This window comes from Rhinolophus sinicus, chromosome 8 (assembly GCF_057876585.1).
Source record: "Rhinolophus sinicus isolate RSI-liver-muscle chromosome 8, RSI-T2T, whole genome shotgun sequence".
NCBI classification, from domain to species: domain Eukaryota; kingdom Metazoa; phylum Chordata; class Mammalia; order Chiroptera; family Rhinolophidae; genus Rhinolophus; species Rhinolophus sinicus.
Window position 1 is genome coordinate 10,462,059 of NC_142508.1, and position 138,550 is coordinate 10,600,608.

The 138,550-nt window shown below is 36.9% G+C and overlaps 1 protein-coding gene and 1 pseudogene across 4 annotated transcripts; one reads left to right on the forward strand and one right to left on the reverse strand.

Annotated features, from left to right (window-relative positions):
* Window positions 1-7,057: 7,057 nt before the first annotated feature.
* TRIM24 (tripartite motif containing 24) lies at window positions 7,058-90,528 on the reverse strand. 4 transcript variants are annotated; one of them, XM_088799907.1, is made up of 20 exons: window positions 89,743-90,528; window positions 50,274-50,392; window positions 44,647-44,794; window positions 40,151-40,283; window positions 37,129-37,245; window positions 34,229-34,343; window positions 31,290-31,436; window positions 30,512-30,629; window positions 29,365-29,418; window positions 28,406-28,572; window positions 23,324-23,497; window positions 21,896-22,069; window positions 20,363-20,498; window positions 18,795-18,867; window positions 17,581-17,749; window positions 15,417-15,745; window positions 14,507-14,639; window positions 13,466-13,540; window positions 11,513-11,662; window positions 7,058-10,747 (listed from the first exon to the last, which is right to left on the reverse strand). In XM_088799907.1, the coding sequence occupies exons 1-20, from the start codon at window positions 90,104-90,106 to the stop codon at window positions 10,538-10,540; spliced, it is 3,105 nt and encodes a 1,034-aa protein (XP_088656033.1). In that variant the 5' UTR covers window positions 90,107-90,528; the 3' UTR covers window positions 7,058-10,537. The 4 variants fall into 4 exon arrangements, with proteins under 4 accessions (XP_088656033.1, XP_088656032.1, XP_019606109.3 ...); XM_088799906.1 differs by having other exon boundaries at window positions 28,304-28,572; window positions 89,743-90,527; XM_019750550.3 differs by lacking the exon at window positions 29,365-29,418 and having other exon boundaries at window positions 89,743-90,524.
* On the forward strand, window positions 54,351-62,540 carry LOC109457169 (cell division cycle-associated protein 3 pseudogene; annotated as a pseudogene).
* Window positions 90,529-138,550: the final 48,022 nt, after the last annotated feature.

The following is a 138,550-nucleotide window of genomic DNA, read 5'->3' on the forward strand; positions in this document are numbered from 1 at the left end:
TATAAACTAAATTGCTGGGAGACTTGGGGAAATAAACCTAGAGTTTATAAGCTGTTGGTTAGAACAATCTTATGTGGGCACGGGTCAAGCACTTATAGACGGTAGAGCGCTCACTACCTAAATCTAAGACTTCCACACTAGTACAATTTAGACTGATACTAGGTCACCTGCCAACCTCAAGAAAAAGTCCATGGAACAAGGTACACTGTAGAACACCACATAATTCCCAACCCAGCAGCATATTCCCTTAGGTATTTATTTGGCTCCAAGAAACGCAAGGCTTAGCTAAAGAAATGGGATCCTCAAGTTTCAAAGAATAGAGTGTTTCACTTTCTGGCATACCTGCTTATTTTATGTCTCAGAACTGTGGATCTGGAAGCTGTAGATATCTACAAAAATGGCAAAATCTTACTAAAACAACCTAAAATTAAAATGGCCATTATGAGGAATGTTCCAATTAGACAAGATTGTTCATTTAAGAAGTGCACTTGAAAGCAAAGATTCCCAAATCAACAACCAGAATGGAATACCTATTTTAACTGATATGCAGAAGCCCACCAAACGCGTCAAAATTCCAAAATAGCTTCATTGAAAACGCTACTGAAAAATTAACGACACAGGGAGTACCAAAAACAAGACCATAAGACTGACATGACTCCTGCTCCCCTCTCTCGTCCTTTACCTGCATACTCATAAGCCTACTAATGCTCGATCTGACTGTCCACTCTGAAGAGACCACAAGACCGTCTACAACAGTCCAGGAAGTTAGTGGCCTTACAGCTATAACAGCTCCAAGGCCAGAAACCGGGGTCTCATTTGGAATCATCTGGGACTCTGGACAATGTCTTGAAAGTTCCGTCACATCCTTCCACAACAACTTCAACACCCCCGATCTCAAAGGAGGGCCATTACTAGTGACTCCCGTAAACAGCCAAGGAGAAACCAAAAGGAAAACCTTGCCAAATTCTGGTAGAAATCAGAGCTATACCCTCTAAACGCCCTCTGGAGCCTGTAGATGGGCACCTGGGAAAACGAGCTGAAGCTGGTGAAGAGCGAGACTTCGTACCAAAGTCAGCCCCCCTTGATCTCTATAGTGCCTGGTCCAGAGAGGAAACAGCATTTAAACAGCTACATAACTTTCTATATTTGCTGCAAAGTCACTTTGGTTAAACAGATATTTGGACAAAATTCCCCCAAATCATTCTAAAGTAAGTCTTTTTGACCTTGAACTAATTTGAAGTGTTCCGGGGGTCCTCTGGACAAATCCTAAAATGTTATGTTGTCTCTCCTTATACAGTTGGCCCCTGAACAACGCAGGAGGGTTAGGGGTATTGATACCCCCATGCAGTCGAAAATCCATATATAACTTTTGACTCCTCAAAAACTTAACTGCTAATAGCCTACTGTTGACTGGAAGCCTTACCAGTAACAGTAGATTAACACATACTTTGTATTATGTAGAGGGTGCCAAAAAAAATGTATACACATTTTAAGAAAGGAAAAAAACTATTAAAATTGTAATAATATATACCGATAACAAGCATGTATATATATATATTTTTTTTGGCATCCCGGTATATTGTATTCTTATAAAGTAAGCTAAAGGAAATGTTTATTTATTGAAAAAATCCATTAGTGGACCTGTGCAGTTCAAACCCGTGTTGTCCGAGGGTCAAATGTAAAAAGAGAAATATTAAACCCATTAGGCTTATTTGATTTAAATTATATAGGAAGCATAGTCAAATAAGTGATATTTAACCTTCCTATTTTTGTAGGGGTATATCTTACAAAGGGTTCCAGAAGTTGTATAAAATTGCTAAAAATCTGGTATAGCATCAGTCATATAACATTTTCAGACACTTGGAATAGTCACAGAAATAACCACATATCCTTGTCGATTCCACTATAATGCCCTCTCATGAGACCTGTAATTATGGGCATTAAGTCTCTGATGCAGATGTCTTGCCTACACCTGTAGGGTTAGACAACCCTACACAAATCATAATTGAAAATCCCAAGCTTTCAAGGTGGAAGAGTAGGTAAATGCTGTACTTGCTTCCTTCCACATCAAAACTACAGCTAAATTATAGAACAACCACTGAGAATCACCTGAGGACTATCAGCTGATTTTTCAACAAACTTTGCAGGCCAGAAGAGAGTAGCACAAAATATTCAAAGTGATAAAAAGCAAAGACCTACAATCAAAATCATTCTACCCAGCAAGGCTATCATTTAAAACCGAAAGCAGATTAAGAGTTTCCCAGACAAGAAAAAGCTAAAAGAGTTCATCACCACTAAACCAGTATTATAAGAAATGTTAAAGGGACTTAAAGTAGAAAAGATTGCAAGAAAGAAAAAAATTCTCACTGACAAAGGCAATAAATTAAGGGATACATAAAACACACAAAAGAAATAAAAAATAATGACAAAAACATAAAAGTGGAGGGGATGAGTAAAAATTGTAGTGATTTTGGAATGTGTTCCAAGTTGAAACCATTAACTTAAAATAGACTGCTATAAATATACGTTGGTATATGTGAAGCACATGGTCACCACAAACCAACAATGGGAATCAGCAATTCTGCACAGGAAGCTTTGATAGATGTTGTTTACTGTAGTTTGCCTGAAATTGGGACAAAATTCAACAAACAAGATGATTTGGTGCTTTGGAAAGGGAAAGCTGCTAGTGAACTCTAGTCTCTATCAGAACTAAAATTAATGAAGCTCTTGCAGAAAATCCAAGACTTGTCAACAAATCTTGTTATGAAGATGAACTAATGAGTGAAGAAACATATGAGAAATACATAAAATCTATTAAGGACTGAAAATGGCCCCCCCCTCCCCAAACAAAGTTGTATGAAACAACTTAATCTAGCATAGTTGTCTTAAATTAGTGGTGCTTAGAAGATTTAAAATAGCAACTTTTAGCAATACCAATGGAAAAAACCTACTTACAACAATGCTACTGGAAGAAAATACCCCTTAACTGTCTAATGATTTCAGATAAACACAATATGCATCTTTTCTACAACATTCTCTAGTTTTTAGGCTAGGCTACAGTTATAATATTCCGAATTCCAGAAATTTTACCACAATCCTGTGGTAAAAACTAGTTATGAAAATTATGTAATTTAAGGATAGCATTGTTATCTTAAATCTTACATAATGTTGTGACTTGTTTGCATCTGTCTCTGGGTCAAAATATTTAATGATCTTTCCACTGGAAATAACTGGTAGTGGAGAAAAGTTTTTGTTACTTATACAGTGTCAGATGACGAATACATCTTAATTTTGCAACATGCTGTGTTTGCTGGTGTTATTTTGATAAAGTGAAACAACAGCCTTACAGGAAAATAAACAGTTTAATAATGAAACATTCAACTTCATGTTAAATAAAAAGGATACTACAGGCATGAAAAGAGACACACAGATCAATGGAACAGAATTGAGAGGACAGAAATAAACGCACTCCTATATAGTTTATTACCACAAAGGAGACAGTAATATACAATGGGATAAAGACACTTTCTTCAATAAATAGTGCTAGGAAAACTGGACCACTCTCTTACACTATATACAAGAATAAACTCAAAATGGATTCAAGACTTAAATATAAGACCTGAAAACATAAAACTCCTAGAAGAAAACATAGGCCATAAACTTTCTGACATCACTCTTCGTAATGCTTTTTGGATATATATCTCCTCAGGCAAGGGAAACGAAACGAAAAAATAAAAATATGGGACTACATCAAATTAAAAAATTTTTGCACCAACAAAACTAAAAGATGACTACTGAATGGGACAAGGAGTTGATACCCAACACATACATAGAACTTATACAACTTCACACCAAAAAAACAATCCAAATGAAAAAATGGGAGAGGGCCTGAATAGACAGTTCTCTAAAGAGGACATACAGATGGCCAACAGACATATGAAAAGATGCTCAATGTCACTAATCATCACACAAATGCAAACTGAAACCACAGTGAGATACCACCTCACACCTGTAAGTGTGGCTATCATCAATAAATCAACAAACAACAAGTGCTGGCGAGGATGTGGGGAAAAGGGCCTTCTGCACTGTTGGTGGGATTGCAAATTGGCGTAGCCACTATGGAAAACAGTATGGAGGTTCCTCAAAAATTTTAAAATAGAACCACCTAATGACCCAGCAATTCCATTTCTGGGTATTTCTCCAAAGAAATCCAAAACACTGATTTGAAAAGATATAAGTATCCCTATGTTCATTGTAGCATTATTTACAATAGCCAAGATATGGAAGCAACCTAAGTGTCCATTGATAGACAAATACAATGGAATATTACTCAGCCATAAAAAGAATGAAATCTTCCCATTTGCAACAACATGGATGGACCTAGAGGGTATTGTGCTCAGCGAAATGTCAGACTGAGAAAGATAAATAACATATGATCTCGCGTATATGTGGAATCTAAAAAACAAAATAAATGAACAAACAAAACAACTCATATAAAAAGAACAAACTGAGAGTTGCCAGATAGGAAGGGGGTTGGACGAAAAAGGTGAAGGGATTAAGAAATACAACTTCCCATTTATAGAAACAGTGACGGGGATATAAAGTACAGCACAGGGAATACAGTCAATAATATCGTTAACAACTGTGGCATCACGGGTACTAGACTTATTAGGGGATCACTTCATAAGGTAGACCAAGTCTAATCACGGTTGTACACCCCAAACTAGTATCATCTCGTGTGTCAACTGTAATTGAAAAGTAAAAAACAAAGAAAACCCCAATGTTGACATTAGCAGCAATGTATAATTAAAACCAGAGTCTAGCAATGATTGGAAACCACAGTGCACCAATGACAACCCTGATGATCAAATACCTTCCCAAATTTCAGGAGCTCTCAATGGCTGTGGGGATGTCCAGGCTTAAGCAACTTTATGATGCTGTTGAGCAGTGTCTGGCACCCTGGCTTCCTAGAAGATGTAAATTAGTCCACAGAGAACTCTATTAACGTAATTTTAATTGAATGCTAAATTTGAGAAATCCTTGATAAATGTGAGTGTATTGTTCACCTTACTAAGTATTAGTAGAAATCATAGTCAACAAATTTCAAGTCACTTACCTGTAAGAACTTTTCTGGATTGGTTTCACAGCCTATGGAAAGACTAAGACAACACTGGTTGAGGTACTGAAAACAGTAAAAATATAACTAGAATCTGTACAAGCATACTTTGTTTTATGTGATAGAGGTTGAATTTGTCTGAATCTAGTAATTTTACATACAGACAAAAGGGAATTTGATTTTTGTAACTCTCTTTAAAGCATAGTCTATAATGGCAAAAAAAATCCTTCTGTAATATGAACTCCAAAACCTTCATTTCAGACGTTTTGTTTGTTCAGCTTTCTTAACCTATACCCTCATTAGTAAAATCCAAATCCAATCAGGTTAGAGGACAGCGTCGAAGTGCGGCACCCGGCAGCCCACCGAGCTTGTGGTTCCTGCCTCTGCCATTCCTCTGCTTTCCTTTTGGGGAAATGCCACTTCTCAGGTCAGTACATTCTCATTCCAAGTGCCAAAAGTGCTTAACTCTGGTTGACGCCCAAACAATCAAAACTGGGCATCAGTCATTTGCCCTGGAAAGATTCCTCACTGAATTCTCTGGCTCACTTTGGTTAAAGGCATTAGAGAACGTGGGCAAAGAATTCACATTCCTAAGTATCTTGATACGTGGCAGAGGACTTTGTGAATGACAGGGGTGATACAGTTGACCCAACAGGCTTAAGGGGCGACTTGGCAGGCCTGGCAAGCCCAGTGACTGAAAGGAACCACAAAGAACAGTCTGATCATAAATTCCTAACTGGGCAGGTTAAGTTACGTTCCCAGGCCCACAGCTTCCTCAGCAAAGGTCAATCTTTACCCTAAGTGAGCCCTGTCCGCTGTTCTCATGCATCTAGGATCACGTACCTTTGACACGTCAGGGTAATCTTTTCCAGACCCCTCGAAGGCACAATTGCTGGCACCAGATCACGAGACCATGAAACTCTTGTTGTTCCCTGCATACCATCTCTGTGTGTTGTGCTATAGATGTTATTAACAATCCTGTACCCATCCATGTAAAGGAAGCATGTAGATTTCCATTTTCCTTTTTATCCAATCTTAGGGATTTCCCCATTTTGCTGTCTTCTGCATCCTTAATCTATTACCAATGGATTTCATGCACCTTGTTTTCTCCTTTGACTCTGAATGTATAAAATAAGCTGCAAAACTGTCATTCCCCAGAGCATTTTCTCAATCTATAAAGATCTTTTGGGTCATGTGTTCAAATCTTGACTCAAATAAATTCTTATAAAGCTTTCTACAAGTTTGGACATTCTTTCATAGACAACTTCAAAACAGCCTTTCTGGCATACCTCATTTGAAAATGTGGGAAAGACAGAATTTTGCTAAATATTTAACTTGTAACTTCTAGGGAAGGATTGTTTTTAGAACTCAAATTAGGACTTATGTTCTGTTTAAAAACTCATTTAAGAATCAAATAGAAGGCTATTCCCATCCCCATCAAAGTAAGATCTATTAAATATCCAATAGTGAGTTTTTAAAATAGTTATAATTCTGCAAGGTGAAATTAACATAGTAAACTTTCAAAGTGACTTGTAAAAGTCCCCACTCTTTGTATGGGGACTCCTCCCCCAACAGGTTTCAGACAAGCAGACTATTTTTTATGGCATCTTGGGTTCTCCTATTTTAAGGGGTTTCGGTTTTTTTTTTTTTGGGGGGGGGGGCAGAATCAGCAATTGAAGATATTTATCACTCCCTTCCTTCCTGTATGTTAAATTATTTGCTTCTTTTAAGGCTGGTGAAATATGTGTGTTAGAACTCTTAAAATGTTTTTTTCCTATTATTTATGGGCTAGTAGCTTATCCCTATATGTATGAATTTTATAGAGGATCACACAAAGATAGTAATGAAGGGGAAGACTCAAACTAGTTAAAATTCTATTGAATGACATACAGTGATTTGTCCATTAAAAATTCCTTATGGTAAAAATATTCACAATAAAAATCCATTGAAGCTAATTTTTATTAAAATCAAAGCACCAGTTGGCCCCCTAAAATTAAACAGACAAAGACTACTGTCTCTGATGTCCTTCACAATAAGCAAAACCTTCACGGAGAAAGAAATCTGTGATCTGATTGGCTAGCATTATTTTCACTCAGGAACATGAGCCACCAGTATGTGAATTATGACTTAAATTCACACCCAAAATGAAGGAACAATATGTGTTTGTAAAAAGACAACTATTAATTTACATGAAGTTATAAAATACTTTCAGAAATATGTACATGGTTATTTAAAAGGAGGGGTTCTATTTCAATAAGAAATTAGATGGTTGAACTCATGATTACATCCAAGATTTTAATGGCTAATCAGATCACTTGATTTCTCTCTTTCATAACAAATACAGATAACAGAAAATGAGTACATCTTCTATTTAAACCTAACAACTTTTTGTTCACATGAAGCAACTTGATTTGGGGATTCACATTATTTGTGGATCAGGCCTCAGCAAAAGGAGGAGTTCCCCCTTTCATTGTCTAACTAGTCTCTCCATGGAACCCACATTTAAAAGTTTAAGCACAGCAACATCATAGGACTTTGAAACGCAAATTCATAAATAGATCAATAGGCTGTATACTCACCTTTTTGACTGTGGAGTGAAACTTTCTGAAAGCACCACTATGTTATATCTATACTACTGTGTCGTAGTAAAATATTCTTTAGCTTGGAAAGGAAAGTAAAATTACGAAGGGAAGAGGACATTTTCCTTTTAGCACCTTCCAACTTCCTACCCCTCCATTCAGAAAAGATAAGCAGGGCCTGCTAATTCAAAGGACAAAAGGATTGCATTGCCAGCTGCTCATGTTCAAATGTATTTTGAATTGAATATGGCATATCTCAGTCCATTTATACTTCTGCAATAGCTACATAAGTCACTGACTATGTATTTGGGTTTCCTTATTGCCAGAAAGATCAGATGCTTGGCGCCTGGGAAAGCTTTGGATGAGCTGGACTGAGTAAATCCTAGCTCCTACATAGTCTGCTCATTCATAAGCCCTGGCTAAAGGTGTGATCATGTGATCACTTTCAGCACTTGGGGTCTTGCAGCTGTGACACTGGGCTCTTGATCAGAGATAAACCATGGAGTGTTTTAAGTACAGGTCAAGGTTGCTTTAATGGCACTGAACTTTTGAGAGGCTGCTGTCTAAGTAAGCATGGGATATAGTTAGGCTCATCTTAGAGCTCATGTCTGTTAGAATTTAAGGACTACTTAGCTTGGACCCACCTGAGCACATAGGAGCTTGTTAGTAAGGTCACAGGACTTTAATCGCAGACAGTACTGAAGGCTGTTGAAGGCTATCGGAGAGAAAAACACTTTTAATATAATTTATATTATGTATGATTACAGGAAAAATGGTTCTCAACTGCCTTTCATTTAGCAAAAAATGGTAAAAGTGAAACAGAAATGCCGTTTTAAAAGATTAATATGGCACTGAATATAACAAAATTTTTGGGTACATTAGTAGAAATCTGGCTCAGATGCATTTAGAAAATTTTATTTGTCTCTCTTTAGTGCTCCTTCCCTTTGTGATCCTCCTCAAAAGTTATCCATGTTGACCTGTTTTAACTCAGGAGACAAGTTGTGGAAGAACAAACTGTCAGAAGAACAGTATTCTAAGAAACCAACAATAAACTTATTAGTGAAAGTCCCACAGCTGCTGTGCTATAAATGCTGGGGCAAAAAAGAAAATTAAATAGTATACGTATGCACTGCTATCAAAATTTGTTCAGTCTTTGGAGAATGTCAAATGCATATTCAAAATAACACAACAATCACCCTGAACACAGATTTGGAAAAGTAATTAAAACTATTAATACATTAATTGACATATTATGGACAAAACCTCAATTTATATAGAAAGTAAGATGCTATTGCTAGTAACTTGTTTTCTCATATTTTATCTTTGGCAATATCTGAAAACCCAATGAATTCACCACAGAATATTTTAAAATTCTCCACTTTAAGAAGTAATGCCATATGGATAAAAGTCCTCAAGGTTTAGTTCATGGGAGATTACACCATCCAAAGAATAACATTCTTTCAAGTCAGCTATATTTTTATTCTATCAGCCTAAAGAGAAAAATTTCCTCAGCTAATTAATGTTTTATAAACAAAGGTTTACATTGGCAAACTAAAAAAGTTCACATGGAAATATTTTCTGAAATGTTAAATTAGCAAATGGCACAGCAATCCTAATCTAGTTTCCTGGTTTGACGATGAACAATAAGGAATAAATGAACATCAGTTAAACTAGCTAGGTCTGGCCCATTAAAAATATGTTTATCCTCACAAGATAGGTCTTTTGTATCTCTTTAAGAATGAATTGAAATTCAGAAATAAGTCAGATGAAAGATTCAATTTGACGTTCTGACTCTTAAAAATAGGAAATAGATGCTTCGGAAAAAAATGAAATTTTCCCTGTAATTCCAACTGCTTGCTGCCAAATTTCACAATGCATTTTCATTCCAAAATATAAAGACAGATGAAAACCACAAAAACTAGTCCCTTTCAGGGGAACTTACATTTAATGCCCAATTGGGTATATTGCAAGAATCCTCACATCAAATACGGCACACAATGCTGTATTTCATATTTTGGGTAGTTCCACTAAAAGCCATACTGCAAACAATGAGTCTTGTTATAAAACGATCACCTGCACAGTTGAAACAAACAACAAAACCACATATAGATACACAGCAAAACCAAACATGTTCACTTACTTCCTCAGTGGAAGAAGTTAGATTAAGAAATGTATGAAAAAATGGCCTTGAAAATCTGCTTTACCGAACATCTCTATAGACAAGAAAGAAACAAAAATAAAAACCAAACATTTGTTTTCCTGCTTTTTCTTTAATACAGTTGTCATCTTACACGTTACACTATTAGGTGTCGTCTTAACAGGATCTAACCTACTTTTTCGTTGCACAAGTGGGCATCCTAGAACTCTTATTGCCATCCAAGTTCACGGAGTACTGCTCTTATGGACAGTACACCTAACTCATGGCTGGGCCATAATTAATGGGTAGTGGTATTTTCTAAAAATGGATTAATGCACACATCCAAACCACATTTAGTTTTCAACTTCGAGTTCACACTAAGTCTATTTCCTTTCTATAGTAATTATCACTCCAGATTACAGTTTTGATGTCCAGGAAGTGGGAACAATGTCTTTTTTGTTGTTGATGCTTCCATTTTCCTTTCTCCTTCCTTCCTCTCTCCATTCCTTCCTTTCCCTCTTTTGTTTTCTTTCTTTCAAAGGTTAAAAGAAATGGGTTATTAAGAAAATCAAAGTCTAGTAAACATCAAAAACTTATAGATCAGAGTGGTCACAAACTCTTCTTTGTAATAATGATGTTAAATTACTCACAAAATGTTTTTTGAAAACAAAAAATCTAAAAACCAGCACACACCAACGGTGCTGCTTATTTAAGCAACTGACGTTCCTCTACGCTTTTGAGGCGTTTCTTCCGGGGCTGTACAAAGTCATCATCTGAGTCATCACTAAATTTATTATCTTCTGATTCATTCCTGAATTCTAGTTTAGGAAACCTTTTTTCTGGATAAAGGTTCTTTAGAAGTTCTTCAAAATAGCTTTCAAGTTTTATACCAGCATTGGCTACTTCTGAATCAGGCTGTTGGATAAAAATAAAAATGTTAATTAAAAAATGAACACCAACATTTGAGAGAGTCAATACAAGTAGTGAATTTCTCACATTTTGGCTGCCTTTTAACTTTAGATTATGAATACCAGCAGATTGTTTTGGGAAAACGTTTATGCAATGTCACTGATATAAAGTAAATAATAGTATTGGTCAGAAAAAGGGTAAATAAAAGGCTTTGATTCATCTGGATTATTCTATAAGGTGGTGGTAGTACTAGGACTGGATTACCAAAGAGATAAAAAGATGCCATAATCATAGAATTATGCAACAATTACTTTTAGAATTAAATAAAATGTGGAACTCTGAAATGAGTAACCAATATATAGAACACACCATGAACAAAAGGCTGTTAAATCTAACAGATGTTTAAGGTAAATTGTGAGATGACAACATTTTTAAGAAAATTCTTTAAAATTAGAGCTATGTAGACCACATCCTTAATATTCCAAGGTCAGTATGAAAAAGAAATTAAAGTGGGAACGACAAAGAATGCTTCTAGGTTAGATAAAAATGTTTTCTAAATTGTTTTCATGTCACCTATCATTTGCATTTCCACTCACGATATAATAAACCTTTGAACATAAATGTGGATAAAGCCATTCCTTGAGAGACTCAAACTTTTGGAAATCTATGCTAGCGTAAAATGTAGATATCTTAATCTCCTTATCTGTTGAAAAGGTGTTTGGTTTAATATTACTTTCAATATTGCTAGTGGCCTCCTTTCCCCCAATTTACCTCATTGAATTCAGCACAGTTTTGAAAGATCAATCTAAAATCAGCTACAAAATCTTCAGGATTTGTATACATGGAACAATCTTCTTGTAGTCTTTTCTTGATAGTAGACAAGTCCATTGGATTTTTAATTATTTTATAATAATCAGGCACCTTTCAAAATAAATGAGATACTATAATACAAATAACTAAATTCTACCTGGTCCTAAATAAATCCCCCATTTCCATACATTGGAAAATGTTTTGTGTCACTGTTTTCAAAATTTTTCACCATTGTTTTTATATATATATTTTTTCAATTACAATTGACATACAGCATTATATTAGTTTCAGGTATACAGCACAGTGATCATTTATATAACATACAAGGTGATTACACCAATATATCTAGTACCCATGTGATACATAGTTATAATATTACTGACTATATTCCTTATGTTATACTTTACATCCCATGACTATTTTGTGACTACCAAATTGTACTCCTTAATCCCCTCCCCCTTTACACCTTCTCCTCCAACCCCCTCCCATCTGGCAACACTCAAAATGTTCTCTGTATGAATGAGTTTGTTTCTCTCTTGCTTGTTTGAATATTTTGTGCCAATCCCTTCTGACCTGTAGCTTCTGTACAGAAACCGGCTGACAGTCTTATGGGAGCTCCATTGTAAGTAACTGCTTTTCTCTTGCTGCTTTTAAGAACTGCAATGGCTGCTGCAGCCACAACATTGGCTCTAATCAGGGAAAAGTCTACCAATTATTTTTAATGAAAAAACGTACCACATCTTCTCTCTTAAACATCTATTCTCCCTCTTCATTATTAAACAAAAAGATATTACTAGAAAAAGTGTTACTCCTAGTTGGATCTGACATGTTTTTGCTGCATGTGTTATAGCAAATGGGCTTTGGATCTGGGTTTGAACCCCCAGCTCTGCTACGCAGTAGCTAGCATGTTCCTGGGTAAGTTACTTAACACCTCACTGAACCTTGGTTTCTTCATATATCAAAAATAGGGATAATCCTACCAACCTCACAGGATTTTGTAAAGTCTAAATGAGATGATATATATTAAGAAAAAGGGGACTATTTTGCTACTGCTCTTGTTATTAATGCCAAATATAACTGTAAGCCAACATCATAAAAAGCACTGAATTCTAGGTTAAATTTTTAAGTAGATAAAGTTTTTTACTGTTATTGTAAGCCTTTTTTCTTTCACATTTTTGTCTTGCCTCTTTTGGGTATAAAAGGTACTTCCCGTGAAAATATTTGCTTTTACTATCTCACCTTCTGAAAACCTGTTCTTGAGAGAAGTTCATTGTTTCTCACCCAAATATATTTACAAAGTTAGTTTTCTTTTTTAAACCGTGCATTAAATTTGTTTAAATTTATCAAACTAGAATAAATCGAGTAAATTTTTTAAGGAATTTTGGACATGAGAGAATAAAAGAACATATTTTGAGTATTACTTTCTAAAATTATGCCTTCAAGTCATACCAGACTTTCAGTATGAACCTTTCTGAAGTCTATGGTTCTCTCTCACACACACACACACCCCGCTACCTTCCTCTATTGTTAAAGTTTACTTATTCCTTGAAGTCTGGACCTATAAATCAAAATATGTACAGAGAATTTAGAGGGTCTCCATCTCAAATGGAAAGACTGTCCACAACAGTGTAGGATACGTGCCTAAACCTCCTTGAGATAGACAACTGGTAGAAAACATCCCAGAGAATAATAGATAAAATCTATGAGATGAGAAGACTATATGAAAAACAGAAGTTTTGGACCAATTTAACACTAAATATATTTAAGATCAAAGCATTCAATATGTACAAATAAACTTTACGATTGGATTAGATAAACTATTAAAAAATGGTACAAAAACTTGATTCTCATAAATCAAGTTTCAGAAAAATCATCCCACTGTGTAAAAATGCACAAAATGACATTAATACTTACAGTTAGAGGAACTGGGTCTTGAAAAGCCAGGCTCATTTCATGGCAGTAAAGAAATAAAAGTAGGCGTTCACACTTCTAAGCGAAAAAAATAAAATAAAAAAATAATAGTGAAGTTACAGCTTATTTTTAATGACAATGTGACGGTTCTCGAAGTCCCAGAATAAAACCAGATGAATACTGAACCACACTGTTTGACAGTTTGGGTTTATGTTATATGAGAGCAGTCCTGGTACTTGTAAGAACAAAAGCATTATCACCAGAAACCAAATTGAAGCTCTTTAAAAATAAATTTCCACTCATCTCTCCAATTTTTGTATTGAGTTACTACTAATAGTCAATAAAGGAAGAACATATGTTAAGAGGTGGAGCCCACTCTCTGATGTAGATCGTCTTACCATGCACTCGACCACTTCTCTGCTTACAGGTGTAACCCCAGTGAACATGGTAGTCGTGAGAGTGTGTGTCTGAGGCCCCCCTTGCATGACAACTTTCATACTGATTGTTTTAATAACTGAGCAAAGAAGCTTCTTTAGTAATACAGAAGAGTTGATTTAGTAAGTTTAAATGTTAATTAGCTAAATATTTTAGTTGGCTTTGAGGTATAACCTCATACCACTGGGTGCAAGAATGGAATTATTTCCTGGAAAGTAGAAAAACCGATCTCTCTGGTGCCAATTCTCAACAAATTCTGAGGAAGAAAACCTACCTGTAGTAGAGTTAAAACAATACTAAAGGTATACAAAATTTAAGGGACCAGACTACATAAAGGATACACATTCTACCTTGTTCAAGTACAATATTTTCAATTTCTAGAAAATGTATATATAGTACTGTGATTTTTTTTTTAACTAATAAAATATGTTATTTAACATTCCTCTAGTTTTATGGAAAAAATACTAAAAAAAGTCGGCATAAAATTTGACTGAACATACATTTCTTTGATGAAAGGAACACCTGGATTACAATAATGCACCTAACCAAAAAAAAACACATGAAAAACATCTGTTTATCAGTCTACATTGGAAATGCTCAAAAACTTACCCTTTTATCTATTGGTGTTAATTTAACAAGGCCTTCAGTTTTCCTTTTTTCTGAGTTGTTACTGGAAGCATCACAATCATATTCAACTTCTGGTTTAGATAAGTCTCGGCAGAAAGTGCAAATCCACTCTCCACTGTTGGGGGATAAAGTGTTTTGAGTTCCCAATGCATTATTTCTCTCTTCACCATACCCCCTTCCCACCTCCTCCATGCCACCTGTGATACAGAATTGTTTATTGGGCATGAATTTTAATCACTGAGGATTTACTGTAGGTCTACTATGGACATGGCGCCATACTGGGAGACCATATAGAAATACAATGCTAAGGCCTAAGTGCTATAAAATACATACACAAAATAAACACATAACCACATATATTAATCTATGGCTGATGTGAGGCACAACTGGCATTTCCCACCAAATGATTCAAGAAAAAGAAACGCTCTTGGAACTATTGCAATTTTAAGTTTCAAAGTAAACTTTAAACCGTATAGGCCTTTTTGGAACTAAGAGATTATTAACTCAATGTTTCTTTATCATCATTTCTTCAGGACTGTTGGAGAATTTACTTGAGATACTTTTAAATGCTACAGCTCAAAGCCTGGCAAATAAGATGCAATAAATTGTGGCAGTTGTGCAAAAGCACCATTGTTCTTCGTTGTTCTTCTCTTATAATAATTTAAAGGGCTAGTTGGTTTTTCTTTTCATAACAGACAAGGTTTTGGAGAGAAGCAGGAGTAGGGAGGCAGGGTATGCGTCATCCTACATTGAAGGTTTTGAAGTATGTATTTGTGCCAAAGTGGACTTTTAAGTTTTTACAAAGTTTTATGTTACAACGATCATCAAAAGCTCATTGCTGTCATTATGTACAGTGAACGAATGTGGGAAAGGGAAGAAACTACTATCATACCTTGGAAAATTGGCCAACGTGGGCACATGACAAGAAAGATGGAATACTTTGGGACATTTCTCACAGCACAGGAGTTCCCCTCCATTCTGACAAACTGCACACCAGTCCTCATTGGGGTCATCCTCTTTCCTTGTCTCTCCAACATGAAGGGGTGACTTCTGGGAGGCATCCAGCCACTCGGACTTTCCATTAGAGGAATTTTCCTGGTGAAGTCCAGGCTGATCTCCTGTACTGTCAGGGGCATCTGATCTTAGCACAGACTCTTCCGAAGCAGAGCTCTGACTGCTATTTAAGAGCAGGGAGGTGAGTATGCTTCTTGGATAGTTGGTCTGAAACGGAAAGAGGTAAGAGGATATGTATTTCTTAAAACTGGCATTCTGTAATTTTATTAGCACTACTGGCAATTTTGGATGGAAGACTGCTCTTTTATGGGTGCCTGGTTACTTCAAAGGAGTCTGTGAACATACATGAGAACAGAATATTGACTGCTAACTGTATTAGAGTCCCTAATGGTAAAGAAGACGTGAACCTCTCCTCATCAAAATGGCATCTCAGCAGTAAGGGGGTTTGAGTAACAGGAGAAATCTTTGAATTTGCTGATGGCTACGGAAAAGGGAAAATAGGTAGGTAGTGTAGAAGACAACAATATGAACTGTAACTACATTTTATTGGAGCTGTTAATTCAAATTCTACCTAGACATAATACATGCTGAGGGTAGATTTTCATCATTCATACGAAAGTATACTGCTTTAATTCTTAGAAGTAATTTCACCCTTACAAGAGCCATTAGTGACTTTAAGATGAATCTAAATTTTATGTTGGAGCCTAGGATAGTGAAAACTTCAAATCACTAACAAAATCTTTTATCTCCTTTAAACATTTTTTATAATTTCAAAGTAATAATCACAGACTTCGTTAAAAGCCTGGGTATATCAGCTCATTCCTTGGAGGCAATTATTTTCAAATTATTTGGCGCTTTTTTTCTGTTATTTCTTTCTTTCTAAATATGCTGTGCCACAATTTCTCCGATTTTCGATTTTAAACATATTTTTGGTTTTAAATATATACTTCCTACTATGAAAGATTAATTTTTTTCTTCTTGACTCTCCACCCCTTCCTTGCTCTTCCACACACATACACACACACATTCATGCCATTTTCTTAACATAGTGTTACTGAGCACTGATTTAGTTTTTTTTTTTTTTTCAATTGGTAGATACCAGTATAACATTGCTGTTCTGGTTAAATGAAAAAAATCAATTTTTGCTTAAATGAATATTCAGGTTATTATTCTGATTATATCTAGTTTTTACATTTGTATTCAGGTGTTTGTTTATACCACTTAAACTATATAAATTAAATATTGTTCACTGCATAACCATAGAATGCACTACGACTAAATTTCTTATTTTATCTGTTTCTACTGTGAGTCAGTAATTACGTATGTACATACATTTTATTTATTTAGTCATTTCATTTGCTTATTTTTCTAGGTACCTATCTCTAAGTCATTCTCACAACCTCCAACACAATTATAAAGTGCTTCTCAATGCTGGTGGAACATTTTTCTCCCCTTACACACATCCCTATTCAGTCTCCTGCTGCAGGGTGTGCTGGCGGAGCTGCTGGACTGGGGACTACACTGCTTTGCCTCTCTTCTGTGTTAGATCCCATTTCTGGGACTCTTATGTTTTCCTCCAGTTTTGATGAATGATATTCTCAAATATCTTCCTAAGAATGAGTACATGGAAATCAAATTTTCCTGCAACCTTGCATACAAGTACATGTCTAAAACTGTTTATTTAATCTTCATGCGTGATTAATAATTTTTTTCACTTCACATTCTGGTACTTGTTAGGCCCCTTCAGTTACAGAGACTCCTTGTATTATTTCTTTGGCAATTACCTTCCATGTGTTTTATTCCATTCTCTCTTTCAAATGCCCAACCTCCTCATTTGAGCCACTAATTTTTCAAACTCTTTGTTTTCCACACATCTTTTTGTTTTAATTTACTGAGAGATTTCTTCAAAATTTTCAACCTTTAAGTTGATTATTTCCCTGCTTTAAAATATAATTTTTTTTTAACCTCCTATGAGATATTTAAAAGTTTCTCTCACCCAATCCTCTGAATAGGAACAGTATTGCAATCATTGATATAATTACATTTTGAGGCCTAGATTCTTCATCTGATTCTTGTTTCACTATAACAACAGGAAAATCATAATTTTCAGGGGGTCCACTGTTTTCTTGTTTTATTCGGATTGGCTCCAACATAACCACTGGGACTTTGTGTGTAGAATCAGCTCCTGCTGGTTTGCTGGAAGAGCCAGAGCTGTAAGTGTAAGAAAGAAAGAGGAAGGAAAAACTAAGAATGTGACCTTAAGTATCACAAAATGAAGTTACCACAATAGCTTTCTGAATAATGCCATAGCTTCACAGCAATGGTGACTATGTTACACCAGCATTAAATGATGATAACTTAAATGCAACTCCTGTATACAAAAGTTCCATTATGAATACAAAATGTTCTATATATTAACCTGTTACATTACACATCTGGAAATATCTTTAAATAAATTTAAATAAGACCTAAATTAAAAGAAAACTGACTTCAATATTCTGACTTCAATATTCTAAAATTGGGCCACCAGATTTAGTATTTTAGAACTAACATCTTTTTTTAGGCCTTCCCATTTCCTTCCCTACTCAGTGACAAAGAGAACGGTAGGCTCACATTAACTATTTATTGTCACAAAGTGTGAAGACAGTTAACTAGGGACATAATTTATTGATGTTCTGCTATTTAAAAATGTAGTGGGACAAAAAAGCCTTTTACCGATAGCCATTATGTTCTAACGGGAGCAAACTCAAATTTTTCCCTTCAGAAAATACCTCTTCTATATCATTAAAAAGTAAGAATTGGGAGAAATGTGCAAGCCTAACGAGTGGGAAGAGCAAAACAGTAAGTTAAAATAGAGTTTCAACAACTGTCATTTCTTTTAAAGCAGAATCAGTTTTTGGTCTTTAGAAAAGTCAGAGAACACTGAAATTAGGAAAAGTTATACTAAGTTTGTAATTATGTGTGTTCCTGCAGTGTATTATGCCTGCTTCATTTTCACTTTTTTCTTTGCTATCATGCTGAAGTCAGACATTCCTATTTTCAACATACACAAATTACTTTGTATCTTTAAAGATAAAATTGTAATTTATTTAACCCATCAATTAAGTTAACATATAATAATATATAGTAACTATTAACATTTTAATTTAAAAGTCAAAAATAAAGAAAGTTTTTAAAATGTATTGAGTACCAAAGCATGTTGAGCACTGGGGCAAGAGAAATACAATTAGAAATTTTCTATCTATAGTCAGTTTACCTTCCTCGGCTCCCAACGCTGGAGGCACTGGGTGAACGTATTGGTGGGTGTACACTAGTCATAGTAACAGGCCCTGAAGAGGAGGAAATCATACACATTCATAAAATGAATGAATAATTAAGTATTTAGTTCCTATTGAATGTGCTCACGTAGTACTACATTGAAACTGGGACCACATAACGAAAGTATGTAAAACAGTAAGTAGAACTGCTGAACACCCAGCACAGTCCAAGCCCCCTTAGACCAGCAGGGCTGTTCAAACTTAGTACTATTGACGTTTGGGGCCTGGTAATTCTTTGTTGTGGGGCCGTTCTAAGCACTGTAGGATGTTTGGCAGCATCCCTGGCCTCTACCAGTTATTAGATGTCAGTAGCATCTCCGCCACACTTACCACCCAGGGGCACGACAATCAAACATTGCCAAATGTTCCCTGTGTAAGAGTAACCAGGGTAGGATCTCAGTGAGGACACTAGTACCAGTGAAAGCTACAGAAAACACTAAAAATGGTAGGGGCTGACATAAAAGCAGTCCAAGAAAGCAAGCTGCTAGAGACCAATTAATGGAAGACAATGAAACAAATATTCTCCTATGCAATACATGTAAGGTACTTTGTCCATTGCCTGGCAAAGTCGGTACTGGAGAATGGTTAACTTCAGTAATATTGCCAAATAGCTTCCAGAAATGTTTTGTCAAGTTATACACCCACCAGCTACGTATCAGAGTACTTTGCTCATCACATTCTCATCAATCAGTATTCTCACTGTTTAAATCTTTGCTAATTAAACAGTTAGAAGTTACATCTTGTTTTGATTTTTTTAAAAGACTACGACTGTGTCTGAACGCCGGTCTCCCCCATACACATTTTACTGGCTATATGCATTTCCTCGCTAGGGAATTATCAACTCCTATCCTTTGGCAATACTCAGTACTTCCCTTATTTACTTGAATGAACTTGTTATATAATTAAACAGTCTCTGCCATATTTTGTCAACAATTTCCTTCCAGTTTTTTCATATTTTAAGTTTGTCTATATTTTAAATAAGCATCTCCTTTTAAATTGTGCAACTGCTTATGTTTATGTGACTGGTGAATGACTTCAGAAATTCTCCTCTTTCCTTATTTTGGTCTAGAGCACCTATTTTGCCAGTCTCCGGGAATATTATTACAGTGCTTCTCTCTTGGAGGAAATGAGTAGGTTTATGTTAAAAATCCTTAAACACAATTAAACACCAAACAAACCACCAAAAGTGACTGTCACTGACAAATTTGGACCCTAGGCAAATTACATCTGTTTAAGAGACCACATCACAGGCAACTTAACTTTATTAAAAAGAGAAAATATAATAGTAATTTTCTGGGAGTATACCATGCCTGTAAATTATGTTGAAATGGAAAAGATAGTGGTTTAACCTCTGCTTCCCACTTTGAAAGTACAGTATAATTTTAAATAGTGCCAAAAACTCAGACCCTTTTTAATCACCCAACAAAAAAAGGCAGGAGGCCTTTTTTTTTATTACAAGTGGAGTAAACAAGTGGAATTACACAACATCAAAAGCAGCCCACTTTACCTGCAAGGCCTGGAGATGGCACTGATGAATTTGGTGACTGGACGGTTCTATTTGAGGGTGGTCTTGGTTGGCTGTGATCTATACTAGTATCTTTCCTCGCAATATTGTCCAGCATAATAGTACTTGAACAGTCAATCTTATATTAAAAAAAAAAAAAAAGTGATTTCATGGCATCCTGATTTTGCAAGTTAAAAGCTACTTTATAACAAAACTTTAATAGTTTAATTATTACCAGATAATAAAACACATTACTATCATATTGAGACGTTCTGATGCATATTTTCCCCATAAACAAGCTTGAAAAAAGCTTTCACTCTTCTTAATGTTCCATCTTAGTAAATAAACTGAGGACACACTACTTAAGTCCTAAGCCAAGAAAAAGGAGTATTGTGTCATTCATACCCTTAAAAATCAAAGCAAAAACTTTTGTAAATAATTTATTTAAAAATAACAAAAGGTAGCCAATTAAACAAATAAACCTTGGTGAGAGAGTAACACAATTTCATTTTTGCAAATCTCTTTAGCGTCTTGCTTAACAACAGCCAACTGGATTCTTATATCTGCTTTTGCACTCAATCTGTTTTGATGTGTGGTTTTGGTTCAAGACTATGAAGAAAATCTGGTCTTACACAGGGAGGACCTTGTGGAGCCCCTGTAAGGGTCGTGGGGACCCCCGTGTCCTTGGCCCCCACTTTGAGGACTGATGCTCTGTATGCACGAGACAGATGAAGCAAGTCTGCACGCGTAATACATTTCCAGAACACCACGTCACCTAAGTACATTACTGTTTGGTTGGAAAAAAACGGAGTCCTCACAGATTCTTGCTTTACTGTAATAGGGATACAGATAACTTTTATTTCCTAATTGATTGCCAGACTAATATATTGATAAATTTCTATGGAAGAAGACTTTAATGCTTCAGATGCAAACATTTTTCAGCTTATATACATCATTTATTTCCCAAGAATGTCTTTGTGATTAAATTCCAGTTCAATTCTGACAAAGTTGCAGCCTTTCTCAACCAGGATTCTACACAAGAATTAATCTTGCCATCCTAGGGCATAGAATGGATACGATGAATTTATTTCAATATAAATCAGAGGTAATTTTGCACTGATACGATATAACTGAAAATGTTCTCATTTCTATTATTAAACTTGTCTCCGTCTCTTCTGATGTGTTTAATTCTAGCCTCCCTCTCTGATTTTATTCTAATATATCACATTCCAGCAATTCACCTTTCTAGTACCTCCTCTTCCCATGCCCTTCCTCCCTTCCCTGTTTTCCCAGCTTAGATTCCATAATCATTCAATTATTAGTACCTTTACCTCCAGTGCCCTGAAAGACATTCTGTAGTATGGTCAAGTGTTTATAATATTTTTACTTTTCCCACTGTTATATTTCTAAAAGACATAAATAACTTCTGAAACAAAAACACAAAACAACCTATAATCAACAAACCCATGCTTTTACCAGATCCAACTTCATGTAAAATTTTTGAAACAGATTCTTATAAATTTTGTGTATACTTACATCTGGAAGAGAAGGTAGATTATAAGAGCCTCCCACTGGTGAGCTCAAATCAATCATAGGTGAACCAAATGCCTTCCCATCGTACCCTGCTGCACTAGTAATGGTGGGGCTGGAAGGAGTAGAGGACGTGCTGTTGGCAGTTGATGGGGGAGCTTGCCCACTGCTGATCTGCCACTATAAGAGGAAGAAAGCTTGTCTGTCAGCAGGTCTATAACACAAATGTCCACCCAATCCCTGTTCCAGACAAAGTAGAAGACACATTCTACTATTTGAATTCAAATATAATTTGAATGGAAAGGGGAGAGGGCCCAGGTGTACATAATTTTCATGAATCCTGTCCAAAAATAAAAAGCACTGATTTTTACCAGAAGATAACACAGTATATACCAGAAAACCACATCACCAATCTTGGAAAGCTTATACAAGCTAGAAAAGAAATACAAACACATGTACAGCCACCTCCAGGTAAAGATGGAGGATTGAAAACATACATTTTCTTCTGTCCCTACCTGAACTAAAATGGGAGAAGAGAGGAAAAAAAAGGGCAGAGCTCTACACTTTATACCGTATTTAAGACCTAGCTGGACCATCAGCTCTAATGCATCTTTTGGAGCAAAAATTAATATAAGATCAGGTCTTATGTTAGATAAGATCCGGTCTTATAGTAAAATAAGACTGAGTCTTACATTAATTTTTGCTCCAAAAGACAAATTAGAGCTGATGGTCCAGCTAGGTCTTATATTCAGGAAAACAGGGTAGCTATCTCCCTTCGCGGTGTCAAAGTTTAAGGTGTTGCTACTTCAACTTTACAGTAAGTTTCACATTGGTTTCTCCCATTGTGAATGTGGGAATTAATAGCTCCTTCTTTGAAAAGTTCTAATCATATACAGTTAAGATAGCCTAAAAATAAGTATTTGCAATAAGTTGCCAACCATATAGAGAATATAAATATTATATCTTATCTGATTTAATATGTAACCTTAAATATCAAACTTAATATGTACTCCATATTAAACTGTCATAATAAGTTTGTTTCCAAAATTCTCCTTGAAACACTTAAAGATGCATTTATTGTTCTCTTTTGCAGAATGTACCCTCTATTTGTTAGAACACTTCTGCCTTAGGAAACTTAATGTATTCACCTAAAAGCTACATACAGTATTGCAAAAAATTGATATCTTTGACTCACTGATTATTCTGAGCCTTCATGCATATAAAGTGGCTTGACTTCTCTTGTTAATTGCAAAGCACCAAGACCTTTCCTCTTAGCTTTGTCTCTATAGGTCTGTCTGTAATAAACTTGGTAATTCACATTTATTTTTAAAACAGCTTGTTCTTGCTTTTCATATGTAACTGTTGCTTTATCTATAAATTCAATGTGATTTGAGAGTAGAGAGAAGTAGAATAAGGAGAAGTAAATATATATACCTGTTTTATGGCTTGTTGAGCCAAGAAAGCCATCTGCAGGGGGTTGGCCTTCATTGCTTGTCGTGGCATATTCTGGGCTGGTGGGTATCTCAACTGTTGAGGATGAGGAGGAAGAACCGGTCCATTGGGTTTGGGGCTGTGATTTTGAAAATTTATCAAACGTGGAGGGGGTTGCTGGAAAAAAGAAATTAAACCAATTCAGTGACAATCATCTTCTAAAAAATAAATTATAGAGAACTCTGTAACTTTTACAAAACGACAACAACTCTACCAGATGAGTTAGTTATTAATACTACAACAGGTAATTGGGGAAGGAGGCAGCCTTCTAGAATGTGTATAAGCCATTTAAAGAAAAGGAGTTTTCTTAGGAAAAAGCCATGGCAGAGGGGTTTCCAACTGTAAGTAGGTTATACCAGCATTAAACCTAGCTAGCCATCTTGGAAAGTAGGGAAAACTTGTCTTTGGTAAACTTCTAAGTCCTTGATGATTATCTTTTGCAAAAAATTGCCCTCTTTGAACCTAAAATAATTGCTAACATTTACTAAGCAGTTATTATTACATGCCAGGAACTGCTTTTAAGTGCTTTACATGTGTTAACTCATTCAATCTTCACAACAATCCTGTGAAGTAGGGATTATCTCTATTTTACAGAAAAGGAAACTAAGGTATAGACAATTTAAGTAACGTGTCAAAGATTAACAGAGATAGTAATGGATGGAGCTGGCTCCAAGGTCTACATTCTTAAACAAATCATTAATAGTGAAAGGAAAACTGACTCTGGGTGGTGAGCACACAGTGTGATATATAGATGATGTATTATAGAATTGTAGACTTAAAACCTATGTAATTTTACTAACCATTGTCACCCCAATAAATTTAATCAATCGATAAATAAATCAATAAAAATAACGAAAGCAGTTGATACTAGTAACATTTAAATATGAGTTTTAGATCTTACTGAGGTCAAACCATTTGCCAGGCACTGTGACCAGCATTTTATATATGTTATCTCTGTTACTCTCCCCTTGTTTTACAAGTCAGGACACTAAACATCTGAAAGCTTACATAACTTGAAAAGAGTCACACAGCTAGTAAAAGACAGCACTAAGGCTTTCATCAAACTCTAGTCTGCCATATCATCACCAAATGTGTCCTGGTGTTTAGCTGGGGGTTAAGGTACTGACTAATTACAGCTCAGAGGATGGGTTTCCCTAAAAGAAAATAGATTCTGAAAGGAAACCCTTCAAGGACAACATTGCTTGGTTACAGGATAGGGCAAGGGTTGGGATGGCAAGCCTCCTTTACTCATAAATACTAGCCCTGTAAATTGAGACCAGTGTTCCAGAAAAAGGTAACCTTATATGCCATTCTCATCTTGACTATCCAATTCTATGGTTGGCAACTTACTGCAAATACTTATTTTCAGGCTGTCTTAACTGTATATGATTAGAACTTCTCAGAGAAAGAACTATTAATTCCCACATTCACAATGGGACAAATCAATGTGGAAGTTATTATAAAGTTGAAGTAGCAACACCTAAAACTTTCACACTGTGAAAGGAAGATAGCTATGAAGTGTAGAGCTCTGCCCTCTTTTCTCTTCCTTCTCCCATTTTTTGGAATTTCCTTTCCTTTCCTGGGTAACATTGCTTCTTTCTCACAAATTAGTCAGCACTGGATTCACCCTCAGTAACTTTCCAGAGTAGTCAGCAATTATAGACCCAATGAAAAATAGATTTAAATACTGTTTGTTTCAAGACCAAGGGAAATTCTGTGGGTGAAGATTAGAAAAACATTAGAGAAAAACAGAAAAAATGTCCAAGCTTTACAGAAGCAAAAAGCCTGATGTTATAACACTTGTTTTTGATTCTTCTATTAAAGTTTTTGTGATTGGAAGGGTATGTTTATATCATACAAACACAAACAGAAAATAGTTGGGGAATTATAGTGGAACACTTCTAAATTATCTAAGAGATAATTGTTTTAAAAGTGCAAAAGTATCCAAAATGATCCTTAAGGGAGAATAAAGGTAGTTGTAGAAGCTTTTGCTACCCTTCTTTCCCACCTCCACCCACATTCTTGATTCAGTCAAGAAGTGACACTTGATGCCAGAGTTACGTACTCTGGGAGAAATCAGATGTCAACCCTGCCGTCAAGAAGCTCACAGTCTGGTAAGATGTGAGGTGAGTTTTTTATGCCTCCCCTAAACTGCTGATTCAGTTAATTTCTAAGAACCCTTTGACAGGGGAAGCAACTTGAAAGAATAAGATTAGGAACTGGTTATGAGCATACAAAATAGCACAATCAGCATTATTTCAATTAAATGGAATCTTTTAATTTCCAAGATACAGAGACTAGAGAAACAATTGAGACCTTAAGGAAACTGACCCATAATCATCATCAACCTCATCTTCGCTCTAAGTACCTTCATTATTACAGGTTCTGATTTTATTCTACGTCAGTAGTTCCCAACTGTGTATAACCATGAAGGATAACAAATATCCTTCTAACATCCACCCACTGCTGAAGAAAATTAATGTATACATATAAATGAGAGTACCTCCACAGCAGTTAATTCTGGCTCCGGAGCGAGAATCACTACTGTGAATTATGTATAAAATAACATACATGACAGTGCTAGCAAATGTAGATCTGTCCACTGGAGTATGAGAGAATATACTGTGTACTGTTAAACAGATGTGCAATGTCTGCCAAGTTTGTGCCACACTCATATAACTATCTATTCTACCTCTGTATCACCCAACTCGAACAACGCACAGTACATGGTTAATTAATCTTCCGAAGAAGAAGAAATAGGGAGCTATTATGTAAGAGATTTTTAGAAGCAGTCCTTTCAATTTACCTGGATCCTCTGGACACATACAGAGTACGACTTGAATATACCCAAAGCCAGTGGTGCACACACATCGACTTATAAAGTCATTTCCCCTCATGTATATGCAAGTAAACTGGTAGAAAGCTAGGAAAAGGGCAGTGTAAAAATTTATAGAAGACTGCAAATTGATGAGTGAATAATGCATGAGTGGGTGTTTGGCAGAGAGCAGCTAAAAATGAGAGGTAAGAGGGTGAAAGAAAGTGCAGGAGTCATTGAGAGTCAACAGAAAAAGCGGTAATGACCAAAAGATACATAACCGACTTCATTTCTAAGTGGGAAAATTAGGCTGTATAATAGAGATTGTACATTATATAGGTTATGTTGCAATAAATCAGAGAGAGGAAAAATTTCTAAGATATACAAACTAAAGGTTCAGGGGTAATTCTGTTTTGTCACTGCTTATATAAATTATTTAGGAGAATGTGACCAAGTCACATAGTATCTATTAACTGCCTCAGTTCCTCACTTCTTAGTGAAAAGGCAATTAACACAAATGATGGATTTATGCTTTTTCAAGTTAATAAACTATTAAATAAAAGTCACTTTACCATCTCTCAGACACTTAAACATATTTATCATGCAAATGCTTAGCACTAGGCGCTCAATAGTAATTATTTTCTCTTTCTTCTCCTCTTCACATTTATCTTCAGAAAAATCTTGGTACTCTTTGCAGTCTACCTGCAATACGTGACTCTGCAGTCTGCTGAGGTAGTGACAAAATTATTCCTCAATTTTCTGAATAAAATTTCAACGTTGCCAGTTGCGCTCCTGGTATCTAAAGTATACAATTCTTTTCCCATGGACACTCACCAAAGACCTTTTAAATTGTTTGTTATTTACTTCCTGTAAAAACCTGGGTTAAAACAATGTTGGAGAGGAATAATCAATTGGACAAACTAATATTCCCCAGGACTTGACGTGCCTTCTAATCAAATTACTAGAAAGCCATAAACCTCAAATACATCACCTCAAATACACCTCAGGCCTTCAAAGAAGCTACTTAACAAAATCCTCTACACAGGCCCACAACTTTTATTTAGGGTTGTAGTAAGAGTCCCATGAAGGCCATTTCTATGTTCTATTAAATTGCTACAAAAATATTATGCCATTTAATTGCTTTTTCATAAAGACCCCCATTATATATTCCTCTTATGCTAGTAAAAAGTTTCTCCCCTAAGTAATTGGCATGTTTCCTTTTTATCAAATAATAGAGATACTATTTCTATTTCTTTTTTGCTTAGGTTGTCAAAAAGTTCACCTAAGTCTCGTTCTCATGTATAATAAAAATTCTTGGCCTATTTCTATACTTTATTTGACTGGTATTAAACCCCATTCTATTTAATTTGTCATTTACTGTAAGTCACTTCAAATCCTTCTCAGAAACACGAAGAGTATAAATTAATAAATGTAACTGAAATAACAGAGAATTTGTATGAATTAGACTTTATACTCCTTACTAAGCCTTTATTAAGTCTAACTATGCCCACATCTAACCTGAGCAGATGGTTAAACTATTTAACAAAGTATGCAAACCTTTTATCTTTAAAAACTGGATTAAAAGTAAACAGAGTATCGCATATCTAGTGAAAATAAGAATATTTGCTCAGAAATAAAGTTTGAAAAGGGGTGATTTCTAATGAACCACACCCCTGACCTTTTCTATTTCATTTTGCCCTAATTTCTAAGGTGCAATGTGGTTCGCTAAACACTGCATCCCCACAGAAGAGATACCTGAAGTGTTAGTCATTATGAAGAACTAATGAAGGAATTAGGAGTTACGGGTACACAACTTCACCCATCAACCACAGGTATGGATTACTTAGGAATGCCATCATTTATCCTCTATGATAATTTGAAGACAATGAAGAGTAGATGAAAATTGATGTACCAGCTAAATAAACCATTAATTCTTTCTTGAGAAGGGCTGAAATCTAGGAGTTCAATCAGGGATCCTCAATATGATAACTTTTTATAAATGCATAGAGTTGAATCATAGATGATGGATGTCTTGGTTATTTTAAGAGCTGCTGAATACAATTGCACTATAATTATCTAAGTTAGGACAGGCCTGCTTCCAAATTTACCTGATGAGAGATGGAAGGCTGCTGGATGGGCCCCTGCATTCTAGGGTTTGGGAAACCCACAGGTGCTGGCCTCCGTTGCACCTGCTGCCTCTGAGCCATTACCTGTTGCTGCATATGCTGGAGTCGTAACTGAGCTAGGCTGATCTGTGTTGGGAACTTGGATAACTGGTTTGAAGACAAACCACCTTGTGGCGGTGAATTCTGTTCCACGACAGGATTCTGCTTAGGCATTTGTGGTTGGCTCTCTTTATCTTCAATTACTAAAGAACCTAATTAAAGAGAAAAGGTTAAGTTCCACTTTTTCCCACAGGGAAATACCACATTTTGCAAGGCTATTTCTGCTGAACTTCAAAACTGCCAAGAACTTTTTGGTCTCAGGAACCCTTTATACTCTTAAATATAGAAGGCCCCAAAGAGCTTTTGTTAATGGAGATTCTATCTATCAAAATTTACCATATTAGAAACTAAATATGAGAATTTAAACATTTTTATTCATTAATTCACTTAAAACTAAGCCCATTATCACCCTTTTATGAAAAATAACTATTTTCAAACAAACATTTAGTGAAGAGAGGCATTATTTTACATTTTTGAAAATCTCTGGCTTTAATGGCTGAATTCTCCTATTTCTGTATTATCTGTAATAATATATTGTTTAGGTTGAAATATATGAAGAAAATCCAGCCACACATGGAAAACAGAGGTCTCTGTGGTTCCTTGAAAGGGCCTCAGGCTGTATATTGAGAACTGCTATTGTTATCAAAACAAAACAAGCAAGTCTGACACTGGTTCCGAAAAAATCCCACAAAGTATTTCTGATTCTTTAGTATTAATACTCTGTAACGTCTCAAATTCCTTACACCTTTACATTACTTAGTATATCAGGTCTCTGTCAGAACACTTTGGCTTACAACTGCACTTGGAGGTTAAAGGTGCCTCTCTCTAACAGGGGCTGATCATCCAAGCATAGGCAAAGCTTAATTTCTTCAACAGTACAGATTCATTTAAATGGTCTGGATTTATTACGTAGAAAATATGGTAACCATGCATTAAATACTTACTGTGTGTTCGGCACTGTGACAGTAGGTCTCTGTGTATTCCTGTTAAAGTCCTTTCTATAGATAAGGGATCTCAGATTCAGAGAGACTGAACAATGTACCCAAGTCACCAAAATATTAACCGAATATCCATCTAGATCAAGATTTTCCCCTTGCATAGAAAAGATGTTGCTCAGAGTTTCAGAAACTTGTCTCCTTCTTGGAAAATTTAAAATGTAAATCTCATTGTAAATGACATTTTACAGAACTGTAAATGACAGCTCTGAGTAGTCCTATAGTAAAGCGTATTGTTTAACTTTATTTTATCTGAGTTTCACAAACTTTTCACAAACAGGAGATGCTGTTTTTTATTGTTTTTACTGATGTAAACTTAATTTAAATTTGTTTCTATAATTTTTCTGTGAGAAATTAGTAAAGGAGGTAAAAAGTGACTTTTTCTTCTAGCAAATAATGTAGCAAGAAAGCTAAAGTAATAACTTCCTGCTGAACTGTCTGCAAGGATACTTGAGCTCCTAATGTTACCAAAACGACAATCTCCTTTTGTGATAATTCAGTGGGCTCTACTACTTAAAATTTGGGCACTTTTCTATATGTAGGTAACACTTCAATTAGAAAATTAAAAAAAAATTATATATAAATATATATATATAAAATTATTACATAAAAGGCAAAAGAAAAAAATGAGAAGTCTTCCCCAGCAAAATAAAGCAAATGAACCATTAGGTGCCTGATGACTGGGTCTAAAGAGTAAGAAAGCCAATAATAGTATGAGAAATATTATTTTAACAGAAAACATGCTAAATATTAAAAAATCCTACATTAATGGCAGTCACGAGTCAAGAGTTCTATCAACCTATTTTGATAAACAGTACAAGCAAGAGTCTATGGAAAAAGAAACTCTTTAATCCCAAAGTCTAGATACACTGAATCAATATAGAGGATGTTCCATATCACCCATATATTTACATGTTTATATATATGCATGTGTCACACATATACACATTAGTGAAATGCTAGCAAAAATCCCATGTCTTTAAAACACGGTAATGAAAACATTTTGCGGATGCAAGGAAATACATTTTCAGTAACATATAATTAAGAGTTCCAGAAACAAATGGCACTTGTAGAAAATAATACATAAATGACCTACCTAAATTGATAATATTTTGAGCCCAGAAACTAGGATCACAGTGAAACTGGATGGTATTGTTGGTCACTGGGGAAGCATCACACCTTGCTCGAAGGAGGTGCCGTAACCGGTATGTAATCTAGAAGAAAGGAGAGACAACTCAACATCTTTATCAGGCAAATAATTTATTAAGTTCCCAGTAAATACACAAAAAAGCGTCTCTGGAATGTATGCCCAAACAAAATAAACAAGCATATATAAAATTGTAAAAAGTGGACATATAACGCAGTTTTCTTTCCAAAACATGTTTAAAGTTTTGAAGTATAACTCAGTTGGCGATACTGTTGAATACAAAATGGAAAAATATCTTCAAGTGATAAGTTAAAGTTAGTCTTTTAAATTCATACTTCACAGAAGCACCAACCCTTGAAGCATCTACCCTTGGCCCTTGAGGTGCCCCTCCTGCCCCAACCAAAACCCAAGGGAGCCCTAGCTTTACACTACCCAATGTTGCCCCAACCCCAAATAGATGCCCTCAAGCGTCTTAACCTGGGATCATGCCCCCGATGATACTGCACACGCCCGTCAGGAAACGCATGAAGGAATGAAGGACCTGTGCTTCTCTGTCAGCTAAAAATATTTTCTAAAACCAAAATATTTTGATCAATTAAAATTAGAAATAGGTAAAAGGAATTTAAGCACAAATCGACTAATGATCATTTCTGAATTTCAAGCATTCCGATAACCCCTGTTTCTGTGCTTTGATGGTATATTCAATGCCACTCGTAGTGTATCTTACCAGTCGCTTGCTATAAAGTAAGGCTGTACTGCTGCCACTGGAAACGGCCCATTTGGAAAAATGCATGACATGTTCCAGTTGTTTAGAAAGTCCAGCCACTTCCTGCTGTTGTTGCATAAGTTTCATGCGATGGTCCTTTGCAAGGCTCTATGAAGAAGAAATAATTTCCAAATCAGTTCTGCCTATAACATGTATTTTAACCGTCATTTTCAGATTACCAAATTAGAATAACCACCACCTCTAAGAATCCAAGTAACAGAAACTGAAAATACTTTGTTTTTTTTTGTTTTTCCTTCAGGATCACTCTCACTGAAGCAAACATCTGTGCCCGGAATGCCACAGGCACAGCCCCCACCACTGCCTCAGCTGACCCACCACCACTCTGGTCTGGTTTTACACATTTTGGGATTTAGGTTTCTGTTCATGCATCTTCCAATATCCAAAAAGGAGTAAAAACTGTAGGTTAACGACAATACAGTAAATTAAATTCAATACGCACAAAACAGATGTTACCATCCAGCAATGTAGTTACCAGATCACATGACTTACTCAATCACATGATTTCACCTTTTACGCATTCTAGCCCTGATTGCAATCAGTTTGTACTGTCATAACACGTGGTACAACACTTAAAAACTTTTATACATGGTAACGATATATTATTTTTGTCTATTGAGAATTACCATGGGAGTCCATTTATACAGTGACTAGTGGTGCCAACGCACTCTCGGAAAGGCCACATAAAAACAGAACACGGAATTTCTCTATAAGGGATTTCCCTTTTTATAAGGGAAGTACACAAGCAAGGACACAGATTAATCAAAAGTGAAGAGCACTGAACTTGGGTAGTTTTAAAGGTCTCTAGCCAAATCTCCTTTACTTGGAAGGAAAGTGGGAAAAAATAGGGCTTTCAACTGGTTCAAAAAAAAGTTTAAAAGTAAAATTGCTACACTTCAATTATGGACTTATTTATAGTCTCAATAAAATAATGAACCTAAGGGGGCTGGGTAAAAAGGGTAAAGGGATTAAGAAATACAAATCGGTAGTTACAAAACATCACCGGACATGTTAAAAAAGTGCTATAAAAATTATGTCAATAAAGTTGATTGAAAATAACAGTATTATTCCTGAATGAACCAAACCTCAGGTTCATTCCTAGAGATTTGGGGGTTTGGTCATCTTTTGTTCTTTATCATCACTTTTTTTTAAAAAAAAAAATCTGCAAGTGATTCTGATTTACAGTGAAGTTTGGAAACCACCACAGAAATGCATGCACTACTAATCTCTGAGAAAGCAATTCTAAGTGACATTTGATTTTAAGCAGAGCTTTGAAAACTTTTAAAATTCTTTAAATGCTACTGTTTTTTTAAAAAATCATACTTGAAACCTGTATCATTTTATTAACCAATGTCACCCCAATAAAATTAAAATTAAAATCCCAGAACCTTGAAAAAAATAGTTACTGTAAATGTGGTCTGATTCCTTTTGGCCAGAATACTTCTTCACTAAATAAGTATTTGTTTCTAAAAGACCAGAGAATTATATAGTCTTTAGCATGGTTGATAAACCACAGAAATTACCCTGCTTTCCCAAGAGGGACAGAACTTTCTGACAAAGATCCTATAATTTTATCAACTATATAATAAAGACACTGAACTTATTGTTTCTAGTTTTGCTTTTTTAATCTTCAAATATCACAATTATTTATATTATTCTCTTCTTATTCTAAATTGCTTCTTTACTGTGAATTCTGTCTGCTCTGATATACTACATGAATACTAAAATATCATGCAATTAGTATTATGTTAATATACCATGTAGATGTTGTAACCTCCTATTATTTGAAATCAAACACTGACTTTGGATCTTGACCTTCATGAGTATAAAAAAAGCTAATGAAGATAGTAATGTTTTTTCTTACCTGAAGTGAGAAACAACTATCCAACGTGCCCTGAGCATTTCTCCTTAACTGACCTTTGCAATTAAGACTATAAAATGTTGAGGACAGGAGGTACCTCCTTTTACCTAATATAAGGTTAAACATGTATTTGAGAACTAAATATAGCTAACTTAGCCTGTCTTTCTAAAATTTTGCTCAGTTGCACCCCTTTGGTGAGGCCAAGTTGTCACTTCAATGACTCTCTAAAATGATTCATCTCCTCCTCAACATTTACAGAGATCCTCCTTCAAACAAGGCATGATGTTTTGCACTATGAAGTAAACAGTAAAAATTAAGACATGCCTACTGGGAGTATCTCCCTACTTACTAGAGGGGATGCTGCTTAATTCATGAATTGCTTAATAAAGCCAATTAGATCTTCACATTTATTCAGTTGAGTTTTTGCTCTTTAACACGTCACACAAAAGTTTCTAATTCAGTTAACTACATTTGCCTTATATGTGTAGGGTATGTCAAAAGTTCAAAAATGCTTTCACTCAATTATTGTATTTGGAAATCAACTGAAGAAATATAATCTATAAAACATCATGATGTAACCTGGTTTCAAAAAACAATTAGGATTGGATATACCGGAACCAATGTCTTGACCATTCTTTCCATAAACAGCCCATGTTGGAAATCCCATATAGCACATATGGGCATCAACATCATATATGATCTTATATGAGATTGTTCTTTCCTAGAGAGCACCCATTCACATTTGCCCCCAGTAAAACTTTCTTAATGTAGATTCATTCTCATTTTGGAGGCTATAGAACAATAAAGATGAAAATTTTACAAAAAGACATTCCTAGTGTTTTACAAAGCTATAAATTGTCGGCTTGACAATGTAGAGCCTGGCAAAGGAAAATATGGGAATGGAGAATATTATTAAATCATAAAACAATTATATGAAAAAGGCTGTGATTTCAAATTCACAAATACATGTGAAATACTTTATTAAATCACTACAACATACTGTCCCATAACAGTGACTTACCTCAAGCTGATGCAGTAGAGCTTTCCCTTTTTTATTTATTTCTACCATCAATGTAAATATAGCAACTTTAATATCCTGTTCCACCTGCTTTTGATTTTGATTTACTTCAATTATTCTGAAAATTAAATGAAAGGGGGAACGATATTAGGCAGAAGATTTGTTTTACAATATTTAAAATTGACTTTTTTTAAGGTCTAAATTAGGCACTGTTTTTTAGCTCTTAAAAGCTCAGCTATTTCTAAGGGTCCTTCAGTTTAAATGGACTTTCTGGAAGATGGCAGAAATATAATTCGTCTGCAAGACCTTAAAATCAAAATGCATAAAGTTGCCAGAGAATGAACACATTTTAAGAAAATATGGGTTGGGAAGATTATGATGACACCCAGGAAAATCAATACTCAGCCTAAAAAGGATGGACTGAAAAAAAGAAAAAAAAAAGATTTATAAATGAGATGAAAACCATGAATCTGAACAAGTTCTATTATATTCACTGCAACCAAGAAGTAGAAAGGGTAAACATGTCACGTTTTTAGTCATCTGAATTGCGACAGTATTCATTATACCTGAATAGAAGCAAAAAGACAACAAGAGTAGTTTGCTTTTAATAACACATTTGTCTTTAAATGAGCAGCCAAATAATTACTTTGTTTCATCAACAACCAAATATGCTTTTTCCTTTGATAATAGAAAATAAGAATGCTGTTTTCATGGAGCTAGAGATGCACGGAGAGAAAATGCATAGCCTCACACCAGAATACCTTATAGAAGCAGAAAGTAATTAACGGGGCACCCATCGAACACTATGAGATCTTTAAAAAGCTTCTTTTCTTCTGTGTGCTTTCCCCTAGTTACCCTCCAAAACTTAAGACCAAAAGGACAGAGATTTTATTCTCTCTTGGAAATTCTTCAAGATAATTATTTGACATCAATACTGGTTAAAGGATCAAGTAAACCAGATAAGTCTGGGACACAAACAACCTTAAAAAAACTACTTTAAATCCTCATGATGGTAGAACAGGATGAAAAATGGATAAACAGTGCCATGTTTGCACATGCATAAAAACAAATTAATTTCAAAGTCAGTCAGTCCAGTAAATTTAATCCATCTATAATCACGTAGACTATAAACACATAAGCAATTAACCTAATCCAAAGATTCTTTAAGTTTTATCCCAATTCAAAACCCCAAATCCTTCCACACAATGTGCTACTTTGTAAAAACAGCATAAACCACTAACAAAAAGGTAAAAAAACAAATTTGGAGAATTCACAGATCTGATTTTTAAGTCTTACTATAAAAAGTTACAATTGTGAAGAAAGTGGGGTATTGGCAAAAAAGAAAAACAATGGAACAGAGTCCAGACATAACCTCACACATACATGGTCAACTGATTTTCCACAAAGGTGCCAAAGCACTTCAATAGCAACAGGACAGTCTTTACAACAAATGGTGTTGGAACAAATGGACATATGTTTTTAAAAAAAAAAAAAAAAAAAGTGGACTTTTGGCCCACAGCTCATACTATGTACATAGTGAAAGAGTAAAAAAGTCAAAAGGATCAATTCCATCAAGGGTGGATCTTTCACATAAAATTAGTAATTTTACAATTGCTATCATTTGCCACTAGGTGGTAGAAATGCCTATAATTATCTCTCCTTATCATTCCATAAATATTCATTACAAGTTTTCAATTTACTCAAATACAAAAAAATTTAAACTCACCAATTACTCTATTTGGTAAAATAACAGTATTGTGATTAGAATATGGTAAGTAACCAAACAGTATTTGGTTAACTGTAGTTATGTGAAAGAGAAAAGTAAAATGAGAACTGATAAGAATAAATACTGAAAGACACAATAAAACAATGAAACTGTTATTACCACAATGTATTATATAATGAATAGATATATCAGTAATAATGGGTCATCAAGAAAAGGTTAAATTATAGTTAAGAATCATTTTTTAAAAAGCAGGTAAACCAGAGTATTCTTTGGAAAAAAATTCCCAAATGCCCCACCCGAGTTATGTTTCAAAATGGTAAGAACAACAAATTACTGAAGATGAACTACAAAAGGCTGACACAATTCTCCCTGTGAACAACACTCAAATCCTCTGCAATGCCTCTCTTATTCAGGCTTTCTTATAAGCATTTCTTGTTACTTTTGTGTGCAAAACACCAAACGAAAGGGGATATGGGATTTCACAGGTGTTGTAAAATGTCAGTGTGTGCCCGAAAAGGAATAAAATGGGGGCCAAACTCCCTCTTCCCCACAGAGGTCAGTGGTTTGCTTCCCAGTCACTGAATTGTGAGACATAAGCCTTTGGATAGTTGATGATTTCCTCCTTTGGAGGACAAAAAGTGTAACAGGTAACATGTAAAAACTGTGGAGGCATTGTATGCAACAAGGAATAAAAGGTGTATGAAACAGTTTAATGATTTGTCTCCTGGTGTCCTAATATCTCCACTTCACAGCCCAGAGGAGGCATCTCAAAGTTCAGCAATCCTCAAAATGGCCATTATGTATATAATTAAGTGTTAAAATATTTTAAAATACTGGCAAAAAGAGTTGATTTTATTTTTTAAATCCTGTTATTTCTTTAAAATTGGAAAACACCAGATAACCAGATATAAATTATCAATACCGTCCAGATAAATGAGTGACTACTAAATGTAGTTTATTATTACCACTATAGTTTTGAAATTTCACGGGTGAAAAGATGCTTTCCAACCCAAAGTTTCCAGAAACCCAAAGTTTCTGGAAAAGTCTTATCAACTATGTATTATTAGAGCCATCTGAAAACTTTCTTAGACTTACTTCACCATGGGTTAAGTAAAATGTCTGTTCTAAAAGTAAATATAATTAAAACATTACACAAAGATAAATTTTATAAATTTACCTGTTTTGGATCTGATTTCCTGTGAATTTTATGTATTTCGTTTTTTCCATCAGTTTGGTGATTAATGTATCTATGATCACTTTCTGATTCTGAAAAGCTTCTTCTATAAATTGATATCTGAAGAAACAAGTAAGTAAATTATTTCACAGGATTTTATCTGTCTAAAATGAGGGAAAGCCCCAAAGAAATAACCAACAGAAAACTACATAAGATAATAAGAGTATAAAGGATATAAATAATAATCAGTTAAAAATACCAAATATATCCCAAGAAGGCAGGTTTTCCTCTTCCCTCAAAATTATCCCATAAGAAAGAGGGAGTCTATTACTCATGGACACTCTTTAAATTATTTTGAAAATTTGGGAAAGAGACACTTTCATCATCATAGTTTTAGAGGCTTACAGAGCTCATTTGGCAGACCTGCCAAAAAGTAATCACAGGTAATTAAGCAGATTTATTAACTATTTTATAATTTCATAATTATGAAAGTCTGATGCTATAAACAAACATTTTGAAATCACTTTTAAAGAATAAAATTGTGCTGTGGAAGTCAGAAATATTTGCCTTTAGCATAAATGGGGAACGGGGAGTGGGGAGACGCAAACTCCTGATGTTATGCCTGGATATTTTTGGCCTGGGTTTAGACTGATTATTAATTATTCCATTCTCCCCCTTTATCTTGATAATCATATACTTTTACTATTCTTTTAGTGTCTGCTCTAGATGTTACAAAATGCAGATCTTGACTTACCATCTAATATTAATTTGCACTTTTTTACCATCTTCCTAAATTATGTTAAGCCTTAGACCATGGAGTCCACATCTTAATGTCTGTTGTGTGATATACAACACACACATGACACACACCAACACGTTTAACGCTTTGTAAGTCAACATTTACATTTATTCATTTTAATTGCTCTTATTCCATCATGCGTCATTTACCATTTTTCTTCTGCCTAAAGTGTACTTTAGAGTGAGGATTCACTGGAGATACATTCTCCCAGTTTATTTTGTCTAAAAATGTCTTTCATTGACCTTTATATTTGAAAATATGTTCACTGGGTATAGAATGTTAGTTTTGCAGTTATTTTCTCTTTGCACTTTAAAAATATTACTTTCTTTTTAAATTATCTGACTGGGGATTTATGGGGCTTCTTACGTAAATATGGGCTAGATGTCTTTCGTAAGTATTATGAAATTATAAGCCATTATAGTCGGTCCTGTTTGTTGCTTCCTTCCCATTCTCTCTTCTCTCCTCCTTGGACCCCAATTACACCCTGTTACCATCTTTGGTATCCTTCTTCTACTTTCCCTCCTTTTGTTTATCAAGCTTCAATCTGGAAATTTTCTTCTTGTTCATTAATTCGTCTTTCCTGCTATGTCAAACCTGCTGTTAAACCCTCTGTTGAGTTAATTTCAGGTACTATAATTTTCAGTTCTAGACCTTCCCTTCATTCTTTTTTATAGTTTTCAGTTTCTCCATTCACATTTTCCATTTTCTCTTATCATCTTCAATATAAGATGGAGCCCTGAGGGTCTTTTTATATTGTTTGTTGTATCTGCTAGATTTTGTTTACACTGAATTATCTCCCAGTATACTTGGTTATTTCTAACTATGTGTTGGACCATTTTGCAAAATTCTTTAATACATCTGAAGACTAGAATGATGTTTTCTTCCTTCAGGGAGGATTTACATGTGATTCTACCAGGTACCTTGGGGCACCAGCAGTACGATTTCAATTTAATCCAACTATGAACTGAGAAGATTTGATGCTGAGCTTTAGTCCCTGTGAGGAATTACCATCTAGCTGGTTCACCTTTACAATACCAGTGTAGACTTTCAGGGTCCCAACTCAAGGCCAGAAACCCTGTGACCACTGAACTCCAATCCCTGTCTTCCCAGCCCTGTGAGCCTATTAAAAGTACTCAACATCTGGGCAAATGCCTCAAAGGGGAAAAAAAATCCCGGACTATTCTCTGTACCCTCTCAACCCAAGCCCAGTCCAGTAATTCTTTACTACTAAGCTCTAAAATTTCTAATCAATGATTTCTGTATTTTGTCCCAGTTTTCTAGTTATCCTCACTGGTGTGGTTGGTCCAAATTAACTACTTTGCCATCATTATGAGCCTAGACCATTTTAAGCACTTACTGTGTTTCCCCGAAAATAAGACCTAGCCGGACCATCAGCTCTAATGGGTCTTTTGGAGCAAAAATTAATATAAGACCCAGTCTTATTTTACTATAATATAAGACCGGGTCTTATCTAACATAAGACTGGGTCTTATATTAATTTTTGCTCCAAAAGACGCATTAGAACTGATGGTCCGGCTAGGTCTTATTTTTGGGGAAACACGGTATACATGTATCAATTAATCAGAATCTTACTGTTTAAATCAGTGGTTGTGAACTCAAATGCCTATGAAGGTCAGATTTAAAAGTAGGCTTTAGGTGGGAACTATGATGACTCGGAAAAGGTATGTCTCATTCTAAAGAGCACTAAAGTCAATTCCAGTCAAATGCTGACATGAAAGTATATGGGGTCCTGGGCTACAATAAGCTTCCATTTTTCTCAAGGTACCAAAACTCTAGTTTTTCGTTTTGTTTTGTTTTTAAATGTAAAATTTCATTTTACAACACTGGCAACTAATGCCACATATTTCAAAACAGTGTATAGGCCAGTGTGAGGTTCTTAACTCAGGGAGATTTTGCTCCCTAAGGCATTTGGCCATATCTGGAGACATTTTTGGTTGTGACAACTGGGAGGATATGATTGGAACCTAGTGAATAGAGGTCAAAGGTGCAGTTAGCACCATACAATGCTCCGGCAGACCCCCACAACAAATAATTATCTGGCTCAAATGTCAATAATGCCAAAGTTGAAAAATGCCTAACTAGGCCAACACACTGCGGCCAAACAAAACATTATCTGCAGACTGCCGTTTGGCTGGGTGCCAACAGTCCTCTAGTCTTCATAAAGCTGTATTACAAATCTATGCATATAATGAAAGACGCTGGTACCTATGCTCTTTATGTTCTAATAACTGGCAGTCCCGACATGTCAATTTGTCACATGTTTCACAGTAAAGCTTTAGCTGCTCCTTCTTATGAATAGGACAAAACACTGGTCGTTGACTGGTCACACCAACTGCCTCTGTAGAAACAATGGGAGGCACAAAGAAGAAAATTAACATATTTCAATAGTAAATAATTATTAGGTTATTTATTTAAATTTGAATCCACTGGGATATAAAAGAGTTAGAGTTTCACCAACATCACTTTACTAGGTTTTACAGATATCACAATATTAAGTATTTTCAGGATTTCAGAAGGAAAATATAAATGAGCTTTCACTTTCCCATGTATAAATTCAAATTAATTCAAGAGAAAGAAAACGTGCAGTTAAAAAGATGCTTTGTGGAATTAAAGTCTCAAGAAAAAAGCCCAGATAAGTGAGTGTGAACCAATTAGATGTTTTCGAGTCCAAATATGGGAGGAAATTTTTTAATACAATTCAGAAAATCTAATAAAAATGTGTAAAAGGTGTGGTAAAAAAAAAAAAAACTATTTCCCCACTTTTGCAAATATACTAACAGAGGATAGCCATTAACACAGCAATAATCATAAAATTTTCACTACTATATTGTAGTCATCCGTGTAACTTTTCAATAGTCATCCAGAATAGGGAAGAAACTGGGCAATGCTTATGTTATAATGTTAAATAAATGTTAAATAGAACACAAATACATCGATTGATTAAACAGTAAACATCAGTTATCTCACTACTAATTAAAGGTAAACATTTCAGAAATAATCCCACGTACTGAGATAACCATTATTAATAATCTGCTGTGTGTTCCTGTGTTTAACTACACATACCAGTAGGTATACTTTTTTTTATAAAACTTTAAAACGGTAGTAGTACACATACTGTCTTGTAAGTTTTTTTTTTTTTTTACTTAACCTTTTTTTGCCCCCACTTTATCTCAGATAACTTTCTGTATTAGTAAATATATCCACTTATTTCTTAACTCTATAGTATTTCATCAATAGATATACCACCTGCCAGTGGACATTTGAATGTTTCTCACTTTTCAATATGATAATGCTGAAATAAACATATGAAATATATAAATTATTGGATGTTTCTGTACGACAAATTCCTAGAATTGTTGGGTCAAAGGGTGATTTATATACCCATAAGTAAATGGTCCTCCAAAAAATGGTACTAATTTGTACTCCTACCAGTGTACAGTGGCTGTTACCTTACTAATGGGGCTTTCTCAATATTTTTAACTTTTGGGTGGAGATTTCACTACCTTTGGATGCATTTCTTTAGTAATTGAGATCGAACAATTTAACACATTCATCAGCCATTTGCATTTCTTTTAAGAATTATCTGTTCATAACCTCTATTACTTTTCTGTTTTCTGTCCAGTTGTCTTTATCAATTTGTAAACATATTTAATACCTTACCTGCCAAAGATCTGGTTTACGGTATTTGTTTCCAAGCCCATCATTAGAATTTTTAATAGAAAAATTTGTTTTTATTTTTTTATTGCTTCAGTTTTTGAGAAATGCTTCTAAAAGGCCTTCCCATTTCTAGTTATAAAAATGTTTACTTTTTTCTCATATAGTAAGCTTTTATGGTTTTTGTTTTTAATGTAAATTTTTTATTTATCTGAATTTTCATATATTATCCATATTTACAAAATATTTAAATGTGTGCCAGCAAGTAGAATGAATTAATAGACTCACATTTGCTAAACATACTATATAATAAAACTATAATGTTGAAACCAGAAACAAACGAAACCCAAGCACTGGGAAATTTTTTTTTTTTTCTTTTAATGAATTCTTGGGTTCATAATAATCACATTGACCAGCAACTTCTGTTTTGCATCTAATATACATCATGGCCCTCTTTCCATATCATTACTTATAATCTACCAAAATAGAAAATAACAAACACAAAAATTCATAAATCCCCAACTACTTGGTAACCATAAATGCAGAATATCTACAGAATAGCAGAAATCGAAATGGCAAATCATAAATCAACCTTTGAAAGGCACTTGTAATTCTATAAGTGAAAATGTATTTCAAGTACTTATCGCAAAGAAATTAATAACAAAACTTTAAAATAAAACTAAGGTAAGCTGAGAGAAATTAAAGATAGTATTAGTGAACTAAAATAAATATAACAGATAGATAAATTTAAGCGCTGTTTCTGTGGATAAAAACAGAAAGACAACCTACTACCTACTCAGATTAAAAAAGAAGGTAAAAATATATAAAATTCAGAATGTAAAAAAGGGAAATAACCAGATAGAGAAAATTAGCAATGTTTAAAAGAAAATTAAAAGCACAACACATCAAGACCAAGTGGAATTAATTCCAGCAATTAGCAGACATTTGGTCCTGTCCAAAATGTCCACTGAGACATTTGATCCATGCTGCAAGGTCCTTGGTATTTGGTTCTGTGCAGAACATCCATGGAGACATTTGGTCCATGCCAAAATGTCCCTGATATGTGCCATTACCAGCTAGGCAACCGAAACAAGAAGGGTTATTATGGGCAATACAGCCATAACTCAACTATTGGACCAATCAAACATGATAATGTTTTTATGTATTAACATTGCAAACTGAAAGTATAAACAAACACTACAGGTTATATGAACCCAGGTACGTTTTCTAAGCGTGTATGTTTTTGACAGGACCAAATATCATTTGGCATAGACCAAACATGCTCATGGACATTTCTGACAGGACCAAATTTGAAGAATCTTTGGTTGGGGGGGGGGGGGGGGGGCGGCGGCTGGTTAGCTCAGTTGGTTAGAGCGTGGTGCTCTTAACAGCAAGGTTGTTGGTTTGATCCCCACATGGGCCACTGTGAGCTGTGCCCTCCACAACTAGGTGGAAACAACTACTTGATTTGGAGCTACTGGGTCCTGGAAAAACACACTTAAAATAAATAAAAGTTGTTTTTTTTAAAGAAAGAAAAATAAAGAATCGTTGGTGTGGATCAAATTTTCCAGTGGATGTTTTTGGACAGGACCAAGTATCTTGCAAGGATTCCAGCAATGCAAAGATGGTTCAATATTAGAAATCTGAATATCCTCATAACTCCCTGCACCCTTCTTCTTAATATTCATGTCATCTGGGCATCATGGTTGACAGGGTGACCATATAGCCTTAGTTGGCTTGGGACATCCTGGTTTGTACTTGCTGTACAGGAATAATTATTTACAGAGCTTTTGATTTAGATAATTAGGACATCATATCACCCATTTATAGACTTCCTTTATTTATCGAAGAATTTAGATCCTGACTCACAGTCATCCTTCTAGTACTAAGAAGTCTCATCATCATCGTCTGTCCTCCAAACTAAATCCCCAAATCTGAGTTTGGTACGCCTTTCACGTGCTCCCATAGAACTTATGCGGCTAAACTACATTTGCTAATTTGTTCATAGTCTTCACTATACTAATAACTCCTAAGGGTAGGAAGTGTCTGTCACTAGGTACCTTTTCATCTCTAGTACCTAGCAAAGTTCCTGCAATGTAGACCAGGCATACAAACACTGGTTGACTCAATGAATAAAAAGCAGTAAAACAATTTTTAAACAAAAATATATTAATGAGGCATAAAAATGAAATTTTGATAAATGTTACAACACGGATGAACCCTGACAATATTGTGATAAGTGAAATAAGCCAGATATCAAAGGACAAATACTGTATGGTTCCACTTGAATGAAGTATCTACACTAAGCAAATTCACAGACAGAAAAGTAGATTACAGATTAGCAGGAGCTGGTGGTAGAGGGGAATGGGCAGTTATTACCGAATGGGTACACAGTTTCCTTTTGGGGTGATAGAAAACTTTTGTAAATAGACAGTGGTAATGGCTGCATAACACTGTGAATGCAAGTAATGTCACTGAATTGTACACTTAAAAATGGTTAAAAATGGCAAATCTTAAGTTACATGTACTTTACTATAATAGAAAAGGTATTAGTGAACTTTACATTATCAGCAACAAAATAAGAACCCTGAAACCATAACTACATAAAAAGCAAGGCTTATCTGGTTATCTATGTATTAAGTATCACGAAACAGGTTTACTATAAGAATATCAGAGGAAAAGAGTTGCAACTTTTTTTAAGCCCATCCCTTGTCATCTTAGAAATATAAGAAGAGATAAGAGAAAACAAGTTTAAAAAGCAACTTTTACTTTTTCATTTGCTGTACATTCACATCAAATTAAGGGATGTATAGGAAAAGCAGGTTGGGAGTATGACTACAAGGCAGAAAGATTCTATTAATACATCTATTCACACTTACAAATATTTATTAGTTCAAATTTCAACTACAATGTAGACCTCCTTATTTAAAAAAACACAAGAGTATACTTAATACTTACAAGAGTGCCAAAACACGTCAGTGTACAGAGGAAGAAAAGATGGTGGGAGGGATGGAGAAGAAGAGAGAGTAAAAGAACTAATTCATTACCTGGCGATACTTCCTCTTTCTGTCTCACAGTGTGGTCTTTTGTGAACTTCACCCTTTGATGAGCTCGGATGCATGTCTTGCAGAGCCATTCAACACACTCTACACAAAACCCATTAGCTTCTGCGTTGTCCTCACAGCTTGTACACACCTAATAAAAAAACACTCTACATCAATTTGTGATCAAAACTAAAAGGTGGTCATACCATAGTCACATAAATGATACACCAACCCTACTTGACTCTGTCAGTTATCTTCTTAGCACTGTTTATAAATTGAAACTGACATGTTTTAAATCATAAACATATGAAATGGAAATATAAGGACATTGTCCTGTTTAATATAGCCAAAATTACAGGCATGATGTAAATGTTGAGGACACATCAGGAAAAGCAAACAGTCCCTGCCCTTTGATACCGCGACTCATAGATGGAGCATGGGTTCAAATTCAAGTTCCCCCACTTACTAGCTGAGTAGTCTTGGACAGGTTACTTAAAATGCTTATCTTTAAAATGAGGGTAACAACATGGATTTCAATGAGTAGTTGTGAAGATTAAATGTGAGGCAGACAGACATTGTTGGAATAATCACACTAACACAAAACTACAAACTGAGACGTGTCATAAAGGAAAAGTATGAGAAGCTGTTAAGAACATTTGCTGGAGGAAACTGATCCCATGTTAGTGGGGTTAGAGGGTTGGGGAAAGTGAGCGATTACCCAGGCAAGGCTTTCTCTAAGGAGATCATATTAGCACTAAGATATGAAACTTGAGTCACCGATTACTGATGAAAAGCCTTTTAGGCAGAGAGAACAGCGTGTACAGAAGCGTCCGGCAAGAAGAGCACGACAGGATCAAAGACCCGACAGAAAGGCAGTCTGATGCAGTGGAGACCGAGGGGAAGACTGGCCAGAGGCTGGTGGCGAGGCCGGCAGGAGCCAGAGCACTCAGATCACAGGGCACTTTGGTCTCTGTCTAAAGAAGTCTCCTAAAAGATCTTAAGTAAATAAGTGGTTTGTATTTTTAAAATCACTGTTACTACAATGTAGAGAACAGATTAGAAAAGGGGCAAGTGTTTCTGCACAGAGTCAAGGAGGCGGCTTTTTCAGTGGTTTGGGTGAGAGTGGGCAGAAGTAGACACGAATGAGGAAGGCTGAGGAAGTGAAACTGACTGGTGTAGAGCATGCACTGGATACGGGAGGGGAAGATAGCTGCTGTTTCCAGCTTGTACAACTGTGTAGATAGTGTGCTCTGAGGACGGATGTTAAGGTTACGCAACATATAAGCAGCTCTATATCATTTGTGGTTGGTGAAAAAAACTTCCACCAGTCAGTGGTTTACATTAGCCAAATTCCAACTACATGGATAACATTTCCATAAACCAAAACCTGCCTCTGCCCAGCTCTTATCTTCAACCTTTCTAACATCATCCGATGCCTCTCCTACCTCCTAGAAATCATTTGGATTCCCCGATGGCTCCAGATCCTCTTACTTCCCTGAATGACCCTCTGGATCTCACCACCATTCTTTTCCCTTTGATTCTGTAGATTTTTGTTAGACCTGGGGATTGGTCTCATCCACTCCCTTAGCTCCAACTGTCACCTCTATAAAGATGTCCCCTAAAATAGAATCTCCACACTATGCTTCCAAAAGGGATGAGGGATCTCTATATATACTGCTAGGGAGGGCTCTCCAGTACTATATAAAGTAAAATTTAAAAAGCAAAGTGGAAAAGTATATCATGCTACTGCATACATTTTTTAAATTACTTAAAATTATATATTAAATATTAAAAATGAAAGGCTAAACCATTAAAGAAATTAAATGGCTACCCATAAGGTAGAGAAGAAATAAGGCAGATGGGTAGATGAGATAAGGACAGAAGTCTGAGTTCTCTGAATACACTGTGTCATAAATTCTCCTTTACAACTATACAAATGGTTTATGTGTATTTATATAATACAAATTTAAATTTAAAACCTTAAATCCCTAAACTTCAAAAGCATAATGAAACAAATGAACCTATCAAGTGGGAGGCTTACAATACAGAGAATTATTTGTTTCAAGTAACTTTAAAACATGATGATTTGATTGAATATCTCCGGTGTATACACATAGTCCTGTAGTCGTTCTTGCTTCCTGTTTTGACAGAAATAACTCTATAATTTCTACTTTTAGCACCAGCTCTATTCTACATCCCTATTCTGCAAGTCGTCTTTATGCTTTACGACCTGAGCTGGCTTCACATTAGATTTCTTGTACAGGTGGTGCTGCAGAGAGTATACAATGCTGGAGGAAAAAGGGACTACCTTGATCATCTTAGTTGGCTTCTTATTTGCTAGCGATTTCTGTGACCATCACATCAACCAATGCTGCTTCACCCCTGCCGCAGCAGTTCCTTCCCACAGCAACAGTTAGCTCTAGCTGCCAGTTTTCCCAATACATGTAGAACCAGCTTTAGAAATGCCAACAGCACAGGCCTACTCCTGCTCCTTCCAGATCTGGGATCCCAAGGCCAAAGGCTCCGAGATCAGCACAAGCCAAGCAGTACCTTCTCTTCAGGGGTTTGAACTGACATTGCATAAGCCTGTTCCTCTGCCTCCTAATAATTCCAAACCTTTGCCTTTGTTCCAAAAGGAATCTTGAGAAAGAATAAAGAAGTACCATGCCACCTAATTTCAAACTACATTACAAGGCTACAGTAATCAAAACAGCATGGTGCTGGCATAAAAACAGACACACAGATCAATGGAACAGAATAGACAGCCCAGAAATAAATGCATGCCTATATGGTCAATTAATCTATCATGAAGGAGGCAAAACTACATAATGGGATAAGACAGTCTGTTTGATAAATGATGTTGGGAAAACTGGACCAATACATGCAAAAGAATAAAACTGGACCGCTTTCTTATACCATATACAAGAATGAACTAAAAATGGATTAAAGACTTAAATATAAGACCCCAAACCATAAAACTCCTAGAAGAAAACATAGGCAGCAAACTCGTTGACATTGCTCTTAATAATATTTTGGGGGGTAGGTCTGTTCAGACAAGGGAAACAAAAGAAAAAAATAAACAAATGGGACTATATCAAACTAAAACATTTCTGCACAGAGAAGGAAATCACCAATGGAACAAAAAGACAACCAACTGAATGGAAGAAGATAGTCACTCACAGACACGGACAACAAGTTTAGTGGTTACCAGAGGGTAATGGGGGAGGGAGGCTGGTAGAAGAGGGTAAAGGGGGTCAAATACATGGTGATGGTAGGAGAACTGATTCTGGGTAGTGATCATACAATGTGAGATACACAGAGTGTGCCACAAAATGTATACACATTTTAAGAAATGAAAAAAACTATTAAAATTGTAATAATATATACTGATAACAAAAGATGAATACAAGTCAAGTGTATACATTTTTTTGGCACCCCCAGTAGATGATGAATTGTAGAATTGTACACTTGAAACCTATGTAATTTTACTAATCACGGTCACCCCAAAAAATTTTTTTTAAAAAGATAGTCACCAATGATACATCTGATAAGGGGTTAGTATCCAAAATACATAAGGAACTGATACAAGAACAACAACAACAACAACAAAAACCCCCAAACAATCTGATTTAAAAAATGGGCAGAGGACCTCAACAGACATTTCTCCAAAGAGGACATACAGATGGCCGACAGACATATGAAAAGATGCTCAACATCACTAATCATCAGAGAAATGTAAATTGAAACCACAATGATAGAAACAAACTCGTAGACATAGAGAACACATTTATGGTTGCCAGATGGGAGATCGGAGAGAGATGGGTGAAAAAGGTGAAGGGATTAAGAATTACAAATTGCCATTTAAAAAAATAGTCATGGGGACGTAAAGTACAGCAGAAGAAATATAGTCAATAATATTTGAATACGTTATGCTGTCAGATGAACGCTGGACTTATTGGGGTGATCACCCAATTATATAAATGTCTAATCACAATGTTGCACACCTAAAACTAATATGTATATCAACTGTAACTGAAGAGATTTTTCTGCTGAAAGGGACTGCTGAAATGGTGGCACCACCCTCCTGGCAGTGAGGCCTCTCTCATCTTCCACACACTGTCCGGTAGATCAAGTTCTGTGTGGACTGTAACTTACAGCCCCCGTCCTTTCCTCACCCTCACCATGCTCGTTCAGCTCTCACTACCTCTCGCCTAAATGAACATAAACTTACTGAAAACTGGCTATAAAGACGCATAAAGCAGCATCCTAAATTTGGCCTTTAGATTTGAATGCCTTTAATTCTCATCTCTTATCATAATTTTATGTCATAGCATTACTCCACCCTATTACTTACGCTGCTTTGCTTCTGAATTTTCTGGATTGAGCATTCCCATGTACTACTAGTGTTCACCTGATGAAGTATAGTTGGTGTGTAATATGACTAAGAAAATATATCCAATATAAATATTATCACATATGAAGCAAAGTGACATGGCACTCTAGACGACAGAAACAAAATCACTAGTATTGAGAATGGAACTTTCAGAGGGGTTAAGTATTTGACACTGCAGTTCATTCACATAAATAATGTTGTTTCCATTCCTTAGTGCTGGTTTCACAACAATTAGAAAGTTTATTCCCTGCACCAAACCCTGTTTTGGCTTTTGGTGAAAGTTCACATTAGGAAGAGCTGTGGATACTTTTGAAACAAAGACGTATTTTAGTGAGCAGTGGCTGTTTGTTTAAAGTGAACCCTATATTCCTCTAGTTCCAAGAAGAAAAAAAAAGCTGAAAATGAAAAGCACAGACACCGAGCTGTGTGATAACTGAGAAGTCCTAAATATTACTCATTACTTTTTAGAGTTTTACATTTTCGACTAATAATCATTTTTCCATCATCAGATTCAGTTCCTTCACAGATCTTCTGTTCCAAATTAAAGGAACTGCCTAGAGAAATCACCAATGAATCATGATCCAAAAGCAGACTTATACACTACACTTAGCACATACTGTAGAATTAATCATAGCTTACCTCCATTGGAATCCTCGAGTTTATCCACTAGGGACCTGACATTTAGACTTAAGGAGCCAACAGAAACGTTCTACATGTGGGTTATGAAATAGGGACCCAAGAAAAGCTCCACTAGATCTCCAAATGCAACACTTTGAACAATACTACCAAGTGGGCTTTCAAAGAAATACCATATAGAAAAGAAGACTTTTTTAAAATACAGAAACCGTACTGATCAAAGACATGGAAGTTTTCATATGTACCATTACAGAGTTTATCATTAAAAAAGGAAAAAGTGAAAAAAGGAGGGCTTGAAATAAAAAAATCTAATTGTCACAACAGAGTAAAATTACAAAGAAATGAAATAATGTCTAATATAGAATAATGGTTTTCTGTAAGAGGATAGGGAAGGTGGGAGTACAATCAGGGCTTCTCTATGGCACTGCTTTAGTCCTGAAGATGAATTATTCGTTCTTTACATACCTACATACCTTTAACATATTACATAATTCCATAGATATAATACTCTAATGTTGGATACCCTTTATTTTCGAGTCCTCCCACATGTTAGGCTGCCTCATTAAGAGGAGGCAAAAGATTCAAGACTTAATACACTTACCTGATTAGACTTTTCTACTGTACTGCTGGGAACCTCAGTAGTATCTTTCACAAAAAAATTGTCTATGATGTGTCTCTCTGCACATTCCTGGCTGCAAACTGGACATCGAATGACTCCAACTGGAAAAGACAAAAATTGCATTCTATAATAAGTTCTTTTTAAAATTGAGGTATAATTGACATAACATTATATTACTTTCATGTGTACAATATGACTTGGTATCTCTACATATTGCAAAATAATCACAATAAGTTCAGTTAATATCCATCACCATACACAGCGTCAAAAATCTTTTTCTTGTGGTGAGAACTTCCAAGATCCACTCTCCTAGCGACTTTCGAATATGCAATAGTTATTATTAACCATAGTCACTATGCTGTATGCTATATTTCCATGACCTGTTCATTTTATAACTGGAAATTTGTACCTTTCAACACTCTTCACCCATTTCATTCACCCCAACCCCCTCCTCAAGCAAACACCAATCAGTTCTCTCCATCCATAAGCTCGCATTTTAAGCTTTCATCAAATAGACTGAGCACTAAACCAAAATCTCTCATCTAAACTGTGAATAGGTTCTTTTACAGTGTTCAGTCCCTTCAAATTCATACCTGCTGTTAGCTAACACAAAGCAACTCAGTTTATGTACATATATGGATTATATCTGTGGGTATGTGTATACATACGCTACACCTAGTACATTAAATGAATAAATCCTCATAATTTTAAAGGAGTTGCCCCTCCAAATAAATATCCCCGTGGGCTACTCTTTTTAGTTTTGAAACTTCTCTAACAGTGGTTTTCAAATAGGGATGTCCAGAACCATACAGGAGCTTCTGAAAAGAACAGCGAGTTCTGGGTCTCTCTGGGCCTATAGAATCAGGATTTCTCAAAGTGGAACACAGACATACTTGATTTGTTTAAAATCTCCATGGGAGATTAAGCTATTTGCTTCCCTTTAACAAGTGCAAATAATGTTCTTTAGGGGAAAAAAGAAGAATCATCTTTCACAGTACTTAGTAAAATAATAAATAATTATGAGTTAAAAAGCTAAATTTTTAATTACATTTTAAAAAACCTAATATAAACTTCTGGCTGTAATTTGTTCCAAGGAGACTGCAATAAGGTTCTCAGATATATTATTGTAAAATGAAATGCATAAAAACGAATACAATCTAATCCAAAGGTCAATTTCATTTGTATATACTAGCTATAAACAAGTATTTTTAATTAAAAAAAAATCCATTTTATAATAGAAACAAAAATACATTAATATTTAAGAATACATTTTTTAAAATGTATAAGGCCATGTGGAAAAAATTGTCAAGCTATCTTTAGAAACCTTAAAAAAATTACCGGGGCAGCCCCACTGGTTCAGGACGTTGGAGTGCCATACTCTTAATGCTGAGGTCGGGAGTTCGATTCCCCCATGGGCCAGTAAGCAGCGCCCTCTACAGTTAAGACTGTGAACAACAGCTCTCCCTGGAACTGGGCTGCCTTGAGAGCTGGCCGGGGGCGAGCTGCTGTGATTGGCTGATTGAGACCAACTGCCTGGAGTGGGTGGGGAGCACAAGCCAGGGAGCTCAACTAAACCGAGAAACAATGGTTTGAACTGGAGTGAGTGAGTGAGTGAGTGAGTGAGTGTGTGTGTGTGTCTGCGCGCGGAGGGGGGAGAGGAGGAAGGGGGGAAAAACAAAATTAATAAACAAATACTAAAAAAAGCAAAAACCAAAACCTCAGTAATGAAAAAACCATGTTCATGATGGTGAAGATGGCAAGTTTCCCCAAACAAATCTATAGATTCAATGCAGTTTTAATTTCAATAGAATTTTGACAAGCTGGAGGACATGCCTACCAAATAACAAGACTTACTGTAAGACTACAGTAATTAAGATGGTATGGTATTTATGTAAGGATAAACAAAAGTGGAACAGAAGACACATACCAAAAACAGGCTCACATATACTCGTATGTACATTTTATATGACAAATGTACAGGAAATCAGTAGGAAAAAAGATGAATTTTTCATGGTACTATAGTTCTCTATAGCGGGAGGGGAATGAAATCAGATCCCTACTTTATTCAATTCAAAAAATAATTATTTTGGATAGATTAAGAACTTTACAACTTTCACAAAGAAATACAGGAGAATATCTGTGTAACCTTAGAGCAGGTATGAACTTCTTAACACACTGTTTGTGGGAAACGAGTAAACTCGTCATATCGCCTCTAGTTGGAACCGGCAAAAATTTTGCAAAGTAAATAAATAGAGACCTCTTTTTAAACTAAAACACTGAAAGTTTCATAGAAAAATATCAAATAGATCGAAAGATATGAATATTTTACGGAAAGTCTAATTTTGGCGAGAAAATGTCAAAAAAGCCCCGCGTTACGACGCGATTTGGCGGGAAAATGCCCACTTACAAAGTTAATAAGCAAGAAAACAAAACAGAAGAGCATAAGTGAAAGATTACTGAATTCAACTTCACTGTAATTAAAAACTACAGCTCGTCAAAATTTGATTACTATGAAGAACAGTGAGAAGCTAAGCCTCAAACTGAAAGATCTATCCAACACATGATACTAAGGATTAGTAATTAAAATCTGTCAATATGTGACAATGCATTTCACAGAAGAAAAAGATTGCATAAACACGTTCCCTATTCCTCCAAATAAGTACAGCTAGAAACTCTATAGACATTCTATATAAATCAATCACAAGAAGACTGTAAAAGTTAGAGAGAGGGCAGCAGACTGGCTAGAGACTTTATATATTCCAAAGTGGATGTTCATGAAGCCACCATCCCAGAAACACTAACAGGTGTAAAACAAACAAAAAGCCTTCTGCTCTATCCAAAGAAGTAGGAAAAGGGCAGCCTAGCAGAACAGAACACTTTTAGCCAAACATCGCAGAAAAAACGATGTTCCCTTTCCCACCAGAGAAGGCCCAGTGGGGAAGCCTAGAATTCCACCTTGGCCAAGCACAGACCACGTGCTGGGCATGTCAGAGAAGCCTGGTGGGGGAGCAGGGGCTTTGATCCCCACCAGGCCCCCTGCAGTGTCATTGGAGCTCACGTGGGGAGTGAACCACAGTTAACACTAAACATGTTTAGGTACTATATTGTTTCCCCGTAAATAAGACCTAGTCGGACAATCGGCTCTAATTCGTCTTTTGCAGCAAAAGTCAATGTAAGACCGGGTATTATATTATATTATACCTGGTCTTATAGTAAAATAAGACCAGCTCTTATATTAATTTTTGCTCCAGAAGACCCATTAGAGCTGATTTTCCGGCTAGGTCTTATTTTTGGGGAAACAGGATAGGTAGGTCGTAGGTACAGGCTTTAATTAAATGTTTCGATTGCTTCGGTTGTCACATAGCTTATGGTCAAAGATAAATATGCTAGTCATGTCCTGGAGGCCTGCTTGTAAAGCAAGTTCTAGGAAACATGTTTAAAGGTACACTTTGAGATAATAGAAAAATGTAGCTAGTTAACATACAGCAATGACAGCTTAAACAATAAAAGACCACAAGACGTTTAGTTTCTGCCTTTTGCTTTAAAGATAACATCACTGATGGGCAATCATGATATGTCTTGCAGAATCCCAATTAGATCACCTGACTACAGTTAGGAAGGCTCCAGAAAAGATGACGTCAGGAACTATATTAACCAGACGAGAAAACTGCGGAAGCTCGCACAAGAACTAACCAGTGTCGCGCGCGACCCCCTAACCCTCAATCTTTGCCATCAAAAAACCTTGATTAAAAGCCATCTGGGAATTTGGGTGCTAAGCGATGGAGAGCTTCACGTTCTCCCTGCTTGGCGCCCTGCAAATAAACGGCTCCAATTTCTTCGCTGTAAACCTCCACGTTCAGCGTTTGCCTCTGCAGCACTTGGGGGCGGGCCTCTGCGGTTAGGCGACAGGAGCCAGAACTTGCGCCTCCAGCGCAGTAAGGAGATTCCCCTCCACCTCTATGTAGTGTTGGCATCAGAAGAAGCCTATTAGACAGTCAAGACATGTATCACTGCCTACAGTAAGCTCCCTGCCTCTGTCTCCAATCCTTAGATACGTCGATGAAGAACACAGGGAGCGCAGTAATAGGCATCCATGCCCCTACCAGCCAGGGGAGGTATCAAGAGAGGCCTGCTGGGAGCCGGAACTTCCATGCCACCCCCCAGGAAGGAGGAGGCTCTCTCCCTCCAGGTATCAGGGGAGGCAGCAAATAATAAATATAAGCAGAAATCACGGAATTAAAAACTGCAAAGTGCATAAAACAGATAGCTGGTTATTTGAAAAGGTCAATAAAATGAACAAGCCTCCATTCCACAAGACTGAAAGAGACAAAGGAGAAGACACACCTTACCAAACACAAGGAATGAAAAACGGAGTCTCACTATTGACCACGGAAACACAAAAAGGACAAAGGGGAATACTAAGAACAGGACTCAGACAAATGTTAAGTGAAATGAACCAATTCCTCAAAAAGCACAAACTGCCATGACTTACCCAATATGATATAAATTGAAAAGCCCTACAGGTACATGGGAATTGGCGCGAAACAAAATGAAATACTTAAGTGTAAACCTAGCAAAACATGTACAGGACGTGTATGCTGAAAACTACAAAACGCTGGTGAAAGAAATCAAAGAAGAGCTAACCAAACGGAGAGGCAGAGCGTTCATGGCTAGGGATACCCAAAGCCGTCAAGACGTCCGTCCTCCTGAGTGTGAGCTACAGGTTTAACACAATTCCTAATATCATCCCAGCAACATTGTTTTGGTAAATTTAGACAACGTTATTTTAAGATTTATATAGAAAGGCAAATGCACAACAGCTAAATCAATATTGAAAAGAAGGATAACGAAATTGCTCTATGCAATTTTAAGTCTTGTTATATAGCTACCGTAATCAGGAATGCGTGTTGTTGACCAAGAGGCAGACACATAGTATGAGTAGATGAATGAAACAGAACAGGCCCGAAATAAACCCACACAAGTAGGGCCAACCTGATTTTTAAGAGGTGCAAAAACATATTTATGCTGACAAGTACAAAATGCTGATGAGAGATAGACTGCGTTCATGGACTGGAAGATTCGTTGTAGTAAAGATGTCAATTCTCCCCAAATAGATGAACATGCTAAGGTATTCCTATCAAAATCGTAAACAGGATTTTATGTAGATATAGACAAGATTATTCCAAGATTTATGGAAAAGGAAAGGAACTAGAAGAGCTAAAGCAATTTTGAAAGAGAAAAACAATTTTTCAATTTCAATTTCAAGAATCACTTTCCAATTTTAGGACTTATATAGATATAGTAATTGAGACAGGCTAATATTGGCAGGATAGAGAAGACACATAGAGAAAAGGAACAGAACAGAGCACCCGAAATACATCCACACAAGTAAGCCTAACTGATTTCTGACAAAGATGTGAAAACAATTCAGTAGAAGAAGGAAAGTCATTTTCAACAAATTGTGCTAGAGAAACTGATGATATATTCATAGGCAAAAAACCTAAATTTCACATTTTACATAAAAATTAACTCAAAGTGGATCAGACTTAAATATAAAACATAAAATTATAAAACCCTTAGAAAACAGGAGAAAATCTTAAGGACCTAGGACTTGTTAAAGAGTCCTTAGACACATCAAAAACACAGTCCGTATTAGAAAAATATAAATTTTATTTCATTAAAATTAAAAAGCTGTGCTTTGCAAAGGACCTGTGGAAAGGATGTATAATATAAGACCCAATGTTATATTACATTACATTACATTACATTATATTATATTATATTATACCCGGTATTATAGTAAAATAAGACTGAGTCTTATATTAATTTTTGCTCCAAAAGACGCGTTAGAGCTGATTGTCTGGCTAGGTCTTATTTTCGGGGAAACATGGTATATAAAGAACTCTCAAAACTCAATAAAAAACAAAAACCCAATTAGAAAATGGGCAAAAGACATGAAGAGCCATTTCACTGATGATGATGATATATTCATGGCAAATAAGCACAGAAGATGTTCCACATCACTAGCCATCGAGTAAACGCAAATTAAAATCATGGCAGGATATCAACACATAGCTATTAAAACAGCTAAAACAAAACAGTAGTGACAGTACCAAATGCTGGCGAAAATGTGGAGAAATTGATCTCTCATACATTTCCAGTAGGAGTGTAAAATGGTAGAGCCACTCTAGAAAATATATTGGCAGTTTCTTTAAAAAAAAAAAAAAAAAAAGAAAGAAAGAAAAGAAAAGAAAACTAAACATAATATTTATCATATGAATGAGTAATCTCACTCCTTAGGTAAACACAATAATCTGAACATAAGCATCTTAAGTCAGCATTATTCATAAGAAACTAAAAATCTAAAAGAAATCTAAAAATCTAAGAAACTACAACTTAAAACCCAAATCTCCTTAAATAACTTAATGGTTCAATAAAACATGGTACATGCAATATCATGGACTACTAGTCAGCAATAGAAGGGAACCAAATATTAATATATGCAAAAATTGGATGGATCGTAAGGATATCATTCTGAATGAGAAAAAGCCCATTTCAAAAAGTCACTTATGAATAATTCCACTTATATAGCATTCTCAAAATGACAAGATTATGGAGCTGGAACACAGACTAGTGCTTTGTCTGAAATTAGGAACGAAGGGGGAGGGGAGAGAACATGGTAGGTATGACTGCAGGGCGTAACACGAGGCAGAGCTTTGGCAGTGATGGAATAGCTCTGTATCTTGACTGTACTGATGGTTATCTGAACGTACACGTGATCGAGTGGCACAGAGCTATGCACACTATTGTACTAAGGTTAATTTTCTGGTTTTATAATACTGTACTGGGGCCGGCCTGGTGGCTCAGGCAGTTAGAGCTCTGTGTTCCTAACTCCAAAGGCTGCTGGTTCGATTCCCACATGGGCCAGTGGGCTCTCAACAACAAGGTTGCCAGTTCGATTCCTCGAGTCCCACAAGGGATGGTGGGCAGCGCCCCCTGCAACTAAGATTGAACAGGCACCTTGAGCTGAACTGCCGCTGAGTTCACGGATGGCTCAGTTGGTTGGAGCGCATCCTCTCAACCACAAGGTTGCCAGTTCGATTCCCGCAGGGGATGGTGGGCTGTGCCCCCTGCAACTAGCAACGGCAACTGGACCTGGAGCTGAGCTGCACCCTCCACAACTAAGACTGAAAGGACAACAACTTGAAGCTGAACGGCACCCTCCACAACTAAGATTGAAAGGACAATGACTTGACTTGGAAAAAAGGCTTGGAAGTACACACTGTTCCCCAATAAAGTCCTATATCCCTTCCCCAACAAAATCTTAAAAAAAAAAAAAAAAATACTGTACTGTAATCATTGAGAAAAACTGGGTATACAAGGCCTCTCTGCATCTTCCCATGAATCTACAATTTCAAAATAAAAAGTTAAAAAAAACACACACAAATTAACATTTATGTAGTGCTCTCGTTATATGTACTGCTTTATCCTCATACAGTTGAAGAAACGGAAATGAAAAAATCTGGTTAACTTGACCAAGGCCACACAACAGTGAAGCTGTAATTTGAACCCCTGGCTAACTCTGAGTGTGGGCTCTGTACTACACTTTACAAAAATGCCTTAGAAAATCATGGTTAATAGATAACATTTTGACAGACAGGATATTAGTCCATGAGTTAAGAATCCCATCTGTGTATGGTAGTGAATTTTACCTAAATGAATTTAAACCCAAATAAATGCTAACTCAACAATACCTATTTACCCACGAAGTTAGTGGGGAAATGTCATTTCTATTAGACACGTCTGAGCACATTTATAGTTCTTCTGTACAAATTAGTAAAGACCAGCAGCTAGAAAATTGGATGGATCGTAAGGGTATCACATTTCACATTTTACATAAAAATTAACTGGAGTGATTAAAACCCAATTAACTAAACAAAAATAATTCCCTGAGAATGTGGAGATCTTCACTTTAATCATTCATCGTATGCTTGATGGCCATGGTTGCCTCTTTTGGGTATTTATTAGGTTGAAATTTTTAATAGTGCATAACTCCCTTTAAATCTGTTTTCAAATGCTACCTTTCCTAACTCCTGCATTCCCACCCACCTCCCTGCACAACCTTTGTCCTTCTTTAGTTCTTTTCCTCCTGGAACTTTTCATCCTTCTATTTCATTTATTTATGTTTACTATTTATTGTCTGCATATCCCAAGTAAAATATAAACTCCGCGAGGGCAGAGATTTTTGTTTAGTTCATCAATATTCCAAAGCACCTAAAAATGTACCTAGCACATCCCAGTGCCAATAAGTACTTGGTGAAAGAACGGATGCGCTCCCTTAGGAATCACATCCCGTGATCCACAATTCCACCACGGGGAAACGCACACCTCCGCCTCAGGGGACATATTCCAGTATGTTCACAGCAGCACTGTGCATAAAAGCCCACAACTGGAGACAGCCTAGATGCCCATCAACAGTAGCAACACAATAATGCGGCTGGTATATTCAAATAATACTACACAGCAATGAAATCAATGCACTTCAACTTCAGATACAGACTGAATCCCCCAAAATATCACATTGAGTGAAGTCAGTAAGTCCCAGAAGAATACATTATAGTCTATTAAAGTTCAAAAATACTCAAATTCAAATAAAATATTATATAGGAAAGCATACAGAGCTGATAAACTACTTTAAAAGAGCAAGGGAATAATTAACACCAAATTCTGGATAGTGGCTCCACACAGGGAGGAGGAAAGAAGCGGCAGCTCCCCTCTGAATACTAACTTCAGCCCTTCTGTCTTTCCTGAACCAAACCACTTCCAGGGCCTAAGAGCACATGGGGATGACGCTTGAGCAAATGAAAGCTCAGGCCGAGACCAGCGGGCTTTTGTCAGAGCTCTGTCCTAGGGTTAGGGGGAGCCTGAGGACGAGTAACTCTCACAGCAACCCAGCTCTGGTGCCTTAAGGATTATCCCCCATTTCACAGACCAGGAAACTGAGCACCCTGGTCTGCCCAGGGCCACAGAACTACTAAGTGGCCAATCTAGTATTTGATTCCTACATAACGACACATCTTGTGTACATGGATTTAAAAAGATACGGCATGGGCTTTAAAGCCATATAGACCTAAATTATTCCTCTTTATTAATTGCTCTATAACCTCTAAATAGTCTTTCTGAGCCTCTATGTCATCTTCTGTAAAACAACTGTACATGATAATCATGATGATAATGGTTGTCATGTTGTAAGGGTGACGGTGTATTTTTCAAGAGCTGACAATCTAGTTTATTTTTTCCTTTTCCTCTCTCTTTTTCTTGTTTCCTTCCCCTCCTGCCTGAGTCAATTACTCTGTTTTGGTGAAGTTACATGCACACCTCGGTAATCTGGTTAATCACCAGAACACTGACTTGAAAGAAATGGTTTCAGCCCTTACATATCTGGGCACCAGCAACCAGGCTGCAAGATGACGAACGAAGCACCCCTACGACTGTGTGGCGATAACTGAAATTCAGAATGAACTAAACTCCAGGAGGCTTTCTTCCAGACAACAGCATCAAGGAATCACTTAACTTCCCCTTTCCTTTGTTCTGCCTTTTCTTATGTACCTATAAAACCTTCTGGTGGTTCTAGGAACAGGGAAGGTAGTCTGAGACAATAGTCCGCCATCTTCCCGGAAAGCCGGCTTTTTGAATAAACCTACTTTTCTTTCCACCAGCCCTTGTCTCTCCATCATTGGCTCATGAGCGGCAAGCAGCGAATGTGAGCTTGGTAACAATACTGAGAACTTACTGTATTCCAGTTACTGTGCTAAATATTTCATGCTTATTAGAACAAATTTGATTCAAGACGGTTATAAGGATTCTATGAATAAATGTATAAAAAGAGCCTAAAAATGCCAGGCTAGTTGGTAAACCTGTGCTTTAAACCCTGTGCTCTCAATTAAAATCAGGTAACAGCTGACTCCTGAAAGAACTGGCATGACCTAACCTACCTTATTACCTTAAAGTATGATTTATTAAGGCTACAAATGAATTCGGAGTCATAGATGTATCTCTACCTAACAAGGAACAATGGGACTAAATGTTAGTGAATCTCACATTCGTGTCTCTACCCAAACTTCACTTCCAAGCTGAAAATGTACCTTATTAATACAAGAAAAACCAGGCACTGCATATTATACACTAAATACCTGAATACTAGTATGAAGAAAATGATCCTTTGAGACACTATCCTGGGATGAGTGGGAATACTGTAGAAACATAATTCAACTCTCTCATTTTTGAAAAGGAAAATATGAAATCTGAAAGGCAAGCAGGGAGTCAACTCTAATTAAGAAGAAACAGTAAAGCAAATGGACGAGTACAAATGCTAGAAATTGCTTCTCTTTGCTGATACCAAAAGGTAAGGATAAAGAACATGTGCTGTGAACAAGGTAGACGAGGAAATCACCTATTTATTAATCAAGTTGAAACAACTAACACTTTAGTATTGTATTTTTCTGCATTTTAAAGGAAAAGAACTGTTAAAGTTACCTATTCATTACCCATCTAAATATAAGTGTCCACATTTGCTAAATGAAATCATGAAACACATTTTTTAGATAGTAAGCTCATAAAACATGACTGATACAGGAAATTAATGATAGATCACCAATTATACACTTAAAAAGCAACTGGATTTAAAATGAACTTACTAAGATCTGGTTTTATTTTTTTTCTACAAATTAAATGTTTACAGATTCTGGGTTTTGAAATGTGAATATGATTTGCTATCTCCTTTTTGTGACGTTTTAGTTTCTAAACCTAAGCATAATGCGGGGCTTTTGCTTTGATATTAAGTACCAGGAATGGTTTGTAACTCAACTGCCCACCTCCACAAAAGACATGTATGTGGATTTAAAACCTCTTATTACACACTGTGGATCACAGACACAGTGAGTTAAATGATTGGACCATGAGGTGGATCGCCACAGTCAGGCAACTATATTTCAACATCCATGGAGAAAAAGGAAAGGATCTACCTAACACAAAAGAGTGCTCTGTCCATGGTCCTGTCAATAGCATTGATGGTTTGCTACTTAAACATACTTATATGTGTATACAACAAAGACCCAATTAAAAGCTAGCTGCAAGAAACCCAATTCAAATACACACATAGGTTAAAAAACAAAAGGATGTAAGTAGATACACATTCAAACAACAAGCATATGAAACCTGGAGGACTTTATATCAGAGTGGACTACAGAACAAGGACTATTACAAGACAAAGTGGGAATGGTGTACGTGAAAAGGGCCAATTCCTCATGAAGACATATTCATCCTAAATGCACATGCACCAAATTAACAGAGCTTCAGAACTCATAATGTAAAAACTGATACAAGTGGGAGGCTCCAGCTGCTGTGTACCCCAAGGTAGAGTTGGGGCGTGGCATCCTGTCCTTGCCCGGGGCGGGCCCTGCCCCACCCTATTCCTCCTGGTGGAGCATCAGTCACTGCAGGCGGCCTCCGCCGCACAAGCATCTATCTGCAGGAGTGGCAGACCCAGAGTCGGCATCTGGCATCCTGCATGCTGCCATCCGGGGGGACAGCTCTCCACAGCCAACCTACCAGCAGGGAGCAGTGGAGGCCTCATCAGGCCAGGACTCAGAGCCTGGCTCTCCTGCCCTTGGCACTGCATGGAAACCTAGGAAGACCAGCAGTGGAGAGGCCCCAAGCCCACTGGAGAAAGAGCTGAGGGAAGTATTTGAAACCGAAGCCCCCAAATCAAACCTTCCCTCAGAGCCTGTTCTGCCCCTAGCAGCGCCTTCCTCTTCTGAATTGGACGTGCCTCTGGGCACCCAGTTTTCCCTTGAGGACCAGATGCCACCTTGGAGTCAGACTGAGCTGCCCTCCACGCAGGTGTTTTCCGAGGAGGAAACAGGACAGCCCTCAGAAACCCTTATGACCAGCCAAGGCTCAGACAAGCCCTTGAGAGACCCTGAGACGCCCCGATCTCCAGGTTCTTAGCACAACACATGGAAATTAAACGGCAAGGTACTAGGGTGAACTCCCCTCACCATCCTGCAAGATGACAACCACGGAGACTCTGACATCAGGTCAGGGTAAGTGACCTTCTTTCCTGAGTGAAAATGTTAGGAAACTAAAGGATGAGGCCATTCTGGCAACTGGACGAGTTCTGAGAACTGGAGGGTGACCATGGAGCAAGGCCAGGACTGTGACAAGGAAAATCAGCATTTTGCCTTGTAGAGAACTGGACCACACGTGGCCCTAGGCCTGGGTTCACCAGTCATATTCCATGTCCTCTCACCCCTTCTTTCCCTGGGAGACTGGAAAGGCCCATATTCTTCGATTCCACCTAAACTACCAACTCTGGAACTAAGAGCTTTCTTGGGCTTTCTTTGTGTCTTATGTGTTTATTATATAGTGGAAGTGATTTTTTTAAAAATGATACAACTGAAAAGAGAAACAGACAAATCTACATGATAGTCAGAGATTTCAACTCTCCTCTCAATAATCAATACAGCAGCAGACCGAAAATCAGTCCGGATATAAAAAAAATGAACAAATAGCAGAATGCCTATTCTTTAAGTGTGAATGGAATATTCATCAAGATATAACATATGCTGGGCAATAAAACAAGTATGAATAAATTAAAAGAACTAAAAACACACAAAATATGGTCATATGTTTCATGACCATAATGAGGTAAACTCAGAAATCAGTGACAGACAGAACTGGAAAATCCCCAAATATTTGGAAATTGAACAACTTCCAAATAACCCAAGTATTAATGAAGGTCTAAAAATCAATGGTCTAAGCTTCCACCTCAAGAAGCTACAAAAAGAAGAGCAAATTAATCTCAAAGTAGAAGAAAATAAGCAGAAAGCAATGAGAAAAAAAGAATATAGGAATAAAGGGAAAAATCAACAAAACCAAAGTCAGTTCAGAGGTCAGGGGAATTGTAAAAAGTAATAAACCTCTAGCTAGACTGATCAAGGAGAAAAACAACAACAACAACAACAAATCAGAAATAAGACAGGCCATTTCTACTGTGTCCATGGACCTTAAAAATTAGTATTGGGGAAATTATGATCATCTAGATTAAATGTGTTGATTCTTTGAAAGACAAAGTTATCAAAATCTTCTCAAGAAGAGACAGAAAAACTACAATGCTCTGTATCAATTAAAGAAATTGAATTTCTATTTTAAAAACCTGCCAAAGATGGGGCTGGCCCAGTGGCTCAGGCGGTTAGAGCTCCATGCTCCTAACTCCGAAGGCTGCCGGTTCAATTCCCACATGGGCCAGTGGGCTCTCAACCACAAGGTTGCCAGTTCGATTCCTCCACTCTCGCAAGGGATGGTGGGCAGTGTCCCCTGCAACTAAGATTGAACACGGCACCTTGAGCTGAGCTGCCGCTGAGCTCCCAGATGGCTCACAACTCTTTTGGAAGGAAAACAGAGAAGGAAACACTTCCTGTCTCCTTTTATAAGGCCAGTTATTACCCTGATACTGAAATCAGATGCAATCATTACAAGGAAAGAAAAATATAGACCAATATCTCTCATGAACAAAGATGAACAAAAATGATAAACAAAATACCAGAAAATCAAATGCAGAAATACATAAAAGGGATTATATAGGGTTTATTACAAAAATGCAAGATTGGTTGAGCATTCAAATCAATTAAAGTAATTCACAATATTAACAAAATAAAGGAGAAAAGCCATTATCATCATCTTTGAAAAACTCAACACCCATGCAAGAATAAAAACTTCCAGCAACCTAGGGACAGAAGGAAACTTCCTAAATTGATGAAAATCTTACACCTAACATATTTAATGACGAAATACTAAATGCTATGTTGTGTGACTGGGAAGAAGCCACGGATGTCCACGCCCACAACTTCTATTCCAAGCTGTTTTAGTTCGTACAAAAGGCAAGATAAAGAAATAAAAGGCAAATAGGTTGGAAAGGAAGAAGTAAATTGTTTACGCATATATTTACAGGCAACATAATCATATCTGTAAAAAACCATAAGGCATCCACACAAAAAGCCACATGAAATACTTAGGGATTCTTTTAGCACAGTATGTGTGAGACCTGTATAGTGAAAACAACAAAACAAAACTCAAAGATCACCCAAATAGATGGGACATTGTTCTTGGATTGGAACACTAAATATGGTTAAGATGTTCCTTCTCCGCAAGCTGAGCTAAAGATTCAATGCAATCTCAATTAAAATCCCAGCAGGCATTTTGTAGAAACTGACAAACGGACCCTAAAATTGATATGAAAATGCAAAGGACCAAGAATAGCAACTTGAAAACTAACAAATTTGGAAGACTTAAGTGATCTAATTTCAAGACTTACTGTAGAGCAAAGTAATCAAAACAGGGTGGTACTCATGTAAAAACAGAAATACAAACAATGGAGCAGAACAAGAGTCCAGAAATACATATATATAGAACATGTAACAAGTATTTAATGATTGTCTCAAAAGGATGTACTGAGATAAAATATAATGGGTAAGAATTTTGTAGAAATGAAGTGATAAATCCTATAAGTTTTCCAAAATGAATGAATCCCAAGTAGATTAAAAAGAAGCTACATTAAATATATTACACCAAACCTGTAGAAACCAAAGAAAAACAGAAAAATCTTAAAAGCAAAGGAAAAAGATGGAGTATCATCAAAAAAGACAAAACTAAGACTGACAGCCTACTTCTCATCAGCAACGATGGAAATCAGAAGACAGTAGAAAGGTGTCTTTCAAGAGATAAAAAACAGTAATTGTCTAGCCGGAGCTCTAAATCCAGCTGAAATATCCTTAAAGATCAATTAAGATGCACAAGTTGAAAGATAAACTGTCACACTGGATAATGAAATACAACAATATACTGTTATGTTGCCAAGTTGATATTTTTTAGGTTCACTAGTTCATTTACAGTTTTAGAGTTTATGCTTTTATTTTGGTATAAACTAAATATTAGTTATAAGTTTATAACTATTATTATTTAGTTATAAACTAAAAATTCAAAATAATTTTTGAATATGTGAAACATGTACATGGTTCAAAACTCAAAAACTGTATTCAAAAGTATATCGGATTTCACTTCTATCGCTGTCCTTCTACCCATTTCATTTCCTTCTACACCACTTCCCTATAGACAACCATTTTTATTAAACCATGTTGTTGGCTTATCCTTCCAGTAACGTTTTTCTTTTTCTCTCTCCAGAAGTTCTTTTTGCAAATATATCTACATTTTCATGTACAAAAAGTAGTAAACTATATACACAGTAACGTGGCTTGCTTTTGTTCATTTAACAGTATATCCTGACAACCACTCCTTATCAATAAATTCCATTTCCAATTTTTTGCTATTACAAATGACATAATGAATAATTTTGTCCACACATCACTTTATACTCATAGCAGGTGTACCCTTAAAATAGATTCCGAGAAGGGGGTTTGTGGGTTAAAGGGTAAAGGAATCTGCAATTCTGTTAGAAATTGCCAAATGTACCCTCATTAGAAATGTATGGCAATACTTAGTTCCTCAAAGTCTCATAAATTGAGTGAGTATGTTAGTTAACAAACTTTTGGATTTTTGCCTGATAGGTGAAAAATACTTACCTTGGTATAGTTTTCATTTGTATACTCCTTATTAAGGTTTAACATCTTTTCCTGATGGCTATTTGCATCTGTATTAAGTATACTGTCAGTTTTTCCTTTTTTTTTTTTTAAATAAAAACTGCAAAGCAATTTTAAGCTACATTAGGTAGAATTTATTAAGAATAATATTGGTAGTGTTATGAAAGTAATAAATTTTCTGCAGATAAAGGAAACAATTTAGTTAATGGTTGGTTTAAATAAACATTAATTGTGTTATTAGAGCAAACGTTTTCAGTAGAATAAGAAATACAATGTGAAATCAAAGAAGTCAAATAAAAATCTTGAAGTGTAAAACTGACTTAGAAATATCAATACACACAAATGAATTTCTAAAAATGTATTTCCTAATTCTGTCCAGTCTCAAAAGGCTTAGAAGTGATCACATCGCAGGAGCATCCAGGTTATTTGGTTTCTAAATACCCTTTACCCCATTAAAGGGAAAAAAACTGTTGATTCCCAATCTGTGGCAGACTTACGGTGCATACATAGTGAGACTGGGATAGACTGTTATACTAGAAGGCAAGGAATAGTTAAAGAGAAAGAGGGTTGCAGCAAATTTAGAAAATCTGAAGGGCAAAAGGAATAATGACTGATTAAAATGCATTCAATATTCTTTTTTAAATCTATGAGTTCATAGGATACTCAACAAACAAATCCTTTGCCACCAATGGCAGTGACAATGACCCTAACTGCCTCTCTAAAAATTAACTAAAAAGAAAGAATTACCTATTTATCCTGAAATTATATGAGAAATTAGAATAGCAGCAAAAATGGCAGCAAATGATGTCATAAAACATGACAGCTTCAGGGATTGGGCCCTCCAGCAATACCCATTAAGCTGGAAAAAAACTATTTCAGAACCCTAGCACTCACTCTGACATTTACAGCAACCGGAGAAATGCTTAGTAACGGGAGAGGCTGCTGAACTTTGGTAAGAAAGCTGCTTGCGTGAACCAGCTACCATGCCCCAATTCCTTAATCCTGCTGCAATGTGTGGACAGCTGCTGGCTTTCCTAAAGCGGCTTGCTGGTACCAGGTAGACAATAAGGACTTTGCACTCTAAAATTTGGGGGTTGGGTCATTTGGTTAGTATGGGGGTACCCTGAGGGCCAGCTGGGATGTTTGACTTTATTCCGCTCCCTCAGGCTACAGGAGATTCTCTGGTGGCATCTATCAGAACATTTAAATAGGAATATACACTTAAAACAAACAAACAGACAAAAAAAACCTACACATTTAAAGAAACCTCTGAGATGTCACAGGCTGAGTGCCAAGATAATACAATACGTCAGTAACACACGCAACAAAGGATTTGAAAAAATAGTTTGGAAAAGTCACTATACAAAGAGACAACTGAAGACCTCAACAGGAAACAAAATCAATCCCTGAGGAGGGGAAGAATTTGATTTCCAGAGTTACCACAATACTCAAAATGTCCAGTTCTCAACAAAAAATTACAAAGCATACAAAGAAACCAGGAAACATAGCTCATTCATAGGAAAAGAGAATTTGACAGAAATGGCAGATTTGAACAGGAAGAAAAAAGAATCAGCAAACCTGAAGATAACGCAATTGAAATTATCCAGTCTGAGGAGTACAATAAAAAAAGAATGAAGAAAAATGAACAGAACCTGAGGGACTTGTATATACATGTTTGATGGTATCCCACACCATGGGAATTCCAGAAGAGGTAGAGCTAAAGGGGCAAATATTTGAATGATGGCTTCCTAAATTTGATGAAAAACATGAAACTACACATCCAGGAATCTCAACAAACTCCAAGCAAGATAAACTCCAAGAGATCTTGTTATTATGGCAACTCTGGAACTCAAGTTTTCCCCACTCCTCAGGGATTACTGATTTTTGCTTGTTGATAGCTGGAGCAGTCCATTTGTGACTTTTCCAAGCTATTTTGCAAAATTTGTATGTATTCCTTGTTGAGAATGGAGGATAGTAAAGCGCAAGAGAAAAACTCTCCAGAGAGGGGTGATCCGAAAACGGAATGCGCCGGGGACTATATGTCCTTGAGTCTACAATTTTGAAGTTGTTTACCAGAAGCTGACCGGCCCCCCTGTACCTGGGCTGGTGTCTTGGTTGATGTATGGTAGCCCCTCCCTCCCAGTTCCCTTCTCTACATTTTCCTGTCAGCTACTTTGCAACTGTTCTCTTTGGCCTTGATGTCCTCCACTGTGGTCCTATCCCTGACTGCCCATGACGTTCTTATCTCAACTTCACATCCACAAGGATGGCTATTATCAATTTTGAAAAAGGGAAAACAAGCACTGCTGACGATGTGGAGAAATTAGATTCCTGTACATTGCTGGTGAGATGTAAAATGGCGTAGCCAGTGTGGAAAACAGTTTGGTAGTTCCTCAAAAAGTTAAACATAGAATAACTATATGATCTGGCAATTCTACTCCTAAGTATGAACCCAACAGAATTGAAAACAAGGACTAAAATTGAAAACAAGGACTAAAACAGATACTTGTACACCAATATTCATAGTAGCATTACTCACGCAAGCCAAAAGGTGGAAAGAACCCAAGGGTCCATCAACACATGGATGGATAAATAAAAGGGGCTGTATCCATAAAATGGAATATTAACCAGCCATAAAAATGAAATTCTTTTTATATGCTACAACATGGACAAACCTTGAAAATATTACACTAAATAAAATAAGCTAGACAAAAAAGAACAAATATAATTACACTTCTATGAGGTATCTAGAATAGGGAAATTCATAAGGACAGAGAATTACCAGGGGCCAGGGAAGGGGAAGGTAAGTTATTGCTTAAATGAGTAAAGCGTTTCAGTTTAGGATGATGAGAAAGTTCTGAAAATAGTGGTGATGGTTAGTTACCCACATTGTAAATGTACTTAATGCCACAGAATTGTACACTTAAAAATGGTGAAAATGATAAATTTTGTTATGTATACTTTACCACAAAAAAAAGTATTCAAAAAGTTGATAATGCATAGTAAAATAAACCCAAAGAAAGTAGAAAAATAAAATCAATAAAATTGAATATAAAATTGAAAACCTCTGGTGGGAAGGAAGGCTGGGGGGCGGGGGGGGGAGAGAGAGAGGAGGAAAGGCAGGTGGGGAAGGAGGGAACACGTGCATGAATGATGCGAGATGGCAGAGCACACACCTATAAAACCAGCACTTGGAATGAAAGAGGGCATCATAACTTTAGATAATACAGATATGAAGAATTAGTACGCGGTTATAATGAACTACTTGTATCGATAAAATTGAAAATTTATTATGAAATATACAAATTCCTATAAAAAAAATGAAACTACCATAGTGTCTGAAGTGAAATAGAAAACCTGAAGAGTCTTACTGATAAGCCTCTAAAATTGAATCAGGAGTCAAAAATCTTCCCGCCAAGAAAAACCCGAGCCCTGATTGCTACCATGTATCAAGAAACACTTTAATTCCAAGCTTATAAAAATTCTTTCAGAGAATTGAAAAAGGTAGTACTCTGCATTTCATTTTATGAAGCCCACATAACTGCAGGAAAACTCATAGTATAAAAAAGGAAAATCACAGGCCACATAACTCATAAACATAGAAGCAAAAACCATAAAATATTAGCAAACCAAATTCTGCAACATGTAAAAAGGATAATATACCATCACTACATAGATGTCGCCTTCGGAATGCACGATCATTTTGTTATTATTAGGAAATCAATTCTTTGAATTCACCACATAACAGATGAAAACATTATCCTCTCACTAGATACAGAAAAGGTGTTTGATTGCTTTAAAAAATCTACTCATGATTTTAAAGAAACAAAAACTTTTGTGGCTATTAGGGATAAATGGACTGGTTTAAGGCGTAAAATTAAGGCTTAATATGTGTTGCCTCAATTCTGATAAAATTGGGAGGGCCTCAAGAGCCTCCCCACAAGTTCCTCTCTACTCTGTCCTCCCACAGATAAGGTCCCCTAAGAAAACATCCCTTCCTTTATCAACAGGACCAGGCACAGTTTCTGCTTATCCTTGAATAGTGGGTTTCAATTTCCTGCCCGCTTACAGAATTATTCAAACAAGCCAATCACATCCTCTGTGGGAACCAGGGAGCACCTCACTTCCGTCCCAGTACATACACAGCCTGCCTCCCACAGTACCTGGTTCTTCATTCTGCCCCAAATGGAACCCCCACGTGGTCTTGCATGGCATGTGGTGTCCTCCTCGCCAGGCCTGACTATATGTGACTAATAAATTGCTGTCAATTTCATCTGTCCAGTGTTGGGTGTTGTGTTGAGCCATTCTTAACCCAAGGGTGGGAATCTCGCCCTCACCAATGGGGTGAATAGTAGGCTATTAAAACAATATAGTGTATTATATGTTTATTATATGTTTAAGATATCAAAACAACATTCTTATAAAAGATATCTATAAAAACCCTACAGCAAAGTTCATATTTAATGGTATAATCTTTCAAGTTTTCTGTCTGAGCTCAGGAACAAGACAAAGATGTCCAATGGTATTTTCATTTAACAATGTACTGGAGATTTTATGCAGAACAGTAAATCAAGGAAAGGAAAAGGTTTAAGGATTAGAATGATGAAATAAAAAGTGTTGTGATTCACAGATGATATTATATGATTACATGTAGATGATACGACTATATATGTAGAAGAGCCAAACAAAGCTACAGTGACATTACTAGAGTTAGTATGAGTCAACAAAGTTAGTGAAAAGAAATAAATATTTAAACACATTTGTTTCCACCATGAACAAAAAGGTAAAAATTATTTACCAGGAATAAAAAGGTGAAAATATAATTAAAATAGGACATTTATAACAGCACCAAAAACTATCACCTAGGAAAATTCCTAAGAGAATATGCTTAAAATCCCCATGGAAATAATTATAAGTGTTCGATGAGTCACTAAAGAAAACATAATAAGAAATGTAATAGCACATCTAGGGATTAGAAAACTCAACATTACAAACATAAATTCTCCCCAAATTGATCTAACAATTTATCAAAATCAATATCCTCTCAGGTTTTTTTGTGGAACTTGAAAGTGGATTCTAAAATTTATTTGGTAACTCAAACAGCTGAAAATAGTCAGAAGGTTTTCTGAAGAATAACTCCAAGTGGTGGGGGTGGGGGTTACATTAGGACCCACTTTACCAACTATCAAAACCTATTGTAAAGACACAGTGATTAAGAGAGCATGGCATTGATTCAGGGAGTGGCAGATAGACCAATAGACCAGAATCAGAGATTAAGTGCTGAGAAATAGACTCATGCATATATAAATATCTAGAAACTGCTATCGATGGCAGTGCATAGGGAAACGAATGGTATTTTCAGTAATGGTGCTGGGACAGCTGGCAAAAAATGAAAGCAGACTCCACACCTATTGCCATATATATAAATCAACTGCAGTTGAAACAAAAATCTAAATGTAAAGGGCAAAACTATAAAGCTTTTATAGGAAAATAAGTATGGAAAGATTCTTAGTAAAACTAAAGCACTAACCACAAAGAAAGATTAATAAAATTGTTTGGTTCAAAGGCCCTATTAAAAAAAAAAATGTTGAGAGAAATAGAAATGGGAGAAGATAGCTATTAAAGAACTCTTACTAAATTAATAAACAACCCAACAGAAAGATGGAAAAGAAGACTCGAGCAAGCACTTCACAATAGCTGAAATCCAAATGGTCAATATGCGTATGAAAAGTGCTCAACCTAACTGGTACTTGGGGAAAGCATATCCGATCCAAAGAAGAAACACCCACCAGATTTCCCAAAACGAAAAACAGTGATGACTCCAAACGGTGGTGAGTGCCCACATCTGGTTGGTATACGAGGATTGGTAAAGAAGATTCATATACCCTACTGACCAGGTATTCTACTTTTCAGTAAAAAAAAACACCTTGGGATTCAAATCTTACTTTATAAGACGAGCTTTACTAACTATATACTGCTGTGGGTATGATTTTGAGAGACTGTTTCTACTTTCAGAATAATTTAATTTGCCCTGACCTATTAATCAACATACTTCTAACAATTTTCTTTAATTTTACTAATACATTATTAAACAAACAGAGTTAGTTCCCTGTTCAACTGTACAATAGAAGATGATGGATAAGCCCAGTCTAACCCTCTTTCCCTCTTCATCCTCCTAACATTTATTTCTATTAGTTTTCCATTAAATCAGAACATTTAATAATATTCACAACTGAGCCACAGAGCCTATTACAATTATATTTCCTTTCTCTATTGATTTTGTTCTTAGTAATTAACACTTCCTGCATTTTTTTCTTTGCTTACTCTTTAGGTATTCATCACTCAATTGGCCCCAAACTTTCCAACGGAATTGTAAGTCCCTTTTAATAAGTTCAAAACTATCAAGTAGTCTATGAATTTTACGTTTACTCAGATGCAGTCTCTGAAACCTGAAGTCGATCCTCCAGCTCCAGTCTTTCTCTGCCTGCTGCAAGCTCCCACCCTGGACTTTCCCTCATCATTATCCTGGCAATGTCTTTGTCTAATGACATTAACATAAATTATCTATTTGCTCTATGCCACATGTAATCTACTTTCAAAGTACCATATCAATATAAAACTAAAACTAGGCCACTTCATGAAATATAAGACTTCTTTTTGTGTTCAGGATATGGTCTACTAGGTTAATATTAATATTGTGATTAATATTGTGATTTTAAATTGGCTGAAATAATCCTTTACTATGTTAGTAAAACTACCTGGTTGATTATATATAATGTTCATTATTTCAGGGTGGTTTTTGTGGGGGAGGGGAGGGGCTAATACTTTAGTTATTTGTTATATAACATATTTATAACGTTCCAAAATCAATACTGGAATAGAAGTTACATGACCCAGGTCTAGTTTACCGCCCTAATCCCTTCTCTAGTCTCTCCTGCCTCCATTGGTAGGCATTTTTAATTTTTTATTGTTTCTTTTTTAAATATAAATGTTTTCTCTCTCGTACTTATTTCTTGTTACTCATATTGTTCTCAGTTTTATATTAATATTCATTAATGACACTGATCATTCTGTGTATCTGTGAAATATTTTCTAGGCTTTAGTATTGATGTTATAAACGCTTCATAAAGAAGTTAGAAATTTACCTTCTTTTTCTATATGTTGAAACAACTGAAGTAGCACTGAGATTATCTGTTTCATTGGCCCTCCACTATAAATCCATATGGGCCTGGAACTTTTGTGGAGAGCCACTTTGTAATATTTGCCATTTCTTCTATGAAAACTGGTCTGCTTAAACTGCCTCTCTTCTGGGGTCAGTTGTGACAAATTGATTTCTTATAAAATGACTCTTTTCATCATCATTTTTCAAACCTATTTTCATAAGGTTATCTTAAAAGAAATATTTAAATTTTCTGTTTAATGGTTACTTTCTCATTGTATGTAAGGTTTCTACTTTTTAAAAATTTAGTTAGCTAATGAGCTGTTTCACGGACAAAAAAAACTTCAAAGAACCAAAAATTGATGTATTTGTTCTCTTTTTCTGTTATCTAGAACTCATTATTACCTTTATCATTATAAATCTTTCCTTTTGGATTCTTTTGGTTTATTTGGTTGCTCTTCTACTTTTTTGAATATTTTCACTGATGTGATGCTAAGAATTCTCTCATGATTGCTTTAGCTCAACACAGAGGTTGGCAAACTATAGTTCATGAACCATTATTCAACATACCACCTGTTTTTGTAAATAAAGTTTTATTGGAACACAGCCATATTCATTTATATATTGTCCGGTTGCTTTCATGCTACTACAGAAGAGTGTAAAAGTTGAAACAGAGACCATATGGGCCAAAAATATTTACTATCTATCCTTCTATAAAAAAAGTTAACTGACCCCTACTGTAACCTCTTGGTTCTGATGTGTCAAAAAATCTAGCAATTCTGTTTGTATTTTCACTTTAAGTCATGAGTTGTTTGGCAGCACGTTTGTTGTTTCCAGATGGAAGGGCCTTTTTGAATTTTTTAAACTGATTTTTACTCAAAAAAAAAACAAAAAAAAAACAAAAAACCAAAACGCTGTGTATTTTAGGGAGAAATTTCGGGGAGTTTTCTTTATATGTCAATAATCATTTTTCTTCAGTGTTCTGGGTTCATTTGCAAAGAAGATGTATTCTCTCATATGCAATAGACAACCATGAGATCCACATTTTGCTGTATTATTTAGGTCTTCAATAGCCTTATAAAAATGTTTGCCCACTTGATCTATCTTTAACAGAGAGCGTTTAAGTCTTCTATTACTAATTTATTTCCAAGTCTTATTGACTCTTCCGAAACTTTTTTTAAAAACAAAAGTTATTAAAAAAAAAAAAATCAAAGTTATCATTAATATCCATGTACCAATAATACATCTTCATTGAGACTTAAAGCTTGTAGCCTTATAATATGTCCTGCCTCTTTAATGATTTCTAGCCTGAATTCTACTTTGTGCAACATGAAAATAGTGACCTCTGTTTTCGTTTTATTTGATTTGTCTGGCATTTTCTTTGCCTAACCTCTATTCTTAACCTTCCTGAGTCTTTCAGTTTTGTATTTATATCGTTTGCATTGAGCACAGAGTTGGATTTTGTTATGCTAGTTAAGCTGAAAAAATTTTTTTTCTCTTAATAGGCCAGTTAACCCAGTTACTGATATGACTGATATGATCTCAATTCTGTTATAAAGAAAATCTATAAATTATTTCATTGTTTGTTTCCTTTTTTCCCTCCCCTCCCCCAATTTCTTTTGACAGCTACCTAGAAAGGTTTGGATTTTTGTCCTAATGGTTATCTTTATACTAATACCTTTATGTAACCTTTGCCTTCTCTTTATTAGATACTGTCTGTTCCCTAGTATGAGCAATACAGAAATTTTAACTCCTGGCCTTTGAGTCTCTTGGGACTTGCCTTTGCATGGGGCTCGCTCCAAACTCTTCGGAGTGTACTTTCTCTTCTAATAATGGCCCTTGAGCCACTGCTTTCTGCTCGGGCCCACTTCTCTTTCTTTGAAATGTACTTTTTCTTCTAATAAACTGCTTTTTCACTACCTAAAAAAAAAAAAATTAACTTTCTTCCCTTCATACCATCCTTACACCGTATTCCCTCTACATCCCTTTAAAGTAATAATATCCTTTGATTCCCCGATGAATTTTTATAAAGCAATCGATGATCCTATTAAGCTATTTCTTGGCTGTCTGAAACTTATTCTCTAGTAGCTTCCTCATGCAAGATGCGTGTGAACTCTTATTCCATAAGTTCCTGAATGGCTGTACTCTATGTACACTGGCAGAGCGTAGAGCAAGTACAGGCTGCTTTGTTACCCGACCCCACCACCCACCATCACATTCAGTTCTACAGTCAGACATCAGAATTCCCTGCACAACATCCTCCCTGTTGCCTTCCTGGCAGAAGAGCTTTTGGCGATGACATAGATTCAACAGCATGGTATTGACATAAAGACAAACGGAACAGAACAAAGAGCCCACAAATAAGCCAGACAGACATGGATAACTGATATTTGACCAAGGCAGTGCAGTAGAGAAAGGACAGCCTTTTCAACAGCAGTGGTGGAAAAATTAAATATCCATATGGAAAATGAACTCGAATTCATACTTCGTAACGACATAGAAAATTAATCCAAAATGGATCATAGACCTAAATGTAAAACGTAAAACTATGAAACTTCAAGGAGAAAATGTCTATATTAGGTAAGTATTTCTTAGATCCAGCACAAAAGAAAACTTCATAAAAGATAAATTGGACTTCATTAAACTAAGGAATTGGGGTTCCTGGGAGAAATGACCCAGGATAGCGCAGAACAAGTACAAGAGGAATCTAGACACTGTTTTGCCAGATGGTAAGTAAGTGCTCAAAAATAGGGGTCTGCCCAAGGACAAGATGTCATCTTGAAGGGGCTCCTACTGCCCAAATGGAAACAATATTATCACAATAATGAAAGGAATGGATAATATATTAAATTTTACAAATTTCATCAGCCCATAATGATAGGCAAATAAATGGAAAAGGAAAATGTCACCCATACAGTAGACTATCAATTAAAAAACAGAAAAGTCACCATTTTGCAACATCACAGTAATAACAGCTGAAGGCAACAATCATCAGTGGATGCCAATATAAGGTTTTGGGGAACAGAATAGTCACACAAACCCCAGGGTATCTCCCAGGAAGTTACCTATTAATTATGGGAGTGAGAGGTGGAGATATCTGTAGAGTGGAGAATTCTGGCAGTTCACCGCTGCCGTAAATAAGCGACCAAAGTCAACACTAACAATAATGGAACAGAATGAGATGTTTCCTAATGTAAAGCACTGAAAAAGACACATGACTTTTGCCAAAAATGATGCATCAGTCTGGATCCAATAAGGAGAGAGAAAGCACACATTAAGTTTGAAAAACAGTAAGTTTAACACAGGTAATTATTAACCACATCAATGGATCGGGTTAACAAGGGCTGGCTAGCAGGTGGAGAGAACTCTCAAGAATATAGGTATAATGGCAGATCTGATAGTAAGATATGCTGTCATTCCTCTACGGCTGAGACAGAGTGGGCAAGGAAGAATTTTCCTCCTGGGGATGTTAGAACACCAAAGTGTGAGCCATGGCTGCACCTTCTCCAACAAAGTCTGATAACAGACTTATAGGAAGTACTGTGGTTTTACACCAAAGATGTTATAAGGAAAAAAAGAGGACAACAATAGTCTGAATAACAGATCTAATAAAGATAGCAGACACCTTGGTCTTTCTATAATTCATGTTACTGTAGAATGGGTTTTCCTGTACTTGTAATAGCAATTCCCTACATAGGAGTTATAACAGGCTAAGATTGCTTTCCTGGATTCAGAGTTTTAGGGTTTCCTTTTGTCTTTTCCCCACAAAGTACTCAAACCTATAGTACCTTAGTGTATACACTTCACTAATACTTTCTGAGCTCTGCGTCCTCCATTGCCCCCTCCCCCATTATCTGAGCCTTTTCTTTTCTACACCCCTAAATTCCTACCCTGGTCAACTTGTGTTTATTTGCAGCAGTTTCTTCTCAGTGTAGGGTTCTGTTCTTTCATGGAATTATTCCCAAGAACCTTAGGCACCGGACTGTCCCAGCTCACTCAAACTTTCCTGTGGCAAACTCTGTCTCATTTCAGACCCCATATTAACAATTTGTGGACCACACGTTGAGTAGCACTGCGCTAAAATACTCTTTCAGAGAGGTGCTGAGTAGCCCTGTAAGAAGACAGACAGTATCACTATAAATTTGTAATCTCCAGTAGGAAATGGGCTTCAACATGACCTGTTATGGTTCTACATTTCATTGGGAAACGCCATCCACTTTGTGAACACACAGACAAACCTTCTATATTTACACCTATTCTTGCCTTCTTGCTTGTTCATAATAAAATGTCTCTCCTATCCAAAATCACCAATTTCTCCACCTGTGCTTTAGATCAATTCTTTCCTGCCTTCTCAGAAGCTTCCCATGCTCACAGATCTCTTTTCGTTATATTCAGTAGCTCACTTAAGTAGATCCTTTCCACTTTCATTTAAACATGCTTAAGCCTCAGCACTGTATTTTTTTCTCCCCAGATATTGCCTTCTCTCTCTCCTCTACTTCAGAAGTAAACTTCTCTACAGAGTTGTCTAAACTTTCCATCTACATCTCTTTACCTACCACCCACTGTTCAACCCACCCCAATATGGTTTTCCCTTCTGCCTCTCTAGTAAAATATGTTTTTGCATGACTGCTACATTTCTAACCCTAAAAATGTTTTGGGCCTCTTACCTGACCTTGCAGGAGCATGACAAAAAATAATGCTGCCTTTAATACTTTCTTTCCTTGGCTTCCATGATATGACTTTTTCCTGGTTTTCTCCTACCTCTTCTTAGTCTCCCTTGTCGGTTCATCCTTAGCTAGTAGTCACTACCTATCAGAATTCCTGAAGGTTAGTCCTAGGTGTCCTCACTCCGCTCTTCCGAGTGGGAGGTAAGAGAACAGAGGGAAGACAACAAGGAGACCAAAACAGAAGGGTCAGAGAAGTAGACCTTTACACCAAAAGATGGGGGGGAAAGCTGAGATTAGGAAAAGCAAAGCACGTACAAACAAGTCAAATCTAGAAGACTGATGACAGAAACTTAAATCAATATGCCCCAGTACAAACAGATAGACACTAGGAATCTCATGGGCTATATATAGGCTCTCTTCCTGATTATGCTTAATGTTGAATATATAATCAAGAGATCCCAGGGAGACTATTCATCCATAAACAAAGTACAATAAAGATCTTCCGGTATTTGAGTCCTAATTACTATATGACATTTTCCTTTTAAATTTATTACACAATGACATGAGTACCTATGGACCATTTATACAGTTGATGTCTGAACAACGTCGGGGTTAGAGGCACCAACACACACACACACACACACACACACCCTGGTGCAGTTGGAAATCCGAATATAACTTGACTCTACCAAGTATCTGTGGGAGATTAGTTTCAGGACCCTCAGTGGATACCAAAAATCTGTGGATGCTCCTTACCTATACAAAATGGCACAGATCAAAGCACAGAGTTGGCCCTCTGCATCCGTGGACTCCCAACCACAGACTGATAACAATACAGGTATGCATTTTTTAAAATCCATGTATTAGGGGATCTGCTCAGTTCAAACCCATGTTGTTCAAGGGTCAGTTGTATTAGGAAAAAAACAGAACAAAGTTCTTTGAGGAATAATTTCACAACTTCAAAGATGAGGATTTGAAAAACGTTTTGAAAGATTAGATGAACACACAAAAACACTGAGGCAATTCAGTTGATGGTTATATGTTCACGTGTCGTTTGAAACAAATATTTGAACATGTACCCTACTTATTGTACACATGTACATATAACTACAAGACTAGTGTATCTTGTACATAATAAATCACATAAACATGACATTGTTAAAGAATGAAATCAGAATGAAATATACTTTTAAATGGCTTGCTAATCATGATAGCTTCATACTACTATCAGCTAATGGTCCAAGAGTAATATACACTTAAACATGATTCATCATTAACATAGAGGATGTCAATCAATTTCAATGAGTCTTCTTGTTAATTTTGAAACTTTTAGGCCCAGGTCTTGTTAGATTTAGTTAATCATTGCTGTTAACCTCACAAGACTGACAAAGAGCCTACAAAGTATTAGTTCTGCCACTCAAATGCTGTTATGCTTGTATATTATGTAGTATCATCTTTATTGTAGCTGAAAATGAGACTGCAAAGATTCAAGTCATTAAGGCTGGTGGAAAAGCATAACTCCATCAATGTCATACACCCAGTAAAATGAAACACAAAATGGGGCAGCAACAGTTACAACTTTCTATGGAACATGGATCTCCTTGCCAACTAATCCATCACTGGTTGCACAGCCAGGCGCCAGGAACGACAACTACATACCTATCCCTCTACACAACACTAAAGAAGCCATCAAATATGAGTAGCCCTGGTTTCTCCGGGCTCAGCCTTCTGTATTTCTCTAAACTGGGGAAAAGCCAAGTCATCAGCACTTGCCCTTGATTATACACTTAAATGGAAGGACATGATGTTAATTGGGATTGGGACCACTTTTTACAGCTGTGGCACATGTGCCCTACATCGTACAACTCAGGGACTTTCCAGACTACTCAAACTGAGGGGCTTTTGTGAGTGGCCTCCATATGGGACTTCCCCAGGAACTGAGATTAGATGGTTTTATGCCAGGGTCCTGGTAATGGCCTACCATGATCTTCACTCTTTTGACAGTCATTTTGGATAAAAACAGATGTTACAATTCGTAATTCTACAAACCAAGTATATGAAAATTGTTACAATTTGTGACAGTAAAAAAAACACAGGGGAGTCTGCTGTACAGAAATCCCATTACTTCCAGGGCAACAGTTTCATAGGTTGTACAGCACAAGAGACTGCCTCATTTAAGAGGGCAAATGGCAATTAACATGCACACCACTTCCTAAGACATGCATCCCTTGTTGCTACATATGCCAAGAGTGGGCTTATTGCTAACTCTCACCAAGGTACTTGCCTCCGCTCTCAGGATACTTCGTATACTATATGCGAAATGCAGCCATTTGACATGCTTAGTCACGTGACCATGGCAATCTACATATCAAGTACTTTAAAGCTTAATTTATGCAGAGAAGCACTAATGTTTTCCTTCACTTCAGTGGATTATATTTTACCTCAGAATGTGGTACATCTCATTTTGGAGAGTACTGGTCTAGCATATACTTGAAAATACAGGAGTAATTTTGAGAAAGGGATCAAGGTTACAGGAAGAAATGAGAGACTCATGCATCCAGTCTAACTTGGTGAGGTCTCTAAGAAAAATCAGAGACAGAAATCTACAGATCCAAGAACTAAAGTTTGCAAATTACCCATATTTGAGTATACAGATGTAATGCAATTTTAAAATGTCTTCTGATGCCAACTTTCCACCAGGACAGGGCAACTAGTACTGAGACAGACTTGCCTTCCATGAATAACTAAATGTAACTGGGAAGAATATATGAGGCAATTGGACAATAGGCAATGCAATTTCCCTTGATCCCTGAAAAAAGGGAAACTCAGGAGGTGAGGCCCTAAAATGTCTTGATTCTTGGCCTAGGAACTAGTTCCTCGCCGTGACACAGGGAGCTACAGCCTAAGCAGAACATAGCTAAGTAGCCAGAGAATTTGGGGCAATGAAACAAGATAAGCACTGGAGAGGGGAGCTCTACAGAGGAAAGGCACCAGTAGGATTTCTTCAAGTCCTTGGCTGAAGGTTACCACACTGCATAGAATGAGACTTCAAAAAGCTTACCAGAGAGTAGCTGCTAAGGGATTGAGAGAAGAGCAAAGATACCAGAGGCCCAGCAAGAACAGAGAGAAAACAAAAAGATGCTAGTCTAAACTGGATCATACTAACAATTGTCGCATCCTACACAACAAGAGCTGTGGGAAGCGAGAAGGGCGGCATAGGGTTAAGAAAGACAGTAGCCAAGAATAGAGTTCAAGCGGGGCCAAGGGACTCAAGTCTCAAGGACTGAGCCCCGAATCAGGCCAACGCATGGCTTTTATTGGTTAAAAAATGAGGAAGTAAAGCTTGTTAATCTCAAGATCTGTGAATTCCATACATTATACTAGGAAACGGATTCAAACCAATCACCCTTGCCTGCAGGCAGCCGGAACCAAAAGTCCCAGGATTTCTTGTAATTACTGTATTACTAATTATTACTTAGTAACATTGTATTACTTAGTAATTATTGTATTACTATTGTATTACGTCCCCAAGGGGCAAAAACTTTATGCTGAAACTTACTGATATGAATAGATGGAGAACTGATGTTATCACATCACTGAATCTCTTCCCAACCAGGTTGTGGGAAGGAATACAGCCACAGAGGCAGAAGCTCTCCTTAGACGGGGGAAGGTGGGGGTCTATGCCCACCTCTATCAACCCCGTGAGTTCTCCAGATGGCCCCTATGCGACTGTACCTGTCTTAGGTTGTTCCTCCCTTGAGGAATCTTCCCTGTCATTGACTAACCAGCCATCCTTTGGGGCCAAACAGGGAGACATAAGGTGCAAGCACAAAGGTGAAGCAAAGTCCCTGAAAGGATCCGTCTCACAGACTCTCCTTCCTTTGGGCGCAGGTACGACGGGACAGATGGGTAGGCTGCTGTGTAACAACAAATAATTACTTAAAATGTAAATGGAATGAACAATCAAAAGCAAAAATTTACAACTTGGATTAAAAAACTAGATACAACTCTCCACTATCTACAAAAGACACACTTTATATATAAAAGCTAAAAGTAAAAAGGATGAAAAAATATACCATTCAAGCACAAAGAAATCTGGTGCAGCTATATTAATATAAGACAATGTAGGCTTCATGAAAAATATGAGATAAAGGACATTTCATAGTGTTAAAAGCGGCAGGCAATTCATCAGTAAGACAAAGCTTCCAAATACCTGCAGCAAAAACTAACCAGATTAAAGAAATAGAGATATAAATCAATAATCATTGTTGAAGATTTTAACATTCCTTTCTCCATAATAGAAGTAAACAAACAAAAAAAGAATAGAGTTTTACAACACTATCGACCAACTCGACCTAATTGACATTTACAGAACACTACATGCAACAAATGTAGAACTTAAATTCTTTTCAAATGCACATGGAACACTCAGCAAGAAGTGATATGATATGCTAGAACATAAAATGTCTCAATAAACTTCAAAAATTTTAATCTTAGTATTTTTACTATAATGGAACAAGCTATCTAGAACATCTCCCGTACACCTATAAATTAACACACTTCCAAGCAAAACAACGGTCATAGGGAAAAAAAATTGCAAGAGAAATTTTAAAATATTTTTAATGGAAACAACACAAAATCTATGTTAATAAAAATGACACAAAATTTGTTTAAGGTGGCTTGGAAAGAAAAACTATACCTTTAAAGCAAACAAATAAGACTAACAAAGGCAAAAGTTAGATGATAAGCTCTCAGTAATAGTAAACAAGGAAAAAAAGAGTAAACACAAATTACAAATAGAACAGAGGACATCATTCAGCTCCTGAAAACAATAAAAGGATAAGAGAATATTGTGAACAACTTTATGCCAATAAATGTACCAATTAGATGAAACAATTTTCTTCAAACAATTTACCATGAAATAGAAAACCTGAATAGCCCTATATCTATTAAATACACTGAATTCCTAATCAAAACCTTCCCATAAAGAAAACTCCAAGCCCAGATGGAGTCATCAGTGAATTCTGACAAATACTTAAAGAAGAATTAATACTAATTTTACAAAAGTTCTTTCATAAAATAGAGATGGAGGAACACCTTACACCACATTTTAAGGCCAGTATTACCTTGATACCAAAAGCAAAGAAAGATACAGGAAAATTATATCACCAATATTCCTCATGAACAAAAAAAATTCTTAAAATACTTGCAAATCAAATCCAGAAGTATAATAAAAGGATACTATATCATGACCAAGTGGGGTCAATATATATATCAAGAATGCAAGATTGGTTTAACATCTTGGAAATCAATGTAATTCACCACATTAACAAAAAAAAAGAGAAAAACCACATGATCATTTTAATAGATACTGTATAGAATATGAATTTAGCCAAACTCATTATCTATTCATGATAAAAACCCCTGACACACTAGAAATAGAAGGAAACTTCTTAATTATGACAATGAACATCTATTAAGAAAACGAACAGAGCTAACATAATAATGGTGAAAAAACTGAATGTTTTTCACCATTCAGAAATAACATCATCGCTCATTTAATCTTGTACTGGAGGTTCTAGCTAGGGCAATAATGGAAGAAAATGACAATTATAAAGAAAGGCAAGAAAGAAGTATAACTACCTACAGGCAATATGATAGTCTATGTAGAAGATCCTAAGAAATCTATAAAAAACTACTAGATTTAATAACTGAATTTAGCAAAAAGAAAAGAAAATCCAATACAATCAACATATAAAAGTCAATCGTAGGACCGCCCGGTGGCTCAGGCAGTTGGAGCTCCATGCTCCTAATGCCAAAGGCTGCTGGTTCGATTCCCACATGGGCCAGTGGGCTCTCAACCACAAAGTTGCTGGTTTGATTCCTCTACTCCCGCAAGGGATGGTGGGCTGTGCCCCCTGCAACTAACAACGGCAACAGGACCGGGAGCTGAGCTGTTCCCTCCACAACTAACATTGAAAGGACAAGTTCACTTGGAAAAACTCATGGAAGTACACACTGTTCCCCAATAAAGTCCTGTTCCCTTTAAAAAAAAAAAAAAAAGTTAATTGTATTTCAACATCCTAGCAACAAACTGGAAATAAAAATTTAAAAAACACCTTTAATAAACATTAGCATAAAATATTTTAGAATAAACAAAAATTGTGCAAGACCACAAAAATAAAATAGTGCTGAGAGAAACTAATGATCTAAATAAATGGGAGAGGGCCAGCCTGGTGTCTCAGGCGGTTAGAGCTCCATGCTCCTAACTCCGAAGGCTACCGGTTCGATTCCCACATGGGCCAGTGGGCTCTCAACCACAAGGTTGCCAGTTCAATTCCTCAAGTCCCATGGCACCTTGAGCTGAGCTGCCTCCCGGATGGCTCAGTTGGTTGGAGTGCATCCTCTCAACCACAAGGTTGCCAGTTTGATTCCTAAAGTCCTGCAAGGGAAGGTGGGCTGTGCCCCCTGCAACTAGAAAACGGCAACTGGACCTGGAGCTGAGCTGCGCCCTCCACAACTAAGACTGAAAGGACAACAACTTGAAGCTGAATGACACCCTCCACAACTAAGACTGAAAGGACAACAACTTGACTTGGAAAAAAAAAATCCTGGACGTACACACTGTTCCCCAATAAAGTCCTGTTCTCCTTCCCCAATAAAATCTTTAAAAATAAATAAATAATAAATGGGAGATAAAACATGTTCATGGATAGGCAAAGTCAATATTGTTAAGATCATCCTCAAATTCGTATCTAGATTCAAAGCAATTCAAATCAAAATCATAGCAGGCTTTTGTGTAGAAATTGACAAGCTGATTATAAAATTTATAAAGAAATGCAAATGACTTCAAAGAGCCGAAACAATTTTGACAAAGAACAAAATTTTCCAATTTCAAATTTTGCTGAGAAAGCCCAGCAATAAAAAACTGTACAGATAGTACTCAACAGATAGATCAATAGAACAGAATAGAGTACAGAAATAGAACCATACATGTATGTTTGACTTGTTACAAAAATGTCAAAGTAATATAATGAGAACATGCTCTATTCAATAAATGGTGCTTTAACTATGGTTAAAAATATGAACCTTGGGGGCAGCTGGTTAGCTCAGTTGGTTAGAGGGCGATGCTAGTAACACCAGAGTTGCCAGATCGATCCCTGCATGGGCCACTGTGAACTGTGCCCTCCACAATTAGATTAAAACAACTACTTGACTTGGAGCTGATGGGCCCTGGAAAAACACACTTAACATTAAATAAAAAGTTTAAAAAAATATATGAACCTCAAACCTTACCTAACACAAAAATTACTCAAAATGGATTACAGATCTAAGTATAAAGCTAAAACTATAAAAATACTGAAAGAAAAAAAAATGGGAGAAAATCTTAGTAAACTTGGAGTAGGCACAGAATTGTTGGATAGAACACAAATCACTAATCATAAAAGAAAAAAAATGATAAACCAGACAAAATTGAAAACTTCATATTTTCAAAAGACACCATTAAGAAAATGAACAACCAAGCTACCAGAGTGGGAGAAAATACTAGCAATACATGTACCTAACAGGACCAAGATGCGGAATATAAAGAATTTTTATTTTTCAATAAGACAAAGTACCTAATTTTTAAAATTTGCAAGGCTTACAACTGAAATTTTATCGAAAGAGATATAAAAATGGCCAACGAGCACAGGAAAAATATGTGCATGATTACTCATCAGGGAAATAAAAATTAAAACCATTAGATACTCCTTCATGCACACCAGAAGGGCTAAAATTAAAGACTACCACCACCCAAATTGGCGAGGATATGAACCAACTTGAACTCTCATACATGGCTGGAGGGAACGCAAAGTGTAGTACAACCTAGGTAAACACATTTATGACGCAAAAAGAAATTTCAATTCTAAGTATTTACCGAAGGAAATAAAAACATACCCACATGAACACTTACCTACAAATATTTAGAACAATTTTATTCGTGGCAGCCCCAAACTGAAAACAACAGTATTTCCATCAACAGGTGAATAGTGTATACAGAACTGTTGTGTATAAAACTGATATAGATAATATGAATCAACCTTAAATACTATTAATCCTTTGTCATTGTATCTTGTACTCATAAAATGATTTATATTTTTTGCCAAGAACCAAAAGAAATCAGCTCTCAGAACTGACAGTTACATATCTTATAGACGGCCAATTAGTAGCCTAAGAAAACTGATGGATTCTCTTATTTTATACTCCCTTGAAAAATAATGTGACCCCTTTCAAAAGTATGCTTTTGAACGTGTTTTTTAAAAATAGCTCTTAGTAATTTGCTACTCTTTGGTTGAACGGTACATCAACACCACAGAATACTGCACAATGTTCTAACATTTCTCCAAGATCAGGTTGTCTCCTAACTTAATGTATCTATAATGTACCTAAAGAAAATCTGTTTTCTAAGCTCTCCCCTCTTTCCTGGATGTAACTGCATACTAAGAAAATGACAAGGGCTGAGGTAGTCATCCAACTTTAGCTTGTGGTCACTCACCCTCATTCCTTCCAAATGGTAGCCTTAGAAAAGGAGTTTACACTGTTGAAAGTGAACTGACATCTTAAGACGCTTAACCGTAGAGCTGGGAGGACTAAGGATGGAGATGGGCCCCTTGTTAACTCTCTAGTCTTGACTTCCTGTTGAACTCTATGGTAACCTCCGGGGAAGGAGGTGGGGAAAGCGGGTAGCCATGTTGGACTCATCTCTTCTTCCCACGTGGGTGGCCAGTGGGCAAGACCTGCTGGTGAGTGTGCATGCACTCCTCGGTTCTGTTTCTTTTTCTTTTTTCCAAATAAACCGTTTCCTTTTGGTGGATTATCTGGAGAATTATTTGGCCAGTCAACAAGACCAGCGTTCTCAATGGGGGCATGGTGGCTAGTGTAATTGCGTCTGAGCATTTATAAATTATAATACTTTTTTGTTATAAATTAGCTTTCTTTTTTTAAAGTTAAAGCATTATGTTGATTTTGATATTTAAATGTGTTAGGAAGAATTGCTTTTCCATAAATTTCATTTAGGATAATATAGGGAACACCAGAAAGCACATACTAGAAAGGGACACTAGGTCTGACAGTGTTGAGAACTACTACTCTACGCTTTGAATTTTGGTCTTAATTTTCTAAAGAATCCTTTTACGATCACCTGTATTTTGGAATGTAATACTGCTTGAGCTAAAGAAACACTTGGGTTTACTATTATACTCTAGAATTCTAAATCTATGCCAAATTGGGCTCTCTGGGGAGAGGGGCCTAGAAATCAATTTTTAACAAGTATACCAGGTGATTCTAGAAGAGCTAAAATTTGAAAACCCCTACCTAAATCTATAACTGCAGCATGATATGTGGCCTAAACCAAACTGGTTTCTTGTTTGTTTTGTTTTGTTGGTCTATAGAATGTGCCTGTGTGGGTTTTTTAATTACCTGCCAAGATCTAAATTTCTAGAGAAATTTTTCACAAAAATCCAAAAATCCAGACTTCAGACTTCTCATAAAAGTTAAAAAAAAAAAAAAAAAGATCCTTCAACAATGGCCCTGCACTCACATGAGAATCCACAGGAGCCTAGTTTGCCCTCCCTCCCCCCAATTATTTTAACCCCAGGCTCCTAGTTTTCCATCTCAATTACCAGCTCAGTGCCTGTAGGTATTGTAGTTTGATCCACGATGCCTGTACCCACAAGCTCATTAGGAGAATGAGGAACAGATGATCAAATGAACCCTATCTATTTAGTTCTAAAATGTATTGTCTAAACTTTTGTTTCGGCTGGTATTAAAATAAGTTTGCAAGGAGAGGGGAGGAAATATCCCAGTCAATAAGACTCAGGAAAATATTTTTAATTTATTGAAGATAACCCTAACTTTTTTGAGGTGTATGTGCAAATATCATTTGTTAATGCTTTTTCTTAGTAGAAAAATTTAAATGCTTTCCTTGAACTCTTGCTTACAATACACATACAAAGATAAAAAATAGTTGGGGACTGGGATTATATAGAACATTTTGAGAAATCTGGAACTGCAAACTTGTCTCAGAATTGAGGATCAGAGGTTTCATTATCCAAATTCTCATTCCTTCAGGTCTGAATGTCATGGCCAGGCACACAATATATCTTAATTCTAGAATTATGCAAAATTCAGATCCTAATTGGCTAGTTGCCTGTTTAACCATTTAAAATAGCAATATAAGAAACCTTAAAATCTGTCTAAAAATTAAGAACTGTTTCACTTGTACTAACTTTCCAACAGGTGGGCCACATCTGAGCAAACTATTAGAGTGGTGCAAAAGTAATTACGGTTTTTGCAATTATTTTAACCTTTTAAACCAATTACTTTGCACCAAACTAATAGTATGAAGGATCTGAGATTTTATTCTCCATACCACAAGCTAACAATGTAGCTTACCACGGATGCTAGTAGAAAACACGAGATTCAGGAGTCACAGACAAAGGGCATTTTATTACTTACAATAATAGCGTAAGCCGAAGCACCAACATTTTTGCACTGGTTTCCAGAGTCCCAGCTCTTACCAGGCAAGGTGAAGAGGGCCAGATGACACCTGCACAGGCAATGGGTTGTTACATGAGAGGAAACCTAAGCTTAGGGAACCCCAATCTTTTATGATGAGCAATAAGCATGCCTGCCTTTTACTCCAGAAGGAGACATTTATCTTTATTCCACTGGACCATATGCATGCCTGCTCTTTGCTCTGATGGAAGACACTCTTCTAAGGCTGTTCCTTACACAAACATCCTTTAAAAATACAAACAAAGGGCAGTCACCACTGGCAGGACCTGCAGAAACAGAGAAAGACCCATGGAAAATTATCTCCCTCCACTAGATACTGGTTCTAGCATATAATTAAATGAGGAGTCTAACACTACCACTTATTTAAAACATTAATTAATTTCATATACACTTTGACTTAGCTCAATTATTTAATTAGCATTTTATCTCAAATCAACTAGTCCCTCTAAAAAGGAAACAAGTATTAGAAATGAACAATCCCTTTTCCAGTTACTTTGTATTTTTAAGAGAAGGTGCTCAAATATTTGCAATACTAAAATTTAAAAACCTCAAGTATTCTACAAGAAAAATAATTACTGTGGTTACTTTGACTAACTTTAAATGTTTCAAACCTGTTAACGTTACCAATGGGAACTACCTGTCAAAAGTCTCATTATACAGTAACAAACACTACAAAGAACAGTAACTTCAACATTTCCAGTTGCTGTCTACAAAATACAAGAAAAATCCTGCACCCCAAATCACTTTGTTCTATTTCTCTTTACCTTTTACCGTCTCAAAAATAAAATCTTCGAAAGAGAAAGACAACAAAACACCGCCTCTTAGTTCCTTTGTCCACAGCAGAGGGGAAGAGAACTGGGTTCTTATGAAGGTAAAGAACACGAAACGTACAAGACAGAAAATAGACGGCAACTGATCTGTAATCAGTCATCAAAGAAAGTCACCATCACTTCATCTTCATCCCTGCCTCCCCACTCCAGCTCAAAAAAACGTGCGTGTATACGAGGTGATTAGGATCGTATGCACCTGGACAAAGCTTTGGGGGGAGGCAGAGGGTAGCCGTTAACTAGATGCAGTTGGCAAAGAACCCGAGATACAGACTACAGCAAACTCCGACAGAGGTTTTCAAAAGTGCGGGTCGCGTGGGCCACCCAACCCTGGAGGGGAATGCCGAGGGGCAGGAGCAGCAGCGCGGCCAAGTCCACGGCACCCGTGGAAGTTGCTCGCGGGGCGCGCGGCACGCCGCACAGCGAGCGCGGGCCCTCCATGTCACCGCCGCCAACACAGACCCTCCTTCTCGCCCCTCCCCCGTCGCGCACCCCTGGCGGCGGCGACATGACAGCGAGTCGCGCAGCACAAGGGCGCCCGTCTCCCCGACGCCCTCCCTGGGCTCCCCCGCGCCCGCCTCTCACCTTGGGTAGCGAACCGCGAGGAGCCGCTGGCCGGCGAGCCGGGGCCAGGGACTGGCGGTGGGGTCTCGGCCGAGCCCAACATGGGCGCGGGCAGCATGAGGTAGCGCTGGGGAGCGGGCAGGCAGCGCTGGCAGAAGGAGTGCAGGCAGGGCAGCAGCTTGGGCGCCCGGCTCTGGATATTCTGGTGGCACACGGCGCAAGTGTCCAACAGGTTGAGCCGGGCCGCCTCGCCTCCGCGCTCCGAGTCCGGGCCCTGCCGACTCTCGGCCTCGTTCTCCCCGCTCGGCGCCGCCGAGGGCCCCCCGGCGGCCGCCGCCGAAGCCGCCACGGCCGCCGTCGCTGCCTTCTCCACAGCCACCTCCATTGTCCTGCCCCCGCCGCCGCCGCCGCCGCCGCCGCCGCCGGGGAAGGGGGAGCGCGGTCTCCGCCCGCTGCCGCCCCCGACGACCTCCTCCTCCTTCTCCTCCTCCTTCTCCTCGTCGTCACAGGCCGCTCGGGTGACCCGTGGGAGAGGGAGGGAGCGAGGGCCGGGCCGAAGAAGCCTCCTCAGGCCCCGGGGATCCGCCTCCCGGGTGGCGCGGCCGGAAGAAGGGGATCTGTCAGCAGGGACCGTTCCTCGCACCGCGGAGGACGTGCTCCGTCCGCTTCGCCAACCGCCGCGGCGATCTTCGAATCCGCCCAGCCCGCCCTCGCCTCCCCGCTTTTCTCTTGAGCCCCCGACCCACCTCCGGATCCGCCCCCGCCCTCGCCCTCTCTCCCAGCAACTGAGACGACGGCAGGGAGCTCGCCGCCCAATAGCCGCCGCGCCAGGCCAGGGGGCGGGGCCTGCCGATGCCCGCGAGGCTCCGACGGCCCCGGCGGGAGGCTGGGAGGTGGGAGGGCTCTTGTGAAGCCCCGCCCCTCAAAACTCCTAGAACCGCGGCCTCTGATTGGGCCTTTGTGTGCGTGTAGCTCCTCTGAAAATATTGAGGGTTCATTTGTTAACGACCGACCATCTAATTCGGTCCTCCTGTGTTGACTCCTCCTACGGGGCGGGGCTCTACCGTGTCTGCGCGTTAATTAAGTAACTGCTTCGAAAACTCTGGTTTTACTACTAGAGACGGGGGTCCTGTAGCAGGAATAAATATGGTGGGAGGGTCAAAGGATGGTGAAGTAGAGATAGTGAAGAGCAAACAAGGAAAGAATTGTGAAAATGTGAAAAAAAGATACCGTAGAGGCAGCATGAATTTTGCCTCCTTGAAGGTACTCTATGATGAATGATGGAGCATGAAGAATAAGGGGGAAGGTTCTCTTGCAAGTCGGAAATTTTGTAAGGATTTCGCCAATGAAAAAAAATTGATTTTTAAAGTCAATGATTTGCTTTTTAAGTAAATAAATGGGTTCATTTCCCAAGGACTTAATATATAAAAATTGTTTGCAAATGTCTTTATTGCATAAATATGGCATCATTACAAAAATAAAAATAAATCTCAATACTTATGTCCAAATAATTCATAACTTCAATATTTTTGTTTTCATTCTCCAACCCTCCCTCCCCACACACACACAGTTACATCAGAAGTTACACATATTTTCAAACAATGGCCAAACTTTTAAGGAGCTTGAAGTATAGTGTGGGGACAGAGCCCCAGGAAGCAGTTTCCAGGCTCTCGGCCTCACATAGACAGGTGCTGGCTCAGGTAGTAAATGGCCATCAACTGTGATTGCATGGCCATCAGCTGTGGCTAGTTGGCCGTCAGCTGTAACCAGTGAGCCATCGGCCACTAATATAACTGCTGTGGCTACGCTAGAGCAAATGGGGGCTAGCAAGAAGATGGTGGCTGAGCCAGGAAGCGGCGCAGTGAGGGTTGAGAATTGTGTGGCTCCTGTTTCTTGTTTCTCCAACCCAGCCGCCAGCGAGAATATAGTAGTATGACTCCCCTACCTATGTCTCTGTGGGTGTTCCTTTTTGGCCTCACCCTGTCCTGTGTTCTTGTGTGGGGAGCGGGAGCAGAGACCCCGCAGGCCTCCCTGCTGGTTCTTTGGGCCCATCCCATATCCAATTTTAGTAGCATCTCACAATTGTGATCTGGGTGCTCCAAGACTACCCTTAAAGAAACAGAGACCTATCCGAAGTTTCTTACCTATCCCTCCATGATTTCATCCTTATACATCTCTCAATCTGAAGTTCCCAGTATTCTCATGCTTTAATTTTAATGCCTCTTGCTTTGCATGTGCTTTTCTCTTTGTTTTAGAATGCCCTTCCCCCAAAATTCAGACTTAACCTATTCTCCCTCTAAACCATCCCAGACAAAGTTCATCACTTCTTCTCCAGCACTCATTGTCCACCCTATCTTTTTCTAGCTGCACTTTGAAAATCTTCGTATACTATAAAAGCAAATTCTGTATTACAAATTAATGATTTTAATATGTTAATAATTCATTACAGAGGTAGTATACAGGATTCACACTGACTAAAGACAAGTGCTCTTTATTCCCGCAGATGATGGTAGTGGATAAGGAAAGAATAAGAGGTGAACTGGGGAGGCTTGTTCTGAGAGATTTCCATGCAATTTGATACAGCCCGCTAGTTTAGTTTCTTAGTCATCATGGGTAATCAGTTTTAGAGAAAATTGTCTTCCATATTCTTAGACTTCCTAGTCTCAGGTAATTAAAACAATTGTATGTTTTACTTTGTTCAAATACATATGGCTTTTTTTTTTTTTTAAGTCTAGAAAACGAATTTATTATTTTAGATTATTTTACTTGTGTGATTTTCTTATCTAGATATTGTCATCCTCCCAAATGTGTTGCAAAACTTTTGCAGAGATCTACCAATAGATTATTCTTCCTTAATTACAGCTCTCAGTCTATCCCCCTCCCTTGTTCTATAATTTCTATGGCTCCCCACTGCATCCAAGTCTCTCTACATTTCATCCCGATCTGATCTTCCTGTCTGGATCATCACTGTTTTCCATACGCATTCTAAACTTCAGCCTAATTGGATGGTTTGCCTTTTTCTAAACTGCGTCACCATCACCTCTACAACCACCTCTGAGAGCGGAGACAAGAGTTGACCATACTGAGGAGAAGAGAAGGAGAACAAGAGCATTCGAGTCTAGTGAGAATTCCTCATGCCCACCCCTCAAAAGGTAGTAATGGATAGAAATTTTAGAACTTCCAGGGGAGTTTAACAAAATCATTTTTGAGTAGACCTCTCAGAGGCTGTGATGCACGTCTAGGCAAGAAGGGTTTGAGATAACTCCTTCACCCTGTTTCCTATGGCTTTACAGGAACAAGGAAAAGATCCCTGTAGTTTTAGTAGTAGCAGAAAGGCCTGGTTGACTTGGGGCCTCATTGTTAGGAGAAGAAGGATGCAGTGTGCAGGGACCAAAGACTGTCTCATTATCTCAATAGCTTTCACAGAGGTGCCACCAGTCAAGAACCAATGCAGATAAGGCACATTCTGTGTATGCCACCATGAACCAAGGATGCCCAAGGATCCAGTGACTTTCTGTCGTGAGCACCTGAAAGGGCAATTGCCACATTTCAGTCTCTTCCTAAAAGTCAAGGGGACATGACCCCCTCAGCAGGGCCCTATGTCCCTGCGTGGTTCTCATGACGAGAGTGGGGAACAAAGTCCTGACACACAGGTTCAGACAGAGTGAGTAACACAGCTTTATTTGGGAGCCAATGTCCCTCCAGAGGCCAATGCTCTGGTAAGCAACATAGGTTATACAAGATAGAATAGAATTTAATAACGAACCAAGTCACAGAGTCAATCAAGATGGAGACGGTTCGTGGTCTGGGAGAGACGACTGGGCCCACGACAGGTCTGAGTCAAATTGTTCTTGTTTGCAAGGAAGAACTTCGGAGAGTCCCGGTATCGCAGCTTGCACCTCGCAGAGGGTCTTAGCCGGAGCGCCCAGGTGGGCTTCTCATGGCATTGCTCTGGAGTTCTGCCTTTATCCTTTCCCTTGGACTTGTTTACTTCTTAGGTGATAACCAGAAGTTGTTTGCCAGCAGTTGTTTACCTCTTCAGTGATAACCAGAAGTTGTTTTGGTGAACGCTTTTATCACTCGATTTTGTGATGCTCAGTTTCACACAAAAACATGTTTTTCACTTCACTCTTATCAGTCTCACACATGTGCGGCCATATTCCTACTAGGAAGCAACTTGGTTTGCAAACCTCAACCCAACAACAACCTTGTCGATAATATATTTGATATGCTCTATACACTTTCCCACGTATGCCATGGTACTATTTAACCCTTGGATCTGCAAATTGGCTCTAGATAGAAGGGAGAATGAATGCTGTATTGACTGATTTAAAACCTGAAATGATGACCAAAACAAAAAAAACAAAAATGGAAACAAAACCTAAAGTAATTAAGAATATCACTAGATGAAGCTTTCTGCTATCAGGAAGATAAAAATGTCAGGGTTTTTTTGTTTCATTTTCTTTTCTTTCTTTTTTTTTTTATGTTAATAGCCTACATACTATTTTGGGGTACACTAAAGGGTTAACTCAGTGAGCTTGGATTATTCAAACCCTGCACATTCCAAAGAAAGAACTGGCCCTTGACTAACTGATAATCTCTGAACATTTATCCTACCTGATAAGAGTGTTTTGGGTTGTTTGAGGCTTTGGGCCACACTCCATCATTTGACCAGGTGGTTTATGCTAATGAAGGCATGTCTTATGGCTAACACCAGTTTTCTGTATACCTGAGTCTCTTGTCATGCGGTGTCATTTTTATCTCTGGGGAACTGAAGACAGAGTAGCTAAGGTCAATCCCATGGGTGCTGCATACCTATGTGACCGACCATCATTTAAAGTCCTGAATGCCAAGGCTTGGGTGACTTTCCTTGGTTGGGAAGACTGTTTCTGTGCTGTTACATATTGTTGCTGGGAGAATTAAATGCTGTTTGTAAGACTCTACTGGGAATGGACAACTGGAAGCTTTGCTCCTGGTTTCTCCTCAACTTGGCCTCTGCACCTTTTTTCTTTGCTGATACTGAACTGTATCCTTTTGTTGTAATAAACTGTAACTAGGAGTGGGAAAACTTTCTAAATTTTGTGAGACCTTCTAACAAATCACAAAAACTGGGGGTGGTCTTGGGGACACCCAACACAAAGGGCATGTCATTTCTCCTACTAGATTGTAATTCCTTTCGGCTAATAACCATCTCTTCTACTCTGTATTCCTTAATAGTTCCCAAATTTTACGGAAGCCAAAAATCTAGAGCTTTCTTCCTCCTGCTGTAGTCCCATCACCCTATGTTCCATTCCAACCATCTGCCTCAGTTATAGCCTTTCCCCCCTCAAATATTTGGCTCTTGTGAGCCATCTGCAAAAGAGGAAGGTCCAGGACAGATGTTTGCTGGTGATTTTCCTTTTCCCTCACCACCTCCCCTCTGCAATCATTTTTTTCTTCAGAGTAAATAATATTTTCAGAACATTACATTCAGAGGAGAAGAAGAGGGGAAATGACAGGAGCAGAGGTATATTTTCCCCTTATTTGAAGGACAGAAGTAACGAAGTGTCCTGTAAACTAAATATTGATTCATGAGTCTGTTCAACATTCTATCTTTATGGACAGTTGGAGTGAGTCCACTTAAGGACTGGAAGCTATACCTGTGCAGACTGTTCTGAGAATATCTAGAAGCAGAGAAAAGTCCCACATTTTAATATTCTGCTTGTTATGTGGAGGCACATTTATTGGGTTTTCTTATGAGGTTAGGGATTGCAGAGGGGAAAAAGGCGGGGAGGGGGGAGCAATGAAAAACTAAACAGGTCAAGAGTAAGTGAATAAGAGGCCCGAGAAAAATAAAATAGAGTGAAAACAAGAAAGATAATAAGGGAACAAATGAAGGAAAGAAAAGTATAGTAACTGGGAGCTGGAAAGAGACTCCATAGATCCATGACACTGTGAGAAAGGGGTAAGGGAGACATGAATGAGTGAACCAAAGTAGAAGACTGAAAGGACTGTGAAAATGATGACGTGGTTTATTCCTGAGAAATAACTTCTAAAAAATGTATCCTAGTGCAAACCAACATAAAGCACGGAAATAGCAGAGCAGTTTCTACTTTTCAAGAAATATTTCATTTGATAGTAAAATTCATTGTCCACATTTGTACTTTTCTAAAGTGTCATTCATTGGGTTTTTATTATTTTTTTACATTTAAGTTTATTTATATGAAACAGACCTTCATTTGTTATAGAGCTTTTGCTTGCTTTTATGGTGGTGATATATGTCAACCACTATATTTAGTTACACCTGATTTTCTGTGCTATAATTTATTCTTAATGTAGCCCAAGGATGCCTGTCGTTGACTCCCTAAATCTCATCTACAGAGTTCATTACTACTGGGGAACATCTTTTCAGAATCTATCTGTGTAAACATACTCTGTACATACACACCAACACAGGTATGATTTCATATAATTGGAATCACAATATACACGCTTTTAGTTTTTTGGGTTTTTTTTTTAACTGAATGTTATGGACTGCATTGTATGCCCCTTCAAATACACATGTTGAAGCCCTAACCCCAGATGTGACTATATTTGGAGATAGGGTCTTTAGGAATTAAAGTTAAATGAGGTCATAAGGGTGGAGCCCTCATCTGATAGTATTGGTGTCCTTATAAGAATAGGAAGAGAGACCAGAGAACATTATCAGTATGTCTTCCCCCCCACCCCACCCTCCAGCCCCCAAGCATATATAGTAAAGGAAAGGCCATGAGAAGACCTACCAAGGTGGCCATCTGCAAGCCAGGAATAGAGCTCTGACCAGAAACTGAATTGGCTGGAACCTTGATCTTGGACTTCCCAGCCTCTTGAACTGTGAGAAACAAATTTCTGTTGTTTAAGCCATCCAGTCTGTGAAATTTTATTACAGCAACTCATGCACACTAATAAACCCAACAATACATGTAGACATTTATAGATTCATAAAATCACTTTTAGTGGTTGCCTATAATTCCATTACAACAAAATTCTATTGACAGACATTTAAACTTGTGTTAAGAAAACTCTATTGACAGACATTTAAACTTGTGTAAGTCAAGTTATGGGCTAAGGTGGTCTGACAATTTCCGTGGCTCAAATAATATGTTTATTTCTCTTCTCTAGAAATGCGTTCAGTCCACAACTCGACTTCTCAATCATTCAAGGCAATAGACTCCTTCTAGCTTATTATTCTGACATTCCTTAAAGTGTTGTCCTGGTCTACATGGCCAGATCTGGCCCACAAACACCATGTCTTTACTTGGGAAAAGAGAGGAACTGCCAATTTTCATCAAGTAACATAAATGTGAACACTCACTTTCACCGACATTGTGTGGTTTCAGGGCCACACTTCGCTTCACAGTAATCTGGGCAATGTCCTCTTCAGTGAAGTAGTCATGTATCCTTCTAACACTCAGCAGGAGTGGAGAATCTATTAGGAAAGGATAAGGAGAGGTTGGATGGGGCAGAGATTAGTAATCTGATACATGTTTGTATGCAGCATTTCATTTATCTTTGTGATCTTAGATTAAATTCCTAAGGACTGTGAAAATGATGGCATAGTTTATTCCTGAGAAATAACTTCTTAGAACAAGGGTTACACAATTAATTTCTTCGTATTTATTGCCACACTGCCCTTCAAAAATAAATTATATTACACTCCCGCCGATTTTGTATGGGAATGCCAATTTCCTTACATATTTAGCATTATTTGAGTTAATCTTTGCCAATCTGAATGTCTGAAAAAGGTAGCTCATTATTGACTTTATTTTCATTTATTTGATTAATGCTGAGATGGAACATATCTTCATATATTTAGGGACATTTGCATCTTTTTCATTTGTGGTTACCCGATCATGGCCTTGGCCTATTTTTCTATCTTTTTCTTACTGATTTGAAAGGGACCGTTGTTTATCACACACCATACATTGCAAGAATTTTTCCCTGTATGTCATTTGTCTTTTATTTTTGTGGATTTTTTCTTTCCTGCTTGACAAAATTGGTAATTTTTTATATAGTCAAATTTATCAAATTTACTTTTTACTTACTAAATTTATCAAATTTACTTTTTCCTTATGGCTTTTGACTTTGTGGCATATTCAGAAATGTCTTCCATCCAGAGATTATACAAGTACTTACCCATATTATAGTTTAAGGTATGCATTATAATAGGTAACACATTCATATGATTTAAAAATAAATATAAGAAAACTACACAGTGAAAAATCTTGTTACCACTCTATCTCTTCTATCTCATTAACCTCATAACCCTCTACTTCCTCTGGAAAATCCACTGTAAATTCATGTGAGAATGAGAGCCAAAAAAGACAAATAACATATTAGTATTATTTTTAAAATAGTTCGACCTCATGGATCCCTGGAAAGGGCATCAGAGACCTTTAGGAGTTCTCAGACCACATCTTGAGAATCACTGCACCAGCCTTCTAGTGGCAGGTAGAAGACTTCTCATAAAAGCTAGCCGAACAGATTAATTTATTAACTAATTACATACTTATTTGGTTATCTATCATTTTTACAACCCTTTCCATGTGACTATTTTATAGTATTATTTATTTTTAAAGTATGTAATTATGGATGTTTGGAATAAAGGACATTGGCTCCTAAATCTACTCTACTCAGCTCTAACTCTCCCCCTCATTGAAACCACAGAAGTATATACTGTATGTACTTCCAGATCCTTCTTCTGTACATATGTATTCATATACACATGCGTATTTGGGGCTTCAGGTTTTCTCTCACACACACATAAATACGATTGTGCTATAGAGATTTTTTTCTGTATCTTGCTTTTTATTTTACAGTCTGAAGATCTTTTCATATTTTTACACATAAATGTCTTTTACTCTTTTTAACAACCACATAATATAGTAACAACTCTGTGACATGGACATTTTCTTATTTTGAGGGAGGAGGAGAAGGAAAACCAAATTCATTCTTGCTTCTATATGGATGACCAGTGGTACCAACCTTATTCAACAAATGGCTAATGCACCTCCTCCTAATTTGAAATGCCACCTATAGCATCATATTTCCATATATTCATGGGTTGGCTTCAGGTACTATTTTATTCATTTGTCTATTCCTGAATATGATTTTAATTTATGTGCCTTTACAATATGTATTGTTATCTTAGAGGATAAGTCTACCCTTCCTTTTATTTCTGTTCAAATTATTTAGACTATTATTGTATGTTTACTATTCCACTAGAAAATGAAGTATCTTTATTATCCACTCTAATGTATTTAACGAGTTTTACTTATCAGAAGCAATTTGAATAAGAATACAAATATTTTTTTTATACAATCATATATACTCCAGTCAAGATTTATAATGTAAACTTAATCAATCAGGCAGCAGCTTTAAAAAGGTATCAAATCACTATCCTTCCACCTTTTATAATCAGTTTATCAAGTTCCATAACAAATTTTTTTATTTTTAAAAATTAAATTATGTATTTTTGAGTGGGAAATGTATGGACCTGATGCAAAATTCAAAGTGTTTAAAAGTGTATATATGCATACTAGAAAGCAGTCACAACAGATGGCATGTAGATGCTAATCACTAGTAGAAAGTTAATTTACGGCCCTGCGTCCTTCGTCTGTGTTGTGACCATTAATTCTTTTTTTAAAGATTTCCATTAAAATATAGCTAACATACAATGTTATATTAGTTTCAGGTGTACACAATATAGATACCTAAAGAAATGATTATTCTCTTGTTCAAATATATATATCTGTGTGTGTGTGTGTGTGTGTGTGTGTATATATATATATATATATATATATATATATATATATATATGAACCAGTGATCGCCATGATAAGTCCAGCAACCGTCTGACACCATACCATGCATGCCATCACAATATTATTGACTAAAATTAATTTGGGGAACGTACAGAGGGATAGTGAATGGGGGGAGGGAGGTTCACACAGTGTGAGGGATATAAATGATAAACGTCTAAGTTTTGCTTTGTCTTGTGCACCTGAAACTAATTAAAAAAAATAAATAAATTAAAAAAAACAAAAAACAACAACAAAAAAACACACAATATTATTGACTATATTACCTATGCTGTACATTGTATCCTCATGACTTAATTGTTTTATGCCTGGAAACTTAAAGCTCTTATTCCCCTTCACCTTTTTCCTTCCCTTTTAAAATTTTCAATTACAGTTGACATTCAATATCATTTTATATTAATTTCAGGTATACAGCATAATGGTTAGACATTTATATAATTTAAGAAGTGTTCTCCCTGACTAGTCTAGTACCCACCTGGCACACTACATAGTTATTAGCATATTATTGACTATATTCCCTATGCTTTACTTTACATCCAAATGACTATTTTGTAACTACCAATTTGTACTTCTTAATGCCTTCAACTTTTCCACCTTGTCCCCAACTCCCTTCCATCTACACCCCAATAAATCTAGTACCCATCTGACACCATACATAGTTATTACAATATTATTGACTATATTTCTTATGCTATAACCTACATCCCCATGACTACTTCATAACAACCAATTTGTACTTCTTAATCCCTCTCCTTTTTTCACCCACCGCCATCCCTGCTTCCATCTGGCAACCATCAACAGGTTCTCTGTATCTATGAGTTTGTTTCTGTTTTATTTTATATTTTTTATTTTGTTCTTTAGATTTCTTTAGATATAATTGAAATCACAGGGCATCTGTTTTTCTCTGTCTGACATACTTAACTCAGCACAATACCCTCCAGTTCCATCCATGCTGCTGCAGATGGCAAGAACCCATTCCCTTCCCTGGCCAAGCAATAATCCACTGTCTATACGTACCACCTACTCTTTATCCATTCATCCATCAGTGGACACTCAGGCTGCCTCCATACCTTGGCCATTGTAAACAATGCTGCAGCGAACATGTCCCCTCGAAGTAGTGTTTTGAGTTTCTTTGAATAAATACCCAGAAGAGGGATTACTGCGTCCTTTTTTTGTCTCTTGTTACGAGCCAAGACAAGCCGTTTATTCGAAAAAGCCGCTGGAAGCAGCTTTGGTGAGACACCGCCCCACCGGAAGTTGGGTGGGGGCGGGGTCTCAGTGAATCAGGGCCAATGAACAGCGTTAGCCAGTTTGATGGAGACTCGAACATGACGTCTGTCTGCGTCTGCACGCAGGGAGAGGGCGGGATCAACAAAGAAAAAATGGCGTCTGCCAGCTCCTCTGTCTGGAAAACAGCTGCCCCTCCAGTCCTTGCCCTGCAGCCAGACAACTCAGTTCTTCCCTGCCTGTCCCTGGTGCCCTTGGAGCCGCAGCCCCAGCACCAGGGTGAGTGAGTCCGATAGTGAGTAAGTCTTTGCATGGGCTCTTTAAGAGGAGTGCTTGGGAATGCGGTCTCTTTCTGTTTCACTCAGCCACAATCTCTGCTGGTTTTCACAGCCAGAAGTTATGGGGCCTTCTCTCCCAGTCACTGGAACCCTGGGCTGGGGAGTTTGGTGTGATGCTGGAACCCCTCACTCCTCATGGGGGGGACTCTGCAGCCAAGATAGCCCTCCCAATTTTTAATGGTCACACGTGGGTGTGGGACCTGCTCATTCCATATCTCCACCCCTCCTACTAGTCTCATGGTGGCTTCTTCTGTATGTCTGTAGTTGTAGGGCTTCAGTTCAGCTAGACTTCAGGTGATTCTCAACGATTGCTGTTCTGTAGTTTAATTTTAATTTTGATATAGTGGTGAGAGGAGGTAAACACAGCATTTACCTATTCTTCCTTCTTGACCAGATCTATGACTATTAATTCTGTCTTTGGTTTGTACCTCTATTTTTCTCAGTCTTATTTTTATTATAGTTAATTGTATATATAATTGTATTTCTCTCCCCAACAGAAGTGTGGGCTTGACAGGGACAGCATTTGTGTTCACTTCTCTTTATTGTCTAGTGCCCAGAACCCAGCTCAGAGCTTTGGGATAACATTAAGGAGAGAGAAAAAGTTGGTTTTGGTGTGTAAGACAATGAACTATATTAAGACTGGGCTCCAACAGAAGTAGACACTGAAAACTGAAAACAATTGTCACTTAAAATATATAAACAATCATTGGCCTTCTAGAATTCTAGGAGAGAGTTGATTTACACAGAGGCCAATTATGTCTGAGTTCCAGGAAAACCATTCTCATTTTGTTCTAGTGCAAATGCAAAGGAAAGAGCTTTTTGGAATGGAGATTAGTCTAAGAGCTAAAGTACTCTTCATAATTCTATAAAATTTGTTTTAATGCTGGGCAGAATTCTGTATTTGAATATTATGTTTCCTTGAGGCTCTCATTTAGAGAAATGTTTGTTTCATAGATTTTGGAGACTTATACTACTTTGCACTCAGGATGCTCTTAAAATAGTTATAATACACACACACACACACACACACACACACACACACACAAAACCCTTTTGGACAAAATGAAAGCTAAGCAGAAAACAGCTTCAAAACAGACAAAAGAATCCCTCTTGCTTAATGCACATGAAAACACACACAATACAAAGGTCAAACAGAGCACACAATTCAGATTTGTTCCACATGATATTTTTAACTAGAAGCTATGTGTCAAGTGAATTGGTGAGTGGGTCTTTGTCTAAAATTGTCCTGTCAAAATATTGCTTTGCATAGAATATTTATATGGTATGTTTTTGAGTAAAAAAACCACATTAAAAAAGTGAGTTGTCAGAAAAGTGGCATTAGGGCTGTTGTGGTGAAAAGTTGTAAACGGAATAATCACTATGGGTTAAGAATGTTAAATACAAAACATTTAGCCTGATGTGTTGAAATGTCATTCTGAAAGCTTCAAGCATTTAGTAAAGTCTAGTTAAATGTTCCAGCCAAGTCTTAGCGATCAACATTGGGAAAAGAAGGAAGTGTGCATGTCCACTCTCGGGATCAAGCAACAGGAGAGAAGGGGAGACTAGAACCTCTTAGAAAATAATGAGACATCCTAAAAGCATCTAAAGAGAAAACAAACAAACAGGTACTAGATAAAGGACTAAAAGTCAGAACAATATCAAACTTCTCCATAGCCACACAGGAAGCTATAAAACAATGGGGGGAAAAGCCTTTAGAATTATGAGGAAAAATTATTACCAATCTTTAAAATGTTTCTCTATCATTCATTCAAGTTTTTAAAAGATAATATTGGTTCATAACTTTATGATTATAAGTATTCCTTACCTCTCTCCTGTCTAAAATGTAAAGTCTTGGGAACAATGTTTCTGCCCTATTTTTAATGTTATAATCATAGTAAAGTGTACAGACTTTAATAACTGGATGTCCTACAAAGTTATGAGGTCTTTCTTGAGTAGCCCCACCCCCTCTCATACCTGCCTCAAAAAGGAGAATTTAGTCTCCTTTTCAGAACTCCAGTGTCACTCATTTTGTATTATGATTAATTGTCTCTTCATTAGATTGTGAGGGTCAGAAGCTCAGTTTAATCATCTTGCTACACCCACTTGCCAGCACACGACCTTGAACACTAGGTGCCCAACAGCTATGTATTGAATGTTGCTACACTTTGAGTGATCTTACATCTTTGGAAATCTTTCTAAAAATGTTTCCATTATTTCAGATGCCTTCCCCAACACGATTCCTAGTTCAAAATTGGAAAAAGAAATTTTTTTTCAAAACTATGATTTCCTACAATTTGTTGCATAGGAAAAAAAAATTCATGTTGAAATCATGAGGTTCAATCGCACTTCCATCCCAAGAATACGTTTTTCTTTCATGTCAGTATCAAACATTAAGAGAAATAACTATTTGTTACACTCAATTCGTTATTCATTGATCATAAATATTTGAATTGAATCACTCCAGATGAGATTTGGTAATAAGATATTCAATTTGAAGTCTTGCTTTCTATTGGAGTAGTTGACTTCAGAACTTTTTAAAGCTTCAAGTATAGTACTTTTTCCCTCCCTGAATTGTACAATGAATGTATCCAGTTTGTCCTTTACCTTGGTAAGCATCTTTTCCTTAGAAATGGAAAGCAATATCCATTTAGCTCCCGTAGAAACTAGTAGTTACTATCTCCTATTTCTTTTTATAGAAGCATAATATAAAAGTATTAGTGTACTGGTGAGAGGATAAGTCGGTTCAATTTGAAGTATGTAGCAAAAACTTTAATTACATTTATACATTTGACACAAAAATTCTACTCTTTGGACTTTATTTAATGAAGAAAAGTATGCATGAATTTAAATAATTGCATATATACAGTTTTTAAAAATCACAGCAATAGTTATGATAGCCAAAAAAGTGGAAACAATCCATAAACCAGAATTGAGCTTGCTTAAATAGTTATAACTATGTGATGAAATGCTATGTAGCCAATAAAAATTCTCTGGTCAGAAAAAATATATAGGGAAATGTTCCATATAAACAGGTGAAAACTAAGTCACAAAAGACAGGAGGAAGGAAGGAAGGATAAAAGGAAGGAAGGAGCAAGGGAGGGAGGACCTGGAAGTCTATATACCAACATGTTTCAGTGAGGTTTCCCTGAGTGATGGTACAGGTGATTTTTATTTTCTTCTATGTTTTTCTGCTTTTCCAAGATTTTAGACAGTAACAAGTTTTGTTTGTTTGTTTGTTTCTTAAATCAGGCAACAGATTTTAATAAATGAAAAGTCAAAGCAACCAAGAGCAAACCCTAATGTAAACTATGGATTTCGGTGGTAATGTGTCGATGTAGGTTCATCGATTGTAACTAATGTACCACTCTGGTGGGGTTGATGATAATGGGGGAGTCTGGGCACATGTAGAAGTAGCGGGCACATAGAAAATCTCTGTACCTTCTGCTCAATTTTCCTGTGAACCTAAAACTGCTCTAAAAACTAAAGTTTATTAAAATAAATATAAATAGATAAATAGAATGACAGTCTATTAAAACTAAAATCTATTAAATATAAATAGATAGATTGATAGATAAGTAAGTAAGTAAATAAATAAATAAGAAAATAAAAGATGGGGGAAAATCCAAAGTGTTAGTACTGGTCGAAGTAATGGATTCAGTCACTAATCTCCAGATTTTGTTAATCCCGCCTGTCCTGCTTCTCTCTTCTTGCTCTTCCACTCTATACATCTTCTTTAAAACATTGGAACTATGCATAATTGCAATAAGTTTACATTTATGTACAGCTCTTTAAATAATTTATCAAACATTTTACTATTTAAGAGGAACAAAATTGTCTCAAATTTGAGAAAACATGGTTTCGAGTAGAACGTTGTTGTGATGTGAAAATTAAACTACCTTCTGGGGATGTATCTAGTATTTCTGAGAAAATGTTTTGAACAATTTTCTGATAAACTTTGATGAGACTAGAGGACTCTTCAGGCCAGAATTCCTTGGAGAAATGACTGATCTCAGATTTGGGACAGAAAATGTGTAAAATGATCCTGAAATAGCTTGTGTTAATCAGAAAGCAAAGAAACTATGAAAGACTACTTTCATGGTAGTCTAAGAATTGAAGTGCATGTGGAGGGAGGGGTGGGCTGGTATGGGGAACTGGAGATGCAATTGGCAAAATCCAGAACATGGGAAATTCTATACAAAACAAATAACCTGGGCTCTTCAACATCAATAACAAAATGACAGAGAGAGAGGGAGAGGGTATCTTAGAAGTTCAAACTCAAGTTTCTGTAGGGGAGAAAACTTTTCCTTTACTCTCATAGGTTCTCTGCCTGGTTTGCAAAATAAATTGACAACTGACAGATTAACAGGAGAAAAGACGTACAAATTTTATATAATGTTAAAAAGTTTTATGTGGCATGAGGGGACTTCAGAAAGATTAGAGAAAACCCCCCCAAACAGCAAGCCTTGGCGGCATTTATACCATTCTGTCAAAAGGATAAATTTAAAGAGAAATGTCAAGACGAAGGAAAGGGACTTTGAGCTTCAAGAGGTGGCCTGTTAAGGGAAGGCAAATATATGGGGGACTAGTGGTGGAATAGAGTTATTTAATGAGGTTTGTTTGTGTACTCTTTCTTGCTGGCATTTCATCTTGCTATTTTCTTGCTGATATGAGAAGTTGTGTGTGGGGGGGTAGATAAATTCAAAAGAAGGATTTATGATTTTTTTAAAAGACACATTCAGCATCATGATCAGATTATTACATTTAGCAATCAACAGCATGGGTGCAAAAAAAAAACAAAAAAACAACAACTTACATTAAAACCCTTTGTTGGAATGCTTTCCACTTTCCACAGAACAGAAACTAAAATAACCTGTTATACAATTAGTCACAAATACAGTCCTCGAGTTTTTTGCCCATGCACATGAGTATTGTCTAAAACATGTCTTCTTTGTAGCAGCCAGGCCCCGCCACCAAGGTGCTTGGCTGAGTTCACAAATCTGTTGTAACCTGTAGCTCCCTATCTCTCCTCTGGCTCTCCTTTCCAGCTAAGCTTTGTTTCCTGGCAGTAATTAAACCCTTCTGCCATTGCCATAGCTACTGCTGCTGCTGGAACCACCATAGCCACCTTGGTTTCGTGGTTTGGCAAAGTGTTAGCCTCCACTATCATAGGGCCCAGAGCTTCTGCCTTCAAAGTTTCCTCCTTTCATGGGTCCAAAATTTGAAGGTTGATTGTTGTAACTGCCAAAAGCATTGTAGCGTCTGCCACCTCCAAAATTGCTTCCATCATTACCAAATCCACTCTCACCATCTCCACTGCCACCGTGCCCTCCACCACCACAACTGCCACCAAAGCCACCTTGACGACTGAAGTTTCCTTCATGACTAAAGTTGTCATTCCCACTGAAACGACCTCCTTGACCCCCACCAAAGTTTCCAGAACCACTTCAGTCTCTTTGGCTGGATGAAGCACTAGCCATCTCCGGAAGAATGATAATAAGTAGACTACAGATAAGGTAATGCTCAGTTGAGTGCTCGTTCTTCTGCACCAACTGCTTCTCTGCTACTACACCCACTTCCTTGCAAGGTGGAGGTAGATGTCAGTGATTTCAATCCTGCAGGAATCCAAGGTCTCTATGCTGCTGTGTGTTAGACATTGTCTTTCTTACCTTGATTCAATTCATTTGACTTCAGGCATGCGCAAGTAAGTATAATCTTCCTCTTCCTTTTTGTGGATAATTATGATAGATGAGTGTTATATTATATCACACTGCTAGAACTTTACATGGGTAAGATCACGTCATGTAAGAGAGACTATTTTAAGGCTACTTAATTGATTTAAGTGAAAATAAATCTCTCAGACTGGATGTAAAAGGAATATGAAATTCTGGCTTGCAAAGTATGACATCTCTACTTAGTCAGCCAGACCACTGATAGTCATGGCACTCTATGCTTGTTTCTGTCCTGTAAATCACTTTTAAATTTTCAGTCTGTTTCAACTCTATCTGAGGGAAACTAGAAAAGGGCTTTGTCCACGTTTGTTCCAGAGAATTAATGTCGAAGCAGGGTAACTTTGTGGGTCAGGATGATGGGAGCTATAACTAAAGTCATAAGCAAAGTCATAACCCAAAGGGAAGCCAACACGCCATTTAATTTGGCAACACCAAATTCATTAAGCAACACGAAGGAGAGTAAGATGACACGTGGATTGTGAACAGACTAAAACGTGCCTTTTCTGTAAAAATAACAATGCAAGGGCTTTCAATCCAGCAACAAATATTTATTGTTTGGCCGTATCATTTAGGTCAGCATGCTGAAACTAGATCTCTAGACGCTGGAGGGAAACATATTAGAATAGAAGCACAGTAATAACCTGGTTCGATTTACAAAAGATGAGGCCAAGAAAGATGGCCAAGAAAGGGAGAGCATCAGCAAGAAATTAAAAACCACTTCTCCACAATCAAGGCAACCAGATTCGCTTCCAATTTTAGCGCAGTAATTCTGACAAGAGTTTGTTAGATACTGGTGAGTTTGAAGCTGAGGCAATGAGAGAATTAGAACAACTTGGAAAAACTTCAAACATAGTTAATCAATGGTTGAAAAGACTAAGCAATTGAGAGGATAAACAAGGGACGGGAGTACTACAAAAGCTCTAAATCCTCATTCATCACTACTGATGTCTATAAGTAACATCTAAAGTTGATAAATGAAAAAATACCATGGTATATTGAAAATACCAATAGCCAACCTATATTAAGCATTAATGTGCCAAGTATAGTTCTAAGTTCTTGACATGCAATAATTTATTTATTCCTCTCAATAATCCTATGAGGTAGATTTTATTACATGTCCTTAAGCATGTTATTTCAATCGAAGAAGATAACTACTAACACAATGAGATAAGAGGTAAAAAGCGGTTCCTTCTGGGGAACTAAATAGGGCTAAAAAGGTAGGGAAGGGTTCCATCATTTTTCATTAAAACTTTTCTGTATTATTTGATTTCTAAAAATCACTCCAGTGTTATATTTTCTTGTAAAAATGTGAACGTTGCAGATAAGACTAAAGGCTAAACTCCACTAGGGGCACCCATTACCAGGAGCAGTAATTATTTTACCCTTATAAAATGAGTAAATATTTTCTGTAAGTCTATCCACTTCATTAACTTTCTTAATGGTATCTTAAATACATTTTAAAATTTTAATATAGTCAAGTTTGTCACTATATCACCTTTTTGTTCTTTGCTTTTGGTATCTCATTTAAAAAGATGTTCATTACTTTAAGACTATCAACAAATTATTTTTCCTCCATTATTTTTATCGTTTTGTTTTTGATTTTTCAACTATGTGCGTGCATTGTTTTAATACAAGTTTTAAACTTATACACATACAAACTTTTTGAAAAAGAACACAGGATTTTGAGTCAGTCAGAAAGATATGGGTTGGAACCCAGTTCTGCTATTTCCCAGTCACATGACATTGGGCAGATGACCAATTGTAATGTCACAGAACTTTTGAAAAAAATGAATGGAGTAAATACACATGGCAGGAGTTCAATAAATTATATAATTATTATTTTGTAAAAAGTTAATCAGTGATAATACATAATATTGTTAATGTACTTACTGTCACTGAATTGTATACTTAAAAATAGATAAAATGGTAAATCTTCTATTAGATGTATTTTTCCACAGTTTTCTGGGCAATTGCCCAAGATTAATTCAAAATTTTATCAAAGACTATGAATTTAGATTTGACTGAAAGAAAATTGCATAATGTAAAAAGAAAAAATAACACCTAATCTTAGAATTTGGAAGACAATGATAATAAAGAAATATTTGGAAAGAGAAAGGAGGAAAATATGTAAACATTTCATATGAATCAATTGACACAAAATTTTCTAGTATAAAAAAGTCTATGGGTAGTCAATGGAGGAAAAGGTAGTTTATAAATAATACAAGTATAAAATATAAGTATAAAATTCTATAGCTTACTTCAGGCCATTATAACAAGAGTTTGTAATCTAAGGAGCATTGATAAAATTCTAATGGAAAACAATCAGACCTTTATCTTACACCATCCACAATAATCAACTCAAAATGGATTAAGGACTTAAACATAAGATCTGAAACCATAAAACTCCTAGAAGAAAACGTAGAGAAAAACCCTCTTGACATTGGCTTTTGCAGTAATTTCTGGATATGACACAAAAAGCACAGGGAACAAAAACAAAAATAGATAAGAAGGATTACATCAAACTCTTTGACTGGTGCAAAAGTAATTGAGGTTTTTGCAATATTTTTAGTCTTTTAAACTGCAATTACTTTTGCACCAATCTAATAAAAAAATCCTGCACAGCAAAGGAAACAAATCAACACAATGAAAAGGCAATCTCCAGAACGGGAGAAAATATTTGCAAACCCTATATTTGATAAAGGATTAACATCCAAAATATATAGGGAACTCCTACAATTCAACAGCAAAAAACAAAACAAAAACGAAAACAAATTAAGAAATGGGAAAAAGACCTGAATAGATATATTTCCAAAGAAGACATACAAATGTCCAGCAGGTATATGAAAAGGTGCTCAACATCACTAATCATCAGGGAAATGGAAATCAAAAGCACGATGAGCTCTCACCTCACAAATGTTGGGATGGCTATTATCAAAAAACAAAAAATAATAAGTGTCGTGGAGGAAGTGGTGAACGAGGAACCCTTGTGCACTATTGGTAGAAATTGGTGTAAACACTATGGAACCAGTGTGAAGTTTCCTCAAAAGAAAAAAAAAAAGCTAATGGAAGACAGATATAATTGCACCTTATAATGGCAATGTGAGCACATGGTACTATTTGAAGGCATATAAAGCAGAATCTGTAGGGAAAAGCCTGCACATTAAAAGTCGCAACAAAGCCTGGTGGCCACCAACTCAGGAGCAGTGACTTTCCGCCATAAGAGTTCCTTCTACTTAAGGAGAAATTTTATTTGCAAAAGATGCCACAGAAGAGTTTGGGATCCCAAGATAAACTAAAGTATCTAGGGCCCTTAATTTAACAAGAATAATGAAAAAAGGAAAATATGATTAAGTGTATCCAGATGGAAATTTCTAAGTATTTCAGGCTCATGACCATTCCAGAACACCTCCTAAGTGGAGGCATTATAATCACGTCATGAAATCCATTCACTGTGGAGTTTTTTTCACCAAATTCTGTGAAGACTTGAAAATCCATCCGGAGCTCATTGGCCCCATAACATAGCAAAATTTGAGTATTAACTTATGTTTAGTTTGGAGCTTTAGCTTCCCTATTTTGGCTTAAAAAAGAAAAGGCCTGTCTTTTACTATAAGAATGATTGAAGGGTTTGAAATATTCGGCTGGAATAGTAATACAAAATAAAATCCTAGAATAACTACATGTGGTATACACACAGATACACGGAATATTATTCAGCCATAAAAAGAAGGAAATTTTGCCATTTGTCACAATGTAGATAGAACTTGAGGGCATTATCCTAAGTAAAATAAGTCAGGCAGAGAAAGACAAATACCGTATGATCTGTATGATCTAACTTTTAAGTGAAATCTAAAAAAATCTCCCCAAACAAACAAAAACCCTTCAACTTGAGGTCATAAACACAGAGAACAGATTGGTGTTTGCCAGGGGTGGGGTGGGAGGTGGATGGTAGGCAAAATGGATGAAAGTCATCAAAAGGTATGAACTTCTAGTTATAAGATAAACAACTCCTGGGAATATAATGTACAACACAGTGAGTATAGTTAATCATATTGTATTGCACATTTGAAAAATGCTGAGACAGTAGTATTTTTCTCACTACAAGAAAAAAAAATTGTAAGTATCTCTGGACAACGTTAACTAAACTTACTGTGATCATTTTGCAATATGTACAAATATTGTATAAAAAATGGATTAAAAATGTACACTGGTCAGGTGACAAGGGATGTACATAAATCTGTCCAGGCACGACCTAATTGAATAAATTTAGAATCAACTTCCTATAAGAATCACAAATAGAAAAGTTTGCATGCTTTAGAAAGATCTTGAACTCTTAAGTGTCCGAAAAAGTGATTTTAATGCACTTCTAGACATATCTTTTGGGAATATGATTTTTAGGCAATCACTGAGTCTCAGTTTTCTTATTTACCTTGTGAAAATTAAGTACTTTCCAACTCTAAATTTCAATGATTCTAGTTGTTATAAAAACATTGCACCCCAATAAACTCTCATTTAAATAAATAAATAAACGAATAAATATTGCATTTGATGTTTCATTTAGAGTATGAAAGAAGTGCTCTATCTTTATTAAAGCAACTGATGAATAATCTGGAGTCAGTTTATGCACCCAAATGCCTCAAAATATTGAACAGTTATAAAGTTTTTATAGCTGATGAATAATTAGTGAGGGCTTTACTTCCATAAGAAATTAAAAAATTACTACATCTTTTCCTTTGTAGCTCCGATGGAATGCTGAGTAGAGAGTGTAAAATTTAATATACATAATAATCTCATGGACAGCTGGGAAACACAAAACTCATCTAAAAGAGATTGCATTTTTATTCGTGTACATGTAATTTACTCAAGAGTGGATTATTTTTTAATTGTATGTGTTTGAAGGAATTTAGTTATATAATAAGAGATGAAACAATAACATATGCCTCATTCTTTCAAGCTTTTGAAAAATACAGCAGACAATAAGATATTGCATTGTAGGCTTAACAGTTCTCTTTTTTAATGCCCCACAACCATCTGTCCCATATTTTCTAGGACGGACCTGGTTTTAATATACTTTCCAATCATCTCCATAAACTTGCACAATTCTCTAGGAATTCAAATATTCTGGCAAGTGGGAAATGAATAAATCAAGTTAGTATCCATTAAAATAAAAACATACATACATATAAAAAGCCAGGAAGTCAGAAATGACAGGGAATTACAGGTTTAGGAAACATCTTGATTATTGACAGGAGTTCATGCATGTCTGTTAAGTATCTACATATATTGTTATAGATACAGGGAATGAGCACAAATTCTATTCAGCCCCCCAAATCTCTGAATACAGTTTCGCAAATAAACATGGCTCCACCTCTGTTAGTTGCTCTGTTTCCGTCCATCTGTTCTAGTAATTGCTTTTCCTTCCTCATTATAATTTCCAGTGTCTGGACAGGCTTATCCTGTTTCCTCCGGATGGTATCTTTTGTTTGGAGTCAGTTCCTGATTCCTCTTCCTGTTCCCTTTATTCTCTTACTTGGCCTCTCATTTGCACAACATAATTTTTTGTGTCATCACACACAGACACACACACACAGACACACACACACACACAGACACACACACACACACAGACACACACACACACACACACACACACACACACACACTTTCAGGAAAGAACACGGTGGATGGGGGAAGTGGTTAAGTTCTTTAAACATATTGTGGTACCTAAGTTGTTCAGCTATTTACTGACAACAATTGATAAAATTGTTCTTGAAACGTCACAAAACAGGAGAAAGCATTCAGCTCTGTGGTAGTGTTGGGCAATAGATTGGGTAAGGTATATTTTTCTGAAGTGCCAGCTATTAAGTTGCGAACTAGAAGAGAAGGAATCAAACCTGGGAGAAGCCATGAGCAAACTTCCAACTTGCTCACAGGAAAAAGTTATGGGGTTGGGAGGGAAGAGTCACTGTGAAAGACCAAGTCCAAATAGGGGCTGTTGAGAGACAATTCTCCAGGAGTTTCTTGCATTTCTGCACAACTTGCAACCAGGACACTGATTGCCCTTTGTTCTGAACTGTGTTTTCAAGGATGTTTGTATAGCAAACGGCCTTGGCAGTTAGAGCGAGTGTCTTCCTTCAGAGCAAGGGACAAATTTGCTTACTGGTCAGGTGTAGTAAAAACAACGTTTCCTTCTAGAGCAAAGGGCAAGTGTGCTTATGCCGTAGTTCTTCCTTATCCGCGGTTTCGTTTTCCGTGGTTTTAGCTACCCGCCCTCTACTTTGGTCCGAAAATATTAAACGGAAAATTCCTGAAATAAACACTTTATAAGTTTTAAATTACACACCATTTTGACTCGCCTGACGAAATCTCATGCTGTCCTGCTTCATCCCACTCGGGACGTGAATCATCCCATGTCTAACATATTCATGCTATATATCGTCCCCAAAAGGTGAAAGTTCTTGACTTAAGAAGGAGAAGCGAAAAAAACTATATCTATGCTAAGATCTACAGCAAGAACGAATCTTCTCTCCATGGAATTGGGAAGGAAAAAGAAATTTGTGCTAGTTTTACTGCCACATCTCAAGCTGCAAAAGTTAAGGCCGCAGCGCATGATAAGTGCTTGCTTAAGCTGGAATAGGCATTAAACTTTATCATAGGTACGTATGTATAGGAAAAACATAGCATATATAGGGTTCGGTACTGCCCATGGTTTTAGGCCTCCACTGGGGGTCTTAGAATATATCTCCCATGGATAAGGGGGGACTACTATAGTACTATAGTGCATTATTTTAAAAAGTGTTGGGGGCGATTGGGGAGGGGGAAAACTAAAATGAAAAAATTATTGTTCTTTCAGCTCGAGGTGCCTTTCCTGTAAAGGAACCCACTGCATGTGCAGGTGTAAAGTGGCCCTTGTGTCACCCTGTGGGAACTGGGGCTTGGGTACATGGTGCAAAGTTGTCGTTACTCTGGCTACTGCTCTTTCTGTGAGTGATAAACTATGCTTCATTTCTTACACAGCATCCATGTCTTCTACCAGCATCCGTGAAACTAGATGACTGGCACGTAGAGTAAAATCTGAGATTCTCTGAAGTTCTTGATAGAAGCCTGAGCCCAGGTATCGAGGTTACATGGGCACCTGATCCAGGAGAGTTGCCATAGGAGACGGAATTGCCAGAGATAGAGCCAGAGGATTTCAAAGTGTTCATTTCAAGCCAGTCAAAGAATAGTTCTTGAGCCCAATTCCTCATGAAATGGACACACAAGACCCCAGGCAAGAGCCAGTCCTCTGACTGGGATTTGCCATGGTGTGTGGTCTCATGGTGGTGGTTAGAAATCCCAGGTACCCCATAAATCTGGGTAGAAGAGATCAGATAGCTTTGCAGGCTTCCCCATGGAGAATTCATGGGTGTAGCTGTCCTACAGGGTCATAGAAACTCTTGGCGGTTCAGTCTGTGGACTCTGAGTGGACCAACAGTCTCCAAATTCTTCTGGTTTATAGGGCCATACCTGGGCCCTACATGGTTCCTTAGGAGGAGAGTGGATCCAGCTGCACATTGCTGAGTGTCCATTTGGAATAGGAAGTACGAGGCAAGGACTGACAGATCAAAGCAGGAGTCAGCAAACCTTTTCTGAAGAGCCAGATAGTAAATATTTCGGTCTTTGTGGGCCATACGATCTCTGTAGCAAGTATAGAACTCTGCCATTGCAGAGCCAAAGCAGCCATAGATAATACCAGTAGGCATGGCTACATTCCAGTAGAACTTTACTTACAGAGACAGGGAGCAGCTGGATTTGGACTGAGTAGTAGTCGCTGACTCTTGCACTAGGAGATTGTTATGTAGAAACTGACTTCATTCACATGTGACCTGAGCAACTGCTCAGACACTTGAACTCAGAAGGGCCCTGTACTTGGTTTGAGGTCCTGCTGTCACTGTCTTGAAATTCTTCATAATTCTTGAACAAAGGTCTCTACATTCATGTCGTGCGCTGGGCCCCCCATATTAGCTGGTCCTGGTTCCATGCAACCTTTTTTGCTATCATATCACTGTAGGCCTGAACAAAACCAAATCAGTCTGAGATTCAGAGAGTAAAATTATGAAACAAGATCAGGTGTATGATATGAAATATGTGCCCAAGGTGCCTTAGAGATAAATGTCTTCTGGTCCGGAAGCAAGCAAAGGAAGAATCTGGCTTTCATCCTATCAATAGTATTGGCATATATAAAGAAAGGAGGGGTGTGTCTGAAGAAAGGCTATTTAGGGATTGATTAGGCAGTATTCTGGACTTCTGTAGTTAAGGATTTAGCATACAGCATAAATCTGTTGCTGAAATACCAAACATAATGCCAACAGGTACCTAAAACACACCACTTCTAGCCCCGAGTCTCAGTACCATAATTTCAATTATAATACAGTTGCTCACACATTTCTTTCTAAGACTTCAGCAATGAGCTGGTCAGAACAGCCAGTCCTCTTGCCAGTTAAATGTCTCAGTGCAGTTAAATCCATTGGTATTGTTATTTACATATGAATCTCCTGTTCCTTTAGTGGGTACAGGCTCTGGGCAAATTGACAAAATTAATTCAAATGAAGACCTGGCACAGAAGCGAGGACTTCAGCAAGGCAAATCTCGTCTTGACAAACCAGCCACTAGTCAATATCTTCTTCTTCACCACATGCCTTCTTTCAGTTTTCACGTGAGGCTTGATCCTGGCAACGATAATTCCGTAAACACTTTTATACAGGGAAGGTGACTCTTGAAGCGTTGATAGTCTGAAAGAAGAAATAGATGGAGATAGACTGGTGGGGTGGAGCAAAACAAGAAAAGTAAAGAGGAAGTGAGAAAGGGGGTGATCAAAAACATTCCATTGTATCTGGTTTACATGAAACTTGTAAGACTTAGCCTTTCTATGCAGCCTAGTGACAGAAAGTGTAGGATTACCTCACATGTACCCGTCATCTCACCAAATTGTCAGCGAGTGTGAAGACAGAATGAAAGGTAATCTTTTTCATATGTGGTGGGTTTTACCAAGGACAGTTAAGATTTAGAACAGCATACTTTAATTATGAGGAATGTTTGCTTAAAGACATTTGATTACTATTAAATGCATTCCATAAGATCCATGTGTAATTTAAAAAAGAAAGCCTGCTTTTAACTTTAATAACTGTAAAATTCTGCTAAAGAAAGAAATCAGAAGAATCTACTTGAATCCAAGCTTGGGTAAATGAGATATGAAAAGATAAGATATGAGAAAGACTTATTATAAATGAAAACACATTTGCAATTTCAGTATGTCACTTTTTAAAAGAATATGACTTTTATAAAATATCAAAATTTTAAAGGCAATTTTAAATACCTATAAAAAAAACAAAGGGTAATTTATAAACATGGTGTTCATATGGCATAGAATAAAATGAACTATAAATATCTGGATTAACATTTAAGAATAAAACAGTTGTTGAAGACATTTACATAAAGCAACCTACAATGCATGCTTTTTTGTTACTAAAAAAAGTTTTATAATAGAAAGGTTGAAAAACTTCTTATTGATTACCTACATTGTATAAAGGACTGTTTTAGGGGAATTAAATTATCCATATTATATTATGACATAGTTGTTCCCTTAAGCTGGGAATCTAGTTGAGGGTAAAAATGTACACATAAAAATCAAATGAATTTTACACACTAGTGGACAAGTACAAGTCATAAAAAGCAACATTAATAAAATTTTAGTTCTTAAACATTTTTATGCAAATGTAGCTAAATATTAAAAAATTGAAAGAACATTAAGAACTGTTGGGGAAGAAAAACTTTTCCTCTACCCTCTCATGTTCATCACTGGGGTGATGCAAATTAAATGATCAAAAGACAGATTAACAGGAGAAAAGGTAACAATTTTTATTAATATTTACGTGCCTGGAGTCTGCAGAAAAGAAGTTGAAACTCAAAGAAGTGGTTAGACTCAAGGGCTTATATACCCTTTTAACAAAAGAAAGGGGGGTTGGGCTTCAAAGGATGATAAATTATGGGGAAATGACAAGGAAATATATGGAGGAACTAATTGAAGATAAGGGCTATTTTAGTAAGATCTGTTTATACAAACACTTCTTGGTATCGACTCTCTGTCTTCAATGATAAGAGTTGTACCTCCCTCCGTGGTGATGATGGGGGGCCACCTCCCTCAAAGGGAAATTTATGCTCTGCTTTTAGGCAAATAAGGGGAGGGCAGAGAACTCTTCTTGTTTCTGTTGATTCTCTGTTTCCTTCAGCTCAAAACAATCCTCGTGCCAAAGTGGCTTATTTTGAGGTGACTCCTTCTGGTCAATACAACCTCCCCTGATGAACAGGTTTCACACATACATTGACAGGAATATTTAGAAGGAAGATTGTTCTGTAGGCTTCACAGATACAGAAAACTTTTCCTCACTAAGCAATGGCAAATTCTGCTATCTTCTATTATGAAATTTTGAAATAATATTATAACAGTTTTTACTGATTATAAAATAATACATGCTGATCAAAAGGGAAAATAAGGGAAGTTTAGAAAAAAACAATTTCATCATCCAGACATGCCATCATTGTGTACATTTTTCCATGTTATTTTCGAACCATATATATATTTTTTTTTTTGTATATTTAAGAACATGTAACTGGACCGGCAAAAAAAAAAAAATCCTTCTGAATGTCAAGTTTAATTAGGTATTGGAGCATGGAATAGAGAAGGCTACTAAAGCTCAGTCCAGTCCGTGCTTTCTCGTGTCAAAAAATTGCATACAAATTGCTAATTTATCGACTTCCTGTTTTGGATGATTGCTAAGAGGAGAATAACAATTGACTCACACTTTGTGAGAAAGTTCTTGATTACAATTTAAATAGCTTCATTCAGATATAATTCACATACTATACAATTGACTTCTTTAGAATATATAATTCAGTGGTTTTTAGTGTATTTACAGAGTTGTGTAACCATCACCACAATCTAAGTATAGAACACCTTTATCAATCCCCTCAAAAAACTGGTGCCTTTTGTTACTGGCACCCCAATGCTCTTTGTTTGTGTTTTGTTTTGGGGTTCATCTGCCTACGTGCGTGTCCCAAAGAAATGCATGAGCAGAAGTTTACAGTATAGAAAGAAAAAGTAGTTTAATGTTGAATTGGCCGATATGGAGGCTGGAGATCCAACTCCTCGATGGCATGTAGGTTACAGGTTCTATACAGCAAAAGCACAAGACAGCGTGTGTTAGGGGGTGCAGGGTTGTGCTGGGAGCTGATTGGATGGAGATGAGGTAAGGGAAATAAATCATTTCTTCAGGTCTTGAGGACAGCTCTGAGGTCTGTTCTGGCGTCCCTCTGTCTGGTTTCATGGGAAAACAGCCAGGGGGTCGTTCCAACCTTAGGGCTCAGTAGCTGAAACATAACTTAGGTCAAGATGTTATCTGCAGTCTGCCAGAGGTCCGGACCTTGTGACCATTTGTCACGTCCCGGCTACTGTCTTCTGCTGCCTGGGGGGTTGCTGATTTTGGGTGAAAGGCTAGGTCTCTAAGGGGGTATAGAGAGAGAGGGATATGATTTCTAGAGCTAGGATTTTAAACTAAATTTAATCAAAGTCATAGAGACCCTTGGTTTCACTTTTAGTAGTCATTCCCCATTAGTCCTCAATCCCACCAGACCTAGGCAATTCCTAATATGCTATCTTTATAGATTTACGTATTCTGGACAATTTGTATAATTGGAATTATACATTACCTGGGTTTTTGTGACTGGCTTCTTTTAGCATGATGTTTTCAAGATTCATCCACATGATAGCATATATTAGTACTTCATTTCTTCTTACTGACAAATAATATTCCACTGAATGAATATATGATATATTATTTATCTGTTCATTAATTGATACACATTTGGGTGGTTTCCATTTTTTGGCTACTAAGAATAATGCTGCTGTGAATATTTGTGCAGAAGTTTTTGTGTGGACATATGTGTTCATTTATCTTGTTAGATACGTAAGCGTGAAATCGATGGGTCATGTGGTAACTCTATGTTTAACAATTTGAGGAACTACTGCCAGAATGTTTTCCAAAGGAATTGGGTGATTTTACATTCCTACCAGCAATGTGTAAGGGATCCAATTTCTCCACATCCTTGCCAAAACTTGCTATTATCTATCTGCCTTTTCGATTATAACCATCTAGTGGTTGTGTGCAGTTTTGATTTGTACGTCCCTGGTAGGTAATGATGCTGAGCAATTTTTAATGTATTCATTGCCCATTAGCATATGTTCTTTGGAAAAATGTCTTTCAGATCCTTTGCCTATTTTTTTAAATTGAATTCTTTGTCTTTTTATTACTGAGTCAGAAAAGTTCTTTATATAGTCTGAATACAAGGCCCTTCTCTGATGCATGATTTACAGATGTTTTCTTCTATTTTATGAGTTACTTTTCTCTTTCTTGAGGTGTACATTGTAGCACAAATGATTTTAGTTCTGATGAGATTATTTTTGTTGTTGTTGCTGGTAACTTTGCTGTCACATCTATGAAGGCTTTGCCTAATCCAAGGTCACAAAAATTTATCCCTATATTTTCTTTTAACAATTTTATAGTTTTAGCTCTTATATTTAGTCCTGCAATCAAGACAATATGGTACTGGCATAAGAATAGACATATAGATCATTGGAATAGCACTGAGAGTCCAGAAACAAATTCTTATAGTGATGGTCAATTTTTGACAAGGGTACCAAAACAATCCAATTGAAAAAAACAGATTTTTCAACAAATGGTGCTGGGACACCTGGATTTTCACATACAACAGATTTGAGCTTCTTCATCATACAAAAAATTAACACAAAATCAATTATACGCCATTAAACAATTTTCTGTTTGTTATATGGAAGTGTCATATGACCCCTGATCACAGACACATTTTAACTACAATAAGTAAAAGCATAAGTGTTTTACTATTACAAGTAAAGCTCTTTTTATATAAACCTTTGCATTCGTTTCTGATTGTTCCTTTAAGGTGCATTTCTTAAAGTAGAATTGCTGGGTGAAGAAATTTATTCATTTGTTAATATATATCGATAAATTGGTAAATCAGTTTTAATGACTGTATAATAGACACATGCATTTACCATAATGGATTTACTTGGTCATCTCTGTACCTAGCACTGCTCTACACACAATAGGTACTAAAGAAATATTTATTGGTTAATAAATGAATTCCACTCCTGTGGAACATTTTAGTTGTTTCCAAATTTTCACTACATTTTATATGTAGGATTGAAACACATATTCTTGTACATCAATCTTTTGGACACCTCTGGTTGTTTTTTTTAGGATACGGTCCTAGCACTGGAATTTTTGGTAAAAGAGCACCTTGAAGCCTTTTGCTATATATTCCTTTCAGAATGAGTTCTATTTTAACTAAAGAATTCTGGAGAAATAGGTTTATGTATTTTTCATTTTTCCTCCAAGTTATAAGATTTTGAATTTATCAATCTTATTATTATCTTAAATTTTTAAAAAAATTTTCAACAAGTTAAAATTTGTTTTATCTTTATTTGCTTTTACTTTTGACCTTCTTTTGATCTTTGCTTTTGTTACTTTTTTCTGGTAATTTAGTTATGAGTACCTATGACAATTTTATTTACATTTGTCACAAAGGAATTGACCTAAATTCACCAAAGATCTGTACTTGGTAGCGAGATACTGAAAACAGAATGGTTAAACAATCATTTAATCATCCTTAGATTAGGTAAGAGGAAAAAAGAATGCCTAAAGAACATCAGAATATTCATTGATAGTCCACACATTGAATTGTGGACAAGAATGGGGCTACATACTAAACCTGACAAGCTGAGGGGAGTCCTGCATGGCAGGCCTTACAAACTCAGAGAACAAAAGTAACCACAGAAGATGGTCTGAATGTAAAAACTCCTGTGTAAAATCTGGTCACGGTAGGTAGTCACGTTGTAGGCCTATAGCTTCCTTGACAAAGGTCAATCTTTACCTTTGAAGTTGTCTGTTGTCATTATGCACCCAAGATAACATACCTTTGAAATGTCAGAGTAATTTTCTTTCCCAGATCCCTCGAAGGCACAACCGCCAGCATCAGAGCACGAGACCACATTGTTATCTTGTTGCTCACATCCCATCTCTATGTGCTGTAAATGTTACTAACCCTATCCTGTACCCACTAGAAGTAGTATGTGTCTCTCCATTTTGCTTTTTATCCAGTCTCAGAGATTTCCCCTATTTGCTGTGTAAACAGAAATCTGGACATATTTTTTTTCAAGCTTTTTATTAAAATATAGCTAACATACAATATTGTATTAGTTTCAGGTGTGCACAATAGTTATTCAATATTTATACACCTAAAGAAGTGATCACCGTAAGTCCAGCAACCATCTGACACCGTATTAAGCTACCATAATATTATTGACTATATTCCCCATGCTGTACGTTACATCCCCATGACTTATTTGTTTTATACCTAGAAATTTGAATCTTTTATTCTCCTTTACCTTTTCCCCCTGGACCTTGTTAAAAAAATTTAAGGAGAGTTTATTTAGGTAATGATTTGCAAACCAGGAAACACAGTCCCCTTTATGAACTGAGAGTATGTTTCAATCAATCCAGTGATGAATCCAATTCTCTCCTCTTGAGTCCCATCATCATTGCCAGAATGGTATGGCTTCCTACTCTGGGTCCCTCTTGTCCCACACACAAGTGAAATGAGACTAAAGTTTCACAGGGGCTTTAGCATTGGTCGCCAAAGCCTGTAAAGGCTAGGTCACTAGGACGTAAGAAGTTAGAACAGCAGAACATGGCTTTCAGCAAAAGCGACAGTTAATTCATAAGGGAATATAGACTTATTCAGGATTAGAAAAGTTAAACACATGCGGTAGCCTGATTAATCATTTCTGTTCTATGTGCTACCATGATTTAAGTCTTTACGGTTGATTTCAAACAATGAGAAAAGCAGTAGACCACAAGCTTAAATGTTATAAAGAAGATCAGTAAACTTATGAATTTCATGATAATAATTTGTAATATGGATCTGAACCAATTTCTTATTCCAGAAGGTAACCAGCTAAATAAGTCATCTGATGGGTCATTCTTTGTTACTTTCTGTAGCCATCCAGCAAGTTGAGTGATTTTTTTTCCCCCAATTGTGTTTCTACTTCTCCACAGGTGTTTATATACGTATGTACAGCAAGTAGTATGCGCAACAGGACAACCTCTACCGTGTTTCGTGAGCAGGTAGTCTAGCGCTACACGATTGTCTAAAACTACCTGAGCAAGGGAGTCTTGTGATTACTATTGCGCAGAAATGGCTTTAGCGGTATCTTCAGCTATTTCACTTATGGTAGCAAATAAGTTTCTGATCATGTCTCGTTCATATAGACCCCTGAACTCGGGGTGAGTATACTGAGCAAGCTTTGTCCTATGCTGTCATCGTAGCCAGCCAGCGTTTCTCTTTGAGATCTAACCATCTGTTTCTGGTCTGATTGAATAGGACTGCTAAAATGATATCCCTCATAAAATGGTAAAGTTTCTACGAACAGATTTAGGAGTAATAAATTGCCCTAGTAGACAAAGTCCTTCTAGTTTCTGGCTGTCCAGTCACTGGTGTGCCCATCTCTTCGTTAGGGGGTCTAGTCCAGTTCCAGAAACAAAAATAAACCCAGATGGTGCACAATGCACCCCTCTAAGAGTAGTTTCATTTATAAACTGACTCATAGGTATAGTAGAATTTTGTCTAACCTGGGGTGGAATTGTGTGCATGCTGGCCAGAATCCATCTACTTGATATCCAATAGATGGATAAATTCTACATAAGTTGGTCATATTTCTTTTTCCTTTCTCATCCCATCTACATTTTTGAAGTATATGATGAGAGGACCGAGGAGAGCTAGGCTTGCAAAATTGGTGACAGAAACTACGAACGGTAAATATTGGTCCTCTATTATTTTTAAAAATAAATTTTATGCAGAATATTGGGGAACAGTGTGTTTCTCCAGGGCCCATCGGCTCTAAGTTGTTGTCCTTCAATCTAGTTGTGGAGAGTGCAGCTCAGCTCCAAGTCCAGTCGCCATTTTCAAACTTTAGTTGCAGGGGGCACAGCCCACCATCCCATGGGGGAATTGAATGGGCAACCTTATTGTTGAGAGCTGAGCCAACTGAGCCATCCGCCCACCCTGGTCCTCTATTGATTGAGGGACTTGGTGACATCTCCAACAATCACAGAGGTTGCTTCCTTTAGCTGTATTTTGGGAGAGCTTTATCAAGACATTATATTTCTAAGCATAAATGGTTATAAAAAGGGATAAAAAAAGATGCTTGATTTAGTTGTCATTGCAATAGGTGAATGCTTAAACATTAAAGAAAGTGGGAAAGGCAGAGTAAACCTTTACTGGGGAAAAAAAACACAGACGTCCCAGGCTTCTTCCAGGGGATCCTGAGTGAGGGTCAGCAAAATATAAGAGGATAAATATAGTAAAGAATAGGGTAAAAGGAAACTTCTTACAGTTAGGCATTCTGGTGAAAGTTCAGGCATCAGTTTCCTTATTCTTAAGCTCGTCTACTTCTTGTCCTGGAGAAATGCCTGCTTCTCATCCTGGTGATGACTTCGTTAGGCGTAGTGTCCAGTGTTCATCTGGAGTTTGAGCCTTCTTTAAATGAGAAAACTGAATCCAAGAGTCAATGCCTCGTAATTTGGCAGCACAAGGATTGATTAAAAGTACCTGATAGGATCAAATATATGGTGATGGAAGGAGACCTGACTCTGGGTGGTGAACACACAATGGGATTTATAGATGATGTAATACAGAATTGTACACCTGAAATCTATGTAATTTTACTAACAATTGTCACCCCAATAAATTTAAAAAATAAATTAAAAAAAAAAAAAAAAAGTACCTGATAAAGTCCTTTGCAGTGAGTTTAGAAGGAGTTTTGAGTTGCTGTCTTTTCCAATAGACAACATCTCCTGGTTATAAATGGGGAAGCTGGTCTTCATCTCCTGAGAACTCCCTGTGGAAGGAATCTTTAACGAAGTTAGAGTTTTACGGCAAGGTATTAATTAATTCTTGACAATAATATGAAAGATGTCCTTTTATAAGAACTGGTGGATAAAGTCCTTCAGTCAGATGCATAGACCTTCCTGTTATTATTTCAAAAGGAGAAAATGTATGTTTACCAAGGGGAGTGGAGCAAAGATTAAGAAGAACCAAAGGGAGAGCTTCAGGCCATGAGAAACTACGTGCCATGCAAATCTTGGCCAGTTAAGTTTTAACTACCGGTATGCTGTTTGTGCATCCACCAAACTGGAAGATTGGGGACGGTATGCACAATGGAAGTATTGGCAAATTGGCCAGATTTTGCAAATGGCTTGGGCAATCTGTCCCATGAAATAAGTTCCTCAATCACTGTGTAGTTCTGGAGGGAGTCTGCAGGTTGTTATCTTTTCTAGCAAGACTTTAGGTGTGAGCATGGCTGCAGCCTGATGGCAAGGGAACTTATATAGCAGTTTGTGTTTTAAAAAGGCTACTTTTTTTCCCCCTTCAGTCGTTTCAAAGACGTGATAAGAGTCAAAACTTTCAGAGACAGGGGAAAACAGTCTTTTAACATTTATATCAATGACATATCAGTATAAATACAATCAGAAGTTCAGTATTTTTTATTTGACATTTGCTGCGTAACTTTAACATACCAGATAATCCTAATTAATTTAATTTCCCCTGTTATAAAGAGAGAAAACAAATCTTTGAATTATTTCAGGGGTCCTTCTGAAAAACTCCGAAGTTCTTAAAAATCACAAAGGTCAAGAAAAAGACTATTTTGAATCTTGGGAAGCTTGTCAAACATCAAAAGTTCTAAAACATTTGGTCAAATAAAATCAAAGGTCATTGTGGAACAATACTTAAGTTATTCATATCCATAGTGACAAACAATCAAAGAATTTGTAGGCAAAATACAGAAAGATAAATAGTTGTAAGTAAAGTTTAGTTCTTTGAATATTAAGAAAATTAGTTTACCTAAGTAATTAAAGACCCAATGATAAAAAGTACAGGAAATCACTTTAATAAAGCGTATCTTAATTTTTCTTTGTAATCGCTTATTACAGCATACTAATAGTACAGGAAAAGTTCCATTCTTTTAGCAGAGAAATAACATTAAGTTTTACCTTTGCATAAGCACATCATTAATATTAAAGCTTAACTAATTTTTTTAGTCCTATTTTTTTAGTCCTTATAATAGTAATTTAAATTTAGCTTCATTATAAGAGGTAAAATTCTCTCTTTCTCTTTTCCCAGTCTGAAATTACCAGGACAAAATTGTTTCTATTTCCCTAAATGAAAACATATCTCTATATCTTATATCTTTTTTTTTTTACTGAAAACATATATCAATTTTTTTCATATTAATTAGTATTCTTAACCCAAGAAACCTTAATTTTTGTGACAAAGTAAGCAATCAGTATTATTTAGATTGGCAAATTTATGAATCTATTTCATAACCTCTAGGAACATAGGCTCTCAGGTAAATATATTTCACAATTTTTTTTGAAAAATGTATTTTCTTTTTGTTTTTAAATTAAAATTTATTGCAGTGACAATTGTTAGTAAAGTTACATAGATTTCAGGTGTAAAATTCTGTATCACATCATCTATAAATCCCATTGTTTATTCACCACCCAGAGGCAGTTCTCCTTCCATCACCATATATTTGATCCCCCTTACCCTCATCTACCACCCCCTTTTCCCCTTATCCTCTGGTAACCACTAAACTATTGTCTCTGTCTATGAGTTTTTGTTTCTCATTTGTTTGTCTTGTTCTTTTGTTGTTTTTGGTTCATATACCACATATCAGTGAAATCATATGGTTCTCTGCTTTTTCTGTCTGACTTATTTCACTTAGCATTATAATCTCAAGATCCATCCATGTTGTTACAAATGTTCCTATATCTTTTCTTACCGCTGAATAGTATTCCATTGTGTATATCACAACTTCTTTATCCATTCATCTATCGAAGGACATTTTGATGGTTTCCAGGTCTGGGCCACCGTAAACAAAGCTGCAATGAACATTGGAGCACACTTGTCTTTATGTATAAATGTTTTCAGATGTTTTTGGTAGATACCCAGGAGAGGGATTGCTGGTTTATATGGTAATTCTATTCGTAAGAAAAATGTGTTTTCTTAATACAGCATAAGACCTTTTTATTAATAGACCTAACATCTTTAGATTTCCTGTATTAAACTAAAAGTAGGTAAACTTAGATTCACTTAACAATGTTTCATTATTTCATCTTATTTGGAAATAGATCTAGATATTCAATCATTTTTATATTTTAATTTATTAATTCCTAATAATTATGCTTAGATTACTTACGAAAGTTTGAGTCATTAGACAGAGCCAGTTATTATAACTATTTTCCTGTTGACAAATCCTGTAACAGACATAACATAAGCTTTTTTTGTAAACCTAGGTAAAAACAAAATATTAGATTAGATGTTAATAAATTTAAAAACATGTCTGTTTAAATTAAACTAAACTTAAATTAGTTTTAATATTAAATATTTCTCCAGATCACATGATCCTGAAAAGCATTTGGGTTAGTTTTTGTTAAATTTCTTAATCTCTATAAGTACTTAATTTCTTTAAGCCAATTAAACAGAACTCTTTACACAACCCAGTTTTAATAATTTTCTCTAGAGGTAGATATACATACACATATACAGACAAACATAAATAGAGACCTGATAGTTTCAATCTAAAAAGTTTAGCCATGAGACAGGTATGTAAGACAAAAGGGAAAAACCCATTCATCTATAACAGTTGGGAAAAAAATTTATAACAGTTGGAATAAGTTAAGTCTATTCATTCAGGTGGCTAAGGCTTTAAGGTTTTTATTTGTCCTCGATAAACAATTTTTAATACTGCAGGTGGGGTAGGGGGATGCTTAGGTAAGAGAACCTTTCAGCTGCCTTTTTTTTTTTTTTAAAGCTTTCTTCACCCCCACCCCCAACACATTTTTTTCTTTCTTTTGTTTTGTCCAGGCAGCTGAGGGCTGTGTTTGCATTTTTACCTGTAAGACCTTGAAAGTTACTGAGGCTTAGTCAGTGGAACTATTAGACTTCTAATTTGTCCAACTTCTGAACACAGAGTTATTAAATTCTTTAAAATATTTTGTCAGGTTTCAGGCAGGATGAACAGTATGAAAATTTAAAGCACCTGCTCAGATGGCCAAAGTTTCTTTTAAGATTCATTTAGAAATTAATTTGTCTTCTAGAAACTTCTGTTTCTCAAATAAAGAATGCATTTTATTGTCTCTGAGAGGGCTGGATTCCTCTCCTTATGAAATCTCTCTCTCTTTCTCTCTCTCTCTCTCTCTCTCTCTCTCTCTCTCTCTGACAAACAGCATAACAGATAGAGACAAAAAGAAAGAGAGAGAGGGAGGGAGGGAGGGAGGGAGGGAGGGAGGGAGAGAGAAAGAAAGAAAGAAAGAAAGAAAGAAAGAAAGAAAGAAAGAAAGAAAGAAAGAAAGAAAGAAAGAAAAGAGCACAAACTAGAATGATTACTCATCCATCAGGGAAAACTGACAGGGAGGGTAGGTGGAGGGAGCTGAAGGAGGGTCTGAAGAGCTTTGAAGGGAAGGGGGTTCAAGGGATTTTCAAAGTAAGGGAGGAAGGTCGCTTGGGCAAGTCTTACCTTCTAATTTCTGGAGGCATTTATTAAGTTTAGAATTATTTTCTTGGAGGGAGACAATGGTTTTCTCTTGGTCTGGTCTCATTCTGAGGCTTCAAAATACCAATGAAAGAAAGCCTCCCATTTTCTTTGGCGCATTTGAAAACCTCAGCATTAGAACTGAGATCTCAAACTAATTTGGAAATTTCAAAGGAGCCCCATTCGGCCAAAAATGTTTTAAATTGTCCTGTGTAATTCTTGTCCAGAGATTAAGACAATTGCAACTATCAGGACCACAAGTTTCTGAACTTAAGTCTTGTAGGGTCGCTGGATGGCACTGGCCCGCAGAGGTCATTTTCGAACTAGTATTATGTACCACATGAAGGCATCCCTTCCTGCATAACTTGAGAAAGATTTCTGCCTGAAACCTTACCGGTTAAATCTAACTCTTGTGATCCCTTATAGAGGGGGTCCCTCCCTTAAAACTAAAACTGTCAGAATAAAACTCAAATCTCCACCCAAAGCACGGGAGGTTGAGGATTTGTGCCTCCCCACACCAATGGAAGGCGACTTGAGCTGCAAGGGCTCCGCAGGGCGCCTAATGCAGTGAGTTCCACTGACTAAGGGAGGGGATCACTGAGCCCCTTCAATCCCATCCTTGTCGCCATTCATGTAAAACAAAAATCTGGAGATGCCTTTTTAAAAGAAATTTAAAGAGAGTTTATGCAGGTAACAATTTGCAAACCGGGAAACCTAGCCCTCCGTATGAACCAAGAATACGTTTCAAAATGGAGGACAGGACAGGGTTTACAAAGGCACGAGTTACAAGGATCAAAGAGATGGCTTGTTAGGGGAAACGAAACAATCAACTTACATCATTGGTCTTCTGATTGGTGGGGGCAACTGGATTTTCAATGATTGGCTGACTCAGTGATCAAGAAAGTGGAGTTGTGAGGTAAGAACACTGGGTAATGTATGCTTAGGCATTTATGACGTCCTAGTTGCAGCCCAGGCCTGTAGGACAAAAATGTTGTCTTTGCTTACGATTATAGGACAGGGAGTGTTATTTAACAATGATGGAGGAGTACCATTTATCAAATAGTACAATCAGCATGGGGGCGGGGTAGGGGGGCTGCTAGCTCTGCATACAGTTCCGGAGCCCAAAAGAGCAAAGTCATACTCTGCCAGCAACTTCAGAGATCAAGCTGCAAAATTCCACATTTGGGGCCATAAATTATGATATCAAAGTTCTTATGAGTCCTCCAGCTTTCTCCCACCTCCCTACTCTACCACCAATGAATTTCATGTAACCCTCCTTTGAGTCTAATGTATAAAATCAGCTGCAAAACTGCCGTTCTCTGGAGCATTTTCTCAATTCATTGAGATTTTGCTTCCTGGCAATTGTCAACAGTTTGGCTCAAATAAACTCTTGTGAGACTCTTTCTTAGGCATTTTTTCTTGATAGGGTGAATATTTAAGTTTTTCAGCTGTCTTTAATTCCATTAAAGTTTATTAGAATTATTTAGACCATTTATCAGAAATGTTAGTTTATTCCTAGAAGGAGATTATAGAAGAGTAGAAATTCTGGCCTGCACCAGCTTTGGGAAATTTTGTCTTCATCTCTTTATTGTCATTTTCTCTATTTCCTCAATTAAATTTACTCAAAGGAAAAAAATTCTACGTACAAAAGAAGTAGATCCAGGTAGAAGAAGTCACCTAATAGGGAAATCCATCAGTATGGACTGAGATTTCTCAAGTAACATTTGAAGACAAAAATTTCAAAAAGGATTCTCTCTCCTGCTCAGTAGTAACTTATTTATAAAAGCAACAGGAAGACATTCTCTTATGTGCAAATTCCCTGGAAAGGTCTCCCAGAATCTTTCCTAAAAAAACAAACAACCAAAACCCAACCACACTGTAGGGAAATATATTTAAATGCTTTATTTAAATAGTTTATATAATACATTATTTAAAATAATTTTCTCTCTGCCCTTTCAACTTCTTAGCTGAGAACGCCCTTAATAAAGAGATTAAAAGAAAAAAATAAATAAAAGTTTATGGACAAGTCTGCCTCAAGTACATATGGTTGATACCCAGGAAAACTGAGTCACCTTCTGAGATGGACCCAAGCCACCACCTTAAATACTATCTTCAGCTAAAGACGAAATGAAGGTGTTGGGGGGAGGGGAATGAAGCCAGTTATGGGAGGTTATGAGGAAAAACACCGTAAAGAAGGATCAGATTTGTTATGCAGATTTCCTTCTCTATTGACAAGATTCTCTTGTGATTTAGAGTCAAACTTCTTTTCCTGGTTCAGAGAGGGCGATACACATGGAGATTTCCTTTAAAAATGTACACTTGCCTTACAAAGGATAACTTCTACTTTCTTTTCAGAGCTTCTCATGTGTCTGCAGTTTCTCAAAATAATCAGCTCAGAATAATTGTTATGCCAAAGAGGTACATTTCGGGGTGGCATATTCTGATTTTCTTCATCACAAACCAACCAAATTACATAATCCAACCACAGAGAGAAGAATCAAACATAGAAAACACATGAATGGGTAAACAATTATAAGAAATTAGGGGCTGTGTATAACTAATGCATTTATCCATTGAACTTAGTCTAAATAACTATAAAATGAAAAGTGTATGTTATGATATTTGAAAGAGATGTAAAATGGACGAAAGCAGGGATTACCATAGAGCTTGTTTACTGTTGTATCCTAAAGACATGGTAAATGCCCAATAAATATTGTTGAATCAGTGAAAAAAATGTTACACAACATTTAAAAATGGTATATAGTTAGAACGAACTGAGACAAAAATTTCAGAGCATACTAGCCAAGAAAATGAAAGTGGTAAGAATATGCGTATTATCTTTATTATGAGGAATTGATAAACATAGTATTTTTGTGTAGTTGGTTCGTTGCAAGTACCACTGAAAAGCTTTTATGCAGAAATGAGCTTGCTCCCTTCCACAGCAGGGAAGGGTTGTCTCCCCTGACAAGAGAGGCTTAGGAGAATTCTGATGTTGAACATTCTCCAACCTCATCCATATCTACCCGAATGTCCCCATCTCAGGTCTCAGGGTCCCACTCCTTCCCCTTGCTTCGGTGGAAAGGTCTAGCTCTGCAACTTGGCAACTCTTACAGTCAGTTCCTGGTTATGGTTCTTGGCAGTGACCTGTGAAGGCGGTGAGAGACTCCTCGAAGCTGTCATGGAAGCTTTCTGGTTCTCTATGTGTTCCTAGTTGCCTATGCATAACTTTTCATTCCTCTATTCTCAGGCATTAGAAGATGCCAGGTGACTTCACAATCTTTCTCATCATTATTGTCATCACAATGACTAAGGACTGTGGGGGGTTCAGAACCAGCCACCCTTAGATGTACCTCTGTGGTATGCAGATTGTTTTGAGCTAAAGGCAACTTTAGCTGCAGGCTCAAGAGAAACTTCTGCCCCAACCTTAACTACCTGGAAGAACTTGAATTTAGGGGCCTTGCCCATAATAAGCGAGTATCAGAGATAACCTCTTTTAACCATCTATAGGGTCAGACAAACTTCTAGTTACTAAGCAGCTGTTCTTATCCTGCAATGACCCTTTGAAGCCCCCAAGGCACCTTACCTGATCCCTCACTCAGGATGTCTTATATACCCACATTCCCTTTCTATCTCTGAACTTGTGCACGTAGGGTCTCTGACTATCTCATGCATGTGGGATTCCCATATGTAAGTATGTATTCAATTTGGTTATTTTCTCTTGCTAATTTGTCTCATGTCTATTTGACTATTAGACCAGCCAAAAAGATGTTGAGGGTAGAGAAAAGTTTGTTTCTCCCCCACAGTATTCAAGCCACTAGATCTCCTAATGCTTTTTCCTTCACCCGATTCATCTTGTTAAAAGATCAACTGAGATGTTTTAAAATTCTTAAGAGTTTATTTAAGCAAAAAGTCAGTTTAAATCAGTCAGTGCCAAATTAGAGGTTGTTCCCAGCTCTCTGCCCATAGGCTCCAGGTGAAAAACGTATATACAGAAAAAAATGAGGAAGCAAAGAAAACAAATTTACTTGACTGGCTAAAGCTAAAAGGCTAGTTGGCTGTTTGTGATTCGTTGTCTTTAGCATTTTGATGTCGCAATCTTGAGGCATTTACAGACTTAGATTTTGGTATGCTTACGTCGGCTGCCATTAGAGCCACCTCAATTTAATGGCCTTGCTTAATTAATTCGATAATCCCGAGCTACCACTGGTGATCATTTGAGTCATTTTGATACTGTAACATGCAGTGAATTACTTGGGTTCCATGCCTGCTATCCCCCACTCTTCTCCACATCAGGGATGGGACTAGGGTGATGTGAGACCCTTAGAGTACATTCAATGAGACCCAGAGACTGAGCAGCTCCATAAGTGTTGTCCCCAAGGTGCTTCACTCACCTCAGCCTAGCCCCGGCCTTGCCACACACCCCAGCAAAGCCATTATTCTCCTGTTCCTCAAATATAGGAGCAACCTCATCTGAAAGTGAGGGTATGTTATCTTAGGTCACTGCTGGCACCAATTCTATCAGAGTTTCAAATTGGATAATTGAAGGGAAATTTAGAAATGGACTATTTGTACAAGTGAGGGCAAGGCATAGAGAAACCACAACAGCCTGGGAATAATAACTGCAGAGTCTTGTTGCCATTGATATCGAAATAGACAAAGGCAGGGAGGGTTACCAGGGCCTAGAAACAGAGAGCAAGAGTGGAGAGGGCTCCCAACAAGATTTTGAACTCTGATGAAGTTCTTAGTGACTTTGAAGGGGGGGAGTCAGGGGGATTCATGCTCTGACCTCCCATTCTATGTACTGATTTACCGCTAGTTTCTCTGTTGGCCAGTCAATATCGGTCAGCCTCCTGGAGCAGGTATAGAAGGGAGGAGAGAGATCCAGAAGAGCAAAGCATATCCAGAATTTAAGGCCAACTATACACCAAGAAAAATATATCAAAGTAACATAAAGAATAGGGGAGGGAAGTAAGGGGATGGGTGAAAAAAAGTGAAGGGGATTAAGAGGTACCAATTTCCAGTTATAAAATAAATCATGAGGATTTAATGTACAGCATAGGTAATATAGTCAATGATACAATAACTTTGTGAGATGGCCGATGATCATTTTGTAAGCTATATAAATGTTGAATCACTATGTTGTATACCTGAAACTAATATAATATTACATGTCAACTGTAATAAAGTATTAATTAGAAAAAAGAATAGAGCAGTCATTATATTTATATCAAGTACAGCTGAATACAAAGCAAAAGTGACAAGTAAAATGGGGTCACTTACATTTCTAATTCACAAAAACTTCCACATAACCTTCATGGACATTTTTAAGACACAGCAGACTTGAAAGCCAGTAGAAGTTACCCTTTGTAAAGGACATTTACACATTTACATTTGTAAAGGAAATACCCAAAGGTGGTTCTCTCACTGTACCAGGAAGAGGAAGATGTCTATATTCCTAAAACTGTTAGGCAGGAGTTCAATCTGCATAAAAGTTTACTGTGTTTTTTCTGGTAGCTTCTCATAACTGACGCCCCATCTCCTAACATTTTCTTTTGTCTTTAGCTGAAGATGGTATTTAAGGTGATGGCTCCTGCCATTTTGGCAAGTTACTCCGTTTTCCTGGGTCTCCCCCATGTATATAAGAAATATACACGTTATTAAACTTTAATTTGTTTTTCTCCTGCTTTTTTTGTCTCATTCCAATTTGATTAGACCAGACAGAAGAACCGTGAAGAGTAGAGGAAAAGGTTTCCTCCCCAACAGCTGCAAAACCAGAAAACATAACATAGAACAGGAATTGGAGCTCTCCACAGAAGAGATATAAGATAAATGTGATCACAGGTATTAGATGACATACAGGCATTGGTCTAGAGAATTTATGTTGTTACACCTTTAAATGAGATGTTTATTGAGGATAAGAAGAGTTTGCCACCTCAAAATATGCTTTTTGGGGGGATACTGATTATTGTAAGCTGGTTATTTTTTAAAACCAACATTCAGGAAGAAATTTTGACCTAAACCCTAACTGTGTAAAAAAAAATTATGATAGAAGATCTGCCTCAGGAAGTGAGCTATCATCATAGATAACTATAATTTAATATGAACTGGGTATAACAGACAGGAAAGAACCTAGCAAGGCTCATTTTATCAAAGTTCTCGCTGTGTTCCATTGTTAAAGATGGCCAACAAACGTTTATTTATTAAACATTAACTCTTTTCATTTCCCTGTGAGTTGCCTTACTTCTCCTTGAAGTCCCAGACCCTTTTCCCCCCACTTTAGTTAAGAGTAACATATATACCTCATGTGCCTTAACTGTCTTTGCTTATGTGAATTCCCTGTATGCATTTAGTAAAACTTGATTTTCTCCTGTTCATCTGTCATTTGAATGATTTCACCAGCTAGAACTAAGAGGGGAAGGGGGAAAATTTCTCCATCTCCAACATTATCAATGAGGATTCACTTTAGCTGCAGGTAACAAAAAAAATCCCAAAATATCATTGACTTAAGATATAAGTTTATATTTTTCTTACATCGGTGTCCATCAATGTCCAGCAGTCTAAGGCTGGTATGGTGACTACACAAAATCCTTAGGAAACCAAACTACTTCCCCATTTCTGCCCTCTGTTTCTAAAAGTCAAAGATACAGAGTTCATGGCCAAAGACGGAACCCCATAGATCCATTCATATTCTGGGCAGCAGAGTGGAGGGAGAGGGGAAGAATGAGCAAAGCAGAAGTGCTAGCTATCTTTTAAGTGAATCTCTTGGGAGTTGTCATTTGATACTTCTGCTTATATTCCAGTGGCTAGAACTCAGTCACATTGTCACATCTAGTTGAAAAGAGCAACAACAAAAATACAGATTTTTTTTTTTTTCCATACTCTGGTTGGCTGTGTGGCCAGCTGAAAATCTATGACTAAGATAGAAGATCAGAGTGGATACTGAGAGGCAACCGGCAGTCAGCTGCAGCCACAGCCAGCACTTCACGTACTTCCTGGGACACACAGTAGGACCTCAGCACTTGTGGAAGAAATGTTGGTTGTTTTTATTAGGTGTGTAGACACAGAAAGGTCAAAATGAGGTTAGAGTTGTATCTTCAAGTTCTATTTTTTTTTAATTGGGGAAGAAGAACAGGACTTTATTGGGGAACAGTGTGTACTTCCAGGACTTTTCCCAAGTCAAGTTGTTGTCCTTTCAATCTTAGTTTTGGAGGGTGCAGCTCAGCTCCAGGTCCAGTTGCCATTAGTTGCAGGGGGCACAGTTCACCATCCCTTGTGGGAGTTGAACCGACAACTTTGTGGTTGAGAGCCCACTGGCCCATGTGGGAATTGAACCAGCAGCCTTCGGCATTAGGAGCACGGAGGTCTAACCCCCTGAGCCACCTGGCAGGCCCTCAAGTTTTATTTTTGGTTTGCTTCATCAAGTTGGAAAACCAGGTGATTAAACAGTTTACATTTGCTTCTTCTCTTGTTAAAGTACCTACCTCTTGCATAGTAACATCAGAAAATATATGTAAGAGTGATTGTGCAGTGGATTGTCCAGCCAAAGTTCGAGTGTTTTGTTTCCCCTTCTTTATTGGGATGGTGCCAGAAACCATTTTGGACTCACTGGAGGGAACCTCCCTTAACTGTCAGTTACCTTCCTTATCATGTCTAAACAATGAAAGTCATTTTATTTTGTTTGGAGTAGGAATAACTCTTGGCTCATGGTTTATTTGTCAAAAGACCAGTGATTCTTAAAGTTACACGTGCCTAAGAATCCCCTGCAACATTTGTTGAAAATTCTCATTCCTGGACCCTACTGACATAAGAACCATATAAATCTGTAGGGAACTGTTAATAAGAGTTTATTTGAGCCAAACAGATGACATTGTCAGGAAGGAAGATCTCAATGGCTACTGGGAATGACAGTTCTGTCGTTTCTTTTATGCATTTGAAGTTAAGGAGGGAATATACATGGAGGTGGGAGAAAGTAAGGGGCTGGGGTGGGGATTTGATCACAGGATCATGACAAGATTTTGTGCTTGCTTGTGGGGTTTACACTTCTGAGCGGTCTGAAGAGTCATGTCAAAGGTGTCTTCACCTAGATGCTTAAGAACAATGGACAGGGCTGCTTAAGGCAAAGATAAACCTCTTACTAAGGAAGGTATATGCCTGGGGTGTGACTACCCACCATGACCTGCCCAGTTAGGAATTTATGATCAGATCACTCTGTGAGGTTACTTTCGGTCACTGAGCTTGTCAGATTTGTTATAGAAAACCTTTTTTTATCAGCAATCCCACTACAGATAATCTGATTGAATAGATATGGGATGGCATCTATGTTTAAACAAGTTTTTCAGATACTTTGGATGCATATGTTTAGAGTAGCACTATCCAACAGAAATGTATTGTGAGCCATGTGCAATTTTAAAATTTCTAAAGTTGTTTTTTAAAAAATGAAAAGAAATGGGTAAAATTAACTTTAATAACTGTAAAATGTATTTTACCCAGTATACCCAAAACATTATGAAGTTCCACATGTAATCACCGTAAAAATTTATGAATGAGATAGTTTACATTTTTTAGTGTACTAAGTCCTCAAAATCTGGTGTGTAGTTTACACTTAACGGTACACCGCAATTTGGACCAGCCGTATTTCAAATGCTCAATTGCCATGTGTGACCATGGCTACTATATCGGATAGGGCAGGTTTAGAGGATTAGACAGCACTAGAGTGTACCTGTGAAAGTCAGAGACCACGTTTCATTCTTATATTTGTAGAGCTAGCAAAATGCCCAGAATATAGGAAACGTTCAAGAAACAATGGTTGGTTAGTTAGTCACACTAGCTGATTGTGCTGTAATCACAGGAAACCATGTGCCTATGGCTGTGATTGTGGCTTGGGAAAAGCCCCACGTTTTCTGGGGTGGTCAGAAATCTCCTAGGGCAGTTAATAGATAATCTTTAGTATTCTATTCAGAATAACTTCAAAGGCTGAGAGGGAGGAGGGACTCACTTCAAAGCCTTTAAGAGAGAGAAATAGAGCAAGTTAGTAAAGCTGGTTGCTAAGACAACCTTCTCAGGATTGAAAGAAGACAATCATATATTGTAGACCTAGGCTTGGTATGGCTGTAATCTCTCCCTTTGTAATATACTCTCCTTTTGCTTGGCGCTAAGGAAGAACAGTCTTAAAATGGCTATTGAAGAGTGTAATTTGGAGCCAGAGGGCCATGTGGCACTAAAAGTGTTTAAATGCAAAGAGAAGAAAAAGGAGCCTAACATTGATTGGAAAGGGGCCACCTGAAGTGAAGCACAGTCACTTACCAGATTTCTGTTAAAGTACTGGAATGTGAAGTTGAAAGAACTTTTATCTCCCAGATAGATCTTACTTATGGGAATCAAGAATAGGAATCAAAGTAAGTTTTTTCCTTGAGCCTAGAATATCATTAAATTAAGCAGTTTAAGATTAAGAAAGTAATTATTTGGTACTTGTGTGATTTTCTTAAGTCTGATTCTTAATTTGTCATTTAAATATTTATACAGATAACAGTTGGTAATTATATTTAAGTTTTAAAATTCTAAATACTGAACTTTTGTTGGGCAATTACTATGTGCCGGGCAATCTCCTAAAGCATTCCATGTATTTAATTCCCAGAAAAAAAAATTTTTTGTCTACATTTCACAGATTTTTAAAATATTGAAATTTAGTAACATTTAAGTGACTTGTTCAAGAATTGTTTCTATAGGAACAATATAACTTGGGATAACGTTTATACCGTGTTTCCCCGAAAATAAGACCGGGTCTTATATTAATTTTTGCTCCAAGAGACGCATGAGGGCTTATGTTCAGGGGACGTCATCCTAAAAAATCATGCTAGGGCTTATTTTCTAGTTAGGTCTTATTTTCGGGAAAACATGGTATTGTGCTTTCCACGTTTAGAAAGTACTTGTGAGTATTATTTCTCCTTAGCTGAGCTTTAAAATTCACATTTATAACATGATGGTCTAGGGGAGGAAAAATTTTTTCGTCTACCCTTCTAGGTTCTTTGGCTGGTCTAATAATCAAATTGACATAAAACAAGTTAACAGGAGAAAAACTAGCTTAATTACGTACATATGGGGCCCCATAGACAATGAGACCCAAGGACAAGTCAGGCAGTTGAGGCTTATATGTATGCCATCTGACTGAGGAATGGGATAGGAGCCTGGAACTTCAAAAGGGCGGAAGGTAATTCACAGGCTGATAAGAAGAGTAGATGTTTAGTAATTAGATGTTTGTCCTGCCATACAGATAGGACATTGATAAAAAGTTATCTCTTTTTTGGGCCAGGTCCCTATCTAAATTCTTTTGTGTCATTAAGGGAGAGGTAAAAGTTTTTCTTGAGGCTGCTGGCTCTGATTACCTTCAGCTCAGAATAATTCATATACCAGAGTGGTACATTTTGGGAGGCTCATCCTGAACCCCTTCACCTGCCACCCTCTTTTTCTTTAATTCCTTCTTTCTGTCTACAGCGTGACTTCATTTGGCATTTAGCTTCTCACATGACATCATACCAGGATTGATTCCAGATGGAATAAAAATTAATGTATAGAATGTCTTATAAAGAACAGTAACTTAAAAGGTTTTGTCTTAAGGCATGAATAAACAAACATCAATAAAACAAAATATAAACTATAGCGATAGATTGAAATGTGTATGAGAATTTAGTATAAGATGAAGGCCTCATGTCAAAATAGTAGGAAAAAAATTGATCTGTAGAAAGGGTGTTGGGACATTGGGAAGCCATCTGGAAAAAAATTAACTTGGCTTCCTTTCTCATTCTTTTTGCCAAAATAAACTCCACATGAGTCAAAAATTTAATGTAAAAATGAAATCTTAAAAGTAGTAGAAAAAAAGCATAAATTAATCTTGGTATATGTCTAGATAAGATACAGTTCCCAAAAACTCTAAAGGAGAAGATTTATAAATTGGACTATATAAGCATTTAAATTTTC

What these genes read in the sequence shown, in the direction of transcription:
- TRIM24 (XM_088799906.1), bottom strand. Translation starts at nt 90,106, where the DNA reads ATGGAGGTGGCTGTGGAGAAGGCAGCGACGGCGGCCGTGGCGGCTTCG. An exon ending in CTCAACAAGCCATAAAACAG is followed by an intron (nt 22,070 to 23,323) that starts GTATATATATTT and finishes TTCCTCTTATAG; the next exon opens with TGGCAGATCAGCAGTGGGCA. An exon ending in GCCATCTCCAGGCCTTGCAG is followed by an intron (nt 18,868 to 20,362) that starts GTAAAGTGGGCT and finishes CCTCCTCTTCAG; the next exon opens with GGCCTGTTACTATGACTAGT.